Source organism: Anabas testudineus, chromosome 8, assembly GCF_900324465.2.
Source record: "Anabas testudineus chromosome 8, fAnaTes1.2, whole genome shotgun sequence".
In the NCBI taxonomy this organism is placed as follows: domain Eukaryota; kingdom Metazoa; phylum Chordata; class Actinopteri; order Anabantiformes; family Anabantidae; genus Anabas; species Anabas testudineus.
This window is the reverse complement of record NC_046617.1, coordinates 722,184-866,362: the sequence shown is the minus strand read 5'-3', so window position 1 is coordinate 866,362 and position 144,179 is coordinate 722,184. Positions and strand designations below refer to the sequence as shown.

Sequence of the window (144,179 nt, the reverse complement as noted above, 5' to 3'; positions counted from 1 at the left end):
CATCTAAACCATCAACATGTCTCTTAGACTCTGACTAGACTGCTCAAAGATGTTTTATCTTATCTTAGCTTCACTGCAGACATGTTGTAGTACAACCCTTTTACCTTTACTGATAAAATTCAATTACAACATGTTTATGCACACAGTACATTTCTATTTCACCATTATGTGTCTTTTGTTGTTAAAGCCTGGCACATTTAGTCTCCATCATTGACCTCTATTTGTTGCCCTGGTTGTCAGACATCTGGACTCAAATACAATTCCACATGTATGCTATGTAAGTGAACTATTCATTGATGACAGCTGCACTGAATGACCAACTGACAGGTGTGTAGAGGAATACTGAAGAACAGATGGAAAAGTGTAAAGCAATCATAGAAAACAGGACTGGACTAATTAAATATAATCATTCATTCAGTGACAAAGGCAGTACAGTCTAGAACATTTCATATCAAATCAAAAGTTCTTCATCAAACATGTTAGAAAGTTACTGACTTAGCTTTGCATTATAATCACAAAAATAATCATTCAGAAGGTTCTGCTTCATTTACACCATATAAGAAATTAAATCAAACAGTAGTCAAGTATTATCTACACAAGAGGTGCAATAAAGCTGAAATCTAATCTTTTGTAATCTTCATTTTCATTTTCACAGGATTAACTTAAACCACTGTCATCCACATTTCATAATCTTTAAATGTTCCATGTTTGGCTTTTTGGCTTTCATTTTTACATTCAGAAACCACCAAGAAAACTAATTCTCAGGTGTTTCGTTCACTCTGAATCACATTTCAAAAAAACAATCCCTCACTGATCATATTGTTTACAGAGGTTAGAATGTTCCAATCATAGATTCATGTCAGCATTTATGTCAATTTCCTGCTATTTCCTGCTACACATTCCCCAGCCTCTACCTCTACATACTGTGTAAAAACATTAATCTTACAATCTCTGTGTGTGAAATATGTGTTTTAGGAGAATCCCTACAGGCAGCTACAGTTTGAGGCAGGACAGTGGAGGTTCATATTATATTTAGATTAGTTGGTTTGTAGGTGTGGCAATATTGCTCCTAGATTTGCCACACAATCTGTAGGTGTTCACCATCTGTCCTGAAAATATATATGAAATTGTTCCAGTGTTACAATAACAGTAAGAAGTTGTGTACCGTCATGTACACAACATGGTCACAATCATTGGCCTCTGCTGTCTGTGGACAAGTAAATAGAGGGATCTTAGTGTAGGGTGGGAGATTTTACTAACTTAGTAAAATCTACTACATTGGTCTGAAAAGTGCAAAAAAACAAACAAAAAAGTAAATTAACAAACAAGCAAAACCCCAAACCCTAAATGAAAAATCCCAAAATACAAAACAAACAAACAAACCACCACCAACAACCATTTGGCCCATAATATGATAGTAAGATCTCCAGGACAGGAAAAGGGAGTGACCAAGTCTGGAAAGATGCTTATGGAAAATAAATAAAAAATACCCATACAGTAAATGCCAAAGCCAAGACTACTTGGTGAAAGAGGCCACTTTTAGATCAATATTCTAGCTACCTTTCAGTTGTAAACCTATTTTAATTTTGATCCACTGTGACTGTGACTCTGTATGATGCAGTAATAAGCCAAATACATGGTCATTTGAGCATGAAGTTTTAATATTTTGACTAAAAGTCATCATTTTGGGAATAGAATTACCAGTCAAGAATTTAGGAGAATAGGTTAGGATTTATTGATTATGAGGATTTATTACAGACCAAACTATTTTGGGAATTAACTATCAATGTTCTCACATATACACTGTGCATATTTGAATATGAGATTGGGTGCTGATTTAATATATTTATATTGTTATATTGTTGAGTTTTAAACTATCAGATTTCTCTATAAGTCTTTGTGTTTGTGTGTGTGTTAAATTTAGCTACTCCTCTGCTATAATTCAGTGTAAAAAGCAACACAAAGCTGGGCTGGATGCCACGCTGAACTGAATCATGGCAAATGAGAAATTGTGTAAAATATTGTTACTGCAGCTACAAAGGAGTGTGACAGCAGAACAATTTACATGAACCTAAAAGATCAGTGTAAAGCTCACTAAAGGAAAAGTGCCAACAGAAAAGGCGTATATCTGTTTGTCCCCTGACAGCAGCTGCAATAGAATATACTGTAATGCACCAATAACTGCTCATTTTACTAACTCTTCTGCATGTCTAAAGCCTTCTGAATGAGTGCCTTCTCAAAATGTGGTTAAAATGTATTCTAACAAATATGGGAAAACAAATCTGTCAGCATGCTGCAGCCACAGGCAGATGAAAAAAGAGTTTAAAACACGTCTGCACTAAATAATAGAAAGGATTGAATACAATGTAAGAGTCTCGAGGGTTGGATTTTTCCATTAACCTTGAAATCATTACCTTAACCTTAAGACAGAGACAAAGTCTTTTGAAGTTTTCTTTTTTAGACTGGAAGGGTTAGATTCACAATGTATTAACAGCTTTCTTTAGCATCTGTTAGACTGGGGCCATTAAGAGGATGCCTGGAGGACACTTGCTGGAGTTGTCCTATCTCCCACTCAACTCCAATACTTGGCTTTCAGATTGCTGCTCCTCTGAGGCCGCCTTAGACTCCACCTGTGTGTGCACTTGCTCAGAAAACTCCTTAATATTATCTGGTATGATATCATTTGCTGTGTGCAAGTCATCCTCTGGTTCAGGTCGAGATGTAGAAGGGTGGGTGCTACTGCATACAGCGGTAGTCTCCTCAGTATGCCCAATAGAGCTGGTCTCACTAAAGGAGTCTGAGTTTGCCCCTGAGCGCCGAAATAATCTCTGACCTGTGAGGAAATATGAAGACAGGAAGAGAACAAGAAGACTGTAATGTCATCTGCAATGCTAAAGACTGAGAGATATCAGAGAGTACAAACGAAATGTCTTTTTGCGTTAGTAAGTAGAAATGTGAGCATGAATGGTTGTCTGTTTTGTGAAAGAATGATGTGACCTCAAATTTTAAGTAAAGGGAAACAGATAAGGAAGGGGAAAGGATATGGACCCTACTGGGAGTATTAAAAAAACAGAATGTGGAAATACTATTTAGGTACAGTGCCTATAAAAATAAATCATAAATCAATCATGGTCAATAGCAGTTGACGACTTTGACAACAAAATTTCAGAAAAATACTTGTGAAAGTGAAAACAGGTTTCTACAAAGTAATGTCAATTAAATAAAAAAATATAAGGTGAAATCAGTGTTTGCATTAATATTCACCACCTTTAGGTCAGTATTTTGGAAATGCACCTCTGGCTGCAGGGCTGCTATGCAAATGACCTGACTCACCGGGGGCAACTAGGGGTTCAGTATCTTGCCCAAGGACACTTTGGCATGTGACGTTGCAGCCGGGAATGGAACCACCAATCCTGTGATTGGCAGTCAACTGCTCTACCTATTGAGCCACAGCCACCCCCCCAGTTGTTATATGTACTCCTCCTATCTCATTTGCTGAAACTTGTCACTCCCTCAGAGTAGTCATCAGTGTGTTAGTGTCCTCTTTCATTAGACTCCTTGCACTGCACTCAGTTTGTGTGGACGGCCTGTTCTAGGCAGATTTAGACGTGTGCCATATTACTGCCATTTCTTGATGATGGATTTCACTGAACGGGGATGTACAGTGCCTTGGAGATTTTTTTGTATCCATCTCCTTATTGTTTTCAGTTCCCTGTTCTCTGAGTTGCTGGGAATGTCCTTTTGTCTTCATGGTGTAATGGTAGCCATAAATAAATATAAATAAACAAGTTTCTTTATACTGCAAACACTTGAGAAGCATTCACTGCACTCAGGTAATCCCCATTTCACTAATTGTGGGACTACTAGCACCAAATATCTGGACCTCTGTTGGATTAGGTCAGTCATTTTAAAGGGGGTAAGTATTTACGCAAACACTGATTTCACCTTACATATTCATACCATATATATTTTTTACTTTGTAGAAACAAGGTCAAACTGTCATTAATGAGGTCTTTTTTTTAGATGTTCTTGTCAAAGCCGCCAACTTTTATTGACCATGACTGATTCCTCAAGGATGTCTTACCTTTGATTAGCACGTCCATATTAGATCAGATCAATCTGTCTTTACAAATAGGCTATGTACCACAGGCTTTTAAGGTTGCTGTAGTCAAGCCCCTACTCAAAAAGCCTACTCTGGACTCAGGGGTCTTAGCGAATTATAGACCAATATCCAATCTGCCCTTTATCTCTAAAATCCTTGAAAAGATAGTTTCTAAGCAATTGTACGACCACCTGCGTAGCAATAACTTGTATGAAGATTTCCAGTCAGGATTTAGAGTACATCATAGTACAGAAACAGCACTGGTAAAGGTCACTAATGATCTTCTATTAGCATCAGACAATGGTCTACTCTCTATACTCATCTTGTTAGATCTTAGTGCTGCATTCGACACTATAGATCACAACATTTTATTACACAGACTGGAACATGTCATTGGAATCAAAGGAACAGCACTAGAGTGGTTTAAATCGTACAGTGAGGGAAAAAATTATTTGAACCCCAGCTGATTTTGTAAGTTTGCCCACTAACAAAGAAATGATCAGGCTATAATTTCAATGGTAGGTGTATTTGAACAGTGAGACACAACAATGACAAAAAAAATCCAGAAAAATGCGTTTCAAAAAGAGTTATAAATTAATTTGCATTTCCACGAAGGAAAGAAGTATTTGATCCCTTCGAAAAACGTGCTTTAGTACTTGGTGGCAAAACCTTTGTTGGCAATCACAGAGGTCAGCCGTTTCTTGTAGTTGGCCACAAGGTTTGCACACATCTCAGGGGGGATTTTGGCCCACTCCTCTTTGCAGATCCTCTCCAATGTTTGGCAACTCGAACCTTCAGCTCCCTCCACAGATTTTCTATGGGATTAAGGTCTGGAGACTGACTAGGCCACTCCATGACCTTAATATGCTTCTTCTTGAGCCAGTGATTTGTTGCCTTAGCCGTGTGTTTTGGATCATTGTCATGAGGGAGTACCCAACCACGACCCTTTTCAATGCCCTGACTGAGGGAAGGAGGTTCTCACCCAACATTTGACGGTACATGGCCCCATCCATCCTCCCTTTGATGCGGTGCCATTGTCCTGTCCCCTTGGCAGAAAAACACCCCCAAAGCATAATGTTTCCACCTCCATATTTGACAGTGGGGATGGTGTTTTTGGAGTCATAGGCAGCCTTCCTCCTCCTCCAAACACAGCGAGTTGAGTTGATGCCAAAGAGCTCGATTTTGGTCTTATCTGACCACAACACTTTCACCCAGTCTTCCTCTGAATCAGTCAGATGTTCAGTGGCAAACTTCAAACGGGCCTGTAGATGGGCTTTCTTGAGCAGGGGGACCTTGCAGGCACAGCAGGATTTCAGTCCTTCACGGCGTAGTGTGTTACCAACTGTTTTTTTGGTGACTATGGTCCCAGCTGCCTTGAGATCATTGACAAGTTCCTCCCGAGTGGTTCTTGGCTGATTCCTCACCGTTCTCATTATCATTGAAACTCCACGAGGTGAGATCTTGCATGGAGCTCCAGACCAAGGGAGATTGGCAGTTAATTTATGTTTCTTCCATTTGCGAATAATTGCACCAACTGTTGTCACCTTCTCACCCAGCTGCTTGGCGATGGTCTTGTAGCCCATTCCAGCCTTGTGTAGGTCCACAATCTTGTCCCTGACATCCTTGGAAAGCTCTTTGGTCTTGGCCATGGTGAAGAGTTTGGAATCTGGATTGATTGATTGCTTCTGTGGACAGGTCTCTTTTATACAGGTAACGAGCTGAGAGGGCTGCCAATGTCAGCTCGTTACCTGTATAAGATCCACCTGGGAGCTAGAGATCTTGCTGACGGATAGGGGATCAAATACTTATTTCCTTCATGGAAATGCAAATTAATTTATAACTCTTTTTGAAACGCATTTTTCTGGATTTTTTTTGTCATTGTTGTGTCTCACTGTTCAAATAAACCTACCATTGAAATTATAGCCTGATCATTTCTTTGTTAGTGGGCAAACTTACAAAATCAGCTGGGGTTCAAATAATTTTTTCCCTCACTGTATCTATCGGATAGATTTCAGTTTGTACACGTTAATGATGAGTCTTCCATGCACAGCAAAGTCAGCTATGGAGTTCCACAGGGATCTGTGCTTGGACCGATTCTTTTCACTTTATATATGTCCCCTTTAGGCAATATTATTAGGAAACACTCTATAAATTTCCATTGTTATGCAGATGATACCCAGCTATATTTATCTATGAAACCAGGAGAAACTAATCAATTAGTCAAACTTCAGGAATGCTTAAAAGACATAAAGGCCTGGATGACCTCCAATTTCCTTCTCCTAAATCCGGACAAGACAGAGGTTATACTGTTTGGGCCTAAAAATCTCAGAGACACTATGTCTAAACACATTCTCACCATTGATGACTTAGTTCTGGCCTCAAGTAATACTGTAAGAAACCTCGGAGTTATCTTTGATCAGAGAACTGCCTTTTTTCACCTAAGAAACATTGTTAAAATTAGGAGCATCCTGTCCCAAAGTGATGCTGAAAAACTAGTCCATGCATTTGTTACTTCCAGACTGGACTATTGTAATTCATTATTAATAGGATGTCCCAATAACTCATTAAAGAGCCTCCAGTTAATCCAAAATGCTGCAGCCAGAGTTCTGACTGGAATTAGCAAGAGAGATCATATTTCTCTAACGTTAGCTTCTCTCCATTGGCTCCCTGTTAAATCCAGAATTGAATTTAAAATTCTTCTCCTAACTTATAAATCCCTTAATAATCAGGCTCCATCTTATCTTAAAGACCTCATAGTTCCTTATCTTCCAAGCAGAACTCTCCATTCTCAGACTGCAGGTTTACTTGTGGTTCCTAGAGTTTCCAAATGTAGAATGGGAGGCAGAGCCTTTAGCTACCAAGCCCCTCTCCTGTGGAACCAGCTCCCAGTTCAGGTTCGGGAGGCAGACACCGTCTCTACATTTAAGACTAGACTTAAAACTTTCCTTTTTTATGAAGCTTATAGTTAGAGATGGATCAGGTGACTCTGAACCATCTCTTAGTTATGCTGATATAGGTTATTCTGCTGGGGGACCTCTACTGATAAACTGAGCTCCTCTCCTCTCTCCTTTCTCCTGTATCAATGCAAATGCCACCATTGCATGTCATTAACTTTGTGTCTTCTCTCTCTTTTAGTTGTGTTTCCTCCTCTCTGTCTCCCTCTCTCTGTACTTTTCTGCAGGTATCCTCGGCCTGGAGCTGTACATCTCCAGAATCCAGTTCATCTGCCCAATGTTCTTGATGCTTGTTGTTGTCTTTATTGCCTGCTGTTCTTTTCTCTCTTCTCTTTCCACTCACCCCAACCGGTCAAGGCAGATGGCCGCCCACTATGAGCCTGGTTCTGCTGGAGGTTTCTTCCTCTAAAGGGAGTTTTTCCTCTCCACTGTTGCCTAAAGCTTGCTCAAATGGGATTGTTGGGTTTTCTCTATAATTTTTTGTATAAATATTTTCTGTAAGGTCTTAAACCTTACACTGTAAAGTGCCTTGAGATAACTTCTGTTGTAAATTGGCGCTATACAAATAAAATTGAATTGAAAATTGAATTGAATTGAATTTAAAAATGTCAATAAAAGGATAAAACATCCAAGGGGGTGAATACTTTTTATAAGAACTGTAGATCCATATGTCCCTGGATATTCTAAATCATCTTTTTGGACACTTTGCATGACTTTAAAAGTTACATCCTAACACTCATGAGCAGTTTTCCAGTGGATAGGTGTCAGATCAGTTAATTCACAAGCCAGCAAATTGCATTCGCCAGCACAACTCTCACAACATGAAGTGATGTCAACTTCACATTCTGAATTTTGTTGTAGATGAGCATCAATCAGCCTGTTTGTCTTTCTTTCATTCATTCACAGTCGCATTATCACTTTAAGACCAGGTAACACCTCAAAATGTACAGTAATATTTTAGAGAGGATTTCAGTAAAATCACCATCAACATGAATTAAGTTGTAAACTGTTACGGTTAATGAATGTGGGGCAGTGCACTTAGTCAGAGCGCAGGTTATAGAATAACAGGATAGGGATTGGGAGGTGGAGAAGATTACAATAAGAGAGAGGGGGAGAAGGCAAGAGCGCTCCAGCCTGAACCCTGGGCACACACTCACGCTCCTTTCCAACCAAAAAAAAGAAAGTGACTGAATATTTGTATTATCTTATAATAAATGCTCATTTGATCTGTATTTATTTGTCTGGGGTTTAATCGGTACTACACTGTACTAGTTAAGTCTCTGACTATCAAAGCCCAGACAAAGAACAGTTGTGGACAGATCCAAAGATGGCAGTTGAGATGCTTCCTATTATGTTTCTCTTTGCATTCTACATCTGTATCAACAGCATTTTTTGTTCCAGTAAAGAAACTTGCATCACATTAATCTGTTAAGTGCACCTACTCAGTGTTTGCAGTTGATATTGTTAAACAGAACATACCTGTGGAATAAAATGGAATATAGAGCAAGACATATTGACAGTCCTACCTGGCAGTCTCTTCAACGAGGAGGGGGCAGTGTCTTGCAAGGATGGCCTGCCAGCCTGGGCCTTTGTAGAATATGTTAACTCTGTTGAGTCCAGGGAAGCTAGAGACACACACAATTAACATGCACATGTATACAGGTGCTGCCAAATATTTACATTCTTAAATTTAAGAACTAATCAGTATAACACAGAAACAAAGCTGTAGTTACATCTCTGCATCAAACCTAAATGACGATGAGCATCCATGTAGATTCACTATAAATGAACAAGTGGTGAATTTTATAATATATATAGAACATACTGCATATACTGTATTTAAACAACATCATAATGTGGGCCATTTGATACAAAAGGACCTATCTTCTGTGCAGTTTAATACTTATCCATTGTTTGCTCTCAAGCTCAGATGTCTTCAGTGTATAGTAAAAACAAATGGATTTGCCTTGTTTCTCCAGTACCTTTAGAGGACACTGTACATTTGGCAGGCAATCACTTAAGGCATAAATGACCTTTTTTAAGCAATACTGATGATGTAACTGCTGCATGATAAGCTTGAACAAAAATCCTGAGGACACTTCCAACAAAGGAAAATGCCAGAGTAGTTGAGTAAAGTTTGTAAAATTATAATGATAATAATGCAACACTTTGCATTCTGGAATAATACAAGCTCCCCTTGTTTGTGAATGAATTAATGTTCAGTTGTGGTTCTTGAACTCAATTTGAATATTTGGTACTAAGTGTTTTAGTCTTTTACCAGACTGACCAGCAATTTATTTAAGTTATACACTGAGCATACTTCTCTTAGATTAAATGTACTAGTAATGTTCAGCCTACTCATTCTAAAGTGCATGCTTTCACTATTAGCCTTTTCTTTGCATAAATACTTTAAAAATGCCATTTGACAACAACTACTGCAGCTATTAGCTAAAAAGTCCCAGGTTTCTTGCAAAAAGACTCAGTCCAGTACAATAAAATTTGTCCAGGATCTGATTAAAATTGACTTCTGATCTGGAGACAAGATATTACAGTGGCACACAGTACCTGCAGCCAGGTTGAAGGTCCTTCCCTTTATGGAGCTTTGAACTGGAGAGAACCAGTTTAACATTGAGCCAACAAGAGGAAGTTGCCTTAGCAACCCCTGTAGGACACAGAGGAAGTCAAACATTTGAAAGAATTCATTCTGTAGTCATATAGCACATATAGATGTTTACACATATCCAAAACCATCACAAATAAAAGACAAAACATACATACCTCTTCAATGAGTTTCTCCTCATTGGCCATTTGCAACTGCAGCTCTGCCTCCAGGATGCCTTTCCTCACCACCTCGGTCATGTTCTCTAATAGCTACACAAGAAAGAATCACTATCACTATAACTTTTTAAAATTATAATAATATTTTACTGCAACAACTTCACCTTTTCACAATCAGTGCCGAGGGGTAATGCTATTTAGACACCCTGCAGCATAAATCAATCATGGTCAATAACAGTCAGGATTTAAAGTGTTTTTTCTGTTAATGTAAAGTACATCATAGTACAAAAACAGCACTGGTAAAGGTCACTAATGATCTTCTATTAGCATCAGACAATGGACTACTCTCTATACTCATCTTGTTTGATCTTAGTGCTGCATTCGACACTATAGATCACAACATTTTATGACACAGACTGGAACATGTCATTGGGATCAAAGGAACAGCACTAGAGATAGATTTCAGTTTGAACATGGTAATGATGAATCTTCCATGCACAGCAAAGTTAGCTATGGAGTTCCACAGGGTTCTGTGCTTGGACAGATTCTTTTCACTCTATATATGTCCCCTTAGGCAATATTATGAGGAAACACTCTATACGTTTCCATTGTTATGCAGATGATACCCAGCTGTACTTATCTATAAAACCAAAAGAAACTAATCAATTAGTAAAACTTCAAGAATGCTAAAGGCCTGGATGTCCTCCAATTTCCTTCTCCTAAATCCAGACAAGACAGAGGTTATTTTGTTTGGGCCTAAAAATCTCAGAGACACTATGTCTAATCACATTCTCACCAGCAGCAATAGGACAGTGTCCATTACTGTCCTATTGCTGCTCAAGTGGGATCAACTGGAGACTTGTTAAGGAGTTATTGGGACATCCTATTAATAATGAATTACAATACATTTCTTGTATGTATGAAGTGAAGAAGATATCCTGGTCAAAGATAACTCTGAGAAACCTTTAGCAGAAATGAATATATTTTGTTCTTAGATTACAGTAATTAAAACCTTTACACATTGTTGACTGGTTTTAGTAATGTGTATGTGCGTTTCATTGTACTGATTGTACTATATTAAACTTTAAGCTGCCATGTTGGCCAGGTCTCAATTAGGTTATTAACCTCAGTCAACCTGATTAAATCAATTCATGTTACATAAATGTATAAAATAACCTTAAATGTAGCTAATGAAACTGTGACAAACATGTGGCATTCACTCACAAGTAGTCATTCACCCACCTCCAGTCCACCCTGTCATACCTTATGCCACTCCTTTGCCACCCCGTGTTTATGGAAGTACACAATGACCATGATGATGGCAATTATAACTAATCAACATATAGCAATCACATTTTCACAATGAAGTGAGCTATAAGTTAATAACCAACTTAAATATTTTTTTAATTTTCAAGGACATTTTCAATCTTCAAGTATTATAGAAAATAATTATAGCAGTTACCCTCCCACTCTCCTCTATGTCCTTCCCCAGGGTAGCTATCGTGTCCACTAGTTCTGAGACATCAATGTCTTCAGTTACCATCCCCACGAAAATACAGCTCTCCTCTGTCCCAAACTCGGGGCCTAGGGAGAGGAGAAATAAACAAGTTTAGATAAATACTGTAAATCACACTGATCACAGGTCTCTCATGCATGAAAAGACACCAACCAGTGGAAAAGATGATGTCAGTGTCAAGCTTTTGTAGTTTCTTCAGCAGCTCAGTTTTTATTCTCTCCAGAGCCTCCTTCCTTCTGCTCTCATCCATTCCTTGAGACTGTGGCTCGTACCTAAATATGAACACACCCATCACAATCCCATATTCAAATCCTACTTAGCACTGCAGTACATTTTTTCTCAAAATTCTATAAGCAATACCCCACAATGACAATGTGAAAGAAGTTTGTTTAAGATCTTAGCAAATTTATTACAAGTCTATCTTATCTTATCTTAATAGAGATAAAGTCCTTTTCTAGTTTCTACCTGAACAGCTTTAACTCATACCATATTGGAGATTTGTAACTGGCTGCTGAGGCAAACCAAGCCTTTCTTGCTGTTGCTGTTCATGCTGGTTCATCAGTGGTCAAAGGGAATACAATGTTTTTTAATCACTGAATTAGCTGAGCATCTTTAAAACACAAACTGTGCCAGATACAGTTTGACTGATTGCAGCCATTCACAACATGGCTGAATGCACTTACCTACCTCTGTGGAAAGACAGTGTAACCAACTAATCAAATGTGTTACCTAATCATAAATCTCATTTTACTATCAGTACTGTTCCTTAGCAACACTGGAACCAATTTACAGTCAGCTATATAACTGTGCTGATATTATTTACAACCTAAACTACATGACATGATCACTGAACCACCATCATCCACACTTGACCACACATAACATCATTGTTAGTCACCTAATTTTTTTGTACTGCTCATCACACATAAAGGTACAATAAACAACTAAGCTAGTATCAACTCAATCCACTCTGCTCCACCCAGACCTCCCTCTCCTTGCTCAGCTCTACATTCTGATATGCTCTGCTCAGCACTTCAGCAGTGTTGAAAATACAATAAATGATAATGTTTCACAATTTACTAATTAAGCAGAAACACAGAATTAAAATGTTCTGATTGGTTAGAAGGGCAAGCCAAAACACTTTTAGAAATCAATGCAAGCAATACTGCCAGTGCTGTTCACTGACTCTGGATCAAAGGACATTTCAATTTAAATCAATATTTCAGTCATTTTAAACATTAACCTACATTTTGGATTTTACCTGAGAATTTCATAAAAAACACATTTATACAGATTTTTTTCCCCACCTTTATATAAATGCACTGAGTTTATTTACAATTTAATTTATTTACTTCCAGTTGCCAAACTTTGCTCCAAATCCTTTATACAAATAGTATAAAATAACATTTTAGAGTTAGAGTAGAACACTGGCCTGACCCTTATTGTGGTTGTGCAAAGGTACTAAAATCGGGTTTACAGACTGATGTGATAGAAGATGACTGTTACTCTTTTTAACGTAAAACATAGAGTACAATTTCAATGTTTATCAAAAGTGTTTTTGTCATGCAACGAAGATGTTGTCATGCAACGAAGATTAATTTCTGAAACATATCTAGCCTCACCGGACACCTCCAATGCCAGGCCAGCTGGGTTCCTCTATGTATGTGAGCAAAGGTGAATGTCGATGGGTCTCCTCTTTGAAGTTCTGTCTGAGGCACAATGTAGATATCATCAAAGGCACGAGCTCCGTCAGCTTCTCCACCAGGTCCTCAACATCCTGCTGCTGGGTCCCCAGGACTAGATGACAGGGAGAAATCACAGTTGTGACTGCTTTCTTATAGCTCGTGCTGGTAGCATTTCACAACAATAAACATAAACTCAGGCAGAATGTTTTGTGTGTGCATATGTGTCCAATGTTACCTGCAGCAGTTAGAAGCGGGTTGAAGCGAACATAGGTACCGTCATCTTCAAGCACCACTACATCTACACCACTGGTGGGAACTAGGTGGGCCAGCTGATCACACAGCTACACACAGGAAATACATCAATTCCATATTCAGACAACTTAAAAGTGAAGAGTTGAAAGCCCCAACAAAAATTCTGTCTGTTTTATCACTATCCTGCTGATGTTTTTTTCATGCTAAAGTCAAGAAATTCATAGTCATGGATTGAGAGCTTAGACCTAAACATCACTAATACTAGGAGCAGCAAACAGTACATATCTGAACAAACTGTGAAGATAGAACTTGTGAAGGTGTCACATAAAATATTGATTTGATTTGTTTAGTTTTTTTTCTAATGGATAAATAAAAACATTTACTGCATTATTATTATCTTCACATTACAATTCCTGAAACTATACCATCAATGCCAGATAGAAAGATCTGACTCTTCCTGCAGCTAAATCTTACACTACATTTATTAACTACTCTCTAACTGTGTGTGCTGCTTGCTGCTAAGCAGATAGAGACAGATTAGAAATGAGGTTGAGGAGAGAGTTTTTGTGTTATACAAAACAGAATGCAACATTTTGCTAATTTTTTAACGTGTATTTGACTGAGAATAGTACGACACATATTAAATTTTGGAACTGAGGAATTTGATTGTTTTCTTAAAAACAGATGCTGTTTTCCATGCTGTGATGGCATGTACCCCTAGGCCATCACAGATGCTGTCTTTTGTACTGCATGTAGATAACAAGCCAGATGACCTGCAATTTCCAAAATAAATTTTAAATTTTGACTCATTAGGCCACAGGACTCTTTTCCATTTCCAGTCTTTTGTTGCCCCTGTTTCAACTTTTTTTAAACATGTTTTGAAATGAGCCGATATTGAAAAAAATTTTGCTGCAAGGAACTGTACAGTCATAATTCTTTCTTGTTACATCACATCTAATGATTTGATACACTATTAATATATAAAATATTGGTTACAAGTTAATATTTATGCATTGCTAAGTTAAAGAACATGTTAAAAAAGGGACAAACATTCACCCATCTGTTGAAGGCATCAAGAACCTCTTTTTCTCCAGGACAGTAACCCTCCACTGAACCCCCACTGGATCCTAACAACATTGGACAAAGTGAAACTGTGTAAAAATACAGGTAGATGTTGACATTACTACTCTGTATGATCATCATGCAAAACCTCTGTGAGAATGGTGGCTTATTTTTGACATTTGCAAGCATATGTGAGACAAAGTAACATTTCTAAGCTTTTTTAGATTTTCAAATGCATCGTATGGACCTTTGCCACTACAGAGTGGGTGGAGATAGGACAAAGAAGGTGCAGCCTCTGAGAGTTAAAAAAAAAGTTAAAAACAAAGAAATCACATGTACGTAAGTATCCACAACATTTGCCATGACGCTCTGGTGCATCCTGGCTTTAATAATCATCATTGTCTGTAGACCTCTGAGACATAATTGTATATGTAAGAAGTTTGGAATGAAAAACAAAATTCTCTGGACTGATAAAACAAAGATTTAATGCCTCTTTGGCCTAAATGCCAAGTGTCATGTCTGGATGAAACCAGGCATTGCTCAGCACCTGGCCAATACCATCCCTACAGTGAAGCAAGGTGGTGACAGCATCGTGCTGTGGGGATGTTTTCCAGTGGCAGGAACTGGGAGACTAGTCGTAATCGAGGGACTGATGAATACAGCAATATACATAGACATCCTTGATAAAAACTTGTTTCAGAGTCCTCTGGACCTAAGACTGGGCTGTTGGTTCATCTTTTAACAGGACAATGACCCTAAGCATATAGCCAAGATAAAAGTGGAGTAAATGTCCCTAAGTGGCCCGCCAGAGCCCAGACTTGAACCTGGCTGAACACCTCTGGAGAGATCTGAAAATGGCTGTTCACCAATGTTCCTCATCCAACCTGATGGAGCTTTAGTGGTACTGCAAAGAAGAATGGGATAAACCGCCCTAAGATAGGTGTGCCAAGCTTGTAGTATCATACTCAAAATTACTTGAGGCTGTAATTGGTGCTAAAGGTGCTTCAACAAAGTACTGTGCAAAGGCTGTGATTGTTCGTTTATTATATTTAATATATGCAAAGAATAAAAAAAAAAAAAACTCTTTCACGTTGTCATTATGGGGTATTGTTTGTAGAATTTTGAGGAAAATTAATTTACTCCATTTTGGAATAAGGCTGTAAAATAACTAAATGTGGAAAAAGATAAGCCCTGTGAATACTTTGTGGATGCACTGTATTCACAAAATGTCATTAATATCACATCAAAGTCCAAAATTTCTACCATAAAAATTAAATAAATAAATAAAAACACTGTCCTGGGGGTCTACAAGTGACTTAGTATCCTGCTTATATATCTTCAGCATAAAAACTGATAATCGATCACATAAGTCGTATACATGTACTGCACTCAACATGCAGTATATGTATACGACGTGTGATTGAAAACAGCAGATAAACAAATAAGCACCCTGTGAACATAAAAACCCACTCCAACTCTAAACTGGAAAGAGATCAAAGGTTATGACCAGGAGTCACTGGGGGACAATAGAAAATATTCAGATGTTTTGACAGACAACACAAAAAGGCAATGATACTGAGAGCAGCGCCACACAAACCATTTATGTGGTTGGAATAGATACAGAGCGCATCAGTAACGCCAGAGCATGCCTATGTGCTATTGTTTGTGCTAGTGCAGCCATGCACACCAGTACATCAGAAATGGGAGCAAGATAAGAAAAGAAAAGACAACAGGGATGTGTCCTTAGGGTTCTCTTCCCCAAAGACTCAAAAAATGAGAAGACTGTTGTAAAAAAGGGTCTAAGACTTCTGGTATTTTGTTTAATTGTGTGTAATTGCGGCTACTGTAAGTCTATTAGCAAGCAGAGTAGAGTGCACTACAAATTGTGTCAGAGATCAATATCACAAATGATATAGCCTACTTTATTACAAAAGTCATAATGCCAATAAGCACAGTCGGAAATGTCTCTTAAAAGTGTAAATTTAGCTAATGATATCTTAACATTTAATTTAGGATTAAAAAGGAACCATTAAGCTTGACAAAAATAGAGATTTAATTCATAGAGAGATCTATATTGATTCAATCAATATAAAAAAATATTGTGAACTAGCCCTAGCAGAGAACATCTTTGAGGGTCTTACTTCACAAATGCCTTTCATTTTACAACACATTCTAACCACTTTATAATTGACAGCTATGTCCATCTCTATTAGTTTGTCAGATTCAGAGAGTGACACCTTACCAGCACTCATTGCCTGGGAAAACTTGAATAGCACCACAGGAGAGCTGAGTTCATCCTCCACCTGTTGGACACACAATGACAACATTCAGTGACATATATTATTAACATTCCTATTATGTGAGCTACGTTATAACATGCAAAACTTTAAGTTGAAAGGGTGTAATGTAAACATCTACTATGTGTAATGTGAGTTTTCCTTGTGCCTAGTAAAGCAGCTACTGCAGACCGCATACTGTATGTTATGTCCATGCTAACAACGGCATATGCAGTTTTTGTTGCGTTGTCAAACTGCTCTGTATGGAAGTGGTAGTGCTTCAAGCCCATGCCTCTCAGTAATATGGACCAGCCCAAACCAAAGTTACAGTTCCAGATTTGGCTGCAACACAATGACTACACAGTTTGCACATGATTTGAATAAATATATTAAGGCATATGTTCTAGTGAAAAATAATCAGTATATGGCAGCAGGAATTTCAATTACTCTGTTTCTCTGTAAAATATTTCTAAAGTAAATCTATGAATCATGACTTGGACATACATAGAAAAATCACCATACTAAAATAGACACATTCTTGTCTCACAACATCAAATCAAAACCAACATAACAGAAATGGCAACGGTGCTTTAATTATTGCCATTGACCCTTACTAATTTTTTAGTTTTTGCACACATTGGGGACTATTTGTGTTTTGGGCTGCTGTCGTGATTGAGGGGGAACAACCAGCCTATCCACGTGGCTTCAGAAACAGAACACAATGAAAAAAACCCTATTACATACAAAATAACTATTTTTAATTGAGGATTCCATTTATTAAGGGAAGAAAGCTGTCCAAATCTGTATGGCCCTATGTTAAAAAGTAATTTCCCTCTAAACCTAATCACTGGTTGTGCTCCCTTTGGCAACAACAATTGCAGTCAAACATTTGTGTTAACTTGCAATGAGTCTTTCACAGGGCAGAGCTGTTTTTTTTTTTTTTAAATCGATTCAGGGTTGGACTAGCTGGTGGATGGAATGGATGCCATTTTGCCAAGTCTCTTTCCTATTGTTAAATTATGAACACTGACCTTAGCAGAGGCAAAGGAGGCCTGTAGGTCTTTAGAAATTGTTCTGGGTCATTTTATTTTATCCTAAATGAGTTGTTATTATGATCCTAGAGCAACTACTTTTTTACACAGAGTCAGTCAGATTTGGACAGCTTTTTTATGACAAATATGCCAAAAAAAAAAGGTTAGCATGATGCCTGAGTTGAGCTAAAATGAAGGCTAGTGTTTAAGAGGTGTTGATGTGAGGGTCATGAATAATTCACAAGCCATATGCTCTACACATAAGAGAAAAATATTTATATCATCAAGGCCCGATTCCAAGGCCTTAAAATGCTACAAATGAAGGTCTTGCTTCAACAACTTGCTTTCAATCTGTTCAGGCTTCTCTGTTACTTGTCGTTTCTTTCTCTCTCTACTTTAAAGTCAGTCTAACCAGTAGAGACAGATCGCCACCCACCTGAAATTCTGAGATCCCATTTACCATTATGATGGAACTCTCCAACAGTTTAAATCTGACAGTTTCACCCACTTTCCACAGTGACTGGCCAGGTGTGTGGAGCTATGTTTGTACTATTTTCTAAGTTTTTTTTTTTTTTATTTTTGTACACAAGATGTCCCTTTCCATTAACCCTGCTTTAGCTATTGCCAACATTAGACATTGTCACAGTTTCTTTGAAGCATACTGGGACCTTAATGGTTTCAATCTATCTAGTTAGATGAGTTGTTAGTGCACAGGGCAGCCTAAGTCCCTGTTTTTAGAGGTGGAACGACAAACACCTGACAGCAGAAGCCAGAGATAAGGGGTGACATTAACCCATACAGATTCAAACCCTGTATGGACTGTCCTGGACCTAGAAATCTGGCTTTAACTAGAAGCAATGCTTTTTCATGTTGGACCGAACCTACTGAAGTCTTTGGGGCATCTGATTATACGTATTATCTTTCAGACCAAGTTGGAAGAAAGGCAGATGCATAAATGCTGTAGTTTCACAGTAAACACCTAAAATTCCTCCTTGAACTGGTAGACGTGGCTGAAGAGAAACAATTCGTCTGCTACCACAGCATCCCAGAGCAGGAGTGGATGGATGAAGTTTGATCAAATGATCAAAGAGGGTAATACATTTGATCAAACTAAGACATAGTACTAAAACACAGCTGTTTTAATTGAAAATTTAAAACTCTTAGAATTCATCCTGTTGACCGGAGGTAGAGCTGCCATCCACCTCTTTCCATTCACCCCAACTAGTTGAGGCAGATGGCCAGCCGCCCTGAGCCTGGTTCTGCTGGAGGTTTGTTCCTTGAAAGGGGGTGTTTCTTCTCCACTGTCGCCTAGTGATGCTCAAGTGGCATTGTTGGGTTCTCTATATAAATCTGTATACAGTTATATTTTGTAAGGTCTTAAACATTACAATGTAAAGTGCCTTGAAATTACTTTTGCTGTGATTTGGCGCTATATCAATAAAATTTAATTGGTGGGTAGTTCAATCCCTGACTGTCATAAAATGACGTGTTCTTGGGCACAACACTGAACCCCATGGGTTGCAAAGTGCTATGATGATGATAATGTGCCTAGATATTTTCTATATTATTAGTAGTTAGTAACTAAAAAAACAAAAGCTAATTAGACTGGAGTTTTGATTCATATTACATTGTTATTGAACCTGACAGTTTTAGCCTGATGCAACTGTCCTGCCCTGCTAATGTCATTTCCCTTTTTTTAATTATTGCAACGAGCAATAAATAATTTGGTTTGTCAAGATTATAATAGGAATATGCCAATATAGGAGTAATTTCTTGGAACTGAGATGCTGCATGAATCTCTACACTTCTGGCCTTGTTACTATTCCTATTTTCTCTATTTTAGCACAGAAATGTTTGTATAATGTAATGACCTGAGTCACCTCAGGATTCAGGGTCTTCTTGACCCTGAATCCTAAATCCTCATACACATCTTATCAGCAGCATCACCATCTGGTCTGGGAACTGCTCTGCTCAGGTCTGTGGAGCCCTTCAGAGAGTGTTCCATCAGGGGGATTCATACCAAAAACAGCATCTACATTGGTGGGATCATGCTGCTTAAGTGACACATTAAAATATGATCCAGAAAGTTATTACTTGCAAGAGAACATAATATTAATTATTCATGACCCTTGTATTTCCCCAAATGTAAAAAAGTAAGAATGTGGTGAGGCATTCTCTAAAGTACCTCAAAACACATGCCTGAGTGGTCTAACCTAAACAGGAAAAACTGTCTGCCAGCCAATGAAAGCCCAAAGGAAAATGATCAGTAGTGACTGGAAAAGTGAAATGAAAAAAAGTGAGGACTGTGTGGAAATAGAAGTAGATGTGAGGGAAGCAGGCAGAGGCTTGGTCCCACCTACAATAGAGAGCATGAGAGAGCCCAGAACGTCCCGGGTTGAAGCCCCGGAGATGGGCGGAATTGGCGACATCATGCCCTGAAACCAAGGTAACCCACACTAGTATGTACACAGCTGTATACACATACGGAAAAGTACTAACACATACGTTATAAACACAGTGGTACTAAAAACCCAAACAGCAGCTTCACAGTGAACACTGCTGACTAAGATGAACTAAAAACTGATTTTATCAACCTACAGTGAGTTTGGGTACCAATGTGTCTGATCTCCAAAACTCTGTTTTTCACTGCATCTTCATTACAATAGTGTTAATTGAATAATACCACTAATCCAAGCACCAAATGTACATATACATTGTACTTTATCTTATTGATTGTATGTATACTATATTTGCCCTTAGTGGATGCTAGTGAAAACTTTTACCCTAAGACTGTTTCAGTATTAATACTCTGCTGCTTACATCTTCAAATCCTTGACAATAGAGATCTTTGTCTTAAACCCATCCTAAAACACAAATAGGATTTTAATCGACACAAACGGAACTCCAGATCTTCACTTGGTCATTGCCTTATGTCACAAATTCTACATATTTAGGATATTTATTTAATAATACACAAGAGGTTCTAATCCCTTCTCACCAAACACTAAGCTGTCCATTATTCAAACAATATAGTTAAAGCTATTACAATATACAACTTGGTTAGCACTAGCTTGAGACTCAAAAAAATCAATCCACAATCAGTCTCCCTTATCCCTGCTCTGCTGTGCTCTTCTTTTGTCTGCTGCTCTGCGCAGCCCATTAGGTTTTAGTTGCTATCAAATTATAATACATGATAAACTTCCCAATCTTACTAATTAAGCTGAAATAATTGAAATGTATTAAAAGGATAAGACTCACTAAAAACCTTCAAGACAAGGCAAATACAGGTACAAGAAAAAGTAAGAAAGACATTTGCAATTTCCCGGTTTTCTGCATAAATGGATTATAAAATTGTATTTGATCTTCACATATTTCTCAGCTGATAAACCTGGAGTCCAATCCATAAAACATAAATAGAGGTCTGGTTTAAAGCTACCTTTACCCTTCAACACCCAAACAATTTCAGTGGGTTATTCACAAGTAGCATTAGCTGATGTGAGCCATGCCTTGCAAAACAAGATCTCAGAAGAGTTCAAATTGATTTGCATTTACCTGGATAGAGTTTTAAAGTAATCTCAAAGAGTTATTCATCAGTGCACAGTTAGACACACTGTATATAAATGGATGTGATTTTGTACTGTGGCTACTCTCCATAGAAGACCCAGTTAAAACCACTTTAAAGGCACAGTGCAGAATGCTTAATAAGATAATAAACATCCAGAGTAACAATTAAAGACATAAAGGATCCCTTAAAGCTGGTTAACATCTTTTATCATGACTTAACTATACACAAAATGTTGAACAGGCATAGTATCCATGGCATGAAACCACCAAAAGCACATTAAAGCATACTTGTAGCTTGAAGACCAACTTTACACTCCACAACACTTATAGGAAAATGTCTTGTGACAAATTGTCTTGGAAGAACATGCAGCACTATATATGGTGTAAGAAAAACTGCCTAACAACATGAAAATATGATCCTAATAGTGAAGTACAGTGGAGGGAGCATAATGGTTTGGGGCTGATTTGCTCCCTCTGGATCTTGACCACTTGTAGGGCTGGGAAAATATATATATCGAAAAACGTTTCCTTTATATACATTTTTGATATGGTCAATATACCTTAAATAGAACCCATTCCATCCATGTTTTGATACGAAAGGTTGACCCGCACAACATGGGCTGTAGTATGAGCTGTGTTTGATACACGTGCTAATGTTTTGGGTACTAGAGCTGTACGCTGTATGTCAGAAGCAGGAGCAAACTAAATGAAAATAATGACAATGATGAAAAGTAATATCACACATGTAATAACTTAATTGCAAAAGACATAATATCAGTAAGCATGGTCAAAAATTACTGGTGAATAAAGCACTTTCATATCCCACTTAGGTATAGAAAGCAATCTTGAAGCTCAACAGAATGTGATTGAACTTATTTTGCCATTATGAAAAGGAAAAGTTTATCAAATTATTCATCACAATAGTGTCAGAGTGGCTGTTAACAAGCTGAAGCTCAGAAGAAACTGGGCGATGCAGCAGGAGAAGACCCTAAACATCAAAGTAAACAGAATGACTGCAAAGACACAAAATCCACCGTTTGGGTGGCCCAGTTAAAGCCCAGACATCAGCCCAACAGAGATGCTGAGAAAAAAGATGAGGAGGGACTTTTACACAAGATGTTCTGAGAATATGTCTGAAGTGAAGCAGTTCTAAATGTCTAATGTAAATGTCTAATCCACAGCATCAGTAAGTGCTTGCTTTGTTATTGTTGCCAAAGGCGATTTAACTGGTTATGACTTCGATGTTTTGCTTACTTTTGATTTCGTCACTTTGTAAGTTTAATCGGTAAGTTCAATAAAGACATGAAAGATCATGACTGTGTTTTATTAGACTTTGGTGAAGATCAGGTGACATTTTATGTCGAATTTATAAAGGTAAAACAGGAAACTGCACTGTTTCACTTACATTTACTTTCCACTGTCACTGTGCATTGCTGCCAATGCTGTTCTGTGACTCTGACTTCACAGGTGCCAACAGTACCTTTCCACAATAATATCAAAACATCTAAATGTCTAAATATCTAAATGTTATTATATTTACAAAATACTTGTACAATTAGCTCACAAGCCGCCTTTAGCTCTGATTACAGCATGCATTCCCTGTGGTATAGTTTCGATAAGCTTCCACAATGTCACAAAAATGTATTCATTGCATCAATTTTTCACCAAGATCTTGCATCGATGATTGGAAGTCTTCTCCAACACATCGAAAAGTATCTCAATGAGGTTAAATGTGGTTGCAAATCCATGTGTGAAAATGATGTGTCATGCTCCCTGAACCACTCTTTCACAATTTGAGCCCTGACCAATCCTGGCATTGTTATCTTGAAATATGCCCGTGTCATCAGGGAAGAAAAAAATCCATTTATAGAAATAACCAGGTCATTCAGTATGTGCAGCTAGTCAGGTGATCTCATTCTTTGCATTTCCATTTAGTCATTTTGGCAGATTGATTTCACATTTAAGTGATCATTTAAGATTTTTTTCCGACCACATTTTTTTTCTCGAAGATAACGATTCCCCACTATCCTTCCAGTTTTTAATAATGCGTTAAACAGTTCTTAACCCAATTTTAGTAGTTTCAGCAATCTCCTTGGATGTTTTCTTTGCTTGATGCATGGCAATAATGACCCTGAAACAAATTAACATCTTTTCCACGACCACAGGATGTGTCTTCTGACATGGTTAATCTATCAGTACAGTTGCCCAGATTTTGTCCTCATGACATACATAAGGCCTGAATAGATAGCTTTTTCACATTTGTTACAGTAGAATTCATGTCATTATTAATGGTAGAACATCAAGTAATCACCTACCAATGTTTTTATAGATGTCAGAGATTTTAGCTTCTGCAGGAGCTGCTGGCTCTAGAGGGGAGAGAGATAAAGGTGAAAAGTAGAGAAAATCTTAACTTCATACCTTGACACTTAAATGACAACTTCCCTAAAAAAAACAGTTTTATACAGTTTGTTAAAATGTGCTTGTTTGCCTAATCGGTGTGATTAAAAATACACCGATTTACATCCAGCATGTATGCACAGTACCTCTTCCTATAGTGCTGGTTACCATATTTGTTCAGTGGGCCTACATTTGGTTATAGTCTCTGTACAAGTGGTACAACACCTAAAAACTTTATGTCTACAATCACTACACCTGTCAGTCATTTTTCAAGTGTTCCAGCTCTTTGTAATGAGCGTGTTGTATTTGTACACAAACACCCATGTTAAAATCACAATCAAAATGAAGTGATGCTCACCAGAGTGGTGGCATGTCTTATCTGCTGTACAATTCTGTTGTGACCAAGGTACTGCAGTGAGAGCCAGAGGGGCAGTGCTCGCAATTTCTCCACGGGCTGGCTGGAGGTCAAACCTGCTGCCAGAGACTAAAAGACAAAATCCAAAGACAGATAATAATCTGTTAGAGACATAGAGAGACACTGATCATGGAAACACAAAAAGAATACATTAGGACATTAAGACATTAAGAACAAATCAGAGCATTGATAAATCAGTTGATGCACAGGAGGACTGGTGAACAATCCTGACAGGAAACAGGACATGTAATTACCTCAGCTAGGATTTGGTGTAAATTTTGCATTTATATAAACATTCAGAATGATGTATGTCGGTGAAGATTCTCAGTCATCCAGGTGAAGTTATCCCGTGGCAATTGTCAGTTTGACTGAAGCTACAGTGGTATGGGCACCCTTTGGGATTACGTGGAGTTTTGCATGAATTGGACAATGAAATGAAATGAAATCTGCCAGCCTACTTCCATGATGAGGTCTTCTGTCTTCAACAGATAACTAAATCATTTGTATGAAATGAGCATACCAGTGCTGGGTCTTCATGTCTGTAGAGAGTGACAGTAGTTACAGCAGGCAGTCCCAGCCACTGACCTGGTGTCAGTGTCATACTATCACTTCTGGTAGCTGCCTGGAGAGAAAGAACAATATACACATATACAAAGAAGTTACAAAATAATTTTGTAAAAATTAGGTTCTTTCACTAACAAATAACACAAATGTAGAATCAATTTAAAATGAAATATTACCATAAGAGCAGAGGTGACCTGGCCTAGTGCCAGGGTTGCCAAATTCACCCTGAAAAACAAAACAAAACAAAACACAAGATTATAATAAATAAATACTATGTTAACTGTGAATACTCAGTGACTAGACTCATGCTTGAAAACAGAAGTAATTTTAGTAATTTATTTTAAGGTCAACTATTGTATAAAATTTACTTTTTTAGACATTTTGCTACATTTACATGACTCTAGGATGCATGAAGACACACTCCGAGGATGTTAGTGCAGTTCCTTCTTTTTTCACATTTTCCTGCTTAGTCTGATTCTCTCCCATAATGGTACATTCAGACTAGACTAGACGTAGACTAGAGTCTGTTGTCACACCTAGACGACAGACTTTTTCTAGCTGCTACCTAACCCTGGGTCTCATTCAAATATTAAAGCCATAGGTAATAAGTATTTTGTAAGTAAGTATTTTGTCTTGTTAGTTTGCTGGGTTAGCCTGCTGAATGTAGTCAGTAATGCTAAACTGATGTTTGCTTCTCTCAGACTCTAAAGCAGAATTCTTTGGGCTAATTAGACAGCGGAAAAGCCAATATGTTCTAGAGAGGTTGTGTTAAATATATAAATCTACATTTATGTGATTAGTTGGTTGAACGGTGTTAAAGTAGCATGTTTATGCAACATCATTGTGCAGATCAGCCATTTCTGCTGTTATCACAGAATCTCTGTGACCCACACAGACACGGTACTTGGGGACAGCACAAAAACCCTGTGTTACTAATAAGAGTGATGTTACTCCAAAAAGTAGAGAATCACTGTGTCAGTTTTCTCTTAAACTTTTGTCCTTTATCCAGCATCAACACACACGAGTGCAGGTCTGTAGCCTAATATATTACACCTGCTCTAGATAATGTTCTATTTCGTATAGGCTTCACCCTCTAAGAGCTGTCGCTATTGGGTTTATCCAATATGTGCAGTCGTGAATAATGCTTTCGCGCCCTGTGCCAGCACAGGGCTACCACACTCAGGTCCGCCCACAGAGTATAAAAGCCCTGCGTGACATGAGCACTGCTCCCCTTTTTACTTCACCGTGCTATGCAGTCACCCTGTGAAGACAAGAAGATGAGTTCTACTCAGTGTTCCACCGGCGGTGTCCAGCTGTGCCTAAGATGCAAAACAGCCTTCATCCTGGACGACCACCTCTATGTTCGGTGTGAGATCTACCTCTCTTCCGCCTGCCGGCCACCTGCCTGCCTGCGGTGCTCTTCTCCGGGACCTCCCTGAGATTATTAAGAGAGCGGCTGACAGGAAGGGTATTCCTCTGCCTCCGGAGCCGCCTGCACCTGCTCCCAGCAACATGGTTGGCGACATTTATCGCAGCGAGCAGGAGGCTAAACGCCTTCCGCTATGGTTTTCCTGCTGTTCCGCCGCTGTTTCCTCCTCCCTAAGGCGATTTTCTTCGGCAGACGTCGGCCTACTCCGCCATCTTCCCGCGACCAAGTCACCTCACCGACCGCACACACCAGTGTGCCGCTCAGATGGCAGCCGCCATCAACAACATTGCCCTGCTCAGCTCCTCTGTTTCCTCCATCGCTGCGCAGCCTGGAGCGCAGCGATGGAGGAAGGCTATGGCAGCCATTCTCACGCTGTCTGCAGCTGCGGCGGTGGCCTGGATGGATGGATGACCATGCTGCAGCGTAACATGTGGATTCACATGTCTCAGCTTCCGGAACAGATCAGAAAGGGCCTTTTGGATGGACCCACCAGCCCTGATGGACTGTTTGCCTCGGCAATTCTCAGACCTAATCCGGCGTTCACGCCTAAGATACTGACTTCCTCCTTTAAATCCAGAGTCATTACACTGGAGGGGTTTTTCCCTCCTCCCCACCCTAGTGAGGAGGAGGTTGCACACCGTCTCTGTCCTGTTCGTTCACTGTCACATTACGTGACACGCAGAGCTGTTTTCAGACAGACTTATCAACTGTTTGTGTATTACAGGGAACATTCCCAAGGGAAAGCTTTGACCAAACAATGGCTGTCTCATTGGCTGTGTGAAGTTATCACACAGACTTATGTGTCAGCGGATAAAGAACCTCCTCGTAATGTCTGTGCTCATTCCACTAGATCCATATCCACCTCCACAGCCCTTTTCAAGGGAATGTCAGTGGAGGATATCTGTACAGCGGCATCGTGGGCATCCCCGTACCCTTTTATATGTTTTTACTTGCGGGATACGTCAGTATCCTCCTTTTCTCATTCTGCGCTAAGCGTGCATGATGACCAGTGGAGCTCTGTCAGTACAGAGCGCACACTGTTCGGACACACGCTGCCCTGACGTGCTTTTTATGTGAACTGGAACATTCTCATAGCACAACCTGCCAGCATGTGTCTTTTTCTGATGTGTGTTCATTCTCTATGAGGATGGATGCTTTTGACACTGTCTCTGCACGTGATGTTCTCAGCCCTGCTCGAGCGTGGAGCTCTCGGCGCTGCTCTCCAGGACGACGGCCTCTTATGAGTGACGCTGCCTGTGTTAGATAGGACAGGTTTGCAGAGGGCTGTGTTAGTTTTAATCAGCTTTTACATCCTTGTTAAGTTGGTGTGGGTGGACTGGTGTTGTTGGTGCTTGAGGACTCCGGTGGTCCAGTGAGGCATTGACTACATCCAGCTTCGCCCTTATCCCAATAGCGACAGCTCTTAGAGGGCGAAGCCTATACGAAATAGAACGTTGGTTACATATTGTAACCCAAGCTTCTATGAGTATAGGCGTAGCCCTCTAAGATGCGGGCCTCACTGGCTCCCCCTATGTCAGCTGAAGTAAAAAAGTTGGCTTTTGGGAGCAGTGCTCAGGTCACGCAGGGCGTTTATACTCTGTGTGAGGTAGCCCTGTGCTGGCACACGACTGCGCATGCGTGCAGGGATAAACCCAATAGCGACAGCTCTTAGAGGGCTACGCCTATACTCACTGGGGTTACAATACATAACCAACGTTTTCAATAATTAGTTGATGCAGCCTAAAAGAAAGCTCTCTAATTCGATTCAGCAGTCCCACAAAATTTTCTCCTCATGTGAAGTGTCTTAAGTTCTGAAGAGGATACAGCTCATACTGTTGTTATGCTGTATTGCTCAATGCTCTTGCTGAGCAAGATGTTAAACAAAAGGATCCTGAGGGAGGATTACCATTTTGCTCAAAAATGTTCAGGTACTTCAAATGTTGGTACTTTTACCTCAAGAAAAAATGTCTCTGGTGTGCTGTTAATAACATTTTGAGTTGTTTTATCTTTACTGTACTTGGAAACCTTCTGGTCCACCCTGTATTTCCAATAATAATATTCACTGACCACAAGCAAAACCGTCAGCCTGAGACAAGGAAGGAAGAAGGAAGGAAGAAATCTGAGCCTTTTATTCTGTAAGTTTTGTATTCCTTTATTTTTCATCAACAACACCTTTGTAGATTACATGTGGTGCTTACTGTAGCTATTGGACTTTGTGGCACATTCAGAACAACTTAATTAAAACAAAAATAAATATAAATAAGTCTGAGAAAAAAGGTAAAATCTACTTTTAGTCATTATTTAGTTAAGCACGCAGAGAGAATTAAAAATAGCAACCAGTAATTTGTGTTAGTATATTACAGAGGGTATGTGGATTATGGAGCATCTGTGGATCATAGATCATGAATCATCTTTAAATAAGTTTTTGTGGGCCTGAGGACCTCTGAGCACAGCACCATGGGTGGGATGGCGATGACCTGCCAAGTGTCCTGGTCCAGTGGGGTGGTGTTGCTTGCTTTGAATTCACAAACAATGCTGACTACAATAACAGCTTATTATCCACATCCAGGAAGGCACCAGCACTACAGGACTCGGAAACCTGAGAAAATTAAAAAATAATATATATCATTAAATACATTTTTATTGTAGTTCATGTACAGATCTATCATAGGTGTGTCACCAACTCTTAGTCTCCAGCACTCCTGTCAATTTTTTATTGCAACTAGTGGTTTAAGCATGGTCTATGCCTAGGGTTTTTTAAACTCAGTCCTCAAGGACCACTGCCCTGCTAGTTTTCTTACTATCTCTGCCTTCCCCTGGATCAGGCGTGTTCAGTAAATGAGAAGCTACACTCATATTCTGTAGACACCCCTTCATAAATTTGCTCAAAAATGTGAGTTTTTCTCCCAGCATCAAGCATATGAAACTAAACCAGACATTGTGTGACAACACCGTGTGTAACTGTGTTTTTATCATTACTGTATCAGCATTACAGTTTAAGAGCAGCATACAGTGGCTATGTAAAATGACTAGGTCAATGATACAAAAACCAAGATGAATTCAGTTCAAAATCATCATTGACAAATATTCCCAGTCAAAAATACTAACAAGCAATTTTGTTATTACAAACCACAATACAGACAAAACAGAGCAGAGAAAGTAACAGAATTAGCCTGCTAGCATTACCCACATTGTATGTCCCATATTACCGTTACTACAGACATCATGTTAAGTTGGTTATATAACCAACTTAGTCCGGAGCTAACGTTACGTTCCACTACTTTGTTACTATAGTGTTACCAACCAAAATAGCTAACATTAACTGTGTTTAGCGTTAGCCACATGCTACACAAAATACAGTTGGTCACACAAACTTGTTTACTGACCTTTCAGAACATCCTGATGAAAAGGTTTGTACGTCTGCATGGGCCTCTGCTGAAAACGGTCTCCATGAAAGCAGTGCTTTGATTCCAACCGAACCGACCGGTTTTGTTGAGCGACTTTTCCCATTACCAGGGCAACAAGAAGGATGCTGTAACCTAACCTCCACTACATCCACCGCTTCCACGAAGAGGCGTGGGGACAACATCTCATTTGCATACTAATCGACACACACCGAAAACAGCTTGCTATGACAGAGGGCCTGAAGCGTACGTTCTCGAACAGGCCAGTGGAGGCAATCTACACTTTCGGTCTTTCGGCATAAAAATTTACAGACACCTTCTTGGGGCATCCAAGTCCAATATTCTTTAGCCTAAAAAGCAAAATAGGAGACCTTTAAAGTTTCCTATTATTTCCATTTCAAACTCACACTAGTGTTATTGCCATAAACAGCAGAGATTAATTAAAGGGCATTAACACATGCACGCAGTTCTCCATGAAGTTTTAAAACATCTTACACCAGACACTAGAGCGAACAGAATGCGACTGTATCATAATGCATTTGAAGTTACTAAATAATAATAAATTGATGTGGATATTTGTGCAGTTTTAAATGAACTGTGGCAGTTCACACAATATGCTTAATTACTTTCTTTAACCAGAAAACATTTTAGCATGTAAACTAACTCTCCATATAACCATAACTTGCCATTTCTGTTGGTATTCACGGTAAATAACAACATTCAATATGTTAATAAATGAGTGGTATATTTTTTAACTTTGGTCAGTCTCACCCAAACATATTTCCCAAAATGCTGAAGCTTTTCAAGACTACCTATTGTAGACAATAACACAACTGACCCACCCCTCCACATGAAGCCACATGTTGTACTGATCACTCAGGTCCTTCAGACGACTCAACTTGTCTGTATGGCCTGCTCCAGGGGTGCCTGGGACAAGACACGTTATTATAAAAACTTTTGTCATTAAAGTCTAAATGACCATATTTAAGTTGCAGAAAACAACATATTTTTTTAATCCTGTAAGGTACCACATGAGTAATAGTTTTAGTGGTTATTGTCCTTCACCTGCATTGGCAATCAACATCAGAGGAAGCTTTCCAGTTTCTAGGTCCTCTTTGATTAGTTTGTCCAACAGGGCAATATCCTGGCAGTGACACACAGTACAAGTTCAAATCTGTTTAATTTTAACCATCTAGTAGCTATAATTTTCATCTGCAATCTCCTACCATTTGGTGTTGGGATCCAAAGATGGTGTTACATGGGACTGTACACAAACTAGAGAGAGGAAGACCAAGCTAAGGAGAAAGAGATTAACATTAACTTAATTTTCATACAATAACATCTGTAGGAATCAATTTTGTATGCATAACACAAAAAGTGCTACCACAAGGCAATTTTTTTACTTTGCTGAAATTCACAAGTAATGTAAATGTCAATATTCCTAAAAACACAATCCAATAGGATTTTCCAAAAGTTTAACTTATCATATCATTTGAGAGGAATATTGGTGTGACATTTTTGCACAAAAGGATGAAGACCTTAATTTAATTTGCTGATTTATTGTTGTTCCACGCTTCGTACCTGGCTGCACAGATGCTGTCCCAGACCTGGCCTGCAGGAGGCACTCTGGTAGATGACTGGTTGTTTGGAATTTAGGACTGCATAACCCTCTGAGGCATATTCTTCATAGCGAGCATTGATGACCAGCCGACATACTTTGACTAGTCCATCCCTGTCATCATCATGGAAGTAGGCTGAACCATTCTCATACCTGAGACATAGATTATATTGATGTGGATCAGACAAACCTGAAGACAGAAAACTAAAAGCAGAAGGTTCAAAAGAAGACAACTACAAAACAAGAATCTGGGTATTTTCCATCCAAACTAAGCATTTAGTGTTATTACTTGTACAGTTTTATAATTCAATTCAATACAAGTAAAAAAAAACGTATTAATCCCAGAGGGAAATTGTTTTGCCTTGTTACAGTTGCTCTTAGGAAAGAACCACAACAAGACAAGAACTACACCAACACAAATACAAAATAACCTGTCCAGCCAGCACACTGTATGGTGGCTGGGAGGGATTGTCTAGGGAGAGAAGTTTGCATAGCATCCTCCTATACGCTACAACATATAGAGGGTCCAGCTCCACCCCCAGAACAAAGCCAGCCCTCCTGATCAGTTTGTTTATTGTACTAAAACACTTCTAAGTATTTATATTCAGATACTATATCCACCTCCTCAGCCTGTAAAGAGAGCAGTTACACAGTATTTATAGAGTAAAGATTTTCTAAAGGCCATCACCAGCTCCTTTGTTTAACCAATGTTAAGTTTGAGATAGTTTAGTCCATACCAGTCCACAAAACTGTTCACCGCTGATACTCTGTGATGTCTCCACCCTCAATACATCCTGCTACTGAGTCATTAGAGAACTCCTAAAGATGGCAGGACTTTGAGTTTTAACCAAACTCTGAGGTATACAGGGTGAAGAGGAAGGAAGACAGAACTGTCCCCTGTGGACATTTTGTGCTACAAACCACAGTGTCAGACACACAGTTCTGCAGGCAGACGTACTAGGGACTAGCCCTTAGTTGTGCTTCCTCCTCTCTCGCCCTCTCTGTACTTTTCTGCCGGTATCCTTGGCCTCAGAGTTCACTTACTGGCCCCACCAACCTGCCCAGCGTTCTTGCTTCTTCTTGTTGTCCAGTCACGGCAGATGGCCAGGTGACAAGGTTTTGTCTGTTAAATGGTGTTTTACCTCACCACTATCACCTTGTGCTTGCTCAAGTGGGATTGTTAAGTTTTCTATATAATTCTATGTACAGTTATATCATTGTGCTTCCTCCTCTCTGTCTGCCTCTGGATGGTCCTTTCTCGAACTTGGAGCTATATATTTTCCAGTCGGTGAAGATTCTCAGTCGTCTAGGTGAAATCATCTGGAAGATGAGTCATGGCAACTGGACTTCCTTTTTGTTAAAAAAGTTCAAACAGTTCCACTACTTATCCAAGTAGCTTCTTCATTCTAAAAGTTAGTTGGTCAGAGACCAGAAATTTATGCTTGGGGTTCACCTAGAAAGCTACTTGGATGAATAGTGAACTGTTTCAGCCTAACAAGTTGCCATGACTCAAATTCCAGATGTACATTCCCAGGGTGCAGTTACTGGCCCTACCAACCTGCTTGTTGTTGTTGTTGTTGTTGTTGTTTTTTGTTGCAGTTCTTTTGTCTCTCTTCTTTCCAGTTACCCCAACTGGCTGATGCAGATGGCCGCCCACCCTGAGCTTGGTTCTGCTGGATGTTTCTTTTGTTAAAGGGGGTTTTTCCTCCACTGTTGCTTAGTACTTGCTCAAGTGGGGTTTTTTTACTTTTACTACCTAAATGACCCTTCGGAATCTGTGAACCATGCTTCCAAAATAAGCCAAAGGTAGAGGAGGAATCCAATTACTTCTGGTAACTTGCTCCTGTGACTATAATTTTCAGTTCTCAAACATAAAATTCACAAAATTCTCAGAAAATCATATCTTTTCAAAAGTAAATGGTAAATGTTCTGCACTTATATAGCGCTTTCTACCTAACTGGTACTCAAAGCGCTTTACACTGCATCTCATTCACCCATTCACACACACACAAGCACACACACACACACACACACACACACACACACACACACAAGCACGCACACACACACAAGCACGCACACACACAAGCACGCACACACACAAGCACGCACACACACAAGCACGCACACACACAAGCACGCACACACACACACAAGCACACACACACACACACACACGGCAGAGCTGATCTGACTCACTGGGGGCAACTTGGGGTTCAGTATCTTGCCCAAGGACACTTTGGCATGTGGCACGGCAGCTGGGAATCATACCATGACATGACTATAAATATAAAGTTGTACTGCTGGGTTGTCGTCACAGTACCTGAACAGTTTGCAGAGCCACAGTGTGGTGTCAGACAGGATCCGGGTGGTCAACTTCCGCAGTCGCTCTCTGTCCAGCACGGAGATATAAGCTGCTAGGCTGTGACCCAGCAATGCCATGTGACCCTGTTCACCCACATTCTGCATCCTACTGGAGATACCAAATAGCAGCTTATCATGGACAAAATTCTGAAGAATGTCTACTTACACCATTTTTACCCATTTTGATGGAGAACTATTTATGGTTTGTTAACCCAGGTGCTAAGCTAATGGAAAACCACACTAGCTTTATTTGCATTAGTACTCCCCACAGTGCTAATTTCATTTCTTCTAGCAATCAGGGCTCTTAAGGTGTCATTTCATATAGTAGCAGCTTAACAAGTCAAATGTCTACAACTAAACATTCACCAGAAATGTACAGTACTGCAATGTGTTTTAATTAACAGGAACTAGCAAATCATGAATCACAAATCAAATTTATGTCCAAACCCTAAAGAGAAGTTACAAGCTACTGACATTTATTTCAATAATTATTTCTACTTACTGTTGACTGAACTTGTCTTCTTCCTCTTCATGAATGAGGTTGTGAACCAAGTTCAGTATAGTGGCAACATCCTGACCACTGCACAGAAGACACAAAATAAAAAAAATATTACCTTTCCACATGCATAACTCATATAAAATGTATTGACAGCCTGAAAGCACAGTGTCTAGTAAATCCTGATACAGACATTCTCTTCAATGAGCTTCAAATCATCAATAGTTGTAAATACAATGACTCTAGAATCTTTAATTTTGCTAAAGTTCCAGGTGGAATCTCTGGACCCAGCAGAGTTGTCAGTGCATGAAGTGACAACAGTATTCCAAAGTACTAGATAGTAGCAACAGTGCCCATAAAAAGTATTCATCCCCTTTGATGTTTTTTTTTTATGTTTATAAAAGCTGGCGACTTTGACAAAAAATTTCAGAAAAATACCTCATTAATGTCAAAGTGAAACAGGTTTCTACAAAGCAACGTCAATTAAATAAAAATATGTTAGTGAAAGAAATTACAGAAATTATGTAAGCCTGAGTATGTATTTGTGTGTGTATGTGTGTGTGCACACTTACTCTGCCTGCAAGGGTCCAGGAACGCTGTTTCTGCTCAAACAGTGCCTGTCGGGCCCTGTCTCCTGCTCTCTAAACAGACAAACACAACGATCTATGTTCCCATGGAGTAATATTAAACAATGTTGCATGTTGGAAATTCAATTTAAGATGAATGTACAGCTTTTTCAGGTTTTGCTAGTTTGCTTGGTAGTGCTTCTTTGTGGAAAACCTTTTCAATTTTATTAAATAGCACCACAAAGGAGACTCTCAAAAGGACTGCTACATTCAAGGTGTTAGAAGATGGTTGCAGATAAAGCTGATCAGCTACTTCTCAGCAGCTTTTCCCAACCAGTGTTATAAAGCTTAAACTGACTGCCACCTGACACTAACCAGCATAGCATTCTCCCTTACCTCTTAGAGTCTCCTGTACTGTAAGTATCTGAAGACTATATACTATATTATATGCTCTGTATCTGATTAGAGCATAAGGACGAACAGGTGAATGATATAAAAATCAGAGAATCGGAGAAGAGTCGTTCATTCTATGAAACCAGAAGAAACTAATGAATAAGTCAAACTTCAAGCATGCTTAAACAACATAAAGGCCTGGATGTCCTCCAATTTCCTTCTCGTAAATCCAGACAAAAGGGGTTATTTTGTTTGGGCCTAAGGTCACAGAGACACTATGTCTAATCACATTCTCACCCTTGATGACTTAGTATTGGCCTCAAGTAATACTGTAAGAAATCTCAGAGTTATCTTTGATCAGGATATCTCCTTCACTTCATACATCAAAGATATCTCTAGAACTGCCTTTTTTCACCTGAGAAACATTGCTAAAATTAGGAGCATCCTGTCCCAAAGTGATGCTGAAAAACTAGTCCATGCATTTGTTACTTCCAGACTGGACTATTGTAATTCATTATTAATAGGATGTCCCAATAACTCATTAAAAAGCCTCCAGTTAATCCAAAATGCTGCAGCCAGAGTTCTGACTGGAATTAGCAAGATAGATCATATTTCTCCTATGTTAGCTTCTCTCCATTGGCTCCCTGTAAAATCCAGAATTGAATTCAAAATTCTTCTCCTCACTCATAAATCCCTTAATAATCATCTTATCTTATCTTATCTCCATCTTATCTTAAAGACCTCATAGTTCCATATCTCCCAGCAGAACTCTATGTTCTCAGACTGCAGGTTTACTTGTGTTTCCTAGAGTTTCTGAATGTAGAATGGGAGGCAGAGCCTTTGGCTATCAAGCTCCTCTCCTGTGGAACCAGCTCCCAGTTCAGGTTCGGGAGGCAGACACCCTCTCTACATTTAAGACTAGACTTAAAACTTTCCTTTTTTATAAAGATTATAGTTAGAGATGGATCAGGTGATTCTAAACCATCTCTTAGTTCTGCTGCTATAGGTTAGTCTGCTGGGGGACCTCTACTGATAAACTAAGCTCCTCTCCTCTCTCCTATATCAATTCAACTGCCACCATTTCATGTCAACCGGTTGAGGCAAATGGCCGCCCACTATGAACCTGGTTCTGCTGGAGGTTTCTTCCTCTAAAAGGGAGTTTTTCCTCTCCACTGGATTGTTTGGGTTTTCTATATCATTTTTTGTGTGCAAGTGTGTGTGTGTGTGTGTATATATATATATATATATATATATATATGTGTGTGTGTGTGTGTGTATATATATGTGTGTATATATATATGTGTGTATATATATATATGTGTGTGTATATATATATATATATATATATACAGTGAGGAAATCATTATTTGAACCCCAGCTGATTTTGTAAGTTTGCCCACTAACAAAGAAATGATCAGGCTATAATTTCAATGGTAGGTGTATTTGAACAGTGAGACACAACAATGACAAAAAAAATCCAGAAAAATGCGTTTCAAAAAGAGTTATAAATTAATTTGCATTTCCATGAAGGAAATAAGTATTTGATCCCCTATCCGTCAGCAAGATCTCTAGCTCCCAGGTGGATCTTATACAGGTAACGAGCTGACATTGGCAGCCCTCTCAGCTCGTTACCTGTATAAATGAGACCTGTCCACAGAAGCAATCAATCAATCCAGATTCCAAACTCTTCACCATGGCCAAGACCAAAGAGCTTTCCAAGGATGTCAGGGACAAGATTGTGGACCTACACAAGGCTGGAATGGGCTACAAGACCATCGCCAAGCAGCTGGGTGAGAAGGTGACAACAGTTGGTGCAATTATTCGCAAATGGAAGAAACATAAATTAACTGCCAATCTCCCTTGGTCTGGAGCTCCATGCAAGATCTCACCTCGTGGAGTTTCAATGATAATGAGAACGGTGAGGAATCAGCCAAGAACCACTCGGGAGGAACTTGTCAATGATCTCAAGGCAGCTGGGACCATAGTCACCAAAAAAACAGTTGGTAACACACTACGCCGTGAAGGACTGAAATCCTGCTGTGCCCGCAAGGTCCCCCTGCTCAAGAAAGCCCATCTACAGGCCCGTTTGAAGTTTGCCACTGAACATCTGACTGATTCAGAGGAAGACTGGGTGAAAGTGTTGTGGTCAGATAAGACCAAAATCGAGCTCTTTGGCATCAACTCAACTCGCTGTGTTTGGAGGTGGAGGAAGGCTGCCTATGACTCCAAAAACACCATCCCCACTGTCAAATATGGAGGTGGAAACATTATGCTTTGGGGGTGTTTTTGCCAAGGGGACAGGACAATTGCACCGCATCAAAGGGAGGATGGATGGGGCCATGTACCGTCAAATGTTGGGTGAGAACCTCCTTCCCTCAGTCAGGGCATTGAAAAGGGTCGTGGTTGGGTACTCCAGCATGACAATGATCCAAAACACACCGCTAAGGCAACAAATCACTGGCTCAAGAAGAAGCATATTAAGGTCATGGAGTGGCCTAGTCAGTCTCCAGACCTTAATCCCATAGAAAATCTGTGGAGGGAGCTGAAGGTTCGAGTTGCCAAACATTGGAGAGGATCTGCAAAGAGGAGTGGGCCAAAATCCCCCCTGAGATGTGTGCAAACCTTGTGGCCAACTACAAGAAACGGCTGACCTCTGTGATTGCCAACAAAGGTTTTGCCACCAAGTACTAAAGCACGTTTTTCGAAGGGATCAAATACTTCTTTCCTTCGTGGAAATGCAAATTAATTTATAACTCTTTTTGAAACGCATTTTTCTGGATTTTTTTTTGTCATTGTTGTGTCTCACTGTTCAAATACACCTACCATTGAAATTATAGCCTGATCATTTCTTTGTTAGTGGGCAAACTTACAAAATCAGCTGGGGTTCAAATAATTTTTTCCCTCACTGTATATTTATTTATTTATTTATTATATATATATATATATATATATATATATATATATATATATATATATATATATATATATATATATATATATATATACATTGTGTTGTGAATTGGCGCTATACAAATAAAACTGAATAGAATTGAATTGAATTGAATTCTGTTGGTAGATCTGATGATTGATTTTTTTATATATACAGAAAAAAGTCTCAAATCTTACCTCTGTCCATCTCCCAGGACCGTAATGGCTTCACTCAGATTCTTACCCACTTGAGCCAGTGTGGAGTCCACCATCATCTAAGGTGTGTGTGCTAGGAGACAGCAACATAGAATATTAGGACAATCAATTCATAAACAGTCATTTCAGAAGCTTGTAGTGCAATACAGAACACATCAAGGTGGACATGAACCTGCTCAAATTTAGCTTTTAGTTCGTTAGTTTAACTTCAATAGGTACACAGTACACACAGAAAAACAAAATTTACAACAACTACTACATCAGTCTTTTCGAAAAACAGTTCCAAAAGATAGATGGGGTAAACTCAATCAGAATCATCAACATTAATAGAAAGTTGTCCTAAATAAGGAGTTGTCCCTGTTTAAAGGAGATCAGGAAAGGTTCACTGGTAGAGGTCCGTTTTAAGGAGAGATTTAAAAGATGCTACTGAGTCAGTTGATCTTATTTCCTCAGGTAAGTACACACACACACACACACACACACACACACACACAAGCGCACACACACACACACACACACAGGATGTTCAGCCGTTTCCCCAAGCAAACACTAAATGACAGTTAGGTTCTCTGTAGTCTGTAGTCTCTGTAGTTATTAGGTGATAACATTCCAGGCCAGTGGCATACACTGTAATAAGGCTAGGAGGCTTCTCTCGCACAGCTTCATCTTTTGCACGTGTTATTTTTCATTTCATGCCACCCTGTGTGTCTTCATTTTAAATGTTTTTATTACAAAAGCTTTTCTCTTATTCCAAAGCTGGTGTGTGCCGTTTGTCTTCTATAATGAGATGTGTTGAAACTATTTGCTTTAAATGTTTTTTTAACACACTGTCTTTTTGCCACACCTGGATTTATTTTTCCAATTCCACAGAATTTTACGTTTTTCTATGTCCATTCCACGTTTTGCATTATTGCTATTACTACTAATAACTATTCTGGATTGAGGCGTGCTTTCTGGCATGATTTAAGCCTGGTCTGAGAAACTGCCCATTTGTGTAGAATTGGTCTGACACTTTTGGAAGGCACTTAAATACATACATTTTCAATATTCTTCTCTCATTCTAGGAAACAGAGATATTTTACTGTAATGAAGGCTCTAATATTCAAGTTAGGGCTGCAGTATATCACCTTACAAGAGCTTTTTCAATATGCAGAACACAGAGCAAAGTTAGAAGAGGTTATCAGTTATTTTTACTACTTTGTCACTGTGGGAATTTCTTGTTTACATTTACAAAGGACGACAGATGCAGGCGGTTTCTCTGACTGTGAGAAGGTTATGGCAAGCAGATTTAATAGACGGACAGAACTGAAATTACAGATATCTGTAATGTATTTCTGACTAGTCAAAACTGTAACTGTGGGGTGGCTGTGGCTCAATAGGTAGAGCAGTTGACTGCCAATCATAGGATTGCCACGTCACATGCCAAAGTGTCCTTGGGCAAGATACTGAACCCCTAGTTGCCCCCGGTGAGTCAGGTCAGCTGCATAGCAGCTCTGCCATCGGTGTGTGAATGTGTGTGTGCTTGTGCGTGTGAATGGGTGAATGAGATGCAGTGTAAAGCGCTTTGAGTGCCTGCTAGGTAGAAAAGCGCTATATAAGTGCGGACCATTTACCATTTAATTGAAGATATCCGTAACTACATTTTGACTAGTCAGAATTTAAATTAAAAATATCTGTAAACAGGCGCTGTTTTAACATAAAACGGTTAGATTGACTATACTGTACATAACTGCATTTTAGATATATGAAATAGCATTTAAACAAGTCAAAATTAATTCAATTCAATTTTATTTGTAGAGCGCTTTTTACAATTGACATTGTCACAAAGCAGCTTTACACAACCAAAGAACAGTACATGAACGGTGAATGTGTATGAATCATAAAATGAGATTGTCCCTGATGAGCAAGCCGAGGGCGACAGTGGCAAGGAAAAACTCCCTGAGAAGGCAACAGGAAGAAACCTTGAGAGGAACCAGACTCAACAGGGAACCCATCCTCATATGGGTGATTACATGCTATGTGTTAGGCAGCAGGCAGTCAAAATTACAATGTGACTAGTTGAAATTATAATTCAAGGTAGCCACAACTGGATTCTGACTGAAAATATCTTGAATTGGCTACATTTTAAAGATTTCTTAATTATATTTTTTGATATCTCAAACCAAGATATTACTAGTTGCAATTCAATTGTAGATATCTTAAATTTAAGGTTTGACTAGACAAAAATATTTTAACATGTCTACAAAGACAACATAGATATCTTGTAAAGGTATTTACAGACACTGTAAATACACAACATAAAACGGTTAGATTTACTATACATAATTGCATTTTAGATATATAAAATAGCCTTTAAACAATTCAAATTATGTCGAAATTATAATTCAAGGTATCCACAACTGGATTCTGACTAGGAAGAATTACTGTTTAAGTAAGTGTTTATTGTATATCTGACAAGTTAAAACTCTAATTGAAGATATCTGTAATTCCATTTTGACAAGTTAGAATGGCTGATTGACTTGAATGGGAAAACTAGTTTAAGATATCTACAATTCACTTTTGCCTTTCCATAAAGTGAATTCCAGATATCTTTAATTGCATTTTTATTTCGATTAGTCGAAATTCTAATTACAGATATCTGAAACGATGTTGGAGTATTCAGACGTAAAGATGTCTTCAGTTACAGTTTTGACTGGTCAGATATCTGTAATGTGAACTCTTTCGGTCCAAAAAATGCTAAATCGGCGCAATGGCATTGTTGGCGTCATTTCCGATATTTGCAAAGGAATTGTGTCTAGTCAAATTTTAAGTGTATTTATCCTAAAACGTCATTCTTACTAGTTAGAATGCAATTGCAGATATCTAATCATTTTGACGTCATGTACATACGTCATACGTAAGCAACGCCAGGCGCTGCAGCTGCTCTCCACCGACCTCAAACCTCAAGACATGATGAGAAACGCCTGGCTCTCACCTGATCTAACATCTGATTGGTTCAGGTATGTTTTATAGAATCGTTTCCTCTTTTTTCTTTTTCTTTTTTTTTTTTTAACTCATTAGTCAGAGTTTTCACTGTGAAACTCAATTCTTTTACAGACTTTTAAGAATTAAGTGACAGTTTTCTCTCAGATTACTAAGATCACATCCGACCTCACAGGACGTCAGTACTTGTGGCTCGCAGCACAAACAGCAGCTTGAATGCAGCTAGAAAACTTAAAAAGTGTCCGTCTATATTGCAGCGTCTTGTCTCCACCCTCTGTTCATCTCGAACGAGCCTAACGACGAGGCGACAGCTGAAAACTACACCTTTATAGAGCTTCTTTAAACGCGGCAGCACAGACAGAGCAGCGCTGACTAGCTAGCTAAGCACCAACTCAGTGTTGTCAGCACACGGCTGACCGAGCTACCTCTTACTGAACTTACCTGCACTGCACACCGTTGACAGCCAGAGCGGGTCTGCTGTGGAGGGGGAAGCCGCGGCGTCTGTTCCGAAGACTACGGGGGGGGGAAACGACTTGAAATGTTCAGTTTGACACGTCCGCTGACTCGCTGACTGAGCCGGACACTTTACTTCCTGGACTGACGCACGACGTGCGTTCCACGCTGGCACTGCCTGTGTCACGCTCTGTCTCTGAACTGCTCAGTGAGGTGGTAACTGATGACGACAGCGACAGGATTTTTAAAAATGGAAATGTGTTTTGTTTTTATTGACGAGTGAATCAGCAAAAACAAAGACACTGCAAAACAAAGACACTGCAAAACAAAGACACTGCAGTGGAGTCTTAACCGTAGGATTAGCTTAACTGTATTTCACACATAGTCACTGAGAATCAAGGATGCATGGCCCCATATTCTGTCAATGAACCTTCATGTTGATAGTTTGTGTTGTATTTAAATCTGAAAACCCCCCAAAAAATGACATATTTCCATGTTATATGTTTTAAATGTGATGAGAGGATAATGTCCTTTAATAATAAATCAGATAATAGGTTGCTGTATATTCTATATGTTTTGTGATTTAGTCCGTCAACCAAAATGGAATTCCAAGTAAGTCACTAAAATCTCTGTTATTGAACTATTATGCACAGTTTGTTTATGTGGGAGGAAGCAAAATGATGAGAACAGCTCCCACCCCTACAGGACATGACATCTCTAATAAGCTTCTTCACCCATGGTGTGTGAAGTAGCACTGCAGGTGTTTGCTCCTTCGATGTCTTGTAGGATCATGGATCAGGATATCCCACAGCTCACAATGACTGTACACATACTGTAGTTAAAATGGTAGCTAGGTCGTCATGTGGACACCCCTCTTTTACACAGAAATGCAACCATAATGTTGAGAAGGTGTCCCCCTCTTTAACACACTGTTGTCTATTAGTGGGGCGGCAGTAGCTCAGGTGGTAGAGCAGTCACCTACAAACCCCAGGCTGAGTGGTTCACTTCCAGGTTCCTCCTGGCTGCTTGCTGAAGTGTCCTTGGACAAGACACCAAAACCCTGTAGTAGCGCTGACATATGCTGTCAGGCAGCTGATCAACTGCAATTTACCCAAGGGGATCAATAATGTATACATTATTATTATTTACACTGCTCTTTAAAACATCTCCATAAAGGTGCTCCAGTGTGCATTTAGGTAACCAGCACCCTGGCTTTATGGACGTGATGTTTAATGTGATGTATAGCCTTCAAATCGTTCCCAGTGACTGAATCATCAAGTGCTTTTGCTGGTTTTGCATTTTTTAGAAATGATTTGCTCTCAAATGATTAAACGCTTAAATAAAGCTGAATGTAACAGTAATCATTAACATACTGAATACAAATAACAACTGTAGTCGAGTTCAAATCAGAATCAGAATCAGTATGTACAAAGTATGTACAAGTATACAATAAAAAATAAAGTCATTCTTATAAAAATAGAATAAAATAGAATAGACTAAGGTGCAGTAGGTGGAGAAAAACATAATTAACATTAATATAAATATTGTGTATGGAATGGAGGTAGAGCTGTACTGCACATTGCAGTTATTGCACGCAGAAGTTGTCCATTGGGTGCAGAATAGAGGTGTATGTAAGTCAAGTCAGAGTGTATGTGTGTGTTCAGTATGGTGATTGCTTGTGGAAAGAAGCTGTTCTGAGTCTGTTTGTCCTGGTTCTGATGGACCTGTACCTCCTGCCAGAGGGTAGCAGGTCAAACAGGGGGAAGACAGGGTGGGTGCAGTCATTGGTGATACTAGCCACTCTGCTGAGGCAGCGTGACAGGTAAATGTCCTTCAGGGAGAGGAGAGGGCAGCCAATGATCCTCTGCACTGTCTTTACCACCCTCTGGAGCCTCTGCCGCTCTGCTTTAGTGCAGTGGGGAAACCACACTGTGATGCAGTAGGACAGGACGCTCTCGATGGTTGAGCGGTAGAAGGTTACCAGCAGCTCCGGACCTACATTGTTCTTCCTGAGCCCTCTCAGGAAGTACAGGCGCAGCTGCCTTCTTGATGACAGTCTTGGTGTTGATGGACCAAGTGAGGTCGGCCGAGATGGTGGTGCCCAGGAGGGTGAAGCTGTGGACCCTCTCCACGCAGTCACAGTTGACTTTTTTGAGTTTTTTAACAACACTGTTAATTGTGAGAAGAATTTTTTTATTTTGTTTTAGTTATCGTCATCCCCTGAAAATTGTATTTCATTTCCCATTTTATTAATATTTTTTCTCATAGTTTTACTCAGGATTTAGTCAGTGAAACTAAGTTTTACTTTTAGTCATAGGTTACCTTTTATGATGACCAGCTTTGTGAGGCTTTAACAATTTACAGCAGGTAAAGAAGTTAGGCAAGAAGAGGGTGAAATAAAGGTTATAATGAAAACAAAATACACTGACCATTTTTTATTTTTACTAGTGCATTTTTATCATGTCTAATTATCACTCTAGCTGGAAAGAGAATGCAGCTGACTTCATAAATGTGTCAATATTAAACATACTAACCCTAACCAAAGTACTTTTCTTGCCTAAACCCAATCTGGACTCAATCTCGGGGCTCCGGTTTGTCAGTCTTGCACACTGTCGACGCTGTGTACTGTAGCTGTAGACCTGTCAGTGAGCCCATGTTACACTAGTCAATCCAACATCAAAACCACCAGCTAGTATTAATATTATGGCTGATTGTTGGTTGTGTTTAATTAAAGTTAACTGACACTGACTACAGGTATGAGATGTGGGGGCAGCTCCGGTACCAAGCTTTAAGTTTGTGGGTTTGCAAAACTGCACCCAAGCGAAAGACGAACAGGCACAGTGGATTTGCACATTCAAATGGGTCCATGCAAAATATTGTCTAAAAAAGAAAACAACGCTTAGGCCTTTCAGATGGAGACTGTAATTGAGATTTTCTCAAAAATATAAAGCTCTTTTCGTCTCATTTTAATTCATCATGCTGTGTCATTTTCATCATAATATTTTATAATTATCATAATTAAAATTTAGTCAAATAACTAAACTAACTAAACAAAAACTTATCAGTATATTTTTGTAGACAGATTAGCACTGTTCAGCATGATTGTACTCATGCACATTTTGGGGACTCCAGGGACCAATTTTTTGAGGTCATATTCCATGGACTGAACCTGTCAGGGTAACAAAAATTCTCTGAAAAAAAAAAAATGCATTCAGTAATTTACATCTGTTACAGACTCCTCTTGACACGCACACTGTGACACATATTTGTGCAACTTGATTTCAAATGTAAAACACTAAAACTACTTAGGAGCACCTTGAATGTACTGCCAGTTATATTTCAACCATCTAAACAGAACACAGAGCACATGGACACAGTATGATTTCATTAATTTCTCTGCAGCCTTCTTTGAAAAGCATAATGACTTAGTTGTGGCTGACTTGTTCTTTTTAAACAAGTTTTCAAAGAGTCTTCACAGAGTAATTTGAGTGAGTTTCCCCGAGTAAGGAGATCCAAAGTCCAGAGAAAGGCCACTACACGAACAGTGATGTGCCTGTCTGAGCTGGTTCTAACCCAAACACACAGTCACAAATGTGTTCATTGTTCAACACACCCACACCCAACACACATTGTTGAAGTATCCCAGCCCAGCAGGTGACTCTGAATAAACAAGTCAGTCAATGATCCATGGGATTCAGCTGCTCCATCTGATGATGTGTTGTTAGATGAGCAAACATTTTGTGAGGCTGTATAATTCTGGAACAAACTCAGTTTTAGACATTATAAGATCAAACTTTGATCCTATCCTGTGGGATCAAAGTTTCAAAAGCAGCTCACTGAAACAGTGAGCGCAAACTGTATGCTAAAGAGAGCAGTAAATATAAAACAATAATAAAATTAAGTAAATTAAGTATTTACTAAATGTTTACAGAATTCTATAGTGCAATATACATTTCAGTTGCCACAGAATGAATGGTGTGACTATGATCAAGTACGAACAGGAGAATACGGTGAAACTGTTGAGTTGTACAGTACTACATCGGTGGGAAAGATGTACGGTAATGCTCCTTTCTACACTGAGGCTGTATCAGTCTGCTGCCGAAGGAGCAAATTCAAAGCGTGAAAGTTTGAGTTAGTGTTAATGTTTAATTTAGGTGTGTACAGTATGAATTATACCCTTAATACAGGAGGCAGCAGGAAGCAACAGGAGGAAACCTGGTTCGACACGGTTCATTTGTTGATCTGCCAGTTCTCCTCAGAATTGTTATCTGCCATTAGTAAGTTGAATGTGAGTGTTAGCTGTATCAAACAAGAAAGAGAGTAGTGGCTGCATCATTGCTGTGAATACCTTCTTCTCATTAGCACTAGAGAAGGAGGAGTGTTGCAGGATACAGCTTTTGCATGTTTGTTTAATATCTGCATGCATATGTCTGACAAGGAAGACTTTATTTTATGGATTCCACCGTTTCTTGAAAAATAACTCACACAGTATGTAACTATGTAACCCATGCTATATTTCATGGAAGGCAGTGGGAAAGGTAGTTATTTTATCCAAGTACTGTACATTTTCACACATTTTAACAAACATGATTGTTGTCCCCATGACAGCTGGGATAGCCTTCACTGCGGCCTTTAACAGGAAAAGCAGTGATAATAATCAATGGGTAGGAGGATATTTCTACACACACACACACACACACACACACACACACACACACACACACACACACACACACGTATACACTAACACATATACGCACACACATATACACACACGCACATACACAGAAAAAAAACCCACATATATTCATACATACACACATACAGTATCTCTGTAGTCTGTGTACCAGGCTACCAGCAGAACCAGGCTCATGGTTGGGCAGCCATCTACCACGACTGGTTGGGATGCATGGAAAGTGGAGAGAGAAAAGAACAACAGGCAACAAAAACAACAACAAGCAGCAAGAACACTGGGCAGGTCAACTGAATCCTGGAGATGTACATCTCCAGGCGGAGGATACCTGCAGAAAAGTACAGAGAGAGGGAGACAGAGATGAGGAAACACAACTACAGGAGAGAGAACACACAAAGTTAATGACATACAATCAATGTCTCAATTGATTACACATGCTCTCCAGTGGAGTTTGGTGTTTCTTTCTGTTACATCCAGTGCAACAGTAAAAGACCTTGGTGTGATTCTAGATTCCAGTCTTTCTTTTAAAGCTCATGTAGATAATATCACCAGGATATCTATCTTTCACCTCAGAAATATTGTCAAGATAAGGAATATTTTATCACTAAACGATGCAGAAAAAATAGTCCATGCTTTCCTCACCTCTAGGTTAGACTACTGTAATGCCTTACTGTCTGGTTGTTCAACCAGGTGCATAAACAAGGTTTGGTTAGTTCAGAATGCAGCGAGAATCCTCACTAGAACCAGAAGATACTTTTAGCCTTTTAGTTAGGCTGTCATAGTTAGTCCTGCCAGAGTCCCTGCTTGCACCCTGCACTAAATATACATTCACCATACCCAACTGTTGTCTCTCCTCTTCTGCACTCCCCTCTCCTCTTCTCTCTTTTTCCCTCTCCCTCTCTCTCGTTCACTCTTCCTGTCTCTCTTTCCCTTGTCCTGTCTCACTGTTGAGCTGCATGTCGTTCCACCCTTTGCCCTCAGGACCTGTCCAACTCGTCCTGGTGCCCCACTTCTGGTCAGAGATCTCGTCGCTTGGATTCCCTGTATGGTCCCTATTGGATGCATGTGGTGACTGGGGTTGGTTCCACGCTACCATGAAGACGGTCCTGGCCTCGGCGGACATCGGCAGCTGTTTCTCTGAGGTCTCGACTCAATGCTCGATAGTCCAGGACTGGAATTTCCTACAAGTCACCAGAGCCTCCAATAACTAACTGGACTCCATATTAACCTTAAGACATTAACTGTTTTACTGAACTGCCTGCTGCCTAACACATAGCATGTAATCACCCATATTAGGATGGGTTCCCTGTTGAGTCTGGTTCCTCTCAAGGTTTCTTCCTGCTGCCTTCTCAGGGAGTTTCCTAATAATATGGCCTAGTGGGGACATATATAAGAGAGTAAAAAGAATCGGTCACAGGCCACAAAGCCCTGTGGAACTCTGTAGCTAACTTTTGTGTTTTGTTGGAAGACTCATTATTAACATGCACAAACTGGAATCTATCTGATAGATACGGTTTAAACCAGCCTATGGCTGTTCCTTTGACCCCAATGACATGTTCCAGTCTGTGTAATAAAATGTTGTGCTCTACAGCATTGGATGCAGCACTAACATCTAACAAAACAAGTATAGAAAGAAGTCCATTGTCTGATGCTAATAGAAGATTGTTGATGTACCCTAAATCCTGACTGGAAATTATTAGTGATTCCTGTGCAGGTGGTTACATAATTGCTTTGAAACTATTTTTCCAAGAATTTTATATATAAAGGGCAGATTGGATATTTGTCTATAATTTGAATTTTGCTTTTTGAGTAGAGGTTTGACTACAGCAACCTTAAAAGCCTGTGGTACGTAGCCTGTTTGTAATAATAGATTGATATGATCTAATATGGTCATGCTGTTCAAAGGTAAGGACATCTTTGAGCAGTCTAGTTGGGATGGGGTCTAAGAGACATGTCGAAGGTTTAGATTAATTAATAAATCAAATTAATTTGGAATGATCTACAGGGAAGAAGCAGTCTAAGTATGTGTATGGTCTCACAAATGAATCTAGAGCTTTTGTACATACCATGTACCATGTTACCATGACCATCCATGCCATATGCAGGGAGGGTGTGATAAATTTTTCTGCAATAGTGATTTTATTTATATATATTTTATTTAATTTATAATTTAAGTCATTGCTGAGAGTTAGGAGGATACTAGGCTCAGCAGAGCTACAACTCATTGTCAGCCTGGATACAGTGCTGAAAAGAAATTCTCATTTGCCTCTATTAATGAGGAGTAATATGTGGTTCTAGCTTTACTGAGAGCTTTTTATAAATATTTAGTCTTTCCAGGCTAGGCAAGATTCATCTAAATTAGTGGAATGGAATGGAATATAGGTAGGGTCTGGTCTTTCTGATGAATAAGCATTCCCTTGATACACATGTAGTACTACATGCACATGTAGTCTGTAAAGCTCAGTTGATCATCAACGATTACCCCAGACCTGGCAGACTTAGTGGGAACAATTACTGAAGACCCTGTGTTGACGCTGAAGGTTTTTTTGAATTGACAATATTGGTTGGGAAGACAAGAACATCTATCTTAGAGAGGCTGAGCTGGGATTAGTATGGATGCTGTTGTTTGAAGAAAGGTGAAGGGGATGGGATCTAGAGAAAAGGTGGGAGGATGGTTTGTAGAGGAGTAACTTGAAAGTGGAGAAAAGCTTCCTGGTGTCAGCAGTCTTGCTGAGTTTGTCCTGGTAATACTAGGTTTTTGCCTTGGTAACACTGTGAGAAAAAGATGCAAGCAGGCTCTGACATTCTGCTAGAGCAGATGGAGTCTGTGGCTGTATCTGTGTCAAAGGTGGAGAGGCCATCTGGTGGAGGTAGGGAAGTAGAGACCAGGGAAGAAAACTGCTCAGGATTGAGAGTCCAGAGGTTCTGACAGAAAGTTACAATTGGACTGGGAGCATGTAAATATTGGGAGAAAAAGACTGTGAGCTAAATAAAGAAGTGATCTGATAAATGTAGAGGAGTGACTGAGATGTTATATGTGGTGCAGTTGCAGGTGAGAATGAGATCCAGGTAGATGCCAGCTACAGTATGTGTGTTGGAGGAATGGGGACCAGTCTCAGGTCAAATGTATTCAGTGCAAGGATTTCCGTTGTGGCGGTCTTCTTTGGAGTGATCCAGGTTTCTGTAAGTGCCAGTAGCTGAACGGCTGAGCCTGACCTCACCAAAGATTGAAAGATTGTGCCTCCTAAATGTCCTTCATGTTGTTCAAACAAGAGCTTGTGGTTCATTCTTAGAGTGTATGATTCCAGAACTGAATTGTGATGAAAAGTAAAAATATTGTTCCCTTTTGGAATAATCGATTAAAGACAAAACAACTTTGCTCATTCTATTTGTTTTATGATCCATTATAATTATACTTAGATTCAATTTTAAACAAAGTCTTACCAGCTGCTCTTCAGTCTTCAAAGATGCTCCAATCCTACACAATCTCACTGCAGATCAATACTGATAAGCAGCATTTTCCTTTGGTGCAGTGTCAACTTTCTACAAATACTGATACTCTGTGCTGCATTTTAACTTTTTCTTTCTACTTTAACTTTACTTTATCTTTCTTTGATTCATTATTTTCCTTCTTTGCAGCCTTTTTTCTGTTTGTCACTTTTTGTCTTTATCAACATCTTAGTCAAGTTATTTATTTTTTTGTCACAAGTGTAGCCTGATGTGTTTTACTGAGACTTGGTTGAATGTACTTGTTTACATTCAAACAACATTCTGAGGTCCTCAATATAATATCAGAAGATTTTAACCATGTGACTCACATTTCACACCTGACTGAATTTTTCCAGTTTCTACCTGTCAAACCAGAGAAAGTAAAACACTATACTACTATATGCAAGCTTAAAGGAGGCCTATACCTATATTGTCTTACCACTGTTCAGCAGGTCAGATTACCGCCTGGTCATACTGCAGACCTGTTATAAAACCTGTGTACTGAAGCAACCTGCAACCACCATCACACTCAGGAAATGGACACCTGAGGCCATTGAGCATGTCCAACATGAGCTGAAAAGGAAAATGAAGCATGCTAAAGAGGACTACAAATCTCAACTAGAATGCAATTATTATGCAAATTAGATCTGATCCCCAGGCGTCTTTGTGGAAGCGCGGATGCTGACATAGTGGAGGTCGGGTTACAACAGCATTCTTCTCACCCTGGTAGCAGGGAATCAGCTTAAAGAAACCGGCTGGATTCAGCTGGAATCAGACCTGGTAGCTTACTGGTTGATAACTGGATAAAGCAAATTTTCAGCAGAGGTACATGCAGATGTACAAACCTTCATCAAGATGTTCTGAAAGGTCAGTGAACAAGTTTGTGTAACTAACAATGTTTAGTGTAGCATGTGGCTAACACTAAACACTGTTAGTGTTAGCTATTTTGGTAACACAAAGTAAATGTTCTGCACTTATATAGCGCTTTTCTACCTAACCGGTACTCAAAGCACTTTACACTGCATCTCATTCACACACACATTCTCACACCAATTTCAGAGCTGCTATGCAGCTGACCTGACTCACCGGGGGCAACTTGGGGTTCAGTATCTTGCCCAAGGACACTTTGGCATGTGACATAGCAGCTGGGAATTAAACCATCAATCCTGTGATTGGCAGACAACTACTCTACTTATTGAGCCACAGCCACCCCGGAGCAAAGTTGTGGAACACAATGTAAGCTAAGGTATAAGTTGGTAATATAGCCAACTTTGGTTATATATAACTAATATAGTTATAGTTAATACCAATGTTTGCATGGACAAAAACAAGGTTAGTAAAGTTTATGTAACTAACCTTATTATGGGACTTTCAATGTGGCTAACACAAGCTGTTTGCTCACTATGGACATCTACAGCTAAGAGAAACACAGAAGTAAGTGTGGTTTGCCTCAACATCTACAATTATTTAGTCATCTAAGTGTATTAACACATATAATGCGCCGAATCTAATAACAAAAAATTCCAATCCATCATGTTTTTATTGAGATGAACCATAAAATCCTTATACAGTCGTGTTAGTGAAAAGAGTATGTGATCCCTTGGAATGAATGCAGTTGGAGTCATGTGTTGGAGAAAATGAGCTTGGATGTGTGGACTAGAGCTACTTTGACCTACAAAAAACACTCAAACTATTTGAGTTTGCTTTGCACAAGAAGAATACACTTATGTGAGTCATGGCTTGCCCAAAGGAGCTTTCTTAGGTTCTATAATCAAGAATTGATGATTTACACAAACCTGGAAAGGGTTACAAAGTAAAGTCAGTGACTTTAGAAATCCAACAGTTAGACTAACAATCTACAAATGGAGACACTGTACGTCTGTACGTCAGCAGGTTTGAAAATCCTGGACATAGACAGTGCATTAATCACTAATAGCTATAAAAAATATAGTACTGATAACTCAAGTATGCACTGAACTGATAGTAGTAAAGTGCTGGAGATTCATTTGATAGATTTGTACATAAAATGTAAAAATGTATTTAATGATTTATTTTTTAACTTTCTCAGGTTTCCCAGGTTGGAGTCCTGTGGTGCTGGTGCCTCCTTGGATGTAGGAAATAAGCTGTTATTATAGCCAGCATGGTTTATGGATTCAAAGCAAGCAACACCATCTCACTGGACCAGAACACTTGGGTGGCGATGACCTTGTACTTGTCTCGTTGCTGTGCTCAGAGGTCCTCAGGGGACAGGCCCACAAAAACTTATATCTTATATCATATAAAGATGATCCATGATCCACAGATGCTCCATAATACACATACCCTCTGTAATATGAGACTTACACAAATAACTGGTTAGTATTTTTAGATCACTTTGCGTGCTTCACTAAATAATGAGTCGATTTTACCTATTTTCTCAGACTAATTTATATTTATTCTTTTTTATTTAAGTTTTTCTAAATATGTCAGTCCAATAGCTACAGTAAGCACCACATGTAATCTTCATCAACAAACGTGTTGTTGATGAAAAATAAAGGAATATATTACATTACATATATATACATATATTACATTATAATATTACAGAATTAATTGGTTTGGCTCAGCATTCATCCTTCTTGTCTTTGAAGGAAGAATCTCCATGGTCAGTGAACATTGACATTGTAAATACAGGGTGGACCAGGGAGTCTTTAAGTACAGTAAAGATAAAACAAATCAAAAATTTTAACAGCAGATCAGAGACAAATTTCTTAAGATAAAAGTACCAACATTTGAAGTATCTCAGCATTTGTGAGCAAAATTACATTGTTGGTGCCACATCTGTAAAATACCAATCACTAAACAAATAGCTATAAATGTCATATATACACGGCTGTATATGTACTGAATTCATTATACAAAAAGGTGTATCTGTTCAGTCTGCCCTCATAAAATACCAAACATCAACAACAGCATGAGCTGAATCCGGAATCACCCTCTTCAAGGTCCAGGTGACATTTTTTAGTTTCTTTATGAGTGTTGAAGTCTTTTTGAAACATAGTCACTTAGAAAGTTGTAGCAGAAATTCATATTTTATTACATATGGTATCAGAAAAATTCACAGCAAGACTGTAAGCAACTAGTCGAAGCTTCAAAAGTTAAAAGCTAATAATTGAATATTTTAGCTAGAGCACCTGTAATAGGGGGGTTATTGGGTTTTCTATATAATTTTGTATACAGTTATATCTTGTAAGGTCTTAAACACTTCACTGTAAAGTGCTTTGAGACGACCTGGTTGCGCTATACAAATAAAATGTAATTTATTTAATTAATATATTAGGCTACAGACCTGCACTAATGTAAGGCTGAAGACTTGTCAGAGACAGCTGTGTGTCAAAGCTAAGTAGTGTAGCACTGCTGGCTCAGTTTGGCAGGTGACCGCCACTGTTTCAGAAAAAAAAAGCATAATAGGACCCCTTTAAAATAGGGACAGTGTAAGATAAGAGTTTTTCCAATTTGGCATTATATAAGCAAAACAAATTAGGACAAGTGAAACACAGTTTTCTAGGTTTTTAGATTTCTAAACAAATATTGGCATCAAGTCAGCAAAAAATTCTGAATGGGGTGGCTGTAGGATGGACAATGAGTTTTATGAGGTGCACATATAAATAAATCTAATGGTATAAATCTAAAGGTCCAAACTGTTTTTATAATTTTGACTTTTTCTCTGATTGTTTTGTATAACAGAAATAAAAATAGTAAATACATAGACCAGGCAATACCATTACTATGACCAACTATGTTATTTTATTTAGTTTTACTGGTAGCAATGAGTTTCCAAACGTTTTGATCTTACTATTAAGAAACTAAAATTCTGTATACCAGACAACAGTTAGGTAAACAGTTCTTTAAATGAGAGACTTTCAAGTTCAGGCTATTTATTTCTTGCCTCCCAAATGAAAGTACTGTAAAACTGCTGACACAGAGGTATCAGAAAAATAACTCACTATAGCCTTGTCTGTTAGCACAGTGCTAACACATAAAAGAATATACCACTAACATGATAACAGAAACTAGCACACTAGCTAGTTTTATTATTAGTGGGCCTCACACAGAGTTGTGGTGGTCAGGATTTAGTCTCCGCTTCTGGGAATCTCTGGACATTTATATTGGATATTTTATCTAAGTCTGGTCTTATCCCTAATTACCATGTTGCTAAACATGGTAGTTCAGGTAGGATCTGCAAGTTACGTTTCTGTAATCTGGCCCCTGCCCTCCTAGAAAAAAGTCTTTATTTTCCTTTAAGAGGAAATAATACAGAGCTTTTACCTCTCCTCGATTATTACAGTATTTAATACAATCTCTAAGCAGCTAAGGAAACAGTTATTTTACTCAGATGGTAGTGGAGACCAAACCAGAGCTAAAAAAGCAAACCATAAATTGGCACATGGAGACACTATTATGATTCCAGATAAATGTTAATATTGCTTCAAACTTACTCAGTGATTAAAGTGACTTAAAAATAAATTAATGCTGGTTTATAGAAAACCATGTGCAAATAAGTTGCAGTCGTATAGATTGTATATATTACCTTGTGATGTTGGAAGAGTTACAATTATAGACATTTTCTTTTACAAGGTCAAAGATTTTATTCAGTCATCAAAGCATGGAAAGTGCACATACACATTCAACTGACAGAAGAACTACCAAAGCTAGAAAGCTCTTTTAGAGGCATTTGTTATCAACCTCAGGATATTATCATTCTTTTTTGGGTGGAGGGGTATGGTTGAAAGTAGCCTGAAGCCAGCTGCCTGCACTTTTACAAAACGCTTGGAAACATGCACTCATGCTTTAAAAATACTGTGTCATGCTTCAAGGCCCCCAGTGGCAACAAGCAGTCATCATATCAAGCGAGCTTGCAAAGCAGACACACAAAAAAACTCTTTAAAGTATTAGGCCTTCAAGCATAATAATATAAATGATTTATGTCTTTGCCCACTATGAAAATAATGACATTCAGAGTCTAAAGGAGTGCATCACTACTCCCTTAACATGCAGCTGCTTCAGATCTGCATCAACAAACTAGTAGACCAAAATTTGTATGCAGTTTCTGTTCAATTTAAACCTAAATATGGGATTAAAAAAAAAAATCATGCACAGACACACAGTTAATCACTTGATCTGCCTCCACATGTAATAATGCACAAAAAACATAGAGGCCTCTAGTTTTATGGTGGACATGGTCAGTAATGGAGACGCAGTATGCTGGTCTATTTTCACTGTATCACACTGCCATAGAGTGTGTTGCTGCTGATCTGGGAGTAGATTGTAACAGACAACTGGCAGATACATCTTTTCTAGGGCTACATGCTGGCAAACTACCCTTGCTTCAGCAAAAAGAAAAACCTCTAAGCTAACAATAAAGTCCTCTACTAACATTTTCTATCTCCAGTATCACACTGTCTGTATTAGTAGATGAAGTTTTCTATGTCGTGTTGTAATATAGTTGAAAGCTTGTAAGTTGACTTTGTCTTTATAATATTAGTAGCTGAGTTAAATGTTAGAGAGACAATGTAACCATTATTTTTTAATTTAAGTATTAGTGAAAGATTTGCACATACTGCATCACACCACATTGAAACTAGAAGCAACTTACAACCTAATTTTCAAAAAGGTTGGGAAGCTGTGTAAAATGTAAAATTGATTGGTATGAATAACGATATGTTTAAAACCTACATTTGACTGTAAATAGTACAATTAATAGACAATTAATATTTATTTTAATACATGCACATTTTTTATTAAATGAAAGTTGGGACAGAGGGCAAATATTGGAAAAGTTGTTTAATGCTAAAAGGAACAAATCTGGTTTAATGTATCACAACCAATGAGGTTACTTCAGCAATATGACTGTATTATGACTTTTAAAAAAGCCCAGAGAGTCTGACTTGTTCTGGTTTTAAAGGGCATTAAAACACATACTATTCTGTACAGGGACTTAGGTAATTAGGAACACCACTGTTCTTTATCAGAACCTTGCTTATTTCAGAAAGACAATGCCAAACCACATTCTACATGTATTCCAAAAGCATGATTAACTGCCCTGCCTGCAGTCCATACCTGTTACTCATTAGCATAGGAGATCCTGAACTGCTGAGCAGCTGAAATCCTATATCAAGCAAGAAAGGGAAACATTTTTGCAGCAGTTGATCGATCCTTGTTTTTTTTTTTTTAAAGGTGTTTGGCATCAAATTCAAAAACCTAATTTGAAATTTAGTTTGATATGTTAGCGTTAGTTAGGTTAGGTTAGATTTACATTTTACACAGCATCCCGACTTTTTTGGTATTACAGTGCCTATAAAAAGTTGACCTATATTGGTATATTATTTTGTTTGTTTGTGTCTAAAAATCTTAGAGACACTATGTCTAATCACATTCTCACCATTGATGACTTAGTATTGGCCTCAAGTAATACTGTAAGAAATCTCAGAGTTATCTTCGACCAATATACCGATATCTCCTTCACTTCATACATCAAAGAAATATCTAGAACTGCCTTTTTCCACCTGAGAAATGTTGCTAAAATTAGCAGCATCCTGTCCCAAAGTGATGCTGAAAAACTAGTCCATGCATTTGTTACTTCCAGACTGGACTATTGTAATTCATTATTAATAGGATGTCCCAATAACTCATTAAAAAGCCTCCAGTTAATCCAAAATGCTGCAGCCAGAGTTCTGACTGGAATTAGCAAGAGAGATAATATTTCTCCAACGTTAGCTTCTCTCCATTGGCTCCCTGTAAGATCCAGAATTTAATTTAAAATTCTTCTCCTCACTTATAAATCGCTTAATAATCAGGCTCCATCTTATCTCAAAGACCTCATAGTTCCATATTTTCCAAGCAGAACTCTACATTCTCAGGCTGCAGGTTTACTTGTGGTTCCTAGAGTTTCCAAATGTAGAATGGGAGGCAGAGCTTTTAGCTACCAAGCCCCTCTCCTGTGGAACCAGCTCCCAGTTCAGGTTCGGGAGGCAGACACCGTCTCTACATTTAAGACTAGACTTAAAACTTTCCTTTTTTATGAAGCTTATAGTTAGAGATGGATCAGGTGACTCTGAACCATCTCTTAGTTATGCTGATATAGTTTAGTCTGCTGGGGGACTTCTACTGATAAACTGAGCTCCTCTCCTCTCTCCTTTCTCCTCTATCAATGCAAATGCCACCATTGCATGTCATTAACTTTGTGTCTTCTCTCTCCTGTAGTTGTGTTTCCTCCTCTCTTTCTCTCTCTGTACTTTTCTGCAGGTATCCTCGGCCTGGAGCTGTACATCTCCAGAATCCAGTTGACCTGCCCAGCGTTCTTGCTGCTTGTTGTTGTTTTTGTTGCCTGTTGTTCTTTTCTCTTTCCACTCACCCCAACCTGTCGAAGCAGATGGCTTCCCATTATGAGCCTGGTTCTGCTGGAGGTTTCTTCCTCTAAAGGGAGTTTTTCCTCTCCACTGTTGCCTAAAGCTTGCTCAAATGGGATTGTTCGGTTTTCTATATAATTTTTTTGTATAATTATACTCTGTAAGGTCCTAAACCTTACACTGTAAAGTGCCTTGAGATGACTTCTGTTGTGAATTGGCGCTATACAAATAAAACTGAACTGAAATGGAATTGAATTGAATAAATCAATCATGGTCAATAAAAGTTGGTGACTTCAGGAAAAAAAACATTTAGAAAATACCTCATTAATGTCAAAGTGAAAACAGGTTTCTACAAAGTAATGTCAATTAAATAAAAATATGTAAGGTGAAATCAGTGTTTGCATTAATATTTCCCCCCTTTAAAATGACTGACCCGTTCAGTGAAATCCATCATCAAGAAATAGAAGTAATATAGCACATGTGAAATCGGCCTAGAACAGGCCGTCCACACGAACTGAGTGACCGTGCAAGAACGAGACTAATGAGAGAGGCCACTAACACCCAGATGACTACTCTGAGGGAGTTAAAGTTCAGCAAATCGACTCGGGAGTACTAGCACCAATGTTGCCCTGGTTCTTCACCAGTCAAAGTTTTATGGGAGAGTGGCAAGGAGAAAGACACTGTTGAAGAAAACTCACAAATTGATTTTGCCAATAGGTCTGATGAGACCAAAATGGTGCTTTTTGTCCATCAAACAAGATGTTATGTTTGGCGCACACCAAACACTGCACAATACCACAAACACTCCGGCTGGGGAGAAGATTTGTTTTCCAGCAAGACAATGACCCGAAGCATACAGCGAAAGCTACACTGTTTACTGACAACACGGTGAATGTTCTGGAGTGGCTCAGTCAAAGCCCAGACCTCAATCCAATAGAGAATTTATGGATGGACTTGAAAAGGGCTGTTCACACTTGATCCCCATGCAACCTGGAAGAGCTTGAGTCATTTTGCAAAGAAAAATGGCAAACAATTCCAGTGTCCAGACGTACAAGCCTAATTGAGACCTATCCACACAGACTCCATGCTGTGATTTCAGCCAAACATGCATCTACTAAATACTGGTCAACTTTTATTGACCATAATTAATTTAAAATCAATTCGATATAAGGATGAAACACTACTTTCAATTCTTTTTATAGGCACTGTAGGTTTTATTTTTGTTTTTTATTTCTTAAGTTTGAAATGATTGTTTTAAGTAATTATTGTCTTATTTTTAAGTATTTGGACAGCAGCAGGTCATTAATTCAAGAAATGCCCCCTAAACCTCAAACATTTAATCTATTATTAATGGATGCGATAATAGATGCTATTATTAAAGTTGAAAAAACACATTATGTTTTAGTGTATTAGTGTTAAAATGCCAAACTCTGATACCATTTCACAATCATTTGTTTAATTGTGGTTTGCACTTAAGATACAAAAAAAAAAAAAAAGTTTCAGCATATTAAATGTTCATTGAGTACATGTACGGGCCTAAATTTAACCTGTAATAAATCAGGCCCTAGATGGACTATTTAGGGATACTATATGGCTGTGTTGATTCACTTTTTTCTGGTTTGTTATTACTGTGTTTGTAAAGGTTATCAGTCGGTTTCACTGTGAAACAAACAGAAGACTGCATTATACTGTAAGCACAGAGCAAAATAACAGACTTGCAAATTTCTTTAAGATTATTTATGAAGCATTACTTTTAAATTTAATTAAAGTTTACTAAATTTCTAGTTAAGAATAAAATGAATAGTGAATTTTAATCTTGGTATTTTAGATAACAGATGCTGTTTTGTACACTATTGGTTGTTTTTTGGAATGTAATGTGATGTAAAATGTTTTATTACACCTGAACTGTTAAACTGTCTCAATATATGTGCCTTGGACCAGTACAAAATATTTGTTGAAATACAAATACACATGGAGTAAATTCATTGTCTGTCTGCATGTAGGACAACTGTCAATAGAAAAACCTTAACTTAATTTGTTGTCCAAATTCAATAAATTAATATAATCTATTCGAAAACTATCCTGAAATGAACACAAAGTACAATATACAGCAGTACCATCCACATCAGACATATGTCTGAGGAGCTGCATCATCACCAATTTTCTGCTTCTTCTTATAAGCAAGACTTATGAGAAGAATCTAAGTCTTTGCCGTCTCTGTAGTGTTTTTCTGGATTCTCCCTCTTCTTTTTCTCAGCCTAGTAACCCACCCCAAGGACTTTCTTCATGTGCTCATACACCACGTAGGAGATGCTGACAGCAGGAATTACTTTGAGGAAGTTAGGAGTGATGCCGCGATATAGACCTAGTACACCTTCATGGGATATGATATATTTGAACTGGCCCACCATAGTCAGCTTGGGTTTATCCTCACTGATGGCTGAAAGAAAAGGATTAAAAAAAGTTACAGAATAGTAGATAGAAATCCAATCTATTGCTGGATTGTTCAGTTTGTTTCTAATACAGTGTAGAAAATATTCACAGTGATTACCTTTTTCCACATTTTGTTTCGTTACAACCTTATATCAAACTGGATTAAATTTATTATTTTACTCAAGATTCTACACACAATACCCCATAATGTCAAAGTGAAATAAATTTTATTGAAATCTTTGTGAATATTTGTGTAAATGTTTTTAATTTTTTATTTTTAATAAATTCACAGCCTTTGCTCAGTACTTTGCTGAAGCACCTTTACCACCAATTACAGCCTCAAGTCTTTCTAACTACGATGCTACAAGTTTGACACCTTTTTTGGGCAGTTTCTCCCATTCTTCTTTGCAGTACCACTCAAGCTCCATCGGGTTGGATGGGGAGCGTCAGTGCACAGCCATTTTCAGGTATCTCCAGAGATGTTCAATCGAGTTCAAGTCTGGGCTCTGGCTGGGCCACTCAAGGACATTCACAGAGTTGTTCTATAGCCACTCCTTTGTTATCTTTGCTGTTTGCAAAGACGCCTCCGGCTTTGGATTCACCTCACAGTTCATCTGGGTCTGTTACTCACTGTGCTACCTCTCACCTGTGAGTAAACCTCCAGCCATCTCGTATCACTGGTTCTTGCTGAACCCTGCTTAACTCTGTCTCCTGTCATACTTCACTCTTTACTCAAAGCATTCACACCATTACTTGCATCTTTGTTATAATAAACACTTTTTAAATCTATTCTTGTCTCTGAGCCAGCCTGCTCCAGGAAGAGTCCTGGTTTTTTCACAGGTGGACTCTAATAAAGTTGTCGAAACATCTCAAGGATGATCAGTGGAAACAGGATGCACTAGAGCTCACTTTTGAGTGTCATGGCAAAGACTGTGAATACTTTGTTTTTAATTTTTAATAAAGTTGCAAAGATTCCAAACAAAGTTTGACATTATGTTTTTTTTAAAATATATAAATAATGAATTTAATCTGTTTTGGAATAAGGTTGTAACATAAAAAAATGTGGAAAAAGTTAAGCACTGTGAATGCTTTCTGGATGTATTGTATATGTAAATCTTATCACCTTGTGCCTGCATGCGTGTGCGGATGAGAGCTAGGGGATAGGATGCCAGCTGGCCACAGGTGCTGGAGATGGTACCACAACCCAGCAGGACCAAAACTCCTGGATCTGCTGATTCTACACAGTACCTCTGGAGCCATGCATTCTTCAGAGTCTTAAAGTATAAACAGTGAGAAATAATTGAGAAAGTAAAGGATCAGGAGTGTTGTAAGAGGAAAGATAAAAATATATATATATATTTATATTTGATTTTCTATAATTGGCTACACTAGGAAGTAGGTGTCATTTTTGAATAGAGCAGTATAGCACTGCCCTAATAAGCAGCTTAATAATAATAATAAATATTGATCCCCTTGGGGAAAAGCAGTTGGACAGCTGCCAGACAGTAGGTTGGTGCTACTATGGGGTGTCAGTGTCTTGTCCAACAACACCTCAGTAAGTAGCCAGGAGGAACTGGGAAGCGAACCACTCACCCTGGGGTTCGTAGAGGACTTCTCTACCACCTGAGCTACTGCCGCCTATATTAACAGTAATATCCAGTATTTATAGTAATATCCAAAGTCTGTGAGTGTAAAATTATTTATAATAATAAAGAAAAAAAAAAACAACAACATTGCTTGATCTCTGAATTATCAGAACATTGATTGTTTCAAATTTTTGGAACGCCTTGTTTAGCTGGGAGAATACCTGTTTTTTCCCCATTTAAAACCATTAGTTTAAGATAATGTTATCAGCCAGTTTAAATCAAATTATATACTGTTAAACAGTTGTTTAATTCTTGTGATACACTGCATTTTAGCTCCAATTTTAGTATTTCATCAGCTAGTTTAGTAAGTCTTTCAGTTGTCTCCTTGTTCTGCTTTGCAAGATATGAAATAATGTGCCTGCCTTTAAAAACTTCCAGACTGTTGAGGGCAACACATCCCTGTTTATTTTTTAGGGTTAATTAACTTGTTGGCAGGTAAAACATAATCATCAGCTACATCCTGGACTTTGCCCCCCTGGATCCTGGCCTTTGTTCCTGGCTTCTGTGAGTCGTTTGCCTGCCCATGTGCAGTGGACTCATGTCAAAGGCTGTGAATTTTTGGTTGTATCTTATACTCCTGGTTTCTGTTGTTACTTTTCTTGTTTGTTACTTCGTGTCCTGCCATTTTCAAAACTTTGTTTTTGTATTTTGCCATTTTCTGTTGTGTCCTTTTGATAACTCCCTTAGTTTCCCATTTTTGAGTTTGTTGGTTAATAAACCTTTTTTCCTTGTGCTAATACTGCCAGGAAGTGTTGCAGTGTTGCAGGTTGTAGTTACAAACGGCAAGTTCTTGTTAAATTAAAATTGCTGCCCCCCTTGCCTTTGAGTGAAAGGTGAGTGTTTGACTGGCCCATCCCCTATTTTATTTTAGAATGATCACAGGTGAACAAGGGCATTTCTTGTAGTAAAGTGATCAACTTTGAGATGCTCAAGGTGGGTGGAATAAAAAATTAAATTAACATACTAAACTGTTTCAATGAAGAACCTAAAATTTCTTTCTAAAATTTCCATCTATTAAGCTGTTTCGATGAAGAACCTAAGTTAGCCCTAAGTGATAAAGCAAAGCAATATTGCATATCTGGAACTCCTGTTTCCTAAAAATGAAGTGAAACAGAATCAAAATAAAAAACAAAAATACACAACACCAAACCCATAGGTAAAAGAAAAAAATAGAAAACCTAAAGGTAGGGTAGGGTAAAGATAAAACAAGGTGATTACAACAAAACGTGCAAACATAGTGCTTGTTTAGTCTGCTTTTAAGTCTATATATCAGGCTCCCATTGCTGACTGTGGAAGATACCATGTCTTTCACTCTAGGAGATATGATCAGTATTGCTCCACAGATGGTGGTTGATAAATTATATTCAACTACATTAGAACCCAATCTATATAAAACAATATATCATTCCATGTGTCTACGAAGACTGGACATTTTGACACATACGTCTCAGCTTCTGCTGTGGTGAGAATGCAATGTTTTATGTGGACCACCAGGAAGCGGAGGTCGGACACCCTCCTAACACAGTCCCCACTGATATACAGTGGAGAAACATCAGTTTTCTTCCTCCTGAAGTCAATAATGACCTCCTTGGTCTCTGATGTGTTAAGGAGCAGATTGTTCTCCCTAGACCACATCATCAACTGCTCCACTGCTCGTCTCTGTAGGCAGACTCATCTCCTTATCTGACATGAGTCCAACCACTGTGGTGTCATCTGCAAATTTGACAATAGTGTTGCTGTGGTGAGCAGGAGTGCAGTCGTAGGTGTACAGGGTGTAGAGCAGGGGGCTCAGCGCACAGCCCTGTGGGGAGCCAGTGCATAGTCTAAGGACCTTGGAGGTGTGTGGGCTGACTCTCACTCTCTGACTGCAATCAGAAAGAAAGCTCTTGATCCAAGAGCAGGTGGAGTATGAAAGTCCCAGATCCATCAGTTTATTCATCAGTTTGTGGGGAAGAATGGTGTTAAATGCAGAGGTATAGTCCACAAAGAGCATCCGCACATACAGTAGCTCCCCTGCTGCTCCAGGTGGGACAGTACAGTGTGGAGGGCTGTGATTTTGGAATCCTCTGTGGATCTGTTCGCCCTTTTAATTGGTGTTTATTTCTAAAGATGATGGAAGTAGTGATGTGATGTCCCCTTACCAGTTTTTCAAAGGAATTCATCACCACGTGGATGAGTGCAACTGGCCGGTAGTCGTTGAGGCTGTTGATGTGTGTTATCTTGGGCAGGGGGACTATGGTGGAGGACTTCAGGCACGATGGGACAGTAGACTGGGCCAGAGACTGGTTGAAAATCCTGGTAAAGACTTTGGCCAGCTGGTCCACGCAGTCCTTCAGCACGCATCCAGAGACTCTGTCGGGTTCAGCAGCCTTCCTCGTACTGATGTATTGCCTCTTCACTGTGGGAATCATGAACCACCTGAAGCCAGAGTTCCCTTCTATGTCCACCGGGATATTTTGCCAATTGGAAAAACCCGGCTGCGACACTCCGGTTGCAGAAACCTCTTATTTCAAGGAGATCTTCTACAGCTGTAGATGTTGCTTGCCCAACAAGATACAGACACAGTAACAGACAAAAATAACACAAACAAAAACACATGCAAAAAACACAAAGACACAGCTTAGGCTGCACTACTTTTCAAAGTACTATGTACATACTACTTTCTGCCGTATGAGAAAAGCTTGTGTTACATTAGTCGTGTAGCATTACTGCACAGCTAATGTAGCTACATTTAACACGCTAACTCAGTAAACAAACAAGACAAAACAAAACACTTGGGCCTTGATTTACTAAAGGTTTGCATGTACTAAATCACATGCAAACTTGATAGCATCTGCAAAAAACTGCATGAGCTGATCTACCTGTAATGTGTATTAATTTAGAGGACCTAGAAAAGTATGCTAACACCAATTAGTAAAAATAGGATTTATTGATTCTTAGAAGAACAATAAGGTGGCACTGGTGGAGCTGAGACTGGAAAGTAGTAAGAAACAGTGAAACTAGGGGAGAACTCCCATCTGACATGTGGCACTTATTCCGAAGAATATAAGGATAACCACGGGAAGTGAGGTAAGTGTTGAGGTGCTCTGACTTATGAGTCTCATAAATGGAGCAGTAGATCATGTCCAAAGCAGTGAGTATGATTGGTTACTTCTCTTGGGATTGAGTGTGTGATCAGCTGTGAGCTTCCATATGGATATGTCAAGATGGCAACATCCAGTGATGGCGTGGACGGTGTCAAGGTCAAGATGACGCTGACTGACTGAGGGACAAAATCCGCGGAGGAGTTAGATAACTAGTACAAGTTAACTGAAAGAGTTTTATTCTGCAAAGATGCTGAGAATACTTGACACAGAAGATAAAAGTAAAATTTCCACAGAGAACACAGTAGATCTCATTTTCACAATAGGTTGAATCCCCTCAATTCCAAAATCACAAAACAAAACTTGAATCCACAGTCCCACAATCAAAAACGAAACATGAATCCACAGTTCCACAGAGAAATCTGGAGTCCCAGAAAAAGGTCCAAAATTCAGGAAGACAAACAGAGATGACAGGAGAGGGCCAGAGGCAGAATCCAAAATAGTAGAGCAGATCATCTGAAGGCAGACAATCAGATGCCCAGGGAAGGTAGACAGAGACAGATCAGGGAGCCAGGCAGAGACTGAACAAACCAAATGCTGAAAGAAGACAAAGGGCTAGAAAATTGCTTTACTGGAGGATGGAAGCCAATTATAAAAGTAGAGGAACAGGTGAATCTGAATAAAATATAAACTGAAGTGAATTATAAAGTGAAGCTCACAGGAAGAAGGAAGGGGACAATAAGAAGCAACCATTAGCAAAATAAAACAAAGGAACAGAATGGGATCATGACACTACTAAAAGTGCACAATGAGAATGGTGTCCTTTGAAAGGCAGGTGCAATAAGCTTGCGCAAAGAAAGTTGTTAGGATGCAAAGAAAGTTGTTAGGATGCAAAGAAGAAATGAAATAGCGTGTCAAAACGTTCACCAGTTGTCTTAATATATCTAGAATGATTAAAGGGGTGCTATTATGCTTTTCAGGCTAACGAAAATTGTGGGCCGCTATGCAAATGAGATATAATCCCCACACCTCTTTGCGGAAGCTGACATAGCAGAGGTCATGGTACAGCATCCTTCTTGTTGCCCTGGTAATGTGGAGTTCGCTCAAATACACAGCCGAACCAGGGATGCAAAACCTGGCATAACTTGGTTTTATGGAGACTGTTGCAGACGTGCACACCTTTCCATCAGGATGCTCTAAAAAGTCAGTAAACAAGTTTGTGTAACTAACTCTGTCTAGTGTAGCATGTGGCTAACACTGATCACATTTAGCATTACCTATTTTGGTTTGTAACACTATAGATACAAAGTAGTGAAATGTATTGTTAGCTTAGTTCTAAGTTGGTTATATAACCCTAACCCAACTTTGTTTACACATAAGCAACTTAGACCTGATGCATGTAAATAATGTTTGCATAAATGAACAAACATTTAGACATAATAGGACACTTATAAACGGCTAGTGAAAAACTTTATTTAAACAACCATATTATGAGACAATCGATGTGCCTAACGCTAGTGGGCTAATTCTGTTACATTCTCTGCTCTGCTTTGTCTGTATTTTGGTTTGTAATGACACAATTGTAAGTAGTGAAACGTAATCTTAGCTCGGCTCTAAGTAGGTTACATATTTATAACTAGTCACATTTGTCAATGATGGTTTTAAACTTAATTCAGAGTGCCTTCTGTAAGGCCTAGTGGTTTTGCAGTTGTTATAAATATGCAGGTTACATATTTATAACTAGTCACATTTGTCAATGATGGTTTTAAACTTAATTTCAGAGTGCCTTCTGTAAGGCCTAGTGGTTTTGCATATGCTGCCGAAGTAATGATAAAAACACAGTTACACAACATCTGTCTGGTTCATGATCAACATAACCTCTGTAATATGAGACACACAAAACTAAAGGTTCTGAAGCTATAATACACACCACATGTAAATTACAAAGGAGTTGTTAAAAAATAAAGATATATAAAACTTACAAAGTCACAGCACAATCCTCTTTGGTTTGGCAGAGCTGTCTTTCTTTTCTATTAAAGGGTCTCCAGCTGATGGTTTTGCTTGTGTTTAGTGAACATTGTCATTGTAATACAAATCAAAATAGTTATCAACAACAAGGACATTTTTCTTCTGATAAAAATAAAACTTGACCGGCAAAATGTTGGTGGAGGCTCAACATCCTTCAGGATCTTTTCGTCAGCATCTTGTTCAAAAAGCTAAAAAGAAGAAAAAAGTGTGTATTAGTAATGATGATGTATGAAATAAAAGAATAGCTATAACTGTCATATATACGCTGCTGGAGTGCTGCTGAACTCCATCATATAAATGGTGTGTCTGTTCAGTCTGCCCTCAGTAAGAGATATTGAAGTAGAAACATCTGTCAGCATTCAGTAACACAGTATAACGACTAATTATTAAACATTTTATCTAAAGCAGCTGTAATATATCAGGCTGCAGATCTGCACTCATGTAAGACTCAGAGATGTGTGTCAAAGATCTGTAGTGTAACGGTACTGGTTCAGTTTGGCAGGTAACCTAACCCTAACAGCTGTTTACTCCAACATGCAGAAAAGATCCGTTTCCAGATCGAACACAACAATACAGTTAACTGTATATTCAATGTTGAGCAGAACTTGTGTTGTGACAAATTTCAATCCTCTAGGTTCTGTAAAGTTCCCAGTGTAACAATCGCCAACTGAGAAGTCAGTGCTGTTTGGAAAGCAACACTAGAGGAAGCTGCTGGACGATGACAGGACAGACACAGACACACAGTAGTACAGTATTCTGTCGGTAGTATGAGTACTACAGTAGAGCTGATATTATCTGCAGATCAAAACAATCATTCTAAAGTCACTACAGCTTCACGGTGTGAAACTAACCTGATACTGAAGTAAAATAAAAAATCTGAGAGAAAACTAAGACAGTGCTTCTGTCTATTTTGGAGTAACTTCAATCTTGTTAGTAACCATCAGGGCCCTGTGTTCAGGAAACAGCTGATCTGCACCACATTATAACTAGCTTACATAAACATGCTACTTTAACACCATCCAACCAACTAATCCCATAAATGTAGTGTAAAATGCTTCATACAACTTCTCTAGAACATCCTGGCTGTCCCACTGTGTAATTAGCCCGAAAATTTCTCCTGCGTCAGTCTGAGAGAAGCTAACATTAGCCTAATGTGGCTAATGAAGATTAGCATTACTGACTACATTCAACAGGTAACCCGGCAAACTAAAAAGACAAAACACTTTTAAATGGTAACACTTACAGCTTCAAACTTTGAATGAGACCCAGGGTTGGGTAGCAATCAGAATAGGTCCATCTTTGTGCTTCAGTCTTGAAGTGAATTTAGCAGCCATAGTTGAAACTATGGGGGCCTCGCTTACTACCATTTTCCTGTTCGCAGAGTGAGCTGAACAAGGACTGCGAGTTTCCGTAGGCGGTGTTTGGACCGAGCCTGATCTAGGAGTGTGTGATGTCAGACCCTAGTCTACATGGACTAGGGGGAGAATTCTGTATGGACTGTTCTGGGAGAGAATCGGACTAAACAGGAAATTGTGAAAAAAGAAGAAAGTGCACTTCTAACATACTCTCTGTGTGTTTACTTGCTCCACAGAGTTGTGTAAATGCACTGAAATGTACATTTTGCATAATAGGTGACCTTTAGGGAAAAAAATACTAACATATCATATGTCTAATGATCCAGTTTTATAGCTTTTAGGTGAGCTACCACATACCCTCAAATTGACATTTACATTTAGCAGACGCTTGTATCCAAAGCACCTTACAAGTCAGTACAAGGGTAGGCAGGGCAGCATGAGGAGGTCTTACCTAAGGACCCCTACTGGAGGTAGGCCACAGCTGGGATTTGAACCCCAGTCTCCCACATGGGAGGCAGTGATGTTACCACAAAAGCAATGAACTTTTATTAATTACAGCACATCATTATGCCTTTACATTTGGTGCATCCACAGTAAAATGCAAGGTTTAATTTTCACTCTGACAAACAAACTTCTGAACTATAGACCACAGAACAAATTTGGTTCAGCTAGTTGTTGAGAGGACCTTAACCCACACAACTGAGATTAACCTTTTGGTTCACATACTTTGCCATACTTGCCATATGATCATCTTCATCTAAGTCAAGATGAATGATAATAACAAATATAATGCGTCTAAACTAATAACACAAACAATTCTGATCTTTTATGTCTTTATTGAGAACAACGATAAAACCTCATAGTGCTAGTGGAAGTTAAGTCTTAGCAACTGGACATTCTTGTTAGGTTGAAGAATTTCACTACTCATCTAAGTAGCTTCTTCAATCTGAGGATAGTTGATTAGACCACAAATGTATTCATAATTTCACAGCTGGCTTAAATAGGCCCGTTAGGTGAAACACTGGAAGATGAGGGTGTAAAAAGATGATAGCCTCTGCCAACCCCTTCTACCCCCTAAAGTGGGTGTGGCCAACCTGGTGAAAGTGTTAATTGGGCCTGATTTTTCTGGGGATGGATGAAAAGGCAGCATGTGAATTGAAGACAGGTTAAGTCTAAGGCCTGCACCAATGTTAAGTCGGGCCCTGACGTGTTGCTCCTTCTGTGCTGTGCCATTCTCTTGTGTAGCAGCTCTTTATTTTCTCCAATGTACAGCTTAGAGCACTCTTCACTGCATTGGAATACACTATATTGTGTTATGTTTGTGTTTGGTGGATGATGGGAGTCAAACATAGATGAGTCAACAGTGTGGGTAAGTTTCCTGTAAATCTCTATACAGTATCTAGTCTGCTGTTAGTTCCAATGATGACTGCACAGTCCAAGAAAGCCAACCGGTTGGCTTTAATTTTTTCACTGAATTTGATGTTTGTGTCCACAGAGTTTGTGATCTGTGAAGGCCTGTACCTCTTGGATCTTGATCTCCACCCAGGTGTCATCTACATATCTTAACCAGTGGGGTATCCCCAGTAAAGAAGTTGAATGTTCTTCTCCACTTCTTCCATGTACAAGCTGGCTACAATAGGTGACACTGGGGAACCCATGGCACAGCCTGTCTGTCTGTAAAATTCACCTCTGCAATTAAAGTAGGTGGTGTTCTGTGAGTGTTTTGACCACAACCAGGATCAACGAGTACACAACAGGCTTCGACAAAACAAGTTTTATTTAAGAAGCTTGGATTAGTTGAGGGAGGTACGGGAACTGGTGTGAAGCACTGGTTCTGGGCTGACTGGTTCAGGGTCTAAAAGAAACAGAATATTAGTAACTGTGGGCTTGTGGGAGAATTGGGGGCAGGTGGTGACTGGTGTATATGTCAGCTAGAGAGATGGATGCCGGGAAGTCCGGAGAGCGGTGAGAAGCTGGTCTTTGAATATACCAGTAGTAAAGCTTGTGAGCTTGTGAGTTTTTCTGAAACAGGGAAGACTGAGAAGATCCAGAGCAGCAGATATTACAAGTAACATCCAAAACGAGGGACAGATCCAGAAGAAGACAATAGGGACCAGGGTGCACAATCCAAAAGGGAATGAATCGGAGTGGCACAACCTGGTGGGTTGGTGTTGACTGCAGACCTGCTTCTGAGGAGACACCGGGGGTGAGGGTGATCAGGTAAACAGGCGAGTGGAGAGGTGCAGACAAAGAGTAACAACCAGTCCATATATGGCCAGACTAGGAATTGTGGATGTTGTGGTCCGTGTGTCCATGTGTTCAACTAGTGGTGCCAAGATAGTGGCCAAGTATTTAGCGATGTTGTGGGTTACGGAGTTAATGCTACTGATTTAACGTGGGTGGGACATGATTCTGTGGGGGGGGGGCTCATTACTTGTGTATCTTGGGAATTCTATAAAGGCAAAAGGTGGCTTCCCCATAATACAAACAGTGATAGGTTGCCCTATCAACAACATTTCCAATTCCAGCAGTCTATTACCTTCTCTTGTAGTTGTTGGTGGGGTGGGGTTTCTTTTCGTTTTTTTATAAGTGTGTCGGTCCTCCAAAAGTGATCATTTCATGGTAATGAAAAGATAATCTTCTGCCTGCAGTGTTATGGATGCAGGCAGGATTCCATTAAATTGTTTCACCTACCGAGCCTATTCAGGCCACATAATAATAAAGGTAATAATAAAATTAACGTTAGAAAAATTGTACAAAGGTAGAGTTGTCTGCCAATCACAAAATCATTGGTTCAATTCCCGGCTCCTTCTGTCACAAGTGTCTTTGGGCAAGATACTGAACCCCAAGTTCAAGTGCCATCGGTGTGTGCGTGCGTATGGGTCAATGTGATACAGTGTAAAAGTGCTTTGAGTACCAATTAGGTCGAAAAGCGCTATATACTGTAAGTGCAGACCATTTACCCTTGTGAAACTTGCCTTTGGCTTTTGTTAGAGTTTTATCTTAGGGAGTCAGATAGGATGCTCCGGCATGGAATTCACCTCAAGACGAGACTCAACTGCAATGTCACAACTGCCATTGTTATGTCTTTACTCATAAACAGAAAAACATCTCCCTCCCATCTGCAATCTATAAAAAAACTGTATATGTTAGATTATTTGAGTTTTGTTTCTGTCAGCTGCTGTGGTGATGTATACATGCTCCTTTGCGCAAGAGAGACTAATACCTTATAAATCTCATTGGTGGTCCTGAGAAGTTTGTTACAGAAATTATCCTATCAATTAATAATAAAATAACAACCACCACCACCACAGATAAATGCCTAACTTTTTCATAATTTTCGGAACCTTTTAATAATACAGTTAAAATACTGTGGGTGCAATTGCTTGTACGTCAGTGGAAGTTAGGGGGTCCAGAAGACAGATGGTAGAATGGCTTGAGATGTGAAGTATGGATGTGTTTTGTATGGTTTCACAAGTTACCTCTTTGCAGATAGCTACTGGATCAATTGTTCACAGACTGCTAAAAAAAATCCTAGATATTGATGAACGAAATCTTCCAGTTGAAAATCTATTACAAATCTATTAAAATGTATTACATAGTGGAATATTTTGAGAACAAACTAACATAAGACTGATCAATGGAAATCAAAATCATTATCCCATGAAGCTCTGGATTGAGAATCATAGTGGAAAAGTCAGATCACAGGCTGATCCAACTTCCTCACACACTCCTGATGAGACAACAGATGTTCACCTGAGGGATCTCCTCCCGGACCTGGATCAGGGCATCAGTCAACTGCTGGACAGTCTGTGGTGTGACGGGGTGCCACTGGATGTAACAAGACATTATGTCCCAGAGGTGCTCGATTTGATTCAGGTCTAGGGAACGGGCAGGCCAGTTAATAGCATCAATGTCTTTATCATGAACTGCTGACACACTCCAGTCACATGAGGCATAGCATTGTCATGCAACAGAAGGAACCTAGGGCCCACTGCACATGGTAAAACAATGGGTTTGAGGATCTCATGCTGGTACCTAATGGCAGTAAAGGCACCTCTGGCAAGCACATAGAGGTCTGTGCAGCCCTCCAAGGAAAGGCCTCCACAGACAATCACTGATCCACTGCCAAACCAGTCATGCTGGTGGATGAACATTCTCCACGGCATCTCCAGACTCTGTCACATCTGTCACATGTGCTCAGTGTGAACCTGCTCTCATCTGTAATGAGCGCGGGGTGGCCAATGGTGAATCTGCCAATTCTGGTGTTCTCTGGTAAATGCCAATCTGCCTAAAGGAGCAGATAGCGGTCCTGCTGCTGGGTTATTGTCCTCCTACGGCCCCCTCCACGTACAGACCTGTATACTGGTACCTCCTTCATAGACTGTGCTGGGAGACACAGCAAACCTTCTTGCCACTGTGCACATTGATGTGCCATCCTGGATGAGCTGCGCTACCTGAGCAACTTCTGTGGGTTGTAGACACCACCTTGTGCTACCTCTAGTGGTGAAGGCACTGGCAAAGTGCAAAAGTTTTGCCAAAAATGATGCAGACAGGGAAACGGTCTGTGGCAACCACCTGCAGAACCATTCATTTATAGGGGTTGTCTTGCTAATGCCTTCTGATTTCCACCTGCTGTCTGTTCCATCTGCACAACAGCATGTGAAATTGATTCACAATCAACGTTGCTTCCTAACTGAACAGGTTGATATCCCAACCTGTCCAGTGTGATGGACTTACATTGGAATCATCATGTGTTCCGTTTATTTTTTAACAGTGTATATTGATTTTAGAGATCTTAGTCAGAAATGTCAGTATCCAAAACTAAATAATTTTTGCCTTTATGGTGAAGCATCTCTTGAAATTAGTGAACCTATTTGTCAAATATGCTACAGTACTTTCTAAAAAGCATTAAGCTGGTATTATATAACACTAATTAGCCCACTGACACACACATACACACCTCATACACAGCCAAGTCAATGCCAGCGTAGGGGATGATTCCCATTGTATTTGGCAGGTAGCCCCGGTAGAAAGCTTTGACCCCCTCAGTCTTCAGGATCTGCCTGGCACAGTCAGCCATACCTGAGTATTGTCCTGTTTTTCGTAACGTAAGACGCGTCTTCAGCACCTACGGAGCAGAAAAGAAAAAGCAAAACAATAAAATTATTATTAGAGTACGGAGAAACAGTAGCAACAGGTTATACTTTAGCTGGAGGAATAAGCTCAGCTATTTGATTGGCACAAAAAAAAAACCATTATACAGTGGCCAGAAAAAGTATGGGCACCCTTTGGGATTACGTGGAGTTTTGCATGAATTGGTCCTAAAATGTGCTCCGATCTTCATCTAACTCACAACAATACAAAAACACAGTCTGCTGAAAATAATAGTACAAAAACATTACATGTTTTCATGTTTTTATTGAACCTAACATGTAAACATTCACAGTGCAGGGTGGAAACTGTTGGACTTAATAACTGGTTGACCCTTCTTTGGCAGCAATAACCTCAACCAAACGTCCTGTAGTTGGAGATCAAACCTGCACAACGATCTGGAGTAATGTTGGACCACTCCTCTTCACAAAACTGTTTCAGTGTAGCAATATTCTTGGGATGTCTGGTGTGAATGGCTATCTTAAGGTCATGCCACAGCTTTTGCCCATGCTTTTTCTTGCCAATGTAGTGTAATGTAGTATTGTTCTACTCCAGTGCCTCTTCTTGTATGATGTGGCCAGAAAATCTCTTGCCTCTAACCCTAACCCTAACCCTAACCCCAACCACTAGCAATAGCTAAACTGTTGAAGCAGAGCTCTCCACTGTATGAATATATTCATTGTACAGGCTTTCCTTGACTAAAGCTGCTCCGCTGTTCGACCAGCAGGCTGTGAAGAAGATGTGAGCTGCTCTCCATGATGTTCAGCAGTTTGCTTAGCATCTTCCTCCCCACAACCTTCTCCAAAGGTTCCACTGAAGTCCCCAGCACAGATTCAGCCTTCCTGATCAGTTTGTTTATTTTGTTGATGTCACAACTTTGAATTGCACTGGCTACAACAGAATGGTAAACACCTACGCTTCCTTAGAATTAGTAGAAGAAGAATAAATAGTAGTAGAAGAATGCTCTGTCCCCTCCTGTAAACATCCTCTGTGTTGGATGCAGTCTACATTACATTACAGTCATTTAGCAGACGCTTTTATCCAAAGCGACTTACAAGTCATTACAAGTTACAAGGGTAGGCAGGGCAGCATGAGGAGGTCTTGCCTAAGGACCCCTACTGGAGGTAGCCATAGCTGGGATTTGAACCCCAGTCTCCCACATGGGAGGCGGTGATGTTACCACTACACTAACCAGCCGCCTAGTCTAGTCTGTTGTCCAGGTGCACTCCCAGGTTTTTGTATCCCTCCACCACCTCTACTTCGTCTATCAAAATGGACACAGTGTTAAAGCTGTCTCTGTTCCTCCTAAAGTCCACAACCATCTCCTTAGTCTTTGTCACATTTAAGGTAGGTGAACTGTAGTGGGTCTAAAAATGTATCCACCTGAGGCTTTAAATGGGTCAGTATTTTAAGAACTTTCGTGATGTGTGACCTGAGGGCAACTGGTTTGTAATCATTTAGGACAGCTGGAGATGAACACTTTGGCAGTTGCACAAATATAATGTCTTCCATGATGATCTATCTGCAGCCTAGCAGGGCATAGTTCTTGGTCCTCTAATCTTTTCCATATATACTAAATCTCTAGGTTCCATTATCCAGTCACATGGTTTTTCTTATCATTGTTATATACTGATGACACACAGCTCTTCTTGTCATTTCCACCGAATGACTTGGACCATGCATTGACTGCAGGACTTATCTGCCTGTATTCCTCCCTGGCCGGTGCTGGATTTTTCTTTGTGGGGAAGAAGGACGGAGGGTTGAGTGCCTGCATCGACTTTCGTGGACTTAACCAGATAACCATCAAGAAACGGTACCCATTACCTCTCATCTCTTCTGGTCCAAGGAGCCACAATCACCTACCAAGCTGAAGCTTTGCAACGCCTATCACAGTCAGAATCAGAGAAGGCGATGAGTGGAAGGCCGCCTTCAACACTCCTGAGTACTGGTCATGCCCTTCAGACTCACTAATGCACCTGCTGTTTCAAAACCTGGTCAATAATGTTCTAGGAGATATCATAAACAGATCTGTCTTTGTGTATCTAGACAATATCCTGACATTCTCCAAGTCTGAGACTGAGCATGGAGGTGGATGCCTGGAATACCAGGGTCTGCTAAACGACTGTTCCGGATCATCTTTGGTCCCATATTTCTTTTGATTTTGTTATCGGAGTTCCCACCTCTAATGGCCAAACCACTATCCTTACCATAGTTGATCATTTTTCTAAAATGGTTCATCACATCCCCCTGCCCAAGCTACCTTCCGCCAAAGAGAATGCTGTGCTTCCTTGTGACATCGTTTCTGACAGGGGTCCCCAGTTTTTGAGTTTTGTAGACTCCTGGGAACATCAGTCAGTTTATTCTCTGGTTTTTATTCCCAGATGGTTGGTCTAACAAACGTTGCTCCCCTGCACCTGTCTATCAACCAGGTCAACATGTTTGGCTCTCCATGGACATCCCTCTCAAGGTGGTCTGCAGAAAACTCTCTCCTTGTTTCGTCCATTTCGTTAATCCTGTGGCAGTGTGCCTCTACCTCTCCAGACCGCTCCATATCCATCTGACTTTCCACGTCTCCAGGGTCAAGCCAGAAGTCGTCAGTACACTTTTGTCTCTCTCTCTGACTGTCTTCCTTGACCCTGTGACCTGTTTTTTACTGACACTCCTATTGTTCTGGATTTCTGAACCTCACTCTCTGTCTGCCTCTGGTGTCGCACAGATATGGACACTCACAGTTCCTGCCTCAGCTGCCGCTCACCGCTCCAGCAACCCTGCTCGCAACGGCTGCTCTTTCCCCCTATGGATTCTATTTCCCTGCAATCAACACCTCTTTCCCTTGCCTCTTCAAATAAAAGCTTTTTAGTCTTCTAGCTTTTTAGCTTGTTCTCTTATGCCTGGTAGTGATCTAAACCTTACAGTCTGGTAACCAGGTTACTGAAAGAAACCAGGTTTCTCAGGGTAATCAGGAAATGTGTTTATAAACACTCAAGAAAGCTGGTTACAGGAAATCCAAGTATACATGCAACAAAAGAGTAATCTGATTTCTCTTTTAAATACATCAGGGAGGTGACTGAACTCATGTCTGAATTAAAGAAAGGCATGGTAAAAATTACCTCTCCTTTCATCCAGCTGCACTTCTCAGCTGATAGAAGTACAGTGGTGAGTGTCGGCAGCCTTTGTTATGCACATATGTAATGAAACCTGGTTACGCGTTTACATGGCTGAGTAATCTAAATTCTCCAGAAGAAATCTACCTCTGGACATCAGGATTCTCTAATCCCCTATCCCGATTACAGTAACCAGATTTCCCCTTTACACTTAAAAAACAGCTTGCTCTCATTGTCTCCTGCTTGTTGTGATGACACCTGCAATTTGCATAGTTCCTTGTCTACGCAGAGAACGGCATCTAGGTGCCCGCCATGTTTGTTTTTGGAGCCTCATCACCTAGAATCCTGAGTGCCTCTAGACGTCCTGTCCAGAGCATACCGGACACCCCAGCCCACCATGTAAGTGATCGCATCCTGAAATATCACATTTATCCACTGGCATATTTACTCACCTGGCTCTCTTCTGCAGATCTCCACTACCAGTCTTCTGACCTGATGAGCCCAGGTCATCATTCAAACATCATTCATACTACTTCCTATTATTTTACCTTCTCTTGTTTTTATTCTACAGCATATGGCATTTTAATCTAGTCCTTACTCACCACAAACCAATGCATGTCCAGGCACTGATCATATCTAGTCTCGACTATTGCAATGCCCTGATACCAGCAAACTTACTTCAATGATCCAAAATGCAGCACCATGTCTCATTTCTGATCAGCCTTGTCCCTACACTCTTTACATCTCTGCACTGGCTTCCTATAGCTGCCTGCAACTGGTTCACTCTTGCCTACAGTGGTGTTCAGGTCCAGTTCAACCACAATCCTTCCTTCGTGTGTTTGGTGGTCTCTTCACCACACAGAAAAAGATCCCAAGCAAAGCTCTTTAGCTTAGTTTTAAACAATTCTGCATATTAATGTGGGCTAAAATTCATTGCCAGTTCTCCCAAACAACTGATTGCAGTTGTTGCCGCCAAGGGAGGAACAACTAGTTGTTAGGTTTAGAGGGCAATTACTTTGTCACATAGGGCCGGGCAGATATGGACTTTTTTTTCCCTTAATAAATAAAATCATAATTTTAAAACTCAATTTTGTATTCACTCAGGTTATCTTTGTATATAACAAAAATGTGTTTGATGACCTGAATTGATGATCTAAATCATCAAGGGCTTATGTTACAGTACACGGAACATAGAGAAAAACCGTACAAGTAACATAATGACTGATGAATCACACATTTCAGACTGACCTCCATAGGATAGATGATGGTCTGGGCAGTAGCTCCTGCCAGAGAGCCAGCAATGAACCTCTCTTGTACTCTTAAATTGCCCCCTTCCTTACTGCCACGGATCAGCCACTTGATCTAGAGTAAAACAACAGACAAGGAACAGAAGAAGGGAAAGCATTAAGCATGAAAGAAGATAGGGAGGTGATTCAAGATACATTCAGCTGTGTGAGACAGGAAAACCAGGTTTCCCCCTAAATGAGCAATTATCTCCCTTTCTAGTCTACCAGAACTTCAGACGGAATTGGAATCACGGCTCTGGACTTTGGAAAACAAACCACCTAGTCAGGTTCTAGTAGCCAGTGCAGTTACTATCATCTAGCTCCTGCTTCTGTTAGCTATCCTCCGCCAGTTTTGTGGCAGCCAGTCAAGTGTATTAAGTGTAAAAGTAAATATGGTAAGATAATAATGCACACAGGAGTTTTCTCTGGACCCCTTCCTAATCTGACCAGTGATGTCATTGTCATGTAATTTAACCACTCGCTGTCTAGGGGGTGTCCTGCAAACAACACGTGCAACGTAGGTAACTGGTAAGCTTTTAAAACCTGGGCTGAATATAAAAGACGGCATCCATGCCACTTTAGATGGTGCGTCTCTATTATCTAGAAATATGGCCAGGTTTATTAGCAGACCAAAATCCAACTCTGAGTGATGACCATGACACAGTGATGCAGTCTTACACGCCTATCTAAAGTTTTCTTGCAGCCGTCACTGCATCAAAATGGCCAAAACCCAGTAGAGATAGTGTCTGCTCCTTGACCACTTAAATTATTTATATCAAATACCAACACAAGAATAATTCATAAGAAATTAATTAAAATAAAGACAACTCCTCTTACAGAACCAAATAAAAACACTTTCTTCACCTGAAAAGTGACCATCAAACCAATTAATTTAGTTCTACTGAAACATGGCTGCAGCAGGAAGTCTTAATAAGTCAACCCTCCAAAGTAATATTGATTATCATCTTCGTTGAAGCACAGGTCAGGGTGGAGAAGCAGCAGCAATCTTTCACTCAAGCCTATTAATCAACCCCGACCTAAACATTGTTAAAATTCATTTGAAAGCCTCACTCTTAACCTCTCACATCCAAACTGGAAAAGTCAAAAACCTGTTGTCTGTTATTATTTTAACTGAATTATTATCAGAATCAGATTAGTTCTGTTGGTTTTAACTTTCAGTGTCAGTTTGACTATGCTGCTGTGATGTGAATTTCCCCTTCGGGGGATGAATAAAGTGTTTTGTTCTTCTAAGAAAACTCAAAAGTCAATCATGTAAATAAAAGGAAATAACAAAGGACACAGAGTTAAATGGAAAAGTAACAAAAAAACACTGCCAAGCTTGCAAAGACTCACACTAAATTCATGACACTATCCACAATCCAAAAACAGTAGCTAGGTGAGGGGGTCCAGAGTCCACAAGCCAGGTAAAGTGGTAGATTAAAACAAGGGTCCAAAAACAAGAAGCAAGGGCTGAGGAGAGGGCAAGGTCCAGCTCCAGGTCAGACATGGTCAACGAAACACACAGGGCAAGAAACAAGGCAACGTGGCTGGCTGGAGAGCAGTGTGAAAACTGACAATCTGTCAGGGGACAAGGTGAACAGGGTGGTACTTGGACTGGACTAAGAACTCATCAGTTGGGGCCGCAACATGAAGGTGGCAGAAATAGGCTGAACAAACTGATTAGGCAGGAGTTTTCTGTATTGATGTTATTGTGTATTCGTAGTGGTGTACAGTGACAAGAAACAGTATGTGAACCCTCTGGGATTATGTGGAGTTTGCATGAATTCGTCATAAAATGTGCTCTGATCTTCAACTAACTCACAACAATAAAAATACACAGTCTGCTGAAAATAACAGTACAAAAACATTATATGTTTTCATGTTTTTATTGAACAGAACATGTAAACATTCAGTGCAGGGTGGAAAAAGTATGTGAACCTTTGGACTTAATAACTGGTTGATCCTTCTTTGGCAGCAATAACCTCAACCAAACATTTCCTGTAGTTGCAGATCAGACCTGCACAATCATCTGGAGTAATTTTGGACCAAAAAAAATTCTAATCTTCTCAAATCTCTTTGTTTTTATTTTAAATACAAAATAAGATGAAAAAATTAATTAATTAATTAAGAATTAATAAGAAAATTAATCAGTAATAAATAAATACAATAATAATAATAACAATGAAAATAATCATATTAGATTCCTCTAGTCAGCGACTATATGTGGTTTCTGTATCTGCTGTATTCACATTCAAATGTCTGTATTAACAGTTCTTTAACCTTCTTCTGAACATGAACTGAACATTGAAGAACATGAACTGTTCTTCTGAACATGGCTTCTCTTGCCTACTACTTGATGCTACAGACCTGGCAGTGCTTCCTCTCTCATATTCGAGCCACATTTGGCTTGAGGGAGGAAGCAGTGGAGACCCTTAGTATGGTTTAAAGATGATCATCAGTAAGTCAGGACCTGTACTTGGACTTATTGAAGTTCAGCTCAGGGAAGCTGGGGGTCAATTCTCTCAAAAACTGCAAATAGCGCGATGCAAATAAAAACAATGACCCACAAATAATGGTGTGACCCTGTAATTGGTCCAGGTTACCGGGGACTGTTATTGCCGATGGACAGGTGTCTCTATGTGACTGCAGATACATTAGGCTGCATTGAGCTCCTGACTTTTCTTTTATCCCGCCGCGAATGTCCGCGTGTGCTTCATAGAGACGAGGCAGCGGAAGAAAACTCTCGATGGAAACGCTGTTGTAACTCATCGAGATGTGTTTCTCTGCTTGCATTAAGCCCGACCGATGTCCCGCCCCCGAGACCCATATATCCCACCGTGATTGGTTGGTTCGATCAGCTCCACACCAACACTGTAATACACATTAAACTCGAGGGCCACACTAACATCAAGCTTTCATATGAAGGCGCGGGCCACAAACTATCGTCAAGTTTGTGACCCCTGCGCTAAACCATCTCTTAGTTGTACTGCTGGGGGACCTCCCTTGATACAGTGGGCTCCTCTCCTCTCTAATATTCATCTAAATTCTGGCACTTTTTGCCCCTTCTTCTTGTTGTTCTTCTGTTGCCTCCAGTTCCTTTGTTTCTCCTCTTTCCACTCACCCCAACAGGTTGGGGCAGATTGAATTGTATTGAATTGAAATTAAGCAAACATTTAACAGACTTTGACTGACTGACTGATTAAAGTGTACTGACCTGTTCATAGGCCATAAACTTAATGGCAGATTCAGGGGCAATCTTGAGAACATTGATGCCATTTCCCCTCCACAGAGAGAAAACACCTCCCTCATGGACCATTCCCCTTAGTCCAGTCCAGAGATTAATCCCCCGAGATGTAGCACCGTGGACCTGCATGCAAAAAAAAAGGCCAGAACAATAATTTTATTAGTAGCTGAACTTGAAAAGTTACAGAAATGTTTACCTGATTAAGATCAAGTGGTCAAAATAATGCATCATTTAAAAATATGGCTTGAAAGTTTTGAATGTGGGTCTTATGTGGTAACTTAACAATTACCAAATTAAAGCACTTTGGTCAGTTTTCCTGTGCTGGCTACCACTTTTCCTGGATTTGAAAATTAACACAACTCTCCTATTGGTCAACTGAAATGTAAAATAAAAGTTTCCCATACAATGGTCTTATTTACACCATATGTGGATCAATTAAACCCTACTTTTGGCAAAATGGTATCGGGTATTATCTACTGTATGTCAAAACCATATATTGCATAACCACTTTAGTTCTTCAATCTGTCACCGGAATAGCTTTTGATGGTTCAGGCTTTCAACAAAGGCAGAATAAACCTTGCTCTGTCTTTGCTTGGAATGCTTCCACCAACCACCAAAGCTACCCACCAGGTGCTCTGTTGTGTGCTGCTAAATAACAATGCAGCATTTGAAGGATAGTGAGGACTTCAGACTGTACAACTATAGCCATAAAAAGATCTTGCCACAACAATACATTAATTTACAGTTGACTATTACAGCTGTTTACACCTTGAACTCCACAACGACACTTTCATGGTCCACAGCCATTTTTCAATTTAATGCCAAGATTGAGGAGGGATGTGGAAAATACAGAACTTAATAACAGTGTATTCAGTGTGGCTTCTACTTAATGTCATTAAAAAGCTCTAGTTTACTAAATGACCCACCTGCAGGAACACTTTGAGGCGGTCTAGAGGAGCCGTTCCCGTCCGGGACACCGCTCCTGCCATGGCTCCAGCAACCAGTTGCCTCCACACAAGACCTGACTTCCGCTCCTGCTCTGAGAACTCATCTGGCACTGTCAGTTGTTCTCCAATGTCAAACATCTATGACGATACTGGAAATTGTTAAAGGCCTATGTGTGTTCTTTTATTTGACCCTCAAGTATTTAGTACAGTAAAAAGTTATAGTATAGTTAGTTATTGCCATATGTTGTTTAAACATACTTGTGTGTTCAGTAGAAAAGTCTTTTCCTGTTTTGTTTTGCTTTTTAAAATAATTTCTGCTTCTGTTTTTAGAAGTGGAAACATTTAAATAAAGAAACAATGTTATAACTGTCATTAGTATTAACTGGGGTATTATTTTCACTGGAATTTAATAACTCACATGGGAGTGTTTCCAATAGTGGGCAATCTCCTGCATGTTGTGGAAAGGGTTAAACAGGAAGTGATCGCGCCATTCATTCCAGTCAATGGTCATAGTGCCATCTCTGTCCATACTAGAAGAGAGAGTTACAATCAGTAACTAACTAGTTTATATTTTCACACACTCTATTCACTAACACACCTCCCGCAACTCTACAGGGTGTCCACCTGACCTTTGTCAAACCATAGGTTTTAGTGTTCTTCTAATGTTTTTACAAAAAAAAACATCATTAGGTCATGCTATGTTTAAGCTGGCTTTATTGTCACTTTATGGATCCCCCTGTGGGGAAATTCATGTCACAGCAGCAGATTAAAAGCTACATCATAAACTGAATCAAAAACATCTACACATAATAAATCTAGAGAACAGTACAAAAAGACAGAATAATAGCAGCGAATAGGTAAAAATAGTAGACAATACTTTGTCTACAGTAGAAGACAAAGTGTGTTTCACCACGAGAGGCAATGGCAACACCAGGTTACCAGATGCCTTAAACTCTACAATAAAGCAAATCAGTGTCTTGAGTCACTTGACTTTGCTGGGAGGGACCGAGGCCCGAAGTCTGATCGCAGCATAACAAAAGAACTGCGGCAGCATTTCCACACACCAAAGGTGGAGCAGGCATCAATAGCTGGCTACCATGCTGCATTTACAACTTAAAATCACAGCAAGTTGTTTCAGCTGTCACAAACATTATTCTGTGAGTAACTTGTTGATTAAAATGATAAATAAAATTGAATTGAAAAAATTAATTGTTTGTGAGGAAACATACACTTTGTAACATGCTGTACAAACTCGTGTGAACTGAGTGATACTAAGACCAATAATTTAAGATAGATACTGCTGTTACTTACTAAGTGTCAGATACTGTATATATTTACTGTAAATATATATATATATATATATATATATATATATATATATATATATATATATATATATATATATATATATATATATATATATATATATATATATATATATGATTCATACACATTCACTGTTCATGTACTGTTCTTTGGTTGTGTAAAGCTGCTTTGTGACAATGTCAATTGTAAAAAGCGCTCTACAAATAAAATTGAATTGAATTGAATTGAATACAGTATCTGACACTGTATTGCAAAATTATTCAAAAAAAAGTATTAATTCCCTTGATGTTTGGATGTTTTATACTTTTGTTGACATTATAAATCATTAGTCATGGTCAATAAAAGTTGGCGACTACTTTGTAGAAAACAGGTTTCTACAAAGTAATTTCAATTAAATAAAAAATATGTAAGGTGAAATCAGTGTTTAGTGAAATGGGGATCACCTAAGTGCAGTGTCTGGAAGGTCCAGTCACTGGTTATTCAGTATTCCTGGCTACCATTACACGATGACAAAAGATCACTTCCAGCAACTTAGAGAACAGGTCATTGAACAGCATAAGTCAGGGGACGGATACAAAAACATCTCCAAGGCACTGAACATCCATCATCAAGAAGTGGTAGAGCGAGTTACCGGGCAAGAAGGAGAATAGTGAGAGAGGTCACTAACACACAGATGACTACTCTGAGGGAGTTACAAGCTTCAGCAGCTGAGATAAGAGAGACTATACATACAACAACTGTTGCCTGGTTTCTTCCCCAGTCAAAGCTTTACGGGAGAGTGGCAAGGAGAAAGCCACTGTTGAAGAAAACTCACAAACTGATTTTGCCAATAGGCATGTGAAAGACTCCATGGTCCAATAGGAGAGGGTTCTTTGGTCTAATGAGACCAAAATGGTGCTTTTTGTCCATCAGATATATAGTACAATCCTGGAGGACAATCTTATTAAGTTGGCAGGACAACTACGGCTTGGGAGAAGATTTGTTTTCCAGCTAGACAATGACCTGAAGCATACAGTGAAAGCTGCACAGAAATGGTTTAACAACAACAAGGTGAATGTTCTGGAGTGGCAGAGTCAAAGCCCAGGCCTCAATCCAATAGAGAATTCATGGATAGACTTGAAAACGGCTGTTAGATTCCTTCCTAGTGCTGGAAACATCTCCTGAAGAGTGTGTCTCTCTCCCTCTCCATACCTAAACACACACACACTCACACACCCTACCTCTGTAGTATTCTGGATGCCTGTTCCATAGTGACCTCTACTCCAAGCTTGTGCAGTGAATGCTGGATCTCTCCCACATCAATCTGACCTACAGAACAGAACAGAATGTGTTCAAATATGATATTCAGTGTATTTGACATGCTCTTAAACACTGAAAAAACAAATAGCAGGAAGTACTGTGCTGCTAGACTGTTTGTATTTGTGGGTGTTTACGGTGTATGGGTGCCCACACCATCATTGTTGTGGTCAAGGCTGTGGAACATGATTCGAAGCCTCTTCTCATGAGCTCGGAGGTACTGAGAGAACTCATCAAAGTCCAGCAAACCATCATGGTTGATGTCACTCTCAAGGACTATCTGGGGATACAAAAAGAGACAGTTATACACCACGGACTACACAGGGATAAAAATGCGATGGAGCAGGTATGGATGGTGGATGTAGGTGTGTACAGTACTGTAGTACTGTAAATATAACATTAAAATGAGAAAATACTGCATTAGACAGTTTTATGTCTTTTGGCAGCAATGAATGACAGTTTTTTAATTTTCTTCAAAACATATGAAACACCTAAATATGCACATTGGGGGAAGTTCAGGTGTCACAGCAGCAGTAAAAATGAGGCAAAGAAATCAAATCAAAAACATGGCATAAGGACACTGAGCTCTGGTTCCCAGCAATTGGTATAATTTTATCTGAAGAAACATCCACCTGCTTCATTGTACCTGTGTGGTGTGTTTGGAATAAAACACAGACAGTAAAAGTGCATTTTAAATTCAGGACGTGGTGGATGCACTGCAATGATCATTACATTTAGAGGCTATCTTCAGCAGAAAAAATCTCTGAATAATTATATCTCGTGTAGCTTGGTGTTTGTAAAAGCCTGTATTAAAATGAGTCATACTGCCATCTTCAATAACCATTAAAAACTGCCTTCCGACTGAAAGTACATTAAAATAAGCTGCTGAGAACCAAGCAAAATGAGAAGAATTAGTTGTCAGACAGGCAATGGTGTAGCAGGTTTGTGACATGGATACAATGGTAAAATATTCATCCATGAAGGGTCAGATTCCTCAGCAAACTGGAACAGGTTGTCTTTAAAGAGGCCGCATGATACCCGGCTAAACTTTTCAGCTCAGTGGTTCCAAGATGGTGGAACGACCTCCCCACCTCTGCACGCTCAGCAGCCTTACTCTCAATTTGCTGAAAACAGAACTCTTTTGAATCTTTCTCTGCACTGAAATCTTTTTCTGCACTAACAACCTTAAAAAAACAAAATCCATGTAACTGAAGCTGCTCTTCCTAGAGCACGTTATGGTTCTTCTCCTTGGCTTAGATATTTTGCTGGTTTTGTACCTCACTTGTAAGTCGCTTTGAGTGAAAGTGTCTGAAAAATGACTAAATGTAAATGTAAATTACACTTCCATATGTTTTAGGCTTATGCCCTGGTATTGTTTCTCAATCAAGTCTTAAGGAAGTATTGGTCAAAGTCATAATTTTTGCCAATGGGTCAGTCATTGCATTTGACGCCAACAATGCAGCATATATCAAAAAAGCATAGAAAGCTGTGCTGCACCCTTTATTTTCCAAAAACATACATATTTTGTAACATGCATGACACACATAATGAATATTGAGTAATAATAATAAGTAGTAATAATACCACCATGAAAATGTCGGCTGCTGTGAAACTGCTGGCACAAACAGGAACAATAGAGGATAGTTCACAGTTTTTGTTTCAGTAGAGACTGATAGCAGCAAGTTGAAAAACTGCTAAAAATCAGGAGAGTTTGGAAAATACTTCAGAGTTTAAGTGATGAGGCAACTGTGGCTGTGTTAGTGACACTTCTTCCTGAATATTCAGTGGTCTACAGTGTTTCTTCAGCTCACATAAAACCTGCTAGGTACTAGGTATTATCTGCAGCTTTTTCCTAATGGAAAACCAAACATAGAGATTATAGTTTAATTGAGTCAAGCTGGAACCATGGCATGGAAAACCCCTAAAAATCTGTATCTGCCAATATTACATTATTAGAAACTGGCTTCACATCAACTTTTTTTTAATATTATTAAAAAATAGAGTAAAATAGGGAGGATTGTTTAATTGGCAAAATGGTGGTCAAGTCTAACATCATATATCGCAAAATGTCTCTATAATTATAAATAATTGTCAGTGATTAAACTTCCGTCTTATTGTAATTTTTCCAATTTCAATAGGTTACAAAACAGATGTGTTATACATTTATTGACCAACCTTGCACTATTTTATTTTGGTTATGCATTAGTGTGATTTATGTTCAGTTATGTATAGCCTATTCAAAAGAATACAGTGCAATAATATTCACAAATTTTGAACTTGTTGTTTTGACTGTGAGTTTGGTCTCTCTTTTTTGGAGCTTTACTGAAATACCTCCAAGTGCACTGTTAGTAATTTACATTAATAAACAAAGCACATTTTGTTAAAATTCTAGTAATCCTTAGTCTATTTAATATATATATATATATAAAGTAAAACTGTAATTTAATACTTTTCAGTCAGCATATTCCATTTTTTTCTTTTTAAAAAGATTTTGTGGTGTTACAGTAACTGTGCTATTGTCCACCAATCCCTGGTTTGGGGATTTATTCCTAGCTCCTCCTGTCATATGTTGAAGTGTTCTTGGGCAAGACACTGAAGCCAGCTGCTCTACGGTGTGTGTGCGTTTGTGTGTGTGTGTGTGTGTTTGTGTGTGTGTGTGTGTGTGTGTGTGTGTGTGTGTGTGTGTGTGTTCGGTTTGTGTTATATGTATGGTTTTTATGTTTTGTGCAATGTTTTGACTAATTCAAACTGATTCAACAAACAACTAACAGTCTCTATATTTCTCTATGTAATATAGTTTTCATGTGGACAGTTGGGTCCACTGTAGGCCTGTGCTTTGTATTCAGTTGGCTGAACTTGTGTGTGAACATTGTCGCTAGGCATCTAAAAGCAACTGTGTTTTTAAGAACAGATTGGCTCCGGCCCCACGATCACCCTCTCCTCTCTTAATTCATTTTGAAGAGAGTCTGGATACTTCAGACAGACAACATGCTGTGATTTATTATCAAAACATACACTTTCCCTGTGGGGACGTGGTATAATATAATATACAGGCAAAGTAAGTTAGAGATGGAGGAAAGCATGTCCTTGCAGCGTCCACAGGTTATTAAATATCCTTTAGGATGAAGCAGGACTTCATTTAAGACATCTGCAACAATTGTGTTGTTGTGTGTTTTCCTTCTCTTCTATAAAGAACCTCTATAGGCTGCACTAGGTGACTGTGTTAGTTCCTCTATAACCCCGGGCAGCTCTGTATGTGCAGCTCTCCTAGCAACAGTCTGTTCCACTGTGTCCCACATCGTTTCCTCACCTCCTCGGCCTCTCTCCTGTGTAAACCACAAGCTGCCAGTCCGGTCCTCAGCTCACTGATGTCTACTCTGCCATCTTTATTCAGGTCCAGCTGCTGGAACAGCTCCGCGTACCTCCTCTCCTGGTCCGGGTCCAGAGACGTTCCGCTGTCTCCGTTCTCGTTTCCTCCTCGTTGTGTCCAGGCGCAGAACCGGTCCTGGTCTACGTCCATCTGAAACTAGAAGACAACACCGGTGCTGTGTGTGGGTCGACTGTTCTGTTTCACAGCCGAGTCGAGTAGAGGGAGGTTCGTCCTCGTTTCCAGAGAGACTTGTCCGCTTCCTCACACCATAACGACCGGAGCGGAGGAGCGCTAAGCGGGGCTGCTACAGGGACATCACTCCCGGATGGATGGATGGATGGATGGATGGATGGATGGATGTGGCTTAGCTCAGCTCAGCTCAGCTGACATTAATCCCTGTGTCACTTACATGCTCGCTCACAGCGACACTGACACGTGCTAATAATACTTGGAGGTTATATTTAAAGGCATGCGGTAAATTATCTCTGTTAGACAACTGGCAAGAGAGAAACTCCCAAAGCAACAAGACTCAGACAAATTCACATTCTAATTCAATTCACATTCAATTCAAATTAACATTTAAATTCAATTAAATTCAATTAAATTCAAACGCACGAGCCCACCCACACTCTCTGACGCCGCGCGCTCTGCTACACGAGAGTGGTATTTACCGCAGTTCGCGCGCTACGACAGAAGGAGGTTTAGTTATATAGCATATATATATATATATATATATATATATATATATATATATATATATATATATATATATATATATATATATATATATATATATATATAGGCCTATATATATCTTCTTCTACCTGCCTGTGGACACTACACCACTCTTCCTGCTGACGTGTGCATCTATTTGACTAAATGTGATGTTTATTGACTTGGTGGGTTTGAGTTGTGCAGTTGAGTCCAATGTTTGAGCCATAACAATTATTTTTCACATGCTAAATCATTAAATCCCTCATTGAAAACACCTACACATGGTCATCAAAGAGCTGCAGGAAGGTTAGCCGACACAGGAAACCATATCTGTGATGTTGTCACAGTTAAGCTTTAGATACAGCTTAATGTCCAAAAACACATCTGGATCAGACAACTTTAGTTACTGATTAGTTTGCCTGATGGCTTTGTAGCAGCAAGAGCTTTAGTTAGCCAGCCCTGATCATAAGCTTTCTTCTTATATGGTTTATGTGTTGTGGTTATTTCAGTTGCTTTGACAGTGATTGTTGTATGATAATGTTCAGCTGTTGGGTCAGCTCATTCACAAGTAGCTTGTATTGTTTCTATGGTTGTGATAATGTGGTAGTTGTAGCTATTGAAAGAACACTTCCATTATTGTGTTCAAGATCAAATGTCAACAGTACCGGTTTTGCAAAAATCAAGGATAACATTTTTATGTAAAACATCTGAGCACTTGCTATTAGTATTAGTTGGCACACCTCTAGATCACTGTGGGACTAGAATGAATTGATAGCTTATTTGCTATAAATAGCATTAATCATGGAGATTGTGAGCTGTGACGTGCAGCAAAGTATTGTGAAGCGCCTAGTCAGCATCCATAGGATAGGACAGAGAGCGACTGGCAAAGTGTTTCACACAGATCTTTAGCAAGTAGGTTACCAAACTGCAGTGGTCACAGGTGTTTTCTATCAGTATTTCTAAATTAAAATGGTCCAGTCACTTTAAGAATCCCCTAACATTTATATGCACATATATTTTCTTATATAATAAAGAATACAAGGATAATACACAGTACACGTGTAGGTCTAGAGAGATCATTCATACACAGTTACTATGCAATTCAGTCAGGGGTCTACTGAAGTATCTGCTGTTCAGATACTTCAGCAGGGGAATTGGAATTGTAGTTAGATGTCAGCTAGAGATACAGTGTGGATGGACTTTATATTGTGGTGGTAATTTTAATCAGAGTATACCATGAAGTCTAAAAGGAAATTGAAAAGACTGTGGCAACAACTGAGCACTTTTTCACCCTAAGCCTATAGTGCTTGAACAGGCAGTGCAATGAATATGCATGAATATGTGCATTTGCCATAGAACAACAAAATTGGCAGGTCCACATTGCTCCCTGTGCTTTTCACAGATGAGATCAGGTTCACCCTGGGCACATGTGGCACTCATGACAGGGTGGAGAATTTTATGTTGCCTCTTACATTGTTGAGCATGACCAGTTTGATTGTGGGTCGGTGATGGTCTGAGAAAGCATATCAATGGAGGGACTCACAGACCTCTACAGGCAAGACAACGGCACCCTGAGTGCTATTAGGTATCAGGATGAAATTCCTAGACCCAATGTTAGACCCTACGCTGAGTCAGCGAGTCCTGGGTTCCTCCTAGTGCATGACAATGCCAATGTGGTATGCGGGTAGTTGCTGGAGGATACCATTTACTGTCCCCCACAGACTCACCTTAAAACCAACAGAACACCTCTGGGACATTATGTTTTGGTCCTTCTGACGCTGCCAGGTTACAGCTCAGACTGTCTGGGAACTCAGTGATGCTCTGGTCCATATCTGGAAGAAAATACCCTTTAACACCATCCGTAGTGTCATTAGGATCATGCTCAGACGTTGTCAGGCATGCATACAAGCATGTGGGGGTCATACAAAATACTAAGTAACATTTTGGGTCACTGCAATGACATTTTAGCAAAATGGACTGACCATCATTTTACACCATAATTTTTTCACAATTCAGCCCTCAAACGATGTGGCATCCTTTCATTTCTATCACATTACCTAGTCCATATCAGTATAGATATCACAATAATTTTTTCCCATTGTGATCTGATCCTTTTTTTAAAGTAACAGATAGAGAGAGAAGAGGAAATGAGGAAAAGACAGGAGAAGAGAGGAGCTAAACGTATCAAGGGGGGTCCCCCAGCAGTCCAAGTCTACAGCAGCATAACTAAGAGATGGCCACTTGAGCCAGCGCTAACTATGAGCATTATCAAAAAGAAAAGTTTAACTATGTGGTCTTAATATTAATATGATGGAGCTTGATCATTATAAATTCTAGATTTAGATATATGGGGAGCCAATGGAGAGAAGGTAAGAGAAATATGATATCTCTTGCCAATTTCAGTCAGAACTTTGCAGCTGCAGCATTTTGAATTACATTTTATTAGTAAGGCATTAAAGTAGTCCAGTCTAGAGCTGCTAAAATACTGCTATCATAATTGCTTCCTTTAACTTTTCAGACATCACCGGGGTGGGCTGCATGTGAGAACCCAAATGTCCAAGTCAATTATTAGGTTCTGGAGGCAGACACCCTCTCTACATTTAAGACTAGACTTAAAACTTTTAAATTTTTTTTATAAAGCTTAGTAGTTAGTTAGAGATGGATCAGGTGACTCTGAACCATCTCTTAGTTATGCTGATATAGGTTAGTCTGCTGAGGACCTCTACTGATAAACTGAGCTCCTCTCCTATCTCTTTTCTCCTGTATCAATGCAAATGCCACCATTGCATGTCATTAACTTTGTGTCTTCTCTCTCCTGTAGTTGTGCTTCCTCCTCTCTGTCTCCCTCTCTCTGTACTTTTCTGCCTGGAGCTGTATATCTCCAGAATCCAGTTGACCAATGTTTTTGCTGCTTGTTGTTGTTGTCTTTATTGCCTGCTGTTCTTTTCTCTCTTCTCTTTCCACTCACCCCAACCGATCAAGGCAGATGGCCACCCACCATGAGCCTGTTTCTGCTGGAGGTTTCTTCCTCTAAAGGGAGTTTTTCCTCTCTACTGTTGCCTAAAGCTTGCGCAAATGGGATTGTTGGGTTTTCTATATCATTTTTTTTATACAATTATACTCTGTAAGGTCTTAAACCTTACACTGTAAAGTGCCTTGAGATGATTTCTGTTGTGATTTGGCACTATACAAATAAAATTGAATTGAATTAAAATGAAATTGATTGGGCCTGGATATTAAGTGGACTTAATATTCACTTAAAGTCAGTGAAATGTCTGTGTGAACCCATGTGTAAACACAGCAGGTAACTGTCCAGAAAAGTCACAGTGAGTGAATGGGGATTCATTTAGCACAACCACAGAAAGTATAGGAAATATTTACCTTTTTTTCCCCAAGTGAGAATGCATCTCACATAGATAATCTCCTGTTGTGTGTTTCATGTGTGAATGCACAACTCTGCACAATGTCTGTACCTTATACTCCAGATATTGTCAGGAGTACATATGTAAAAATGACTAATGGCTAAATGGCTAATGTTGTTTAGTATTCGCAATTAGGTAACTTGCATGGACAAGTTTTTCAACATCATTTGGATGCTCTTAATTTAAATGATAAGAGGGGGTAGTTCTAGAGATTTCTTTTTTATATGTGGTATAAGAGATATCCTTGTCAAAGATACCTCTGAGATTCCTTACAGTACTACTTGGGAGCCATAGCTTTGTTATCTATTGTGACCATATGATTATAAAGCATCTATCAGAGATCTTTTACACATATGTCAGGCTTGTTTAACTGATATGGTTCATCTGATTTCATAGATAAATATAGATTGTTGTTATCTGCGTAGCAATTAAAACTTAATTTACCAACTGCAATAAAGTGCATGCAAAACCTGGCAATAAATCGTTCACATCACTGTGGAGAACTTTTGCTTGCTTGCAGTTGTTGCTGCCAAGGGTGGCCCAACAAGTTATTATATTTATTAGGCAATTACTTGTTCACATAAGGACAGGCAGGTTTAGAAAATGTTTTCCCCGAACAAATGAAGTCATGATTTGGATACTGCATTTTGTATTCACTTGTAATATTAACATTTATTCCATGATCTAAATCATTTAAGTGTGACAAATTTGCAAAAAATAAAATCTAAATATCTGGAATGTGGCAGATACTTACATTACCTACAGTACTGTAAACCCACCAGGTCATAGTAAAATTTTTTTCTCACTTTCTTACAGATTCTTCACTTGCTTGTTTTACGTGTTTTTCAAATTTTCAAATCAGTTAACACACAGGCAGAGAATGACTGGACAAAATGACACTAATAAAACTTTTAAAACATTAAACAAAAGCACTTTTCCCTCAAACATTCAAATTTGTGATACCAAGTCAGATTTTAATATGAAAAAGCCAAAATTATGATTGTTTTTCTTCCAGTGGTTAAATGTTAAGTAATATATAGTGTGTTCATGTAACTGAATATTTATTTTAAAAAAAGCATTAGTAAATCACAAAACTCGCTGTTTAAAGGCCTTGTTGACTCGCACCTTGATCATGTCCCTGAGTGCACTGTGCAATCCCATCACTGCGCCGACAAATTGAGCCTTCCCGGGAGCCGTAGCGAGGTTCCATTCCTTCCGCCTGCAGTCAGACCCAACCTACTCAGGCTCGGCTGCTGAGCTGCACGCCAAACATCAACAATATCTTTATGCTTTATCTTGCCCTACACGATAACGGCGCCGAAACTTGAAACAACAATAAAATGCCTTTACCTGTGCAAGTGTTTAATTTTCAGGTGAGTATTATCCACAAATGTTTGTCATTTCCAACCGGCAAAGGTCTCTTGTAACCGCCAGTAACAGTGGCGTCACATTAGCTAAGGTTAGCAGTTAGTTAGCAAGATTAAGCTATAGAAATGAAATGGATTGTGTTATAGTTACACCACTCGCTTATGTTACATTAGGCTTATAAATCAGTTACGAAGCATCACTATAATAATTCGGTTTTAAAATTAATTGCTAAAATTGACATTTATCCAATTCATGTAGTGCAGTCTAGTTAACGTACACTAAGGTTCGTGAATGAAAACAAATGAATAAGTTAAGGTTAGCTATTGAACGTGATATCTGAAGTAGATATTGTTTTGCGCAGTGGATTATGACGAGTGACCTCTACTGTTTTTATGTGTTAAATGTGGGACGAGAAACCGTTTGTATTTGATAACTAATGGCGTTATGAAGGCTTACAGCTGCCCCAAGGCCTCCTTTGGATATCAACAATAAAGGTGACGCTAACGGTACTGTTGTAATGGTACGTCACTTAAACAGTGAACACAATGAAACGTTAGTTTGCTTCTTCGGGCAATGTAACAGATTGCAGACGCAAAAAACGAGCGTTTTGCGCCTGTCATTGTAGCTTGAAGCTAATTGACAGTAGCATTGCAAAGCTAACTTCCTGTGATTAACAGTGTGACACACTAACGTTAGCTCTAAATGGCAGCTAACGTGAGGTTAGTGCTGCCAATATGTGTAATTATAGGTTAGCCATTGCAAGACGTTATTTTGGTGGCTTAATGTTTGTATACACCACCTTACCCCGTTCAGCTTATTGACGTATTAAAAAAACAAACCTAGGTCACTAGTGTTAACGTTGGTTGTATCTGCGGCGACGACAACATCGGACGTTTTTCTGTTAACCGTAACTTTACATCGTGATTAGAACAAGTCTGAAGACGTGCTGCCAGTCTAGTTGTCCGCGGCTGAACAGCATTAGCAATAAAAAAAACAACGTTTGAAGCTGTTTTTATTTTTGCAGTTAGGTCGATTCCGTTTTTCAGTATCGGTATAACACAGTTATTTACTTACTGATTGCTGTTGACGTTTAAACCCCTGTGAGCTCTGTGAATTTACCGAGCAGGATGAAGTATGAAGAACAAACCGATAATGTGATGAGTTGTGTGCCATGTTGTTAATAATCTATGGACAGCTCCTGGTCCTGAAAAGTGATTGCCTTTTGGGATAAAGCCAGCATTTCTGCAAAGAACAGAAGTTCAGTCTGGTGAAGTGTAGTCCATTTATGTAATTCAGCTGCAGGTAAAGACTGTAGCACGCTGGTGTGCTGGTTATGGCTGGTTGACAGTCTTAAATGTTCAGTATTTCACATTATATTGTACGCACAATATTGTAGTAATCTTTTCAATGCATACTAAATTGTTGTTTTATGATAAACTCTTGTGTTTCTCTCAGGGGTCAGTGGAGCCCATGCAGATTGATGCAGACCCCCAGGAGGACCCGCAGAATGCTCCAGACACCAACTACACAGTGGAGAACCCAACACTGGTAAGTGCTATCCAGACCAGCTACACTATTTTAATGGTGCTACATGGTGTAACTGCTTGTCCAGTTACAATATTTCTTTTGCTTTTGCTAAGGCATAAAGGTTTGGAGAGTCAAAGTGACCTAACTACAAAACAGGACAACTTAAAGTAGTTTCTATTCCTTGCAGTGATTCTCTGAAATAATGTTTTGATTGGTAGTGAAGTTTTAATTACCTTAATGCTTCAGTGGAGCAGTTGTGACATGACTTTCATGAGATCTTGCTCATGTTTCTCTTTGTTTAGGACCTGGAGCAGTATGCAACCAGCTACAGTGGATTAATGCGCATCGAGAGGCTTCAGTTTATTGCTGAGCATTGTCCTCAGCTCCGCGTGGAGGCCCTGAAGATGGCCCTAACCTTTGTCCAGAGGACCTTCAATGTCGACACTTATGAAGAAATCCACCGTAAACTCACTGAGGCTACAAGGTATTAGCCTAGTTTATTCTTTTTTAAAATAAATCATGTTAGAAAACTTTATGGTGTATTCTTACAAGATAGGTTGTTGTACATGTGCCTACAGTTTTTTAATTGGTTATTAAGTAAATGTAATAACACTATTGCAACATTAATTTAACATCTCACTGTTTATCTGAATTGATGCTAATGCACCAGCTGACTCTGTCTATTGTTTCATTAGCTAGAGCCATCTCTTTTTCACCCTGTGTAGCTACAGTTGTCACAGCAGTACTAGTTAAGTTTGAAAGTATTTGCACAGCTAAGTCACACTAGTTAGACTATTCAGCTTTTCTTCATCTGAGTTATGCACTAACTTTGTCCTTACTAGCTAGACGCCTTATATTTTGCAAATAAATTATTTCAATAGTTGTGTCTCCACAACTGACAGCACTGTTATGTGGTTCTATTCCTGGCTCCTCCTGTCTGTGTGTGATTTTGTGTATGAATGGGTAAATGTGTGGAAAGAGCTATAAGTACTCACATGGGAAAATAAATTGCAGACTGAGTTTTCATGCAACTTGACTATGAAATCAGATTGTACACATTTTAAACTAATAATTCAATGTATATGAAACACTGAAACTATGACGGGTCACCACTGTCTAGATAATTACTGGGGAAGCACTAGTTTTGTGAAAAATAATGGTTTCAAAAGATAAGAAAAGAAAATTAGTGAAGGAAAATAAAGATTTGTGAATTATGTTGGTCATAATGAGGAGCACCACTGTATGCTCACAAAAATATTGTTCTTTATGAAATATTGAATGTCAATTTTTTTTTTTTTTACCTCTAGGGAAGTGCAGGGTGTGCCTGACACAGTGCCAGAAGGTGGGGTTGTTCCTCCTCCCCTGGACTCTGCCTGGGCCGAGTCCACCAGGAAAAAGGCCCTGCTCAAATTGGAGAAACTGGATACTGATCTTAAGAACTACAAGGGAAACTCTATTAAAGAGAGCATCAGGTGTGAAGCCAGTAGTAGTTCCTCCAGAAATATGAAGACCTTTGTCCCGCTCCAGTTCTCATTTATCAAGATCACAAAACTTGAAAACTTAGCATTTACCAGCTAGTCTTCTTTTGAACTTTTGAACTGCCCTTCGTTCTTTATCCTATTTACCTTTTTTACATCCCCTCTTACACTGCTTCCTTTCCCAGGAGAGGCCATGATGACTTGGGGGACCATTATCTGGACTGTGGTGACCTCAGTAATGCCCTCAAGTGCTATTCCCGAGCCAGAGACTACTGCACTAGTGCTAAGCATGTCATTAACATGTGTCTGAATGTGATCAAGGTACAGCAGGATTGCACCACAATATAAGGCATTAAACACTGTAACACCTAGTGGTCAGACTTATGAAGGATTGTTTTACACTGGTGGGATTCCCATGTAATGGGAATGTAATGTTCCTCTGTATCCACAGGTTAGTGTTTACCTCCAGAACTGGTCCCATGTATTGAGCTATGTCAACAAGGCAGAATCCACGCCAGAAATAGCAGAGGTGAGCAGCACTCTTTCAATGCAGTCTACACTGCAATGCACAACCTTTTTCCAAAGTATTCCTATGTTTTCAAAGTTTGAAGATGCATGTCTACTGTTTATGCCACTTCTGATTTCTTTTTGGTTTAGCAAAGAGGAGAGAGAGATGGCCAAAATCAAGCAGTCCTCACGAAATTAAAGTGTGCCGCAGGTAACGCTCAGCTACATTTCCCTATTTCGAGTAATTATTTATTGTTTGTTTTTGGTGCTGATGTTATTGTTTGTTTTGGTTTCAGGCTTGGCAGAGTTGGCCTCCCGAAAATACAAACCTGCTGCCAAGTGCTTCCTGCAGGCTTCTTTTGATCACTGTGACTGTCCAGAGGTGAGACCAACATAGATAAACGCACAGAATGAAGGATGTCAAGGAATGATATAAAGCTGTTGTTAGTAATTTAACAGATCTAGAGAAGTGGGTCTCTAATGGAGATTTCAACATCTATACAAAAATGTGCTGTATTTTAGTCCCCAAAACCAGGTCCCATCTCATCAGAGGATTCATCTGAACAAAATATATATATCCAAACTGACAAAAACGGAAATTTCACAATTAGTAATTGGTAGGTAAAAGTAGTGTTACAAAACATGAATTTTGCTATAAAAAACACCTGTGTGGATGTCATTAGCACCAAAACGCTATGCAATTATGTTTTCAGTGCAAAAGTCCTTATTTAGTGTTTAGTGCTTCTTCAAAGGACAGATTCATTTTCAAGTGACCATTCATGTGGGTAATCAACCTGTCATTGTGTTGAATGGATGAAATTGCCTAGGTCCATATATCAATTTGAATTAATGATTGATAAAAGGTCCCACAATTCCAGTGCTTTCTGACTTAGTCTGAGTCTTTTATAATTTTATCAAACAACCACGAAACGACTGTTTGAAACAGTTACATTCAAACTGTTATTGATTGTAGGTCAATGGGCAGTTTATCCACTTTGAATAAAACATACAATAGGATAAAGTTCACTAAGGGGTAGGGGAGTTTGAAGACTGAAACAACTGTACACATGTACATGTGAGTATTATTGTGAGATAGACCTGATAAAGTGTGAAGCTCTTCTTTAAAAGATAAATAACAGCAATCTGATCACAGAGCTCACAAAAGTGAATGGGTCCACAAGTCTGTTAACAAATGTCATGCTATAAGATGTCTTTGAAAGACACAGGATAATATCCATCCATAAAGCTGTGTAGTGAACCCTATACTGTATAGAACTGATTAATACTTTTCCTTACAGCTTCTATCACCCAGTAATGTAGCGGTGTATGGGGGCCTGTGTGCTTTGGCCACTTTTGACCGGCAGGAGCTTCAACGCAATGTAATTTCAAGCAGGTAATACTGTAGGTGATGGTTTAGTCAAAAACAACTGAAACATATCCCTGTAACAGTTTTTTGAATAGAAATCTGTTTTCATGATATTGGTCCTGTCTTCAGCTCCTTTAAGTTATTTCTAGAGTTGGAACCCCAGATCCGTGACATTATCTTCAAGTTCTACGAGTCCAAGTATGCGTCCTGTCTAAAGCTGCTGGATGAAATGAAGGTTGGGAAAGGAAATCTGTATTCTGAACTCAACTAAACATAGTATACTTATGATACAAGAATTGTTACTTGGTAGTTGAGAATGTACAGAGGCTATGGGAGCATATAACATGGCCATCAATTTTGGGATATTCTTGTGTATTCCTCCAGGATAATCTGCTGTTGGATATGTACCTGGCACCGCATGTTAAGACACTGTACAGCCAGATTAGGAACAGAGCTCTCATTCAGGCAAGACCATGTGTGCACAACCTTTAACATAAAGTCAGTCACATCAACACAGCTTTGAATCAATGTTGTCAGTCAATTGTGTATCTCTTTATCAGTATTTCAGCCCCTACGTGTCAGCAGACATGACTAAGATGGCTCAGGCCTTCAACACCACAGTAGCAGCTCTGGAAGACGAGCTCACCCAGCTCATATTGGAGGGGCTCATCAACGCAAGGATCGACTCCCATAGCAAGGTGAAAACCCACTGTAAGCAAAAGTAGAAATTTGTCATTTAATAAGTCTAATTTCACTCATTACTGACTGGTATTTGACATGTTGCCAGATTCTGTATGCGAGGGATGTGGACCAGAGGAGCACCACGTTTGAGAAATCGCTCCATATGGGCAAAGAGTTTCAGAGGCGAGCCAAAGCCATGATCCTCCGAGCCGCTGTGCTCCGCAACCAGATCCATGTAAAGGTGAGGAAAAATGATAGTGGTTTCTTTACCTCATACGATTAGTTAGTGATAAGTATTAGGATGAGACTGTGAGCCTGATTGTCGACGATGTCTGCAGTCCTGAAAAAAAAAAAAGTTACTTTGTGTATATGAAATGTGATGCAGCATAATAATACATATATAGATAAATTACAGTGTTTAAAATTGTAATAGACCTCACTTACAATTGTAGGAACATTTACACTGGAGGTGAACTCAGTTACAGCAGTGTCCTCAGTGTCTTTCCTATTGTTACTTTGATGTAATAATTGTCTGTGCTGCTTGTTTTTACATCCATCTTCTAATACGAAAAGTGTCTCTGTGCTCACCTTCAGCCTGTTCAACATGTGGTTCCACATATTTCCACATATAGTGGGAAATATTTTAATTAAGCTGTGTGTTTTTGTAGGGGACGTTTAACACAGAACAAAACATCTGCATAGTTGCAATGATTTGAGATTAATAATGAATTATCTGAACTGACTGATTATTCTTGTGATCAAAGTCAGGGGAGTAGAGAGCAGAGTTCTTAGAATATTTTCAGAGAGCCCCGAAGTTAGCCTAAAGAGTCTTAGCTGAAAGTCCTAGCCTAAGATTGATTTAGGAACATTCTCAGAGCAACTCTGAGCTGGGAAAAGACAAACACTTTTATCTCAGTGAGTCTTTAACTCCTTTGCTATGGATAACACATTGTTTTTAACACTGTGAATGGTTGATCAAAAAATATATATTTTAATGACCCGAGTGTAATGGCCGCTTGGAATGTATGTAGGTTCAAGTTGTTTCAGTTAGTGTTGAGACTGTTTTGAATGGTTGATGTCGACTGTGGCGTCACTGATGAGGGTAAGAACAATTTTAGAGTTAAGTTAGCACCATGATGGAGTTTTCTGTAGCATTTAGTGGTCCCCAGTCAGTGTTTATGTTAACATGAACACAGTGATCATAACCTGTCTCCAAGCAGCCTCTGAGCTGGAAAGATAGTCTCTTCACTCAGGGAACCTTGGTTCTAGAGGTAACCGGTGCTTTCTCTGGGGAAATGAGGTGTCTCAAATCTCCTACAGCAATTACTTGATGAAGCTGACTGTAATCTGGTTAATTGAGTGCATGTAAGTGCACTGAATGTTGTGACAAATAGTACAAGTGGGTATACAAGTGTAACAGTCACTCATTGGTGTTGTCCCCCCCAGTCCCCACCCAGAGAGGGCAGCCAGGGTGAACTCACACCAGCCAACAGCCAAACCAGAATGAGCACCAACATGTGAGGAAGACGTCGTGGGTAGTCTGCACGCTGACTCTGCTGACAACAGCTGCAGATTGGAGAGGAAGGCGCACCTACTTGTCAACACCAGTACCAACCCAAAACCCAACCACCCCACCTACTGTTTCTCAGTGATGGGAAAAACAGACTCTGATGTCGTTATCCCTGTCACACGATTTAGGGAATAAAAACTTTTGTTAGGACTGAGCAAGATGAAATGTGCTTTGATGAAAGCTCAGCACTTACTCTATAACTGGTGCACTTTGGCTGTGTTACACAAGGAGGCCTCATTAACAAGGGTTTTAAAATAAATAAATAACACCCAAACGCTCACTATATGCTTGTTTTTTATTGGCTTTGTTTTCAGTTCAACATGTTGTCAAAGGAATATTTGACTATTAGCTGGAGTGTGTAGTAGATTTGGTCACTGCTCTGTGTGGTCACAGGAAATTTAATAGTTTTGATGCCAGGTTTAAATGTGTGCCATCTGGAATGATAAACATCATTAAGATGTACACTGCAATAGAAACTACACCCTAATGTAACGTGAGTGAGGTTTAATTCAAAACTGCTTTAAATGAAATTATAGAGACACACTTCTAAAGTTCACCTTGTTTCACTCTGTTTTTTTATTTTTGCATATCACACTGGATATCAAAGCGGAGCCATCAATTTAAACAGTGACTGTGTACAACTTCACTGATTATGTTGATGATGAAGTAATAAGAGTAATGTTGGCAGGTGTGACTGAACTGTTGGGCCACCTGAGGTTGAGTTCCATGAAACAAAACACACATAATATTCCTGAATGATTTAAATATTATTGAACTGTTTTTTTTTTAGTGCAACAAGAATGCTCAACCTTTAACAGTAACCCCCTTAAGAAGAACAGCAATGGTCCAGGATGGAGCTACATCCTCTTATGACATAGTGTAGGCGTACTTACATACTCTCTGTATGTATATAAATAAAAATATAAAAACATCAATAAATAAACACGAAATGACCAAAACAACAGAGGGCATGATTAGTTATGGAATCTTTTAATATGAACGTCTCGCATGGTTAGCATCCTCTGCAGAGTGTCCCTTTACTAGTTGGTTGTGTTGAAATGAAGGCACATGTACTTTGGAATAATAAGTTACTGTTAGAATTTACAGGTGGAACTATGAAAAGAGGACAACTCTTCAGTTCAATTATTTCTGTCTTACTGTAGGGTTTAAGTGCTTAAACAGAAAATAAAGTGACGACACAATAAGTCAGGGAGTACAGTAACAGCTTTACAAGTACAAAGCCAAACTCAAAGAGATGACAGAGCTGGAGTATTTACTGGGCTTATGGGTACTTTTACAAATCATAATGTTTTTCTATCTCATCACTAATGGTAGGAGGAGTGAAGGAAGGTTCAAAATGCGATGAAAGCAGCCTGGCTGACTTCAGTAAGCATGGTCTGCCACAAACAGAGACTCCTGAGCTGCTGCTCCCTTGTCTCCAGAGGACACGTACTTGCCCAGAGCTGCCTGGCTGTTATTCTATGGAGAAGCACAAAACAAAGATCTGGATTAGTTTCTATATATATATATATATATATATATATATTTTTTTTTTTTTTCATATCAGGTCAGACTGGATGTACTGGGTTTACATGGAGCTGAATCAATTGTTTGGTATAGTACGCAGTGCACTGTTATTTAGAGTACTGTAGATCGTCAGTAAACAGAAGACAAAATCTGAATAGTCGTTAGATATTTTTAATTCTAATTCTAATTCTAATTCTAATTCAATTACTTTTGTTTTATGCTTCAAGGTACTATATTAAAGTCACGGATTAATGCTTTGTGTTATACATTATCCAGGGCTCTGGCTGACTGCTCTCCCTCCCTCCATCTTTTTCCTCCCTCCTTACCAGGGCTCTCTTGATGTACTCCTCCTGGCATGCCTTGCCATTCTCCTTCTTGCCTCCCCAGGCCTTAAGTGCTGACGCTTGCAGGGCCCGGCCATAAGAGAAGGTCAGAGCCCAGGGGCGGTGCAAGTAACATTGGTTGATGGCATTCAGGTTGATGGTGGCCTCTTCCTCACTCTGGCCACCGGACAGAAAGGTCACACCTGTGGGGAGGAAAATCGGGTCGGGTGAAAATCACAAGGGTACTACAGGGATAACTACAGTCAATATATTTCTGTGTGCACCTCACCTGGCACAGATGGGGGCACAGTGCGACGCAGAGCAGTGACTGTTGCCATGGCAATCTCTTGAGGGCTATACTTTTTGGGGCAGGAGTGTCCAGCAGTCACCATGTTGGGTTTGAGTAGGGTGCCCTCCAGATAGACATGGTGGTCAGACAGTGCCTTGTAGACAGCTGCCAACACCTGAGAGAGAGAAACAGATAGGCTGACCAGTTACTAAACAGTGCACGTTCATCTGTCCTGAGCAACGACTCATGGGTTTCTAAACATTGCTCTTTGGTGCGCTTCAATATCAAGTACCAAAAAAGACAGAGGAAATATAGCCATGTAAAGAACATGTACCTTATCTCTATACAACATGACTCACTAAAACTAACAGGAGCATTCAAATACAACTGCTTTACAACAGCTAGGGCCAACTAAAAAGCTAGGGTGAGGATTCAAATCTTTACAACTGTATGATGCATTAATACAAAGGTTTGAGCACATTCCACAGATGATTCACTGTGCTGACTTTGCTGATCTCTTGACCTTTCCTCCAGTGCCAACATCTGTTATTTTAACTAAAATATGACAGCAACTATTGGATGTGTTGTCATGAACCTTGGTCCAGTCATGCCACCCTATGTGGTTTATGACCACGTAGCAGCAGAACTGAAGAAGTTCACATTGACCTCAGCTGCACTTTTAGTTTGGTGCAGTTGCCAAACATCCACAGCAACATCTTAATACCGTTGGTGTGAGCATCTTAGCGTTTAGCTCTAGCACTGCTTTGGCCATAGACTTCTAACCTTGTTTTTTTAGTGACGTGCAGGTCTGTAATGGGTTTACAGCAGAAGAAGCCTAATCTGTGCTGTTTTATGCATTAGTTGAAAATGTGCAGGACCAGCTGGTTAGAAGACGTTCTACCAATGGGAGACATCCACAAACTGTTATACTGCGTAGCTGTAAACAACCTTGTAGGTGTAGTGTTTACTGACTTCGCAATGAATAAATCACTCAGTTTGTGACTGCATGACACTGCTAACTAATTGCAGGTGGTGTAAAAATACAAACATGCCAAGTTGGGGTGATGATGACATATTCTTGCATTAGTAAGAGTGGAAGAAGCATCCCATTCATCATATACCTTTCTCCTCTTCCCCCTGGACCTAATGCCACCATCACTCACCTTCTCTGTCACATACTGGCAGCGCTGCAGGTCATGGTCGCCGTCTGGGAGAATCTCAGGCTCCACAATGGGCACGATGCCGTGCTGAGAAGGGGACAGCAGAGGAGAATGTTAAGTGGTGGATGGAAGAGACCAGAGCAACCAGTGTCATGGCAACACATGACGGCACTTCCTCTCCCCGGGGTTATGACTTTTGTGTGTTAAGTGTTGTGTGTTAAGTAAGCCACAAATTGAAATGCGTGTGTTGTGTAAAGAGTGAGTTTCTAACCATCTGGCAGATACTGGCATAGCGGGCTAGCACATTGGCGTTCTCTGTGATGGCCAGCGGGGATGGGGTGGTGGCGCTGATCTTTAACACACATCGCCACTTAGCAAAGTCAGCACCGTCCTTCTTGTACTGAGCACAGCGCTCGTAGAGCCCATCCAGACCTGACAGACACAGAGTGCAAGTCTGAGAAGGCGCCTCTCAAAAATCAGTGGGCACAATTGTTTTCAGTATCTTTTCAAAATTGAAGACAGCATCAGTTTGGCAACATTTCAATCATCTCTTAGTTTTTTTAATTTTCAGAGGAGAAAAATCAGACGTAGCAACAAAAACCTTGAGTCGTGGTCTCTCCACTGGTGCCGGCAAGGGGAACCACGCCTTTGTCCACCTTGATGCCCACCACTATGTTCTTGTCCTTCACCAGCTGGGGGAAGGGCTTGCCATCATCAGTCTTTTGGTAGAGCGTCTCATGGAAGAAGATGACGCCGCCGATGCAGGGGTTGACCTTTTCGTCAGCAGTAAAGAGGAGCTGGCGGTAAAGCCTCCTGTTCTCCTCTGTGTTCTCAGCATTGATGCTTTGAAAGCGCTTGGCCATGCTGCCTGAAGGTGCCAGGACACAGGGAGATAAACACATTTTTTATTGGCATTTACCAGCCAGGGATGGTCAAACAAAAAAACTGTTGAGTTGCACTGTGGGGAGAGTAGGACACAGAGTCATGGAGCCTAAACCGAAAAGGAATTAAAAGCCCTGATCTGTCCATTTCTGCTGCTTTAAGTTTGACCAGTCCTCTGGTGTTAATGTTGGGGCTGATCAGCACTTCTCTGTACCGGTGTTAGTATGTAGTGTATTAGTGTAATCTACATGTATGTTAGTGGATACAAACATTTAACACAGCATACACTGTATGTGCTTTTATATTTCTAGCAGATTACTCTGAGCAGTGAAAGTCTTCAAGTTGAAATATCTGACCAGCAGATAAATAAAACAGCTGTTTCTAATGTGAACTGAACTGGGATGGGTTATCATGGTTAAAAGGATGAAAGTGAGAGTGATCCTGTGAAATGCCATTCATGCTGCAGCCTTCTCCCTGCGGTTTAACACTGTTTGTTTTGTGCCTGCTTCAGTCGTACCTGTGGATTCATCGGCTGCCAGGATGCCTTTCCCAGGGGCCACAATCCTCTGAGCGATATCACTGAGCTCCTTCTTTTGCTCAGCACTCAGGAAGGGGTGTGCATGGGTCATGTTGGCTGCGGTAGAAACAAAAGTTGAACAGAGAAATGACTGAGCATCATTTATCATCTACTCAACAGTAGATGGACAGTACTGCTCTGTTGATTCATTTATATGGTATATTACTTTATAGTCTTCGGCTTGAAAAAGTGTTTTTTCAACCTCATTACATTATTTTTAATCTTCTGAATGTTAAAAGATACAAAATAAAAACAGAAAATCAGCTTATCTACCCTCACCCCTCAACTGATACAGTACAAATGTACACATTGAAGTAAAATTATTATACAATACTACTTATTATTACAATATAAGAGGCTGTGGTGAATGTAGTCAGTGGTTCCTAACACTTTAACTAATAAATATTTCACATTAAAGCGATTTATTTTGTGACACCTGACACTTAGACTGGGACCACTGGACTAAACATTTTACTACTATCATGTAGTGAAATGTTATATAATAGAATCATTTAATTCACTGGCACGTTTGAATCTATCCGTACTTTCACTTTTAATACTATCACTTATTTTTCCAAACACTAATATTTCCTTAGTTTACTTATAACTGTTACTTAGCTGTGGAATGATGTCAAGGTTTGAAGATGGGGATAATAATGATGACAGAGGTGCTAAGTAACTAAGTACATGCACTCAACTACTAAGTATTGAGTTTACTTTTACAGTTTTGAGGTAATTGTAATTAACTATGTTGTATTTCTATTTTACATTTCTGTACTTTTCCTTCACTACATCTCTGTTACAGCTTTAGTTACTAGTTCCTTTTTACAGTTCAGGTTCTCTGGAGACCCTTAGTTTTAAATCTAATTTCACACACACACACACACACACACACACACACACACACACACACACACACACACACACACACACACACACACACTCACACACTCACTCACTGGTCATATCATCAGTGTTTCCAGCACGTCGCACCTTAGTGACGCATCTGTCTGTAGCAGTTTCACATCGTGGTACGTGACATTTCTACTCTAGTAAAGTATTGCACTTGCTACAATAGTACATTAAAGAACAACTTGACTTTAAAGAGGCTGTTAGATCCGTCTTGTTGCTTTATGAAACGTTACTTCCACTAAATGCTGTGCTAACCCAACAGCAGCCTGCCGCTGCACTTCCGCGTCCTTCAGCCACCTCAATGACTTTGACTGGGAGTTCCCAAATATAAGAAAACCAAACGTCAGGACTAACTAGTTCATTTTAATATTAATGATTATTGAAACTGGGGTTTGAATAAACATCAAAACTAAGAAACGGAAATACTATCATAACATAAATGATTATTACAGATGCAGCTCAACAGGTCAATTAGCGGTGTTTGAAGTGGATATGAACACCGCTGTCATTATTGTGAGCTACTGTTCTTAAATATTTGACAAATTGTCACAGGTTGGAGAGATTCAAACTCACCAAATTGTTGGTACGTGCAGTGACGGGAGACAGATGCAGGAAGCTGCCGCTGAAGTTCACAGAGAGAGATGGAGACGCAGAAGAGGGCGAACAGGACGAGAGCAGGGAAAGCCCAGGAAGCGGGCTGTCCAATCAGAAGGCAGCTTTCAGCAGCAGTGACGCACACCTCGGCCAATAGGAGGACGTTGTGGTGTGGTCGTCGGGCTGTGACTCACCGAAAGATGATGCTGAAACATGCCATTACAGAAAACCCTTATATTTGTCTAACAGGCATTCTAGTATTTTAGAGACTCTTAATCTAGTCTAATGTAGATCCGATCTAGTCTTCTGCAATCGTTTTTCTAGGCCACTCTGCTCTTTAAGCCAAAAGCATTTGCTTGTAGGCATACATGTTCAAACCTGTTATGGTACAGGAAATGTGTTTATATTTTTTGTGAAATGTTTCAGAATGGACAAATCCTTTGTTGTGTTAAATTCTCTGTTTGTCCAGAGGCTTTAACAAATACATCACCTCTTATACAAGTTGCAATGGAGTTGCTGACTGCCTGTAAGGCTTATGTGAGGGCTTAAACAACCCCAAACCCGTGCAGCTCTAGGCCTACGTGAGATTTCTCACATTCACCATGCGTGGATGGCACCTGATGAGTGCGTCACTACCATGAATTCATCCATGATCAGCACACCAAGAAAACCCTACTGCTGAGCCACAAGTCTACAGTCATCAAGTTAAATATCACCAAATGTATTAATATTCCACCCTGGATATACCCTGCTTTTCTCAAGACTGACAGCAAGAACGACCTCCACCAGCAGCCAGAGGACCAGCTTCTTTCCAGAAGCAGTTTCTTTAAACAACTGTTTAAATTGACCCAAACCAAAACCCACTCTTCACTCTGTCCCACCTCCACTGTCATTTCATCAACTGTTACTCTGGTTACTTCCCGTCCAGATTTGCATTAATCGTTGCCAAGATCTTGTGTTGGAGAGTCGGACCACTGTGTAGTCTTCTCCAGTACATCCCAAAGATTCTTAGTGGGGTTCAGTTCTGGACTCACAATTTGAGTCCGATAAATCCTGGTATTGTTATCTTGGAGTGTGCCTGTGCCACCAGGGAAGAACAAATCCCTTGATGGAATAACCTGGTCATTCAGTATTGTGACGAGTTTCAACACAATAACTAATAAACAGCAACTAATAGAACCACAGAACATTTAACATTAACAATTAGAACAGCAGCATTAATTATTAAAGAGCATATTTGACTCTTGTGCTCTTGCCTTTCGGTTGCTACAGTATATTAGGCACTAGACAACGATGGGTGCATCACTTCACCCGCCTCTCTTCTTACCCTGATGCACCAAATCACAACAAAAGTCATCTCAAAGCAATTTACAGTGTAAGGTTTAACTTTACAAAATATAACTGCTCTGAATCAGCTGATCTTATTTCCTCGGGAAGTTGTTCCAGAGTTTGGGGGCTCTAACTGAAAAGGCTCTGTCACCTGTCTGTCATCAATGAAGTATGTCATTATTATTGTTAGCAAAATGAAAAATCATTTTACATGTTTAAGACTGCAAGTGATTTGATTCTGAAATAATAATTGAGGTTAGAGAGAACTGAAGGTTGAACTGGTCAGTTTTAATATCTCTGTGGCCAAATGTTTTTTTCTGGTGATGACTCTGGTCAGAGCCAGTGAAGTGAGAAGGTAACAACTATTTAATTATAGTTATATTACTACTACTACTAGAGGTACAAAGACCTATGGAGAATTAACAACATATAAAATACTCAAAATGAAATAATTAGGAAAATATTTCTTTCTGGTATCATTTACATACAAGTGAAAATCTAAAATTACCACCATACACAACTATGATGGACACTACTCAAGGATACTTGCTCCTTTAAAAATCTCAATGGTTTGGGGTCTCTCAGCACTTAAATCCCTATAAAAGATGGAAGTAGAGTGGTAGGGAGACAGTACAAGTGCAAGGGATGGAGGAATGGAAGAATGTAGAATAAAGGGGAGAGAGAAAAAGAAACAGGGAACAGAGGGAAACAGAAGAGTTGATGAGAATAAAGAATAAAAGAATAAGTACAACTGAAAGTATTTATTTGACCTGTACACATTGATGATGTAGAGTATTGGTCTTTACAACAAAGTTCATATTGTGTATAAATGTTTTTCTACTCAAATCTGATTTGAAAGTTTGGTTTAGCTGAATCCCCTGGCCCCTCCCTAACTGTGATGTAACAGGCAAGACTCAGGTTTATGTTATGTATAATGCAGAACTAACTGGAGTGTCAGTAAATAAATACTGAGTTTGTTTTTAAATTTTTTTTAAATTTTGTATTGTATTATTTCTATCTGTGGTAACATAACTGAAATATAACTAGGTTTTCTGCATAAATTGGTCAGATTCATCAGTTCAGAACTGATTTGTGGGCTAACAATGACCTAGATAACTGAGAATCTTCACAGACAGCTGGCTACCTCTTTCAGATGGATCACCCAAGTTTAATAGTACTTTTAATTCAGGTGCTAATACAGTCAAACCTATGTAACTACTTAAATCCTTACAGTCCACACTGCTCAATTGGCAGGACCAATGCTCACACATGATCATGTAGTTATTGGAAAGTCATGTTATTAAATCAGGCTTTTTGTATGCCATACTGTATTTCACTCCTTTAATTACAGACTACAGAGAGCCGAGGAAGGAAAGAAGTCATAACCCCAACAGGAAAAATATAACTGGTAGTATTTTTATCCCAGAGAAAATAGATTTCTTTTTATGACATTCCTGCTTCATTGGAGAACTAGATGTTTGGTAGTTGATGAGGATTTTTTCCTGTCACCCATGCTTCCTACCCTCTCCACTTTCTACAGTATATGTGAATTTTATTATCCATGTTAGTAAAAGAAAGCTTTTAGACAACTCCATGCAACTTATCTTACCCATGCAACTAATCTTTTGTTGCAGGAACTAGTTAAATATGTAGTGAAAAAGCCTAATCTTACTTTAGACAGAAAAAATAACACATTCTTCATTTTATAAATGTAAAAATGAATAATAATGTAATAAGTAATTAGTTCAGCACACACTTGGTTTCTGCCACAGCCTACTTGTTCTGATGTGCCGGCTTGTGTTGACTAATTTTGACAGGTCCTTGTATTTAGAATCTTGTAATTGTGACCTGTAATTGTGAAACTGCATACTCTTACTTTAGGAGAATTCAAAATGTGATTATAAAATAGCCATAATATTAATACAAGACACTCTCTGAGCACATATTACATATTTTATTTATTCATCATTAAACAGTCTCTTTTGCAATGGTCCTGTAAAGTACACTCCTACACACTAAATCTAAAGCCTCACAGCCAAGTTCATCTTAAAAAGGGTCATACAAAAGGTAAAGAGCTACTATCTTACAGAATGCTGTGTAGTACTGAAATTCATACAAGTGCATGTTTGATGTAACTTTTATGAAGGTAATAATGTTTGTTTACATTAAGTTTACATTACATAATTTGGGGACGCCAGGAACAACATCCTGTTGTATGTTGTTAAAAAATATTATAAAAATTTATCCTTTTACATGTCTGCTTCTACAAGTGACTGTTAAGAAAATGCCCTGTCTTTGTATGATGGTGCACCTAAATTCGTATCTTGGGGAACAAACAATCAAGATGTCACAACTGCCATTTGTTACTTATTTTCTTACAAACAGAAAAACATATCTCTCCCACCCAAAGTCTATAAAAAAACTGTATGTGCTAAAATACTTTGAGTTTGTCTTAGTCTTGTTTGTTGATGGGGTTTATTTAAGAATTTTATTATCAGTTATTTAATCACAAATGGAAAGTAATGCATTGTTATAGAAAATGTTATTTGTATTTGTGAAGCTGCTTTGTGTTTATGCTCCTTTTCAGCATCTACCTAGTAGTTGTCCAAAACCATCAGCACCCTGTCAGTGTCACATCTCAAAACTTTTAATCTTGTAATTCCATTCTTGAGACAGTGGGAAATCAGCATAATCAATTAAGGTGCGGCTTTACGGAAACATCTTCTTAGAAACTTCTTTTAGAGAAGGTGAAAACACACACAGCTTGATTGCTAAACATGGAAATGCCAACAGGAGCAACAAAATGATATGATCTGCTCCAAAGGTCCCAGGGTGAGAGCCATACATTTTGCCCTGGGTAATACCGATTAGACAGCAGCATCGATGGCTTGTTGGTTCAGACATATCTGATAAATGAAGGCCCTGACCTGCAGCAACATCTGAAACGAATCAAAGAAGAACAAGGTGAGCAGTGTATGTGCTCTGCGCTTTGCTGCTGCTGTTTTGCTGTTTTCAGTCTGCTGCAGCCAGGAAAATGTTGGAAAATGTCACACTACAAATGTTTAGCCTAGGTTGTTGTGGGCAGTGTGAGACTCGACTATAATTCATTTTGAGTGCAAACCTTTAATGGACTACTTAGGTATGGCTTTCAACAAAACCAGAAAATAATAATAATAAAAAAGATTGAATGTAGTGCACCCTCTAGATCCACTTAAAGGTACCTAAATGACCAAAAAGTGGATTTTGCTCAATAAGGGCACTTTAAGCAGTGGGGCAAAACAATTTCTCACTCTCAATAAAAGCTTGGGACTTTGACAAGAACATTTCAGAAAAATACCTCATTAATGTCAAAGTGAAAACAGGTTTCTACTAGGTAATGTCAATTAAATAAAGACATATACCGTGAAATCAGTGTTTGCATTAATATTCATCCCCTTTAAAATGACTGACCTAATCCAACAGAAGTCCAGATATTTGGTGCTAGTAGTCCCACAATTAGTGATTTGGGGATCACCTGAGTGCAGTGAATGTGTCTTAAGTGATTGCAGTATAAAGAAAGGAAGGTCCAGTCACTGGTTCATCAGTATTCCTGGCTACCACTAGACCATTAAGACCAAGGAACACTCCCAGCACCTCAGAGAACAGATCATTAAAAGGACAAGTCAGAGGATAGATACAAAAAAATCCAATGAAATGATGAAATATTTTTTATAGGCACTGTATATATATATATATATTAGTTACAGAGGAGTTCCACAGGGTTCACAAAACAACACACAGATGATACCCAGCTATACTTATCCACCTTGAATTTTTTTAGAACATCAACTCATGGACAGTTTAATTTGTCTTTTTTGAGCAAAAAACTACTAATGAAAATTATACAACAGAAAATAAGTCATTGCTTAGAAAGTTTATGTCAGGGAATTGACCAGGACACCTATGGCACAAATGAATAAATCGTCGTTAAAATGGGAGCGACTGCACACTACTGTTGTCTTGGTTGTTTTGGCTTGACAGTTATAACCTATATGATAAGATTGCTGCCCTCTATGTGCGAGACCGGGTTTCGAATCCTGGCTGCGGCCTACCTGAGGCAAGATCTCTTTACGCTTACCCCTGCCCTTGCCTTGTACCCTTGTACCTCATTTGTAAGTCCCTTCGGATAAAAGCGTCTGCCAAATGACATAGTGGGATTGCCAAAAAGCTTAATCTTGGTGGCCTCAGATCATAAAACTTTCTTTCCGTTGATTTTAGAGATTTAATATGAGCTGTCTTCTCCTCACTACTTTCCTAGAAAACTCCTGAAGAATCCGTGCATCAGTTTTTGTACGTCCCACCCCATCTTAGCTATAGAAGCTTGTAAGTCGCATTGGTAATAATGTCTTAGTGGTGTCCCTCAGTAGTCCCTTTCTTGTACAGTCACTCAGTTTTTGAGGATGGCCTGCTCTATAGGCAGGCAATTGTTGGCTTTAACTGATTGATGGATTCATATGTACTCATATGTATTCAGTGATAAGGTGAAAACATCCTATGGAGTGAATGCTTTATAGACATTGTACAGTATGGTATATGCCGCAAATGAGTAGTTGCAAAGATTAGTTGACCAATTCAGCCTCTGACTTCTCAAGGACAAACCATCTGTGGTCACTCAATGCTGCAAAATAAGAGTAAAAACATGTTAGAACAATTGATCATAAGGGGTTGCACTGACAGATAAGAGTATCCCAAAAACAATACTGGGTGCACATTTTGAACATTTAATTGATTTGTAACTCATCTGTATTGCAAGTGTAACGTCTGACATATTTTATCACACATTTCTCAGAACTATTCAGAAACATTCAACATTTTGAGGATTTGAGAGATCTCCAAAAGAAGATGGATTAAACTAGCTTAGCCAGAACTATAATGAAAATAGAGGTAAAGATTTACCTTTAAATAACAGCACATGACCTATCGTTAAAATACCATATTGGGTAAATATTTTAAAACATAAGTGAGTAATAATATTTACAGGCAATTTAATTCTTGTAATTAAAATAAACACCAAATTTTACATATCTACCTTTAACTCCCAGATCACCATAGCTCCATCCAGACCCACACTACTGTATTTCTCCACTTTGGCCTTCTCACCTGATACTATACACAGCTGCCTGCAGGACAGAACACATACACACAAAATATTTACAAAAGCTGGACTAAATCACCTTTAAGTCCTCCTAATATCAGAAACCTCCTAGCAGCAATAGCAACATAGAAAAAACAAGACAGCGGAACTACTAGAGGGAGCATAGTCAGGTATTGTGTGTATTTTGTGATAATATGCTTGAAATACACTGCTCAAAAAATTAAAAGGCCTATTTTTTAAACTATTCAAGTTAAAAATGAAACATGCATTGTATAATTAGTTCACAGCCAAAAGACAAAACAATGGTCAATGGAAACCAAAATCGCACAGATAATCAAAGGTGCGTAAATTTCATCACGGCAACTCATAATGTGACTAAAAAACAACCACAACTGAGAAATAATGTCCCATAGGCGCTTAATTAGATTTAGAAGAATGTGAGGGTCAGTCAGATGCATCAATGCATCCATCATCCAAGAACTGCCTACACACTTCAGCCACTTGAGGACAGGCATTGCCCTGAAACGGGAGGTACCCAGGGCCCACTGCACCAGCATCAAGGTCTGACAGTCAATTTGAGGATTTAATTCAGGTACTACACAGCAGTCAGAGTACCACGGGCTGTCATATGGAGGTGTCTTTGGCCCTCCAAGGACATGTTTCCCCAGACCATGACTGACCCATCAACATTATACTTATAGTGATGTTATAAGCAGCATTCATCTTCGCATCTGTCACAGACAAACCTAAAAATTCCAGTGTTCTCTGGCGAATGTCAATTGAGTTGCATGGTATAAAAGCCAGTCTCCTGATACCACCTTCATGCTCTTGAGACATGATTGTGCTGTATGTACATCATGCTACCCCAGCTGTGGCCTACCACCAGTAGGGGTCCTTAGGTAAGACCTCCTTACGCTTACCCTGTCTACCCTTGTAAGTCGCTTTGGATAAAAGCGTCTGCCAAATGACTAAATGTAAATGTAAATGTAAAATGTACCAGTAGTGACAAGAACACTAGCAATACACTAACTTTGAGAAGACTCAGTCAGGAAGAATACAGAGAGATGAAAGAGTGGCCAACAAATGAAGAACCTTTTTTGGGTCTTGTATGTTGTCACTTTAACTTAGACTAAAGTGAGGTAAACAGTGCTCTAAATACACAGCCTGATATATCCCTGCAGTTTCATTTACTTGGTGTTATAATGTGATGATTATGTGTCCCCTTCATTTCTGAGCAGTGTGTATACAGTGCCTATGAAAAGTATTAACCCACTTAGATGTTTCACCCTTTTATTGACATTGTAAATCAATCATGGTCAATATACTGTAAGTCTTAATGTCAATCAGTACTGATTTTCGACTTTTTTTTTATACCTGTGACTTTCCAGACAGGTGTCTTTATAGTGCAATCACTTGAGACACATTCAGTGCCTTTACATTCACTCAAGTAACCGTCATGTAAACTGGAAACCTGGTTACCATAGCTGGGTGATAGCTGATTTCCCGAGGTAGATTTCTCCTGAAGAACGTAGATTACTCTGCCATGTAAAGGCATAACCAGGTTTCCAATCAGTTTTTTGCAGCACATGTGCATAACAAAGGCTTCCGAGTCCTGAAACTCACCACTCTACTACTATCAGCTGAGAAGTACTGCTAAATGAAAGGGGAGGTCATTACACAAAGTGATGCGATAATTTTTTAAAATCCAACTCCGCCTGGAATTAAAAACAAACTGAAACCAACACAAAGTTCCCTGTAGAGATCTAAATAACTTACTTTTCACCATTTCTTTAATTTAGACAGTTTGAACTGTAAATAGGAGCTCTGTGACTGTCTGTCTGTCACTGTGTGTCTTTCTTTTCTGTCTTTTTTGTCTCCATACAGTTAAAATCCTATTTCTAATCTTATTCCAGTATCAGCCCAGAGGAGAAATCAGATTACTCTTTTTCTGCATTCTATACTTAGATTCCCAGTAAACTGGTTACTTGAGTCCTTGCAAACTGATTGCAGACTGACTGCATTGGACATACTGACCATGATAAATTTATAATGTCCACAAAAGGGTGAATCCATTAAAGAGGGTGGATACTTTTTAAAAGGCACTGTATATTAAGACATACAGTTCTGTGAAAGGTGGGAGACACAAAGCTGTAACTCAGACACATTGATACAGTTGTGGTTTTCATTGTGATTTTTGGAGACAGCCAGAAAGAACCCCAAACACTCTATGTATTTATATCTATATGTTTGGACTATTTTGTAATTTGTATTGAATAACATTTGAATATATATTTTTAATTGCAATGCAAGAGTTGTTCAGTATTTGTAAAAAGCTCTGTATCAAAAGACAGAAATACTGTAAAGTCCAAACACATAATATCAAATGTGTTTGATATGAGTACCCAAACATTCCACCTGAAATCTGTCAACAACCATCCAATCAAATTAAAAAAAGCAGTGCTTTTTACATGATGCTGTTCTGGTGTAGGGTTCCCAACTCATTATTGTCTTCCTCAGTAGCCCTCTTGTCCATGTTGCGAAAGTGTTGCATGGCTGACATGCTGCCCTTGGAGGTCTGCTTGGGGATGTCAAGCTTCTTCACAAAATTCAAAGCACCAGGACCCTTATAGGTGAACTGGTAAGGGCAACAGTCATGACCCTGAAATTGACACATAAGATTAAAGACATGAGTAAAAGAATTACAGTTAGGTACAAGGTCTTTAGGTCTTTGAGACAGTATTTATCAGTTCTGCTCTATGCCCCACAATAATGAATGTGAAATTAACTGGAAAAATTCTGAATGAACTACATAAGAATTACAGCTGAATAACACACACACACACACACACACACACACACACACACACACACACACACACACACACACACACACACACACACACACACACACACACACACACTTTTATCCACAAATATTTGGCTAATTTAATGCTCCATGGCTAGGTGTGTAGCTCTGTTGTTAATTGTCAATATGAGATCCTAATAGCTGCCACTACCATTGAGGTAAGCCATTGTTAGAGGCAGGAAATGAATTGAAATACATTCTTACAAAAATAATGCAGGACTACATACCACCATACCACCCTATCTGTAAATCTGTTGAGTGGAGGCAGTATTACAGTGTAGACTTAAATGACGGCCAAATAAACTGGTTCTCTTGTTTGCTATCTGTATGTCTATCCTGCATCCAAAGCAGCAGGACAGACTCTGGTGTCAAGGGGTATATCTTATAAATTATCTTAAAGTTGAGTAGCTCATTACTTGGATCAGTGGCGAAACGTTTCAACCTAACAAGAAGGAAGTCCAGTTGCTATGACTCAACTTCCAGATAACTTCACCTGGATGACTGAGTCTTCACCAACATCTTATAGATTACTATAGATTTTAGTTATTCATTGTTGACCATCACATCATCTTACAATAATCTAAATCAGCGTTGGAGTTGCTGGGGACACAACAACAATAGTCACAGACGTTCTATGCATGCACAAAAACAAAGAGCAGGTAATAATTACCGCAGCAACAATCTCAGTTGAGCTGACATGGAGAACACAAAGCAGTGGCAGATGGTCAGTGGTCAGATGGGTTACCCTGAACAGACAAAGAGGTGATCATTTCAGCAATTTCAGCACTCACTTACATATCTACAGAAGACACAGGAATATTTATAACTAATAAAGTGGCTGCTATAGCTTAGTCTGCTGGGGGACCTCCACTGACAAACTGAGCTCCTCTCCTCTCTCCTTTCTCCTATATCAATGCAAGTCCACCATTGCAAATCATTAACTTTGTGTCTTCTCTCTCCTGTAGTTGTGTTTCCTCCTCTCTGTCTCCCTCTCTCTGTACTTTTCTGCAGGTATCCTCGGCCTGGAGCTGCACATCTCCAGAATCCAGTTGACCTGCCCAATGTTCTTGCTGCTTGTTGTTGTTGTTGTTGTTGTTGTGCCTGCTATTCTTTTCTCTCTTCTCTTTCCACTCACCCCAATCGGTCGAGGCAGATGGCTGCCCACCATGAGCCTGGTTCTGCTGGAGTTTTCTTCCTCTAAAGGAAGTTTTTCCTCTCCACTGTTGCCTAAAACTTGCTGAAATGGGATTGTTGGTTTTTCTGCATCATTTTTTGTATAATTATACTATGTAAGGTCTTAAACCTTAAACACTATAAAGTCCCTTGAGATAACTTCTGTTGTGAATTGGCGCTATACAAATAAAACTGAATTGAATAAAAGCTGAATTGACTCCTCACTCACTCCTTCCCCAGAGCAGCATCAACTACAGTGATGCTGCTGTTGTGAGCCACCCAGGCCAACTGGTCTCCACTGGGGGAAAAGGAGACACTGTGCACCCAGCCTCCACAGTCCTTATGTTCAAGCAACATTTCTCCAAAAGGCATCTTGGATCCCCAAGCTGTGGGTCCAGGCTTGTCCTCGATGTCCTTGATGTAGGCTGAGAAAACCCTAAGAACCACAGACAAGAACATATATACTTTATTTTCCCTGAGGGAATATTTGACTTGGGCACTACTGGTGTTCACAATGAGCTGCTTGATTGGGGCTTGCAGTTAAACCTACACACTATTATAATCACAATCTTGCTCCGACATATGACATGAAAATAATCATGTATTAGTATTAGTATCTTTTCCCTTTTGACCATTTTTAATAACATTTCATTTTACAATAATGGATCATAAAGCATCCAGGGAAAGTCACATGAAAAAATGGTAACACTTATTTAGCGCTTTTCTACTGGTACTCAAACCGCTTTACACTGCATTTCATTCACCCATTCACGCACACACACACACACACAGACACACACACACACACACACACACACACACACACACTGATGGCAGAGCTGCTATGCAGCTGACCTGACTCACCAGGGGCAACTTAGGGTTCAGTATTTTGCCCAAGGACATTTTGGCATGTGACAGGAGGAACCACCAATCCTATGATTGACAGACAACTGCTCGACCTATTGAACCACAGCCACCCCTTACCAAAGTGCCCATATTATGCCCCTTTTGGGGCTTAAAAAACAGATCATTGAAGTCCGCAAAATGCACTGTTATGCTTTAAAGTCTGAAAATGCGCAAACAGACCCTGCTATTTAGCCCAACTCACTAGGGCAAATAGCAGGAAGGAGAATCTTATGCAGAGCAAACAGGCACCAACAGACAAGGCAATCTGGCAACCTCAGGTGGAACAAGGCAGTTCTATAGATTTATTTTGCTGAGGGACCACCACTGATACACTGAGCTCATCTCCTTCTGCCCTTGACCTGTTTTAACCTGAGTCTGCTTGTGTCTGGGTTTTGAATTGGTCCGCTGGGGAGAGCAGTCATCATCCTCTCTCTCTTACCCACCTCACATATGCAAATAAAATTTATTAGCCACAAGATGAAATGTAAATAGCACACAGCAGTTTTTGCTTGGTTGAAATATTTATGTTTTAGTATTATCCTACTTACACATTTCTTTTTGATAAAAGCTTTTCAACTGTAGGACAAGTGGAGGTAGCAAGAATCATGGTTTGAAAATATTGCAATCGTGGCTCCAGACGGGAAATATTAAGCAGGTAATAAGTGCAGGTAATATTTTGAGCAGTGGTTCAGAAACTAAACTGGATGACAGTGTATTAAGCACTAGTGCTAGTTATGATATTGTCAACTGTAGCAGCACCGGATAAGCACCCACAGCACCTGCTACCAGAAATAGGCATAAAGCAGAAGGAGCAGAGTATCTGAAACAGCAGCTAAACGTGAGGGACTGAAGAAATCCAAGTTCATGATTCAATATTGTGTCACATCTACAGTAAAAGCACAAGAAGATTCATGTTGAACCTGCCTTTGTATAGTGAAAGCCAGGAAGCCACAAGAAGGCTGCCAGCTGCAGAACTATTTTTAAAGAGGCAGGTGCTACCTTCGCATTGGACATATGCAAGTTCACAGTCGTCCAAAACTTTTAACTTTATATTTTTTTTCTATATTCATTACAGTTTTCCTCATTCTCTCACTTGCATACACTGAATTGAATTGAATTGAATTGAATTGAATTGAATTTAATTGAATTGAATTGCACTATGTGGATCATACAGCAGGACATTGATGGCCTAACAGTATGATCACCTCGGTCTGGTGACAGGGGCGCAGTAAAAGGGGTCCAGATATTGCTAACTTTCAGAATCAGGAAAGAAAAAGAGGCCTAAGGGGGGAAACAAAGCCATCATCCAGCCCTGTTCATCCTTTATCCCAAATGATAATTTGTGCCAAATCCCTGTCCCTAAGAAAAGTTAGCAATTCCAATTGCATTCCTAAAATATCAGTTCACAAGGAATGGGTGGAGGTGAGATCACTATGACCTTGACCTTTTGCCACCAAAAAGAAATCAGTTTAGTATCATTTAATGGGGGCAACTTGGGGTTCAGTATCTTGCTCAAGGACACTTTGGCATGTGACAGAAGGAGTCAGGAATCAAACCACCATCTCTTCATTGGTCTTGACCCACAGGAGCTGTACGAAGAGATAATACAAAAAACTGTGCCCCTGGCTATCACTGGCATGGGGGCATAATAACAGTGGTGTGTGGTGGTTGACTTCAGAAAATCCAGGTCTCCTCTCACTGCATTTTCTATCTGTGGTGAGAGATTTGAGGCAGTTTCGGAATACGAATACCTGAGGCCATAACTCTACTGGACAACAAATGCAACTGTGGCCCAGTGCATTCTACAGATTTTCTGTGAGTCTGTGGTGGCCAGTGTAATCTTTTATGCTGTAGTCTCTTGGGGCAGCAATGTGAAACAGACACTAACTACTCGGGAGGTGTGGCTCTGTTCTGTGTGTGGAGCTGCAAAGCTCTTACACTGAGAAATGGAAACCACTTAAAGTGCTTGGGGATGATCGCAAATAAGCAGCATGCAGGGCTTTCATACCCACAGACTAAAAAACACACAACACTATGTGTGGAGAAAAAAAGGTACAGCACACCAACATCAAAACCTCATCCCCTCTGTAAAACATGGCGGAGGGAGCATCATGGTTTGGGGCTGCTTTGCTGCCTCAGGGCCTGGACGGATTGTTGTCATTGCTGGAAAAGTTAATTTCAGAGTTTATCAAGACATTTTGCGGGAAAACATAAGACCATCTGTCCGCCAACTGAAGCTCCACAGAGGATGGGTGATGCTAAAGGGCAATGATCCAAAGCATACAAGTAATTCAACAAAAGAAAAGCTTCAATAGAACAAAATACACCTTCTGGAGTGGCCCAGTCAGAGTCCTGACCTCAACCCGATTGAAATACTGTGGCATGACCTTAAGAGAGCCATTCACACCAGTAATCCCAAGAATATTGCTACACTGAAACAGTTTTGTGAAGAGGAGTGGTCCAAAATTACTCCAGATCCTTGTGCAGGTCTGATCTGCAACTACAGGAAACGTTTGGTTGAGGTTATACTGCCAAAGAAGGGTCAACCAGTTATTAAGTCCAAAGGTTCACATACTTTGTCCACCCTGCACTGTGAATTTTTCACATGTTATGTTCAATAAAAACATGAAAACATATAATGTTTGTGTAGTATTATTTTCAGCAGACTGTGTTTTTCTATTGTTGTGACTTAAATGAAGATCAGAGCACATTTTATGACAAATTAATGCAGAAAACCATGAAATTCCAAAAGGTTCACAAAGTTTTTCTTGCCACTGTACATTCATCTTAAGGACAAAGGACACTCTTTCAAGGACAATGAGGTTTGCAGATTGGCCAGAAAAGATAAGTGGTTTGAGAGAAGTGTGAAGGAAGCCTTGCATGTGCAAATTAACACCCCTCACTTAAACCCTTGTTGTTGTCTTTATTGCCTGTTGTTCTTTTCTCTCTTCTCTTTCCACTCACCCCAACCGGTCGAGGCAGATGGCCGCCCACTATGAGCCTGGTTCTGCTGGAGGTTTCTTCCTCTAAAGGGAGTTTTTCCTCTCCACTGTTGCCTAAAGCTTGCTCAAATGGGATTGTTGGGTTTTCTCTATAATTTTTTTGTATAAATATTTTCTGTAAGGTCTTAAACCTTACACTGTAAAGTGCCTTGAGATAACTTCTGTTGTAAATTGGCGCTATACAAATAAAATTGAATTGAATTGAATTGAATTAACAGAGGTGGAGGCCTTAGACACAACCTCCTCCTATTCATCATGCTGCCCTTTCATCCATCCCCAGAAAGATATGGTCCAATTCACTAGGTTGGACAAACCTAATGATCCACTTTAGAGGATAAGAGGGGTTGGCAGAGGTGTGACTGTTGCATCCTTCACAACCTCCTCTTCCATTGTTTCACCTTATGAGCCTATTCAGGCCAAGGGGTGGAGTGAAATTCCTGGCCATAAATTTGTGGTCTCTAACCAACCTTCTTCAGACTGAAGAAGCTACTTGGACGAGTAGTGAAATGTTTTGACCTAACAAGAAGGGAGTCCAGTTGCCATCACTCCAGATGACTGTGTTATATATTGTTGCCAAGTGTGGCCAGTAAAGGGCTCCAGTGCTATTTGTATTGGCAGACAGGGGAGGCAGATATTTGTTGTCAGATGGAGCGGAAGACGATATATTGTTTTATTCTATATAGTTGACCATGTTACATGTTACCTAAGGGAGCTCGACCTGACTAAAGATGGAAAGGCTGTGCCTCAAAAATGATATTTAAAGATATTATGACTAGGCTATGCTACCAGTGGCAACTTATTAAGTTTATATTTGCTCCAGACAGATAATAAACTGTTTATAACAATTATCATTCAAGTGACACTGTGACACCTGGTGCCTGTACATAGTAGCAAACTAACGAACCTAAGGACAATAAACGTGTTTGGCTAACTTTTATATAAAGTGGTCAAAGAGTAGATGCTCATCAAACGAGTGTATCTGTGATAAAACACAGACTGAAATAAACATTTGGAAGTTTGGACCTTGCTGGCTGTTTGCTTGGAGAATACCTCTTTCAGACCGTATTACATACTGCACAATACAGTTTGACTGTTGCTACTAACTATAACTTATATATTTAGGCAAGAAACGTTTTAGTGAAAGTGAAAGACAAGTCTACACAGGCTATAGGCTGGTTAGTGTAGTGGTAAGATCCCTGCCTTCCATGTCCTTAGGCAAGATCTCCTTACGGTTACCCTATTCACCCTTGCAAATCGCTTTGGATAAATGCGCCAAATGACTAAATAGAAGTCTTGTGATAAGTAACACATACAACTGCCCATGTGTCTGTCAGATGTTAAAATGACCACAGTTACAATAGCATGTTTCTGTAACACTGAGCCCGAATCATTTTGCCAATTGTCAGAATTTCATTTGAATCAAACATTTAATTTTGTTACAGTCACTGTTAAAAATATGACTAAAATCTGAATGTCACAGAACTTCTTGTATTTCATCGTAAGTCAGTGTATGTTTTTAGAAATGAATTACTATCAAAGTAAAATTATTGTTCACTTTTGGAATAATGGAATAAAGACAAAACAACTTGCTCATTCTGATTGTTTCATGATTCATTCTAATTATCAAATGTATTTACAAACAAACAAGCCACATGCTCTCTGGTCAAATATTGTCAGAATTAGGTTAGTGGCTATTTTTCCTCTCATTAAAGTAATTTGACCTATTGATCTGCAAATGACAAATGTAGCTTCTAAAACACTAAACTAACACTAAACAATTATCACTTTCATGGGTGTGTGATTTAGTTATAGCTAGATGCAACTGATATACTGACAGCAGAATGTCATAGAGAAATGGAGAAGAATAAAAATGTTAAATATTAAAATTTTCACAACTGCTGACATAGATTTATAAAGTAATATCAAATGTACTCAAAACTCAAACACTGCCTTCAAATTTTACCTAAATGCCTTTCAGCTCTGATAAACAGAATAAACAGATAAAAAGAATGTCTGTAAACCTGAAATAATAAAGGTGCTTTACTAAACTTAAAATATAAAAAGGTAAAATTATACAACATATATTACTTCAATGACTGATTCAGTAATGAATAAATGTTGTACTAGTATCATAGTTGGGAGGGAATATTGTGCATCCTACACCGCTAGCATACTGTTTAATTTAACAATTTTTTCACAATTTAGACCACTTCAGAACATGTCCTGATCCAAAACCACAACACTAACTCTCTTCAAACCAGTGCTAAATTATCAAGGAGACTCAGTGTTTCAGATTTGTGAACCTGTTCTATTTGTGATAGCTAAATACAGGGGTTCTGATCTAAAACCAGGTCTAAAATAAAATATCAAAACTCTTTATTATGATTCATACACATTCACTGTTCATGTAAACTTCCATAGTTTCTTTTCTTGTGTAAAGCTGCTTTACGACAATGTCAATTGTAAAAAGCACTATACAAATAAAATTGAATTGAATTGAATTGAATTGCATTATTTAACATACTGCAGGAGGAATGAGTTCTCACACATGAAATTATGCCTACTTGATAACCATCCTTTATTTCGTTGCAGGTATCATATAAGTGTCATGTTTCTGAGGTCATGTGACATCAACTCGCAGAGCTCTATAGCCTCTGTACATTGAAAAACTATCATCTTCATTATTTGTATAACTGTTCTGTGTAACTGTTTCTTATCTCTGTGAGAGGATCTTGTTTACTATCTTGTAGTCACAGCCTAGCTAACTAACTGGTTTGTAACAACTACATTTAAGGGTTTTTAAATTAAATTGTTTCTTGTGATTGTTGCTTTTAGCATTTTAGGCCAGGTTAACTTGGACAAATTTGAGGGTAATGTTTACCTTTGACTCAATGTCCAATGTTGGGGGGGTCATTTGGGTTGCTTCTCACCCATGAAAGTTCAACATTTAAATGGTTCTTAAATAAGTCATAAATGCATTAGTGTCTCTGACAGCTATGATTATGTTTCACCAAAGGAATAATAAATTAAAAACTGACAGTGTGTGCTTATGTTAACAGCAAAACCTATTGCTGCAACCATTGCTGATGCAATATGGTAAGGGGTAAGGGTAAGGGTACATCATTTATCATTAATTCATGAATATAATAATAGACAGGCTTCAGAACTTTATTAGAGTAAGCATATGTTAAGAACAGTCCATTCATTATCCTAGCCCTAACTGCTTTTCCTCTTAAGGGTTGTCATTGGATAAGAGGCAGAGTACACTCTGGACAGGTCACCAGTCTGTCACAGGACTGACATAAAGAGACTGACAACCATTCACACCTATGGACCTATGGACAATTTAGAGTGACCAATTAACCTAAAATGCATATCCTTGGATAGTGGGAGGAAGCCGGAGTACCCAGGGAGAACCCACGTAGACAAAGGGAGTCACTGCCCATTCAAAAAAAAAAGTCACCATCTGGAATTAACTAAGAAGTCAAGTCAAGTCAAGTCAAGTCAAGTCAAGTCAAGAAGCTTTATTGTCATTCCAACCACATATAGCTGAAGCAGTACATAGTGAAATGAGACAACGTTTCTCCAGAACCATGGTGCTACATAAGACGGTAACAAGACAGAACATGGGGCTGAGGACTGCTAAGTAGTCCTAGCCACATAAAGTGCATCCTGTGCAACCTAGTGCAAACAGTGCAATAACACAGAGAAAGAAAATAGGTAAGTGCCTTCCACTGGATCATTTCTTCATGGATAAGAAAACCACTTGTCAGTGAGACTAATCAGAAAGAAGTTTATGTTAATAGTTCCACCTCTGTGGCCCAGAGGTATCATTTTGGCCTAAATTTGGGATTGGTGGTTTGATTGCCTCCTGTCCTGGGCAAGATACTGAACCCTAAGTTGCCCCTGGTGATTCCGGTCAGCTGCATAGCAGCTCTGTCAGCCGTGTGTGCTTGTGTGTTCAAATGGGTAAATGAGATGCAGTGTAAAAGTGCTTTGATTACCAGTTAGGTAGAAAGGCGCTATGTAAATGCAGACCATTTACCATGTATTAGCAGCAGCCTATGATACATTTGATCTGCATACGGAATTTATTTATTTGTTGAGCAGTGAGTCTTCCTTCAACACTCACTTCCTGGCCATGCCATAACACTCAGTGGCACTCCTAACTGATATGCCACCCACTTGCGTTAGTTAGTGATATTAACAGCTATTTTTAGCCAAGGTTCTTTGGGTGTTGGACTCACCTGCAATGAAAGTCTGCTGACCCAGCTGCCAGCAGAATATTGTTGGGATGCCAGTCCAGACTCAGAACTGTAGAACAGATGGACTTCTTTATGTGCTTACTCAGCCACCTGAAATAGTGGGTAAATGGTAAAAACCTGCATTTGAATGTCTATACAAATATTAAATCTGTGTATGAAGTAATGAGATATATAGTTTGAAGATGTGATAAACTAAATAAGTGATGGATGATCAGTGATATGAATTGGGAAGAGGAAATGAAACTGTGCTGTAATTTGATTCTGCATTAGGACAAACTCAACTTTGCCTTTTTAGGTAAAGTGGAGGGAGACAGCAGATATGGTGCAAGCCCAAATAAGCAGCTACATGTTTGGTAACAAGCCCAAAAATCTGCATCAACCTGCATCAGTCATACCAATGACTGCCAATATTAAAAAGCAACTTTACAAAGAAAAACAAGCCAAGCGAAATATGTTTTAGTCTAAATCATGTCTAAATTGTGCAAATCTAGTAAAACCCCATCATGGTTCATCCACCACTAATGTTTTTAAAGTGATATATATCTGGTGTATAGATATGTATTATATTTGTTTGTTTTACATGTCATTGCTTTAAACATCAGGCTGCTAGTAGTGGGGTGACCACTGAAGTGGCTGTTTTAAAGTTCAGTATAAAGAGGCAAAGCAGTCAAAGGGCAATCTTCTCACTAATACAGTGGGTCTTCAGAAGGACTTCAGATACATGAAAGTATGTATTCATTATTGCTCTTGACTATGTTGTTTGCCTTTCTTTCTTTCTTTGATTAGTTTGATTGTGTATTGCTTACCAGTTGTTCTCCTTCTCAAAATAGCAGACAGAAATGAGACGAGCTCCACTCCCCAGGGCAAATTTATTCTCCATTGGCGACCACTTCACACAGGTTGCAGCACGGTTGATGCGCACCAGGACCAGGGTGGGTTTCCATGAGCCGTCCTTCAGAGTCCACACATAGGCATTGCGGTCAGAAGCACATGTCACAATGCGGTTGGACTCTGGGGCCCAGTCAATTCCTGTGGATATACTGTAAGTTAGAGATGGCATCAAATGAATGGATAATATGATGTATATTATTATTTTTATGTACTCAGTATTAATTTTATGTGTATTTGATAATAAGTTGTACAGAGCACTTAACGTTATCATAAAGAAATAATAAATTTAACTTGCTCTGGTTCTGATGCAATTCCTTTGTTTAAATATATATTTAGATTTGCTCCTAGAGCATTTTACTATCTTTTTTGTTATGTCTTTGTGACTTTTTAACCTATCGCATATTTGTTTGCATTTAATTTTTGTAGTTATGAATGAAACTGGAATCTTATGATTACTATCTTTGTTACCTTGGTTGATTTACCTTTAATGCTCTTTTCAGCCTTTTAGAGACGTGTCACATGTTACAATATGAAACTGATATATAAGAAAAGAATATGTATTTATATTATGCATAATAAAACTGTATTTATAAACTGCTTCTCTGTAAGAGTGCCATTATATTTTTCCATTAAATTAGTATTTAGCCAGAACCTCACTAAGATTAAAAATGGGATAAAACAAAAAACTTTGGTCAATTTAGTTGCTTCCAAAGCAAGTTACATTTATTTGTGTTTGCTGTACACTCAAGACATTTCAGTTCTGGACCAAAAAAAAAAAAAAAAAAAAAAAAAAAATATATATATATATATATATATATATATATGAATGAAATACCTAGAAGTAAGCTGGAATTCTGAACTTGTGTCTTATACCCATCTTTTGATGTTCAGATCAAATGTCTTAGGTGTGCAAAGAATCTCCTGTTCCAAAACATCTGGAGTGAACTGTACATGTTAAATTAGGTGCAAACTTTCATGTTTGGAATCATGAGCAGATTCTTTATTTCTTCAAACTTTACCCTTCTTAACACTTTGGTAAAGGTTCATCTTTGCCCAATCAGTTCATAAAACAGAATTTTTGAGGCTCATTTTGTACTTGTTGGCAAATTTCAGCCTGGCCTTCCTATTCTTCTTGCTAATGAGTAGTTTGCATCTTCTGGTGTAACCTCTGTACTGTTCTGTTCATGAAGTCGTCTGCGAACAGTAGATTGTGATACCTTCACTCCTGCCCTCCGAATGTTGTTGCTGATGTTACTAACAGTTGTTTTAGGGTCTTTCTTTACAGCACTCTGTTTCTGTCATTACCTGCTCTACTCAGCTTCACAGTCTCTGGTTTTCATGTTGGTTACACATCTTATTTATAAATGCAGTCTGAACAGACAAAACCTATGTCTGAAACTGAGCGTAGACATTCAGTGCTATTTATTGTTTGAATAATCAGTGTAATACTGGACTGTAATAATCAGTCCACAGCTGGGCAACAAAACACATGTCAGTAACATTTTCCAATACTTTTGCTCACATGAAAAATTAATGGATTCAAACAAAATGTGCTATTTTCTAAGTTGTATATTGGATCCAGACGTCAGCACCTGAAAAAAAAAATCTAAAATCTCAAACCCAAATGTTTTCAATCTACAGCTAAAGTGAAGGAGCTGGCCTCACCTTTCCAATACTTTTGGAGGGGAGTTTATGATGTGTGTGATAAAATGTGAAACCAAAATTGTTTACATACGGTTACATGGACAACCTGTGTGCAAGTCCTAGGTGCAGTACATACAGTATATCATCTATTTTCTCACCGTATGTTGCATATTTTTAGTGGGATGCCATCAAATAAGTCAAATCCATCAATCTTTCACTGTAGCCTGGTGTAAGTTACACTACCTGTGATTCGTCCGCTGTGCTCAGTCAGCTCATGGATCTTGACCCATTCTTTGCCTTTCTTCTCATAGATGTTGACCACATTGTTATTAGGACTCACTGCAATCTCTTTAAGGAAATATGTTCAAATATTAGGCAATATAATAACTCACTGCACAAATGCACCTCGTGGGAATTCAAGTTGGTCGTAGCATAAGCATCTAAATGAATCCACACAACTTTATTTAGCCGTCCCTCCCCATGCTCTGCAACACTCTGTTACACTCTGCCTAGCCCTTAAACTGTTATTCGTTATGAAATTAAAGTATATAGGAATGCTATTTAAACAAAAGTAACTGAAGTTCTCTGACAGTGTTATTTTGTGTAAAAAGTATAAAAAAATCATTGCATTACATAAACTTGAATCTTTTCACAGGTCAGTCAAAGTCTTCTAAGAATTAGTTTTACACTTACATCTGTACTCTATATAGAAATTCAGGTACGTTAATATGAAAACTGTTTCACCTACGGGTTCTGTCTTTATTCCAGGCATGGCAGGAGAGCGGGTCCAGGCCAAAAGAGTAAAGTGACATGTCTGAACAGAGGCACAAACGTGGCTGCTGTCACGGCTTGTCTGCAGATATTGTGCTGCAGGTCCCAAGATGAGATCAGAGAGGAAGACAAGTAGACACTTCCATGAGAGGCATCATTATTTAAGAGCACTGTTAGCTTAGGTTGAATTGACATTTTAGCAGATGGCACAGCAGTGTAGTGGTTAGCACTGTTGCTTCACAGCTATAAGGAACAGGATTCCAATCCACCATATTGTCCCTATGCCTATACAAGCTTTCGCCAGATACTCTGGCTCTCACAGTCTAAAGACATCATTTTAATTAATTGGTGAGTGTAATATTATATTATGTTACATCACCTATGTTATTTTTGAGAGTAATTTTTACTCTCATATATTCCTGAAAGTTCTGAGAGTAGTAGTAAACTTCACTTTACATGCAGACTTACAATGTGTATCCCTTTATATTGGCAACAATCTTTATACTGTTATCTATATGAGTGGTGACTGTGAGGTGTGGTGCACAATGTGCAAACATGCTCTAACTGTTAATCTGTTTTCTTTGGCTTAACAAAATCTTGCCTGTAGCAACGTTAGCTTTTAAACAGGTATGTTATACACATTGAAATAATTACCATAAAGCAGAGGTAGTACAGGATCAACAACCATGGAACTATATTTATCACAGAGATAGAGTAAAACATGTAGGGGTGTACTGCAAAATCTAGTGGGTTTAAACAAAAAAAGTCAGAATAAATAAAATAGTATAAGACAAAAATTCTGAAGAGTTTTGAGTCTAATAAGGTTCTACCTCAGATGAGGAAATAGACATAGTGTATGGAACAATTATTTTTGGTGGTATACTTTTTATCCTGCCTTTTTAAAATAATAGTGGAAAGATAAACACTTGAAAATCAACATCTATTTGATTAGACTGATTTTTATGTAGTTACATGGACCAAATGGAAAAGCATAAACTACCTTTACCAGTCATCAGCAACAGAACTTAGAACAAGTTAAACAAATGTTACATCTGTGATTATAACAATGAGAACTGAGATAAGTATTTACCTTTGCTGCAGGTATGTGGTTGAAAGTACAGGGCTGTCCAGTGAACTCTGGGCAGTCGACACAAGCGGAGCTGTACAGGTCTTGAGTGAAGGGAGTGGAAAGAAAACTGGGTGGGGCATAGCTATTGAGCTAGCTTCTCGTCTGGACTTGAACAAATTCCCTTATCCCGTTTAAACACAAGCACACATACAGACGCGGAAAAAAAACTGTTTCCACAGTGACTGATTTTCACCCTTTAAATAGGCCGACTGACCGATTACAAGTTTGATGCTAACTACAGGACACACTTTAGTTGACATGTTCCTATGGTCAAATTATTATCTTTTCTAGGGGTATCATCATTTTTGTCCAGGGCATTTTCATTGCTTCTGTTGAACCAAAACTCAAAAACAAAAAAGCAATGTCTGATTTTTTTTCTATTTCAAGTTATTTCAGTGACCATTGTGGGTTTTTCTTTCTTTAACAAAATATTTTTCCATGTGTGCACATGCAGTCCACTTCAAAAGTATTGGAACAACAAGGCTGATTTGTTTTCACTGAAGGCCTTTGGGTTTAAGATCATGTGATGGATATGAGATAAAGGCTCAGAATTTCATCTTTTATTTTATGCTATGTAAACCTCAATACACTAAACAACTCAAAAGAAAGCATGCCAACACATGCCAAAGTGTCCTTGGGCAAAATACTGACCCCAAGTTGCCTTCGGTGAGTCAGATCAGCGGCATAGCAGCTTTTCCATCGCTGTGTCAGTGTGTCAATTTAGTACTCATCTCAGAAAATCAGGCCCTTAGTGCATGTTTAGACATGGTTAAAGCCAGTAGTACCTGGAGATGCAGATCAAATATTAGACTCACAATTTAAACTACCTAATTAAAACAAATATGTAACTATGTATTTTCTTTGTTATACTGTGTCTGTGTACACATTGAATTTACAATACTGAACTTTACTTCACCTAAGAATAAATTCCACTACAGTAGATCTGTTGAACTCTCAGCGGCAATGACTTCATAAATTTCTTTGCAAATAAAATCAAATCCGTCATCAGATCCTCCCTGTAACTGGATAACATGGATGAACACGCATGCTCTGTCATGGTCTTCAGTCTTACTTCCTGCTCTCGCCATACAGTGGTGTGAAAAAGAGTTTGCCCCCCTTACTGAAAAACTTAAAACTTGTTAAAATTTTCCTTTTTTATAAAGCTTATAGTTAGAGATGGATCAGGTGACTCTGAACCATCTCTTAGTTATGCTGATATACAGTAGCTTAGTCTGCTGGGGGAACTCTATTGATAAACTGAGCTCCTCTCCTCTCTCCTTTCTCCTATATCAATGCAAATGCCACCATTGCATGTCATTAACTTTGTGTCTTCTCTCTCCTGTAGTTGTGTTTCCTCCTTTCTGTCTCCCTCTCTCTGTACTTTTCTGCAGGTATCCTCGGCCTGGAGCTGTACATCTCCAGAATCCAGTTCACCTGCCCAATGTTCTTGCTGCTTGTTACTGTCTTTATTGCCTGCTGTTCTTTTCTCTCTTCTCTTTCCGCTCACCCCAACCGGTCGAGGCAGGTGGCCGCCCACTATGAGCCTGGTTCTGCTGGAGGTTTCTTCTTCTAATGGGAATTTTTCATCTCCACTGTTGCCTAAAGCTTGCTCAAATGGGATTGTTGGGTTTTCTGCATCATTTTTTTTTATAATTATTCTCTGTAAGGTCTTAAACCTTGAACTGCCTTGAGATAACATCTGTTGTGAATTGGCGCTATACAAATAAAACTGAATTGAATTGAATTGAATTGAATTATTTTTTTGCATGTTTGTCTCACTTTAATGTTTCTGATCATCAAACTAATTTAATTATTAGTCAAAGATAACACGAGTAAACACATCATGCAGTTTTTAAATGAAGATTTTTATTATTAAGGGTAAAAATAAATTACATTGCCCTGTGTGAAAAAATGTTTGCCACCCCCCTGTTAAAATATAACTTAACTCTTAGCTCAATTTCTCTAGCTGCACCCAGGCTTGATTGCTGCCATACCTGTTTGCAATCAAGAAATCACTTAATTGGACCTGCCTGACAAAGTGAAGTAGACCAAAAGATCCTCAAAAACTGGACATCATGCTGAGATCCAAAGACATTAAAAAACAAATAAGAAAGAGAATATATAAAAAATAAGAAATCTTTTTCACACCACTGTATATGGTCTCATTGAGACTTACCTGTCTGCCTGTTGATGATTTGTTCTGTTTTAACCACCGATTTCCAACTCTTACCTGGTGCTCCTAATAGGAATGGATAAATTGTGTGGAAGCATTTGATACGCCTAGTTTGGCGACATCTGCTGGTTAACTGGTAATATCACATTTCAGTACATTGCAGTGTCATTAAACTAAGGCTCTTATTGAGCACAGAAAACAATAGACATCTTATTAAAACTTGCCGGTTTGTGATTATGTTTTAGAAATGACTCTTCACATCTTCCCATTATATCATTACTCTATGTGACTTTAGGTGGGAGAGGTGGCAATTAATTGTCTGACAGATGTAGTCGTGCTTTAGTAACTTAGTGTGTATATTAACATGGATTCTGTGCTTGTGACAAACTCTGGAAAGTTGGGTAAGGGAATGGGACATTTTACAACAGTATTTGCTTTGAGTTTGCTCTTCTTCTTGCTCACTCCCTCTCTAGCTTTGTAGATGTCAGGGTTCCTGCATCCTTCCCCGTCCTGTTGGGTTTTTTTGTATCCCCCTGGTGTTTCCCTCATCTCCTTTCCTCCACTCTCCTGGACCAACTATTGACTGACTCATTTTACCTGTGTGTCCCTTTTATTTTATAATCTTCCCTCAGTCTTCTGTTCATTGCTGGTTTGTTGTTTATCAATCACATGCCCATTATTCCCCACACGCTCATCACTCTCCACCCTCCTGTGGTTTGTTGTCTTTTGTTGCTGGATCCCCTGGACTCTTCCTTTGTTTGTTGGACTTGTTTCCCCACTTGTAAGTTTGTGTCTTGCCTGCTACTGCAGTGCCTTTTCGTTGTTACTTTGTATATCTGTTTACGTTTGCCTGCCTTCGGCAGTGATTTTTGTTTGTCACTTTGTAGCTATTTCTTATTCAGTGAGTTTGTAGTTTGTGCTTAGTGGTGCTTTGTTTGGTTAGCCGGTTCTTTGTGTGTTTAGTTTGTTAATTCGTCTTTTGCCTGTTTTCAGTTGTCACTTTGTCTGTTTATGGTTTTTTTTGTACTTATCCACAGTGTTTTCGGGTCTCTTTCAGTGGGTACTTTTCTGGTGTTTGTTGGTTTTTCCCCCGTGTTCCCTGCATTGTGTTAATAAATTACCCTTTTTGTACTTACTCGTTCGTCCCTGTCAGTCATATGCTTACAGTAGAAGACCCGTTCACATGGCTTGTACGATGCTGGTATATCTAGATAGGATTTGAAAACATGAAAAAGACTCGGGTAGAAAAAGACTTCTGCTCTTGTAGGCCAGTGTTTTAATGGTTGTTCTTTTCTGAAGTGGGAAGGCTCTGACAAATAACGTTTAATTGTATTATAGCGGCCCTTTGAATTGTCTGTGTTGTGCCTACATGGGATCAAAACAGGTGAAAAATTGTATATCCTTTCCTTATCCAACAGTGTTTTTTTTTGTAATAGATTAAATTCATCTGACCAACACGGCTGTTCAAAAGGTCCAAAAGTTGTTAAAGGCAACAGCTTTTCTGGAAGGTCCTACTGCATCCTCTGATGAAGCTGCCTGCACTAACTGTAATTGTTATTTTTACATAACCTATACTGGTGGTATCTATATACCACCAATGATAAACTCAAGTCTGTCTCTTACCTGTGATATTGATTGAGTCTCTTGTTGTGCTCCTGTTATTTCTGTACATTTTGCTGTAACTCTTGCATCTGCTTTTTGAGCAGGCGTTTGACTGTCAACGGCCAGTGTTTTAAACCTGGGGTCAAGGACTGTGGCCATAGGCAGGACTTGCATGTTTTCCATATTGCACCTTGTCTCTAAGTAATGTTATGAGGATGTGTTAAGCTGGAACACATTAAAGCAAGGTTATTTTGGATAATTCGGAATAAAAAGAATGACCTATGAGGCTGACATCATCTTTTCTTGTGAGAGCTTAGTTGTCGCCAAAGGTGTGTCCACCTCCTAAATTAATTTATGCTGACCTCTGCCTGAAGTTTAGAGAATCTCTCATGCTCTTGTGCTAGTCTTAAATAACCTTTCTGGCTCTGTTGCACATATCAGAGAGCTCTGGGGTTGCCTCTAGTGCCTTTTTACTACCAAATTTAAACTGTGAGCAAAACAAGGTACATTTCATAACCTGAGTAACTTGACACAATTTGCCATGATTGATGCATCATCTGTAATTAAACAGTGAACTTTATGTTTAAGGCCCCATTTATTTATGAGCTGTTCTTTTGCATTCTTCAAATTTTCTGCAGTGTGGACAGTTTAAGGTCCTCATTAACATAATGGCATGTGCATACTAATAATGGCATACTTTTGTTTTGAAATCTCACTATGGTGTCAAGCTGCCTGTATCAAGCTCATCATCCCTGACTCTTAAGTCTGTTCTCTGATTCTGACCTGTTTTTCTGTTTTTGGGTTTCCCTTCTGGATTGTGGACCCTGGAGTCTGTTGCCTTCTCTGACTGTGTTTTCTGTCAGGATCCACTGAGGCGCCACATCTGTCAATTCAGCACAGGGTTAAAATAAATATTTCTCTATCCTTTAATTATACTGTTAGTATATAAAGTTTGTTTAAAGTTACAAAATTGTTTTTCTGGATGGTAAATGTAAGGTAAAAGAAGGATAAAGGAAAATTTATGCTTCAGGTTTGGTTTCACTCCACCACTTGGCCTGAATAGACTTGTTAGATGAAACAAAGGATGCGGAGGATGTGAAGGATGTCATAATCACACCTCGCCCCAATCCCTCTTAACACTTAAAAGTGTTAAGTGTTAAAAGTCATTAAGTGTGTCCAACCTGGTGCAGGTGTGAATTGGGACTGCTCTTTTTGGGGATAGATACTTATATTATAATTTGTCATAAAACGTGATCTGATCTTCATCTAAGTCAAGTGTATTAAAAAATATAAAGTGCTTAAAATAATAACGCACACAAATACAAAAAAATCTGATCTTTCACTTCTTTATTAAAAGCAAACATAAAAACCTCATACTGCTAGTGGAAAAAGTATGTGAACTCTTGGAATTAATAACTGCACATCATTCAGGAGGAATTTTAGCCCATTCTCCCTGGCAGAACTGCTTTAGCTCTGTCATGGTTCTTTATACCTCAATAATTCGAGCTTATTTTCCCTACACCCATTCAAGGTGGCTGTTAGCTTTGTGTCAAATGCTGATTGCAACCTACAGAAACACACAGCTTAGCTGGCTTAGCCAGGTAAATAGTAGAAAGATATTTACACTGGAGACAAAGTGGAAGGAAAGGAGAGGTAGTCATTAAGACTCCAGAAACTGCTGGCTGTTACTGGTCCAAACACATTTATCCACCCCAAAGAGGACATTTTCTTTTACAGGACAATATACTAAAAGGATGGCCACTTACTAATTGTTTTGGCAAATGTACCTGTGGTTAGCTGTCCAAGTTCTATTAAACAGCAGTGCACAGCCATTTCCCAAAGCCTTTGTCAGCATCAAATAGAAGCAGACTGACAATTTCAGGTGTACACTATAGTCAACTGTGTAATAGTTGAAAAACTAAATAGTAAACTAAGTAGTAGTAAGTGGCCAAGTAGAATAAAAAGCATAAGATGATATTAGCAATGTCATTTTAAATTCAAATATTGAATAGATATATAGTATACAGTAGATGTCATCAATATCTGATGGGGGAATCATTAATTCTGGGCTTCCCTATCCACTGAGCCACTTGCTCACCTGTGTGATACACTGCTGCAAATGCAAATGGCAACAATAAACTCTTAATTTCAATTGTTTATTTTAAACATGACAGTAATAAAACTACAGTGTAAAATTTTACTTGCTCAGTCAGGGTACATGCCAGAATCCACAGAAATTGGAAGAGACTTACAGACAGAAGGTCAGGTCAGGCAGACAGGCAGTTGCAAAGGCACCAGGTCGATCAGAAGAAAGCAGAATCTTGACCTGACAAGGGGGTGCTGCTTATATATAAATATAAGTATAATACTTCCAGTTTTGAGGGACTTATTTGGTAGCTGTTCACTGAATGCTTAATGTGAACTTTATGAATGCTTCAAGATACGGATGGATAATGGCCCAAAACATATGGGGCGGCAGTAGATCAGTTGGTAGAGCAGTCGTCTACGAAGTAGTGGTTCCATTCCCGCTTCCTATGGGACATCTACTTGTCGAGGTGTCTGTGGACAAGACACAAAAACCCTGTAGGGGCACTGATATGTGCTGTCTGACCACAAGTATGTCAATATCACTATTAACAGCTTCCCAAGAAGGATATGATACGTACTTTATTGGCCACATTAGTCGCCTGATCTCAACTGAAAACAGCATGGCTTTCACTAACTGAAGGCAAAACTAAAGGTAGACTGACATTATGTGTTTCATTAGCTCACTCTCCAGTCAACACGTGCTTTACTCAGCTTTCAGCCATCTTGAAAGCTCTGCCACATTCAACGTCAACAGCCACCACCTCCTCTGGTTCATCACTCAACAGTCCATGACACCTCACAGTCTTCTATCTGGTTCACTCCTCCCTGCCCCTCGACAGACACTCACCAAGACTTCAGTGAGTACTCCTATATAACATTACCAAAGATCCAGCCAGACTCGATCTAACTCTGTCTCCTCTTCTAGACAACCATACTCAACCAACAACAGCTCTGTTCAGCTGCAGGTTCCTGAGATTCATCCACTGCATTATCATTATTGTTAATAAACCTTCATTATCTTATATTCTTGTTGTGTGGCAATGGAGTCGGATCCTAGTTTTGTGACAATGTCATCCTTCTCCTAAGGTCTCCAAACTCAGAGTGCAGAACAGACCTTGATGTATGCCATGAGCTAAATTGTGTTGGGCTTATGAGAAAATTGTTCAACAATCTGTAAGTGTTGGTGTAGGTTTGATCCTCTAAGTTACTCCAAAACCTTTCAGAAGACATCTGAATCTCAGTTAGAGTGACTAGTGGGTCCTTGATCACCTTGCACATCCTTCTTACTGGGTTAGTCGCTTGAACTTTAGAAAGGGTCCAGATAGTTCCACACTTCTTTCATTCAACACTACTAAGGCCACTATGCTCCAGGGAGCAATCAGACCCTAACAGGTTCCAGTTTTTAATAATGCATTGGACAGTTCTTAACCCAATTTTAGTTTTTTCAGCAATCTCCTTAAACTATTTTCTTTGCTTGATGCCAATAATTTGGTCCTTCTGAAACAGATTAACATATTCCACAACTACAGGAAGTGCAATGATAGATACTGTCAGTGATTTCTGGAAGGAAAGGAGAAGCTACTCATCAGTTGAGCTTAAATAACTTGTTGCCAGCTGAGACATAATCAACCATGCAGTAATTATCCAGTGGATAATTACGTTTTTTGGACGGGCAGTGTATTTGTCCAAATTATAATAGAGAAAGCACAGTCACCGCTGTCTCTACTGCCATTTTAAAATAGAAACATCTGCTTATTTATTAAAACCTGTTTCTGTATTTTTACTGTCCTCAGTGTGTCATTAATTTACACTTTAATATTCAGATTTGTTGTCAGCAGGGGTAAGGCCATGTGAGTATAGGTGTGGGTCTATGAGAGCAGGGGCAGAGAGACAAGTAAACAGGGGCTGGGCCAGGCAAAAATGTAACAGACACCAGTCAAACACGCAAAATCAGTAGAACTAATAGGTAGAACCGCCTCCACCTGGTTTAAACCTTTTGGCAATCATTACTGTGCAATTGAAAGATGAGAGCTGCTCCATCATTTTGCAGCCCATGCTTTGCTTATTGTGATAAAATTAGCTGGCTGAGGGAGCAAAAAGCAAATGTGGAGTACCTCAATCAAGTCAATTTATCTAGAGTGCGTCATCTAGTGGGAGCACATTAGAATCACAGGGAAAATAAAACATTTACAAAGTTTATTTATTTAATTTTTTCAAGTTCGGCAGGCCGGATAAAAAATGTGGCCCCCGGGCCTTAGTTTGCCCATGTCTGCCTTAGACAGTCTGACATAGCTGTATGCTGAAGGTAGCTCTGCGCTTTGGATAAAAGCGTCTGCTAAATGACTAAATGTAAAGCTCTCATACTGAAAGTGTCATGATCCCTGCCTGTCCTTGTCCCAGTTCTAATATTTTCCTGTTCATGCTCTCGCTCTCTCTCTTTTTTCCCTTCTGTCTTTGCCCCTGTATGTCTCTCATTTTCTTGTCTCTGTCATTCTCCTTCTCACATTTTCTCCTTCTGTCTTTGTCTCTCTTCCTGTCTTCCTCTTCTTCTGTTGAATTTCTGACATATGTGGTCCATTTCCTGTTCTATGTTTCTGCCCCCGCTCACTCCGATAACTCGTGTGGTTCTGAACCTAGCTCTCAACCCTGAGCATCTGCTTAAGCCCTTTCTGGAAACTGCAAGTTTATTTGAACCCCTGACTCTGACCCCGTTCTGTTGTCTGATCTGCCTTTCTGGATTTTGGACTGTGGACCTTTGTTAACTGTGCTTCTGACCTTCTGCCTAACTGCTGACTATTGGATTGTGGAGCTGTTTACTGATTCTGACCTCTGCTATCTCCTCTTACTCTGCTACTGCATTGTGGACTTTGGACTTTGTTTACAGTTTGTTTACAGTTCTGGACTTTTTAGTTTTGTGCACTTCCCCTGCCCTGGACCCTTTAATTATCTTTTCTCCTGTAGTCTTTCTTTGTTTTCTCACTTATCAGTAGTTTTCTCCTGCTACTGGTTTCTAAAGCTGCTAGTAACATATTTTAGAGGTCTTCACCCAAAACAGGCTTGTGAAAAGCCGACCCCGGGCCTAAAGTAAATTTTAAAGAGACCCATACTGACAAAGAACCAATCACAGCCAGACCCCACTCAAATAGAAAGGACAAAAACAAATGCTGGAAGTAATAATGTTGATGTGTCAGATGATTTTGCCTCCTTTTACTAATTTTCCTTTAACTTGTTCTGTATCCACAAAAACAACTACTGTATTTTTTTATGCTCATCACTTTCACCTCAATTATCTTCAGTTTCAGTTTCAGGTTCATTTAAATGCATTTGGGACTTGAGACTCAAGATTTTTGCTCCCTCAGACATACAATCAGAGCAAAGTATGTAAAAGATGTAAAGGATACATGAGCACACTATTAATTCTTAAAAATATTTCTAACCGTTAACTGATGTCACTAATATGATTAAGCTAATAATTATTTATTTTTCTGCTTTTGCAGAAAATGTAATTACTTTGGATATCACCTGAGATAAGTTTTATTGAAAGCAGACATCTTTTAGTTTGTTAGCTTTGGTAGGTACACTGCCTGTCTAAAAAAACAAAACAAAAAAACAAACAAACAAACAAAAAAAAAAAAAAAAAACAAAGAAATCCCCAACTGGATTTAACTAAGCAAATAGGTAAGAGCCTCCCATTGGATAATTACTGCATGGATAATTATTTTTCAGCTGGCAACAAGCTATTTAACCCTAACTGATGCAGTGGGTAGTTTCTCATTACCTAAACAACCATGTCAGAAGACACATTCTGTAGTCGTGGAAAAATGTTAATCTGTTTCAGAAGAGTCAAATTATTGGCACGCATCAAGAAAGAAGAAGAAAAAGAAAACATCTAAGGACATTGCTGAAACTACTAAAATTGTGTTAAGAATTGTCCAATAGAAGAAGAGAGGAGGGTGATGTGATGCACCCATCATGTGCTTACCGTGCAAGCCTGTGGGCACAGTGCTATGATCTGGGGTTGCTGGAGTTGGTCAGGTCTCAGTTTAGTGCACAGTATGTGCACAAAGAATGAGGTCAGCTGACTACCTGAATGTACTGAATGTATATTCAATGTAACTTAAGTTGTCAGGTGTTTTTTTTTTCTGATGGCACGGGCCTATTCCAAGATGACAACGCCAGGATTCATCAGGCTCAAATTGTGAAAGAGTGGTTCAGGGAGCACCACACACTATTTTCACACATGGCTTGACCACCACAGAGTCTAGACCTTAACCCCATTGAGAATTTTTAGAATGTGTTGGAGAAGATTTTGTGGAGAGGTCTGATTCTACCATCATCTTGGTGAAAAATTAATGTAACTCTGGACAGGAATAACATTGCAGACACTGTAGAAGCTTATTGAATGGCAAATGCTACAGGCGGTCCAAAGCTAAAAGCAGTCCAACAAAATATTACATTATGTGACATCTTTTGGATGGGCAGTATATATAAATTGGAAATGACCCAGAAATAAAAATCCCAGAAATGACCATTATTTTTAAAAAGCACATTAAGTATAAAGAGAGAGAGGTGGTGGGTAGAGCCTAAATCTAAATTTAGCTATGGGTCAGATATGCTGTCTGTAGCGAATCTACATTAATTTGCCTGTCTCACCAATTTAACACTACTGTTTTATTCTTTGGTTAGTTAGTTTTATGTTGAGTCATGGCAAACGGACTTCTTGTTAAGTTGAAAGATTTCACTATTGAAGATTCAAGATTCAAAAAACTTTATTAACCACAGAGGGTAATTGTTTTGCCTTATTACAGTTGTTCTCAACACAGAAAGAAAGAAAGGGAACCACAACCAGGAAAGATCCAACACCAACATAAATACAGAATAACATCAATACAGAGAAACTCAGTATATATACAGAACGTGTAAAGTAGATGAATGATGGCTTAGTATTTATAGTCCAGGGTGGAATGACAGCAATTACAAGACATCAATTGTCAGTACCCCCATCCCTTACAGAGGGGGGAGGAATTGTAGTAATTGATGGCCACAGGTAGAAAGGACCTCCTGTGGGGCTCTATGGAGCACTTGATGTTCCAGATGGAGTCAGGCCAAGGGTGCTGAAAGCCTCAGCTATGTGGTGTTTTCCAGTACATTTTCAATCTCAGCCTGCATCTGGAGAGAGTTACTCTTGGGTGGAAAAAGTCGTGCCTAGTTCCCTGTCAATAAGACGCCACGTCCCAAAGTCCTTAATGACTACAGACCAGTGGCTCTGACATCACACATTATGAAGGCTTTTGAGGGGCTGATCTTGGAGTCCCTCCAACCTCTGGTCAAACCCTTACTTGACCCCCTCCAATTTGCCTATCAACCCCATCTTGGAGTGAATGACACCATCATACATCTGCTCTTGCACCTACACCCACCTGGACAAGCCTGGGGGCTTAGTGAGGATCATGTTTTTTTGATTTCTCCAGTGCATTTAACACCATTTGGCCTGCACTGCTGGGAGAGAAATTAAAAAACACCCTGATTTCCTGGATCATGGACTACCTTCAAAACTAGTTACTTATCTTCACAAGAGCAGTAAAAAATAATAAGATAAAATACAGAAAAGACATCACAAAGATGAGAACAACAGTAAATCGGCTGCAGCACGGCTCATTAAAGTAGCTCCATCAGTCTAATCCAACAGTGATGGATTCCGTGGTTTATGCATTTTTCCAGCAATCTGTATGCACTCTTTCAGAAACTACTGAATTATCGTGTAAGAAGACTAGTGAGAGAGGCTACTAACACCCAGATGACTACTCTGAGGACGATACAAGTTCAGCAACTGAGATAGGAGGAGTACATACAACAACTGTTGCCAGGTTTCTTCACCAGTCAAAGTTTTATGGGAGAGTGGCAAAGAGAAAGCCACTGCTGAAGAAAACTCATGTTAAATAACGACCTGAGTTCACAAATAGGCATGTGAAAGACTATGGTCCAGTGGAAGAGGGTTCTTTGGTCTAATCAGACCAAAATGGTGCTTTTTGTCCATCAGACAAGACACTTGTCTGGCACACACCAGACACTGCGCATCACCATGAACGCACCATCCCCTCTGTGAAACGTGGTGGCAGCATCATGCTGTGAGGATGCTTCTCGGCAGCTGGCCCTGGAAGGCTTGTTAATGTAGAGGGTAAGATCAATGCGACAAAATATAGGACAATCCTTGAGGACAATCTTATTCAGTCGGCAAGACAACCACGGCTTGGGAGAAGATTTGTTTTCCAGCAAGAAAATGACCCGAAGCATACAGCTAAAGCTACACAGAAATAGTTTACCAACAACAAAGTGAATTTTCTGGAGTGGCTGAGTCAAAGCCCAGACCTCAATCTAATAGAGAATTTGTGGATGAACTTGAAAAGGGCTGTTCACATGCAACTTGACAGAGCTCGACTAGTTTAAAAAAAAAAAAAAAAAAAAAAATAAAAAAAATTCCACATCCACACTATGCACACAGACTCCATAATGTGATTGCAGCCAAAGGTGCATCTACTAAATACTGACCTGAAAGGGGTGAATAATATTACAAACACTTTCACTTTATTTAATTGACATTACTTTACAAACAAACCTGTCAGATTTGTTTTTGTCAAAGTCAACAACCTTTATTGACCATGATTGATTCATGATGTCAATAAAAGGATGAAACATCCAAGGGGGTGAATACTTTTTATAGGAACTCTATTTGTCCATTTGTGGCAAAAAATATATTTTCTGTGAGGAATATGGGTTCTCGCTGAGAACGCCCATCTCTGTTGTTACAAACGAGGCAAAACAAGGGCAAATGAGTACAAACAAAAAGGGTCTAGATACAATCCAGATACAATCAGGGGACAAGGGGAACCAACAAAAGAGAGGGAAACTAAACAAGCATGCATAATAATAAAACAAAGTAACAACGAAAAGAGACCCGAAACAGGGTGAAAAAATACAAACAAAACCATAAACAGACATACAAAATAACAACTGAATATACTGCAATAACGCAGGCAAAAATATGAACTAATAAACTAACTAAAACATACGAAGTACCAACTAAACGATCAATGCACAAAGATACAAACTATTAACCAACAAACAATCACAAAACAAGACGTGGCACAAACGCTAATGTAACACAAACAAACTCATATAGAAATACAAAGTACTGTAACAAACAAAAAGCACTGCCGAAGGTAGGCAAAACAGGAACAAACATACAAACCAAACAATACAAATTAACAACACAAAAGGCACTGCAATAGCAGGCAAAAAACACAAACTTACAAGTTCATAAAACATTGAAGGTCCTTGATGAAACAGATGAAACGAACGAACAAACAAACAAACCAGAGTGATGGAGGGTATAGCGCAAACAAAATCCAACAATAAAACAAGACGAGAGCATTTGTGATGGAACAAACCAGCAGCCAAACAGAGGACTGAGGGGTGCTTATAAAGGGACAGGGACAGACAGGTGAAATGGATCAGTCATTAGTGAGCCAGTGAGTGGAGGCATAGGAAGTCCAAGTATGGGTGTGGCAGGAGAGCAGGTGAAACACAATAGCGTAACAAAAATAAAACCAACTAAGCGGCCGAAGAGAGGAACTGTAACATTTGTATGTCTTCCCTGCACTGGACTGGTGACCTGTCCAGGTTGTACCATGCCTCTCGCCCATTGATGGCTGGGATAAGCTTCAGTATTCCCACAATCCTTCAGAGGACAAGCTGTTAAGATAATGGATGGATAGTTTCTGCTTCGTATATACCAGTACTTACCTTCATGTGTCAGGCCTACCACTTCGGGGCACAATGGATACAGCACAACCAAGCAAGTGCTGCTTCTAATGAAACATTAATTATCTAAAGCCAGCTAATCCTGCACTTTAAAGTAAATCTGTTATCTGTCATGTTTATTCTGGATTTTGGCCAGCCTTTCTGTGTCTGCTGCCTCTGTTTCATTAGTTCAGGACAACTCCCACAGTGAACTATAATAAAACCATTGCTGCTTTTTATCCATAAAGACAGTAGCCACTATGTTTGGTCCTAGCAGAAACAAGCTATCATGTGTGACATGATGTCATGTGAAATATGATGACTTTCTAGCTATACTAACATCTGGTGATAGACAACGGCTAGGTCAATGGTAGGAAAAACTATGGCTCATCATAGCTCAGTTAGCAGCTTGTCCATAGCTGCTTTTATACTGTGTATTCAAGGCAGGTTTACTGCAGCAATACATTTCCTTGATGTGCTGTATAAAACATACCAAACTGATGTGGGCGTCCGTGCAGATCCTCCTTTAAGTCACCTCAAGAGGTAGTCTCAGAAGCAAGGTGAGTTTACTTTGCTCTACATATTCATATCTGTGACCACGGGTAGATTTTATTACATTTAGACATCACTTAGAAGCAGGAGTCTATGAGAACTGCACATTTACACACAACAGCTGCAAATTTCTTATTGTTTATGGGCTAATTATTAATGAAATAGCTTTTGTGTCAAATCCACTTTTTGGTCATTTTTGTACACATATATGACTTTCTGGTGCATGTAGATACACACTAAGTATGTTAGAAGTGCACCCCCTCCTTGAATGAGCCATTTAAATTTTTTGCCTGAAAGGATGTTTTTCAGGGACCCCCACCTCAAAACTGGTTCTTTTTCAATTCAATTTAATTCAATTCAGTTTTATATGTATAGCGCCAATTCACAACAGAAGTTATCTCAAGGCACTTTACAGTGTAAGGTTTAAGACCTTACAGAGAATATAATTATACAAAAAATTATACAGAAAACCCAACAATACAATTTGAGCAAGCTTTAGGCAACAGTGGAGAGGAAAAACTCCCTTTAGAGGAAGAAACCTCCAGCAGAACCAGGCTCATAATGGGCGGCCATCTGCTTCAACAGGTTGGGGTGAGTGGAAAGAGGAGAGAGAAAAGAACATCAGGCAACAAAAACAACAACAAACAGCAAGAACATTGGGCAGGTCAAC

At 39.3% G+C, this 144,179-nt stretch overlaps 5 protein-coding genes across 6 annotated transcripts; 1 reads left to right on the top strand and 4 right to left on the bottom strand.

The window, feature by feature from the left end:
* Nucleotides 1-393: 393 nt before the first annotated feature.
* pdxdc1 (pyridoxal-dependent decarboxylase domain containing 1) lies at nt 394-41,964 on the bottom strand. Of its 2 annotated transcripts, none has more exons than XM_026350126.1 (23): nt 41,434-41,964; nt 37,993-38,083; nt 34,480-34,548; nt 33,914-33,991; nt 33,371-33,517; nt 31,011-31,200; nt 30,656-30,724; nt 30,495-30,573; nt 30,272-30,356; nt 24,773-24,821; nt 24,553-24,654; nt 23,976-24,101; nt 23,536-23,586; nt 16,592-16,652; nt 14,344-14,414; nt 13,271-13,376; nt 12,973-13,147; nt 11,504-11,622; nt 11,297-11,418; nt 9,835-9,927; nt 9,622-9,718; nt 8,583-8,681; nt 394-2,833 (listed from the first exon to the last, which is right to left on the bottom strand). In XM_026350126.1, exons 2-23 carry the CDS (start codon nt 38,067-38,069, stop codon nt 2,562-2,564), a joined length of 2,337 nt encoding a protein of 778 aa, XP_026205911.1. In that variant the 5' UTR covers nt 38,070-38,083; nt 41,434-41,964; the 3' UTR covers nt 394-2,561. The 2 variants fall into 2 exon arrangements, with proteins under 2 accessions (XP_026205911.1, XP_026205901.1); XM_026350116.1 differs by having other exon boundaries at nt 33,371-33,520; nt 41,434-41,961.
* A 17,309-nt stretch (nt 41,965-59,273) lies between these two features.
* slc25a23b (solute carrier family 25 member 23b) lies at nt 59,274-87,437 on the bottom strand. The gene is made up of 10 exons (XM_026352282.1): nt 87,228-87,437; nt 84,074-84,197; nt 83,842-83,929; nt 81,714-81,825; nt 81,275-81,433; nt 80,319-80,471; nt 77,067-77,180; nt 72,524-72,691; nt 60,572-60,722; nt 59,274-59,455 (listed from the first exon to the last, which is right to left on the bottom strand). Exons 1-10 carry the CDS (start codon nt 87,435-87,437, stop codon nt 59,274-59,276), a joined length of 1,461 nt encoding a protein of 486 aa, XP_026208067.1.
* A 5,188-nt stretch (nt 87,438-92,625) lies between these two features.
* Nucleotides 92,626-100,203, top strand: gps1 (G protein pathway suppressor 1). The gene is made up of 14 exons (XM_026350013.1): nt 92,626-92,796; nt 94,247-94,339; nt 94,621-94,802; nt 95,626-95,790; nt 95,982-96,117; nt 96,248-96,325; nt 96,454-96,514; nt 96,600-96,685; nt 97,602-97,696; nt 97,799-97,904; nt 98,054-98,134; nt 98,230-98,367; nt 98,457-98,591; nt 99,797-100,203. Exons 1-14 carry the CDS (start codon nt 92,764-92,766, stop codon nt 99,869-99,871), a joined length of 1,464 nt encoding a protein of 487 aa, XP_026205798.1. The 5' UTR covers nt 92,626-92,763; the 3' UTR covers nt 99,872-100,203.
* Nucleotides 100,204-100,891: 688 nt separating this feature from the next.
* On the bottom strand, nt 100,892-106,288 carry LOC113155349 (fructose-bisphosphate aldolase A-like). The gene is made up of 8 exons (XM_026350026.1): nt 106,164-106,288; nt 104,619-104,735; nt 103,821-104,087; nt 103,491-103,651; nt 103,223-103,306; nt 102,060-102,234; nt 101,774-101,973; nt 100,892-101,399 (listed from the first exon to the last, which is right to left on the bottom strand). The coding sequence occupies exons 2-8, from the start codon at nt 104,728-104,730 to the stop codon at nt 101,304-101,306; spliced, it is 1,095 nt and encodes a 364-aa protein (XP_026205811.1). The 5' UTR covers nt 104,731-104,735; nt 106,164-106,288; the 3' UTR covers nt 100,892-101,303.
* Nucleotides 106,289-111,036: 4,748 nt separating this feature from the next.
* On the bottom strand, nt 111,037-129,345 carry zgc:86896 (uncharacterized protein LOC415190 homolog). The gene is made up of 10 exons (XM_026362311.1): nt 129,256-129,345; nt 128,143-128,261; nt 127,638-127,742; nt 125,666-125,888; nt 124,842-124,949; nt 116,916-117,122; nt 116,184-116,259; nt 115,116-115,306; nt 112,582-112,672; nt 111,037-112,170 (listed from the first exon to the last, which is right to left on the bottom strand). Exons 2-10 carry the CDS (start codon nt 128,204-128,206, stop codon nt 112,165-112,167), a joined length of 1,071 nt encoding a protein of 356 aa, XP_026218096.1. The 5' UTR covers nt 128,207-128,261; nt 129,256-129,345; the 3' UTR covers nt 111,037-112,164.
* Nucleotides 129,346-144,179: the final 14,834 nt, after the last annotated feature.

What these genes read in the sequence shown, in the direction of transcription:
- pdxdc1 (XM_026350116.1), bottom strand. Translation starts at nt 38,069, where the DNA reads ATGATGGTGGACTCCACACTGGCTCAAGTGGGTAAGAATCTGAGTGAA. An exon ending in AGGTCACCTCTGCTCTTATG is followed by an intron (nt 24,655 to 24,772) that starts GTAATATTTCAT and finishes CTTTCTCTCCAG; the next exon opens with GCAGCTACCAGAAGTGATAG. An exon ending in CCCGCTTCTAACTGCTGCAG is followed by an intron (nt 13,148 to 13,270) that starts GTAACATTGGAC and finishes CCTGTCATCTAG; the next exon opens with TCCTGGGGACCCAGCAGCAG.
- slc25a23b (XM_026352282.1), bottom strand. Translation starts at nt 87,437, where the DNA reads ATGGACGTAGACCAGGACCGGTTCTGCGCCTGGACACAACGAGGAGGA. An exon ending in GCATCCAGAATACTACAGAG is followed by an intron (nt 81,826 to 83,841) that starts GTAGGGTGTGTG and finishes TCTCTCTTCTAG; the next exon opens with TATGGACAGAGATGGCACTA. An exon ending in TTGACTTGGCTGTGTATGAG is followed by an intron (nt 60,723 to 72,523) that starts GTGTGTATGTGT and finishes TTATACTTTAAG; the next exon opens with ACTCTGAAGAATGCATGGCT.
- gps1 (XM_026350013.1), top strand. Translation starts at nt 92,764, where the DNA reads ATGCCTTTACCTGTGCAAGTGTTTAATTTTCAG. An exon ending in TGCAAGTGTTTAATTTTCAG is followed by an intron (nt 92,797 to 94,246) that starts GTGAGTATTATC and finishes TGTTTCTCTCAG; the next exon opens with GGGTCAGTGGAGCCCATGCA. An exon ending in GGAACAGAGCTCTCATTCAG is followed by an intron (nt 98,135 to 98,229) that starts GCAAGACCATGT and finishes TCTCTTTATCAG; the next exon opens with TATTTCAGCCCCTACGTGTC.
- LOC113155349 (XM_026350026.1), bottom strand. Translation starts at nt 104,730, where the DNA reads ATGACCCATGCACACCCCTTCCTGAGTGCTGAGCAAAAGAAGGAGCTC. An exon ending in GGCAGCCGATGAATCCACAG is followed by an intron (nt 104,088 to 104,618) that starts GTACGACTGAAG and finishes TGGCACCTTCAG; the next exon opens with GCAGCATGGCCAAGCGCTTT. An exon ending in TGGAGAGACCACGACTCAAG is followed by an intron (nt 103,652 to 103,820) that starts GTTTTTGTTGCT and finishes TGTGTCTGTCAG; the next exon opens with GTCTGGATGGGCTCTACGAG.
- zgc:86896 (XM_026362311.1), bottom strand. Translation starts at nt 128,206, where the DNA reads ATGTCACTTTACTCTTTTGGCCTGGACCCGCTCTCCTGCCATGCCTGG. An exon ending in CTGGAATAAAGACAGAACCC is followed by an intron (nt 127,743 to 128,142) that starts GTAGGTGAAACA and finishes ATTTCCTTAAAG; the next exon opens with AGATTGCAGTGAGTCCTAAT. An exon ending in GATGCTGCTCTGGGGAAGGA is followed by an intron (nt 116,260 to 116,915) that starts GTGAGTGAGGAG and finishes TTGTCTGTTCAG; the next exon opens with GGTAACCCATCTGACCACTG.